At 51.2% G+C, this 121550-nt stretch overlaps 2 protein-coding genes and 1 non-coding gene across 6 annotated transcripts; 1 reads left to right on the top strand and 2 right to left on the bottom strand.

Annotated features, from left to right (window-relative positions):
* Nucleotides 1-4425: 4425 nt before the first annotated feature.
* BLM (BLM RecQ like helicase) lies at nt 4426-28455 on the top strand. Its single transcript, XM_066635707.1, has 21 exons — nt 4426-4551; nt 4814-5442; nt 6812-6977; nt 7227-7315; nt 7679-7814; nt 9140-9861; nt 10815-11006; nt 12098-12216; nt 15209-15322; nt 15863-15961; nt 16060-16208; nt 16862-16968; nt 18370-18530; nt 19455-19650; nt 20627-20817; nt 21262-21403; nt 22462-22661; nt 22930-23122; nt 24112-24234; nt 26444-26636; nt 28227-28455. The coding sequence occupies exons 1-21, from the start codon at nt 4427-4429 to the stop codon at nt 28411-28413; spliced, it is 4233 nt and encodes a 1410-aa protein (XP_066491804.1). The 5' UTR covers nt 4426; the 3' UTR covers nt 28414-28455.
* Nucleotides 28456-29474: 1019 nt separating this feature from the next.
* FRMD5 (FERM domain containing 5) lies at nt 29475-115206 on the bottom strand. Of its 4 annotated transcripts, XM_066635562.1 has the most exons (15): nt 115065-115206; nt 54916-55020; nt 53580-53622; nt 52890-52968; nt 50514-50611; nt 49305-49428; nt 49051-49138; nt 43015-43103; nt 38882-38945; nt 38099-38190; nt 36094-36168; nt 35752-35820; nt 35492-35598; nt 32324-32676; nt 29475-29687 (listed from the first exon to the last, which is right to left on the bottom strand). In XM_066635562.1, exons 1-15 carry the CDS (start codon nt 115164-115166, stop codon nt 29622-29624), a joined length of 1554 nt encoding a protein of 517 aa, XP_066491659.1. In that variant the 5' UTR covers nt 115167-115206; the 3' UTR covers nt 29475-29621. The 4 variants fall into 4 exon arrangements, with proteins under 4 accessions (XP_066491659.1, XP_066491657.1, XP_066491658.1 ...); XM_066635560.1 differs by lacking the exon at nt 29475-29687 and having other exon boundaries at nt 31612-32676; XM_066635561.1 differs by lacking the exons at nt 29475-29687; nt 54916-55020 and having other exon boundaries at nt 31612-32676.
* On the bottom strand, nt 87117-87235 carry LOC136659473 (5S ribosomal RNA). Its single transcript, XR_010794847.1, has one exon. It is a non-coding gene; the product is annotated as a 5S ribosomal RNA (ribosomal RNA).
* Nucleotides 115207-121550: the final 6344 nt, after the last annotated feature.

Genomic DNA, 121550 nt, shown 5'->3' with positions numbered 1-121550 from the left:
TGGAGGGACCATTAAAAGACTTTCTACTCAAGCAACTCAGTGGCTGCAAAAACTCTCTGCTGAGGGTGGGGCAGAGGAGCATGTGCACAATAGCCTGGGCTGCAGGGGGGAGGGAGTTGGAAGTGACTGTGTCTTCAGTTCTGGGGTGGGGGCTGGGCTGCACTTCCAAGGGGTCCTGCTTCTGCACTGCACATGTGCAAATGGTACCACACCAGATCTTCCTCTGCTTTAGCACAATGGCGGGTTTGGGCAGTTTTGTGCTTTTGTGATGAGACCACCGTCCTGAGTGCAAAACTTCTGGGGGGGCTTCTCTGGGAGAGGTCAGTGGTCCTGAGAGGGTGGCAGAGTGTGTAAGGAATACCAGGCTTGCTCTATCCTCCTAACCTGGGCCTTTCCCCTCTCCTATCCTGAGTTGGAGGGTGTGTCTCTCTACTAAGCCACCCTGGCTCCTTCCCTCCTATGCTGCCCTCCCCAAGGGACTTCCACCTCATTCCGCACCCTGTGGTGACAAGCACTCCTCTTCCCCAAAACTGTACATAGTTCCTACACCTCAGCCAGCCAGTCCCCAAATGGATGCTGCAACCTACTGAATCTTCCTCTTGGAATATAGGAAATGGGTCCAGGTGTCCAGTCTTATGATCTCTTGATTAGGACCCAGAATCCTTCACCCCCTCAATCCCCACCTTGTGATGAGGTCTGCAGCTTCAAGATACCTCAGACTCTTCTGGCATGTTTGCAGTCAGCCCTGGAGGAGGAAACCAGCCCTGTCACTGAGCAGGAAAGTGCCAGCTCAGCAGGCTTTTGATGCAAGATCACAATTCAGGGAGAAAACATCCCTCTTGGACTCCCTGGCATGGCTGTGCTATTTCATCCTCCCTACTGTTTCTTCTTCCAAGGCGGATGGCTCTAGAGCAGTGGTTCTCACACATTGAGCACAGGGACAGAATGAGAATCTGTTGGGGCCCACCAGAAGTGATGTCTTGACCGGAAGTGACATCATCAAGCAGGAAAATTTTTAACTATCCTAGGCTGCAATCCTACCCACACTTACCCAGAAGTAAGTTTCCTTTACTATCATTGTTAAAAGAGCATACAGAGTAGCTTGTTAAAAGTACAGGTCTGTATCATTTCTCCAAATGCAGTCATATCATGATAGCATCATCTAATACAGGGGTCTCCAAACTTTTTGGCCAGAGGGCTGCATCACACATTGGCATGGTGTGGAGGGCCGGAAAAAAATTTAAATATACAATTTAAATAAATAAATAAGAGATGAAACTTAGATAAGTGAATAAATGACTGAATGGGCTCATGCATTCCACCTCTCTGGCCCTCAGAACACCCTCCAGACACAATCAGAGCACAGTTCAGGTCATGTTCAGCTGAGTGGGCCAGAGGCTTTCAGGAGACAAGAGGTTGGCTGCAGGCCAGAAAGAGACTGGCTGCGGGCCGCAGCTGGCCCCCAGGCTGGGGTGTGGATACCCCTGTTCTAATATATAAAAAATAAAATATTGAAATGAATGGGGACCCACCTGAAATTGTCTTGTGACCCACCTAGTGGGTCCTGACCCACAGTTTGAGAAACACTGCTCTAGAGGAAGTCCGTGCCAGCGGAAGGGCTCTGTGAATCTGCCTCTTGAGATATGGGGGGGGGGGTTTGAACTTAGAATCCCACTTTGCTTGAGGGGGGGATCTCAGTCCCTGACTGCAGGGCAAATAGGGCTTCTGGGTGTGCCTGAGAGTCTCGGGACGGAATTCAGGCCTTTTGAGCCTGGTTTCCTCTGCAGACTGGTGCCCTCTGAGCAGGCTTCAGGGCAGGTCTTGCTGCTCAGCAACTGAGGAGGCGGAGCAGAGCAGAGCAGCGAGACCCAGAGGCCGACTGCCTGCAGCCCCTGTGAGGGCTTCCCAGAGGGACAGGCAGGCACTTCCAGCAGAAGGCCCTGCCCTGCAGCACCTCCTGGCACAGGGCCTTTTCTGAGGGCGCCCCATCGCCAGCCTGAGTGCTCTGCCCCCTCCAGCTACGCCATTAGGACAGGCAAAGAGAATATTCCTTGACCAAAATATGCAACTTGTCCCTCAAAACGGCCACGGTGCCAGAAGACTGGAGGATAGCAAATGTCACACCTATCTTTAAAAGGGAAAGAGGGGGGACCTGGGAAACTATAGGCCGGTCAGCCTAACATCTATACCAGGTAAGATGGTGGAATGTCTCATCAAAGATAGAATCTCAAAACACAGACCAGGGGTTTCCAAAGTTTTTGGCAGGTAGACCCCATCGTCTCTCTGACACTGTGTCGGGGGCCAGGGGAAAAAAGAATGAATTTACATCTAAAATTTGAATAAATTTACGTAAGTTTACATAAATGAATATATTAAAGATGAACTTATATGAATGAATAAAGGTCTTGCAATAGCTCAAGGCCTATAAAAGGCCTTGCACAAAGCAAGACTGGCCTTTCCTTTGCTGCCGCTACTGCATCACAGATGTAAAACAGCAAGCAGTGGAGGGAGCCCTCATCCCACAGCTCATGTGAGCGGTCGAACAGTCAACCTCAAGCTGAGAGCAGTTGTGTTGGGCCAGTGTGGGCTCCAACAAATCTCTGGAGGGCCAGAGGTTCATTGGAGACTGGGGGCTCCCTGAGGGCCACATTGAGAGGCCTCCGGGGGCGCAAGTGGCCCCAGGGCCAGGGTTTGGGCACCCCGACATAGACGAACAGGCCTTGCTGAGGGAGAATCAGCATGGCTTCTGTAAGGGTAAGTCTTGCCTCACGAACCTTATAGAATTTTTTGAAAAGATCAACAGGCTACTAAAAAAACTCCACAGTGAGGGAATTAGAGGACAGGTCCTCTCATGGATTGGGAACTGGTTGAAGACCAGGAAACAGAGAGTGGGTGTCAATGGGCAATTTTCACAATGGAGAGAAGTGAAAAGCCGTGTGCCCCAAGGATCTGTCCTGGGACCGGTGCTTTTCAACCTCTTCATAAATGACCCGGAGACAGGGGTGAGCAGTGAGGTGGCTAAGTTTGCAGACGACAACAAACTTTTCTGAGTGGTGAAGACCAGAAGTGATTGTGAGGAGCTCCAGAAGGATCTCTCCTGACTGGCAGAATAGGCAGCAAAATGGCAGATGCGCTTCAATGTCAGTAAGGTCATGCACATTGGGGCAAAAAATCAAAACTTTACATATAGGCTAATGGGTTCTGAGCTGTCTGTGACAGATCAGGAGAGAGATCTTGGGGTGGTGGTGGACAGGTCAATGAAAGTGTCGACCCAATGCGCGGCAGCAGTGAAGAAAGCCAATTCTATGCTTGGGATCATTAGAAAAGGTATTGAGAACAAAACTGCTAATATTATAATGCCGTTGTACAAATCGATGGTAAGGCCACACCTGGAGTATTGTGTCCAGTTCTGGTCGCTGCATTTCGAAATGGAAAAGGTGCAAAGAGAGCGACTAAGATTATTACTGGGCTGGGGCACCTTCCTTATGAGGAAAGGCTATGGTGTTTGGGCCTCTTCAGCCTAGAAAAGAGACATCTGAGGGGAGACATAATTGAGACATACAAAATTATACATGGGAAGGATGAAGTGGATAGAGATATGCTCTTTACACTCTCACATACCAGAACCAGGGGACATCCACTAAAATTGAATGTTGGGAGAGTTAGGACAGACAAAAGAAAATATTTCTTTACTCAACGTGTGGTTGGTCTGTGGAACTCCTTGCCACAGGATGTGGTGATGGCATCTGGCTTGGACGCCTTTAAAAGGGGATTGGACAAGTTTCTGGAGGAAGAATCCGTTACGGGTTACAAGCTATGATGTGTATGTGCAACCTTCTGATTTTAGAAATGGGCTATGTCAGATGCAAGGGGGGGCACCAGGATGCAGTTCTCTCGCCTTGTGTGCTCCCTGGGGCATTTGGTGGGGCCCGCTGTGAGATACAGGAAGCTGGACTAGATGGGCCTATGGCCAGATCCAGTGGGGCTGTTCTTATGACCAGCGTGCGGCTGGTCTGCGGAACTCCCTGCCACAGGAAGTGCTGACGCCGCCTGGCCGCCTTTCAGGGGCCGGACGGACCGTGGGAGGAAGAGTCCGTCGCACTGGCGAGCCGTGGCGCGTGTGCAGCTTCTGGCGGGGGAAGCTGGCGGGCGACCTCGGCCTGCCGGAGCAGGGCGTCTGACGGGTGCTGGCCTAGAGGGGCCTCGGCCCGGCGGGGCTCTTCTTCTGTGAACGACCCGCGACGCGTGTGCGAACATGCGCGCGTGCACACAAGCGACACGCGTCCTCAGCCCAGCTGGGAGGGGCGGGCAGAGGCGCGCGCGCAGCGGCCCCGGAAGCGGCGGTGTCGTCACTTCCGTGCCGTGCCCCCCGGCCAATGGGAGGCGGGCGGCTGCGCGGGCGGCAGCTGCGAAGGCGGGAGCGGCCATGGCGGCGGCTCGCTCGTCCCTTCCCGCAGCCGCGCCTCTGAACAACCTGCGGCAGCAGCTGGAGCTCCACTCGGCCCGCGGCGCCCTGGCGAGGCCGGCGCCGCCCAGGCCCAAGGCCGCCGCGTGAGTACCGTCCTCCGGGGCACTGGCGGGCCGGGCTGCCTCCAGTGGGGCTGAGTGGGCTGGAGACAGTCCTGGCCGGCTCCAGCACCGGCAGCCCCAGCCGAGGGAGCCGACGGCCCTCCGCAGGCCTCCCCCGCAGGAGGCGGCTGGGCAGGATCGCCCCGAAGCGCCTCCGCGCCTGAAGACGGCCAGAGGCGGTGCGGAGGGAGCGGGCCGGTTGAAGGGCGGGCGGCAGGGAGAGCCTGAGCCTCTTGTCTTGCAGGGGCTTCACGTTCAGGAAGAGGGCCTCTCCCGGCCGCCAGGGCGCAAGGCAGGACCTGGTCCTGCGGGAGCAGAGCGGCAACACCTCCAGGGAGAAGCAGCCCAAGCCCAGCGGACCGGAACTGGAGGGGGAGCCGAGCTGGCAGCGTCTGGGTGTCTCCGGCCGTCTGCTGCCCTCCGTGCAGGAGAGAGAGGTGGGCAGCAGGCCAGGCGCCCTCCGGCCACCCAGGGGCAGCCCCAGCAGCTCCTTTGCCGCTGTGGTCAACATCCACGACGACTGGGATGACATTGACGACTTCGAAGTAGCCAGGAGCCCGAAGACGTCCCCAGCGCTGCTCGTGCCGCTGCCAGGCGTCCGGTCTGTGAAAACCGGCACGGCTGCCAAAAAGCCAAATTCCTCCACTGACAAGCCACTCGGGGTACCTGCTGCTGGAAGAGCCGGTAGGTCGGAGAACGATGTCCGCGCTCTCCAGAACAACGTGTCCGTGGCTGACGAGGGACCAAATTCTGCTGATAACCACTCGGTCATCTGGCTCGATTCTCCAACCCCCCCTCCCAGTGAAAATCCAGCAGATGAAGATGTTCCTGTAGAGGGTTCCTGGAGCAAGAAAATAGAAGATTCTTTGAAGGGTGATCAGCTCTCTTTCTAGCTGTATCTACTAAGGCGACGCATGTTGGTATAGCTGGAGTAAACGCTGGGAGAACTGTAGCAAGACTTTGTGCTTGCTGCAACACAGAGTCTCCTTGCATATTAGGGATCCATGTGTTTACACAGCATGATTTTTCGTAAGCAAGAGCTTACTTCATCGGGTGTGTGAAGTGGATAGTGAAAAGGAGGGAGCTACTTGCTTACTCGCTCCCCAGCTGGTGACTGAGTGAGGTTCTCTTGTTCCCAGCACTTCTGCCTCACCTTCCTTCCCCCCAAGAGCTTGGGGCTGTGTGCATGGTTCCTCATCCCTTTCTGTCCTCATAACCACACAGTGAAGTAATTTAGATTGGGAGATGGTGATAACTGTTGGCTCATCTAGTGAGCTCCAAGGCTGAGTGAACCTGGGTATCTAGATCTCCCCTATCTCAGATCAACACCCTGCCCACTATACTGAATGGCAAAGTAAAAAATGAACAGATGTACTCTAAAAGCAGTTGCCGTATCTGAGTGAATCAATTCATGGACTCCAAGTTGAGTCATATGAAGTTTTCAAGCCAGTCTAGGTGTGCTGAGCCCTCATCGTTCGTAGTGGTTTTACCCATTTAGAGCCCAATCCTATCTTTCTCCCCACCCCCATCAATTTAGTGATGCCAAAACAGCTCTCATGGAATCCTGCTGCATGGGAGGGTGGGTGGCGCAATTGCAGAGGTCTCCTAGAATAAGCCTCCAAGGCCGGCCTGGCCTACTCGGAATTGTGCCAATGAAACTTGGCTCAAGTCTGCGTGGCCTGGGGGATTGGGTCCAGGAAGGGGCTTGGATTCAGTTGACGCTGCAACCGATGCACCTTGACCCAATCCGCCCCGTTACTTACCCTTTCCACCCTCCCCCTCCCTGTCTTGCCTCCTCTGCAATCACTGGTCTGCATGCATGCAGGTGAAGGCTCTGGCCTCCCTGCTGACACTCTGGCAGCGCACAATCCACGTGCTGCCAGGCCATAAGGTTCAACATAAGGTAAGGTAGTTAACACTAGTAGAACGCTAGTTTCACCTGCGAGGCAGCTCAATAGAATTGGGCTGTTCAGCTTGTAGAGTCAAGTCAAGATGTCAGAATTTAGCTCTAGTTCCTTTTACTGGAATTTACTTACTTGGGGTGGGCAGGAAGAGGAGGTAAGCAAGTCACACGTGTGTTTTAACTACTATGTGTAGTTCTCACGTATATGTAAAGAACTGATTTTTGTAACGAGTTTGCCCAAATAGAAATAGTTGAGAATTCGTTTGTTTGCTTCAGTTTTTTTGTTTTAAAATAATGTTGGTTAGTGAAATATTTTGTTCTGTGCTGCTCCTGTTAAAGCCGAGAATGATGCAGATCTCATTCCAAATGGATGTGAGGGACCAGATAAGTGGAATACTCCAGCTGCATGTACTGAGCCTGCTGAGGAGGAGGACTACGTGGACTTTGTAGCACCTTCCCCGGAGGAAGACATGCTGCTTTCTGCATCCTCTTTCAAAAACATGAGGTACGATGGCCTTCCTTAGCATTCTGAAGGATAATTCAGATGGGCTGGTGGACTCTTGGCCCTGGAGGCCATTAGCCTACCCCCTGAGCTGCTGTTCTGCATCTGGTGCCAGATGATGGATTTTGGGTTTCTAGTAAAAAAAAAAAAAAAATTAGTGGATCCCACAAGCCTGCAGTCAACCCAGCCATGCTCTATACTCTATCTGATGCCTCTAATGACTTTCCCTTTCCTGTCAATTCATAATTTTAGCGAGCCTGGTCCTGAGAAAACAGTGGCTACTGAAGCATTGCAAAACACTCTCCCCAATTCTGAAGTGACTCCTGATGGAACTAGGGAAGGTAAAAGAATTTCTTACTAAGTAATTTGAGTTGTCTTACTTTAAAAGGCACAGATTTCTTTTAATAAATTGCAGACTGTACAGTTGTTAGGTAATAATTACTGGTAGGTTATTTTTCAGAATCTGGCCTCAGTCACAACCAGTCAAAACTATAGTCAGACCCCCCCCCTTTTAACCCCCAACTTATCTGAGTGTCGTATAAAATTCAGTGATTTTTTTTTACTCAAAACCTGCCCTCGACTTATCTGTGAGATCGACTTATGGGTGGGTGTCTGCAGTAATTGGACAGGCAGGCCAGCCTTCAGAGGCTGCTAGAGTGTGACTGAAGTGGTGTTATAACCTGGCTTATGGTGTTACATTTCAGATGAGGAGTTCTTATATTTGGGACAGTCCCTTTGCAACGTGATGGAGGGCATTTGCAAACTGGTGGATTCTATGCCAGAATGGGAACTCAAGTCTTTGTCTTGTGGAAAGGAGCTCCTTCAGTACCGAGATCGCAGGTCTGCCTGAAGTTTGTATCTATCTCACACTGGGAACTTTTTAAGTAAGGCCTCTGCTTGTGGGAAGATTAGGTTCCAAGGGTCTGTTTCTGACCTGAAACCGACATTGCAGGCTGCTGTCCCAGTGCTATCATGCCCGCATGGAAGCACCAGCAAAAGAATGGACCACGTCTACACAAAAACGTACGCACACAGCAGTACATACATACCTCAGGTGTCCACAAGTGTGTGTAAATGAGGTATTTCTAGTCCTGAATAAAATTTGCATAAAGCTGAAGCAGGCTGTCACATCTACACAGAGCCATGTCTGGAAACTGGCAAGTTCTGCTTTTGGGCAGAACTTCTTCTCCAGTGTCTCCCCTTACCTTTTTTGCCCTCTTATCTTCCATAGCTGTGCCCAGGTTATCTGTCGATAGCATCATAAAGTGTCACCAAGTGGCATGGTGCTTGGTTTTGAACTGTGGGGTCCGAGGTGGGGGGAGGGGTGCTGGTTCTCTCCCCTTGGAAAACTCTACTCTTGATTTCATTCAGCATGCATCCAGGCCAGTGTTTTTGTCCTGCTCGCCCAAGACTAAAGCTTCATATGTGTGCCTGCTTTCATAGCCTGTGTGAGGGCTGAGGAAAAACATAAAGCTTGCTATTTCAGCACCCCTTAATTCATGAAGAGTGGCTCCATCTGTCTTAGGTGGGGGGGGGGGGTTTGAAAGTATCCTGGTTCTCCAACCTCAATTCCTGAGTGAGAAACAGAGAAAGAGAGCTGCCTCTTGTTGACCACTTTCCTCTCACTTATGATGCTGGTGAGGAAAGTTGGCACCCAGGTGGTCTTCCAGTTCCCACAACACTTTCAGGTCTTGCTGGAAGGCTGAGCTCATTCCCATTGTCCCAGTAATGGAGCTGTGGTTGACCTTGGCTGCTGCTGCAGCAGCACCAACTGAAGAGCTGTCCTGTGACTCCTTTCCTTTTGCTGTCTTCTGGGTAGCCCACTAAGCTGACCATGGATGTAGTAGGCCTCCTGACTGAGCCCAGGACACATGTATGTTGTTCTGCAATTGTGGACTCTGAGCTTCATTCTGTAACAAACATTTTTGCTAGGTAATTTGGGAGAATGGGTACACAGATGAGAGAGCACAGTCTTGCTATTTAGGAAATGAGAGAAGCGACAGCAACAGGCATTGAGAGCAGCTGAGCAATGGTCTGAGGAAGACAGCAAGAAGCTGTCCATACTAATGCCGTAAAAAGCTTAGAGCTCTTTTTAATGAGGTAAAGTCTTGAGTTAGGAGGGCAGCAATAATGCATTAATCATTTGTGTGTTTTTTTGTGTCCAGAAGAAAACTATTAAATTATTACACAAATGGAAGAGGAAAGGACCTGGGGGCTTCTTTGACCATAGATTGCAAACCTTGTCCTGGTTTGCATGATGGTTCTCTGAAAGGTGACGTTTCTTCTCTGCTAGAAAGTCAGTATACCAGGGGCTGTCATGGGGGAATGCTGAGTTTTGGAAAACCTTCCCCGAAATCAATTGCTACTATGGAACATCAGCGTAATCTTCACCCAGCCCCAAATGCTCAAGATAAACACTGTGTTGACCTGTCAGGTTTTTCAGAGAGTGCTGCTCTGGATTGTGACATCTTGGACAATGCAGGGGTGTCTGTTTCCAAAAGAGGCAGTGATGAAAGACTTTCACTCGAGAGTATGTCTCTCAGCTGCTCTTGGATTGAAGATCCGAAGGTGAAAGGGAGAGAGGAGGGCTCGAGGATGAATCTGACTGCTTTCTGCAGCCCAAATAAGGAGTCTCTTGTTAACACCAATGTGGGAGCAAAGAAGAGCTCAGTGCCAGGTGATGGGAACTTTGATATTGATGACATTGAGTTGGATGAGGTCCTCAGTGCTTCAGCAACTGAACAGTCATTGAAGGCTCAGTACCAGTGTGATGGGGAAGGCCGACCATTTATGGCAGGAAGCCTTGTTCTGGCCAAGGGAAATGGTCCTATTTCAAAACCCACTTTCCCTCAACCAAACCACTTTGTGCCCGCCAAGAGCTGCTCAGGTAAATTATGCTAATTCTTTAATTTCCAATAGAAAAGTGTGTCATGCCAAAGAACTCTTGCAAAAGATCTAATTAAGTAATTGGGCATATTGTTGAGTTCATTTTGTTACTATGGGAATTTCTTCTGGTACAGCATCACAATTGCTCTCTTTTTCTATCTTGGTCTCCTGCATTTAAGTTCTGAAGCACATTGAGAGATGTGGCCCAAACGGCTTCTCATATTGATTTCAAATGCACCTCTTGGAGTTGGCAGAAGTAACTTACTTGTGCATTAACTTAAGCAGTAAAGAAGTTCATATCTGCACTGTGTTCACACTGCTTCTTTGGGGGGAATTAATGCTCTCTCTGCAGTTCTGAAGCTTCTCCTTTGCTCACAATTGTTTGTTTGTATTCTGTCTGTGACAGGCATTTTAGAAATATTGGCTGGATTTTGTCCAAAGTTAAATGCTTTCATCTCATTGATTCACTGAGGGCCGAAGCCTATCCAACTTTCCAGTACTGATGCAGTTCCAAGGTAAGGGAACAAATGTTTCCTTACATTGAGGAGGCTATTGTGACTGCCCCTTATTGCAGAATGCAGCACACGCTCCCTAGACATGGCTGCATCAGCGCTGGCAAGGATTGGGCCTGAGAAAGTCAAGCCATTTCTGCCCAACGTTACATATCCACAACAGGAACCAAATGTGTACACCTGTGGGCCAGGCAAAAATGGGTTAAGTATGTGCCCACATAGTTGGATATAAGATTTTTCAAGAGGCTATGTTAGGAAATCCAGAATTACTTCTACCCCAAGTTAGTATTGTCAGTATAATTAAGAATTGAACTACCCATTCTGTCACTCCTGTGTATTTAAAGAGGCTTATGTGAAACAAAGCAATATATGAAGCACATTTGTATGCCTAAAGTGTCAGAAAAGCTCCAAATCATGTTTTCTGTTCATGCTTTACTTCTAGCCCCCTTGGTAAAAAGTGTGCCTTCCAGCAGTCCAGCCCTGGAACGCTTCCGAGGCTTAACATTTCGCCATTCTAATGAGATGATGAAAATATTTCACAAAAAATTTGGACTGCATCACTTTCGGATAAACCAACTTGAGGCCATCAATGCTGCTCTGCTGAACGAGGACTGCTTTATCTTGATGCCCACAGGTGTGTGTCCAGGAGAGTGCCAATGCGGAGGGAGTCTGTGCCGTGAGGGCTACTCTGCTCCCAGGTGGGGGTTTTAAAGGCTGGCAGGGAAAGTGAGGGGGAGGGCACATGGGGCTTGCGTCTCCTAGGAGACAGCGTCCTGCAATTTCTGCTGTACAGCATTTGTGTAGCACCAAGGTATGTGAGGTGCTGTGTAGGATGGCACTGTCTTGCCGCAAGAGCCTGCAGTGTGCATTTGGACTACAAAGACTGTGATGGGGCACCAAGTTCAGGCTTGATACTTGGGGAGAGTGAAGGCCCAAGTGGCTTCGTGCAGTAGCCCTGGAAACTGCTGGTTCTTCTCTTCTGTGAACCTTTTCCTGTGTAAATGACTCAGAGATGCATGGATGTTTGGAACTTTGGTTTCGAAAGGATTTCTGTTTTTTGAAATTGATGTGATCTAAAGTTGCGTTGAAGAACAGGAATGCAAAAACTCCCATATTCTTGAGTAACGTTTAAACCACAAAATCTTGCTTTATGACCTGCATTTACAAATTCCTGCTCTTGGGAGTCAAGTGAGTGGGGCAGGACAGTGTGTGTGTGTGTGTGTGTGTGTGTGTGCGCTTTAAAGAAAGCTAAATTTGAAATCAGACTGTATAGGATAGTGGTTCTCAAACATTTTAGAGACCCTAGACCAGGGGTGTCAAACATAAGGCCTGCAGGCCGAATGTGACCCCAGAAGCTATTTATCTGGCCCCCATTATAATTGAGCTCTCCCAGCTTGGTATTTGGGCTCTCTTGAAAATATGAACAAGATTTGCACATTTTCTTCTGTCATTTGCAGATAATGAATTTCTCTGTGAGAACAAATTGCTTATTTCTAGCCATCACCCCCTCCCCAAGTAGCAGCTGGTCTAATCCTTGATAGACACAACCTAATCTGCCCTTCAGTTTTGCAAACAACCAAAAATTGAACCCACACTTTGAAAACCATTGGTTTAAGAAAGTTTGGTCTTTGCTAAGCTTTGCTGGGTCACCCGCATTGTTTCTGCTCACACCTCAGGTAAATTTTCTAGATGAGCATTGATTTTTCTACCTAATGCTTCCTACAGGAGGAGGCAAGAGCTTATGCTACCAGCTGCCAGCCTGCGTCTCCGTGGGAGTCACCATTGTAATCTCTCCGTTGAGGTCGCTGATCGTTGATCAAGTTCAGAAGCTGACGTCCATGGATGTGGGTTCAGGTCCATAGTGTACTGTTCTTTTATTCTTTGCCTGTGTGTGTTGTGTATAATATCTAACTTTTTGCTTTGGTATTTGATTTTGATTTAGTTTCTACTACCTACAGAAACATTTATTTATTTATTTATTTAATGAATTTATACCATGTCTTTCTCCAGCAAAGAGCACTCAAGGCGACTTACAAGGTTAAAAACATAAAACAATAATAAAAGATTAAAAACAATAAAACAAGATAAAGCACCCTGGGTGGTGGATTGCATAAGATTAAACAAATTAAAATTACATTCAATTAGAATTAAAAACCCTGTCCATCATGTTATCCATCAGAAGCCCTCCTGAACAAAACGGTTTGATGGCCTCCAAGGAGGGAACAGTTCTTAACTCCAAGGGGAGTTGTATTTGGCTCTGTCTGCTGTTGAAACTCAAGTGAATCCAAGGTCCTTTGACATAAGAATCTAGTAAAAAACCAGGAGTTTAGCCTTGGGAACTTTTGTTGCTGTTGATTGAAAGATAGTGTGTAAATATTTGACACTTAATCCTGTTTCCATCAGTAGAGGGAGCAGTGCGCCAGTGACCATCTCTCAGCTATGGGTCCCGCTGACCAGAATTGCTCAGTCCTTCAGTGGAAGGATTAGGAACACAGTCCTATGGATGGGGGGGCAGGCACATTCAATCCCGTGAATTCATAAGCATTATGTAGTGTTTGCTTTCTCTCTTTGACCTTAAGCTCACTGCTGTTGTTCAGGGTGACAGACAAATGGCCAACAATAGTATTGTATTTAAACGTGACCAAGTTGTATTTAAGGAGTGAGTTGTGTGAGTTTAGCCCTTGCTAACTAGGCAAAGAGACACCTTTTGCAGTGATGTCCACTTACATTTAGCAAAGAGGGAGTGACTATCCATCCTCACCCCATCATCTTTTCCCATGGCTGTTGCTGTTGTGTCTTCTGCATATTTTTAAATTTTATGCCCTTTTGGCAGAGGGATCTTTTATTTAGCTGTGTAAACTACCTTGAAAAGCGGATGACACAAAACTTTCCTGGGTGGTGAAGTCTGGAATGCGAAAAACTCCAAAAGGGTCTCTCCAAATAGGGGGAATGGGTGGCAAAATGGCAGATGTGCTTCAATGTAAGCAGGTGTAATTGATGTGCATTGGGGCTAGAAATAAAAATTTCCACTGATGGCTTCAGGAGAGAGGTTTTGTGGTGCTGGTAGACAGCTTGATGAAAGTGTTAACCCAGTGCATGGTGGCAGTGAGGAAGACCAATTCCATGCTTGAGTTCATTTAAAAAAGGGATTGAGAATACAACAGCCAATATTATAATACCATTTACAAATCGATGGTGTGGCCACACCTGGAGTATTGTATCCAGTTCTGGTCGCCACATCTCAAAAAGTGCATAGTGGGACGAGAAAAGGTGCAAAGGAGAGCAACCAAAATGATTATGAGGGGAGATCAAAAAGTTCTTAACCTCACCATGAGCTGATTGTGCTGGGGATCTGAAATTTGGTCCACTGACCCTTCCTTCTCCACATATCCATCTCCTAGGGCCACACACTTCTCATACCTTTGGAACAGTCCTTTAATACCATCATCATAGAAGTCTGCAGATTTGAAGGCAACCAGCTCTCCACAGCAGTAATGGCCTCCTTATCATTGTGGAAACTTCTTCCTCATAAATGTTTCTTCATATTTGGAAACGGGAAGAAGTCTGAAGGTGCCAGAGCTGGAGAATATGAGGGATGGGGCAGGGGCACAATTATACACAAAAGTGACTGTTTCTTCAGCTTGGAGTGTAGGTGGATTGTTGGCTAGCAGCAGCACACTTTTGGACAGCAAAGCACATCTTTTTCCTTGATATCCCATAACTTTTGTAGCAAGTTCCTTTAACGTGCCGTTACTGTTGACCCTTTTTGTAAGTAATCTGTCAATATTGCACCTTTGTCCCAAAGCACAGACATCATGACCATGCTGGTTGACGGTTGAACCTTAGCTTTTTGGGGGTGGGTGAGGAGACATGTTTCCATGTTTTGCTCATTTCTTTGGATTCGGGGTCATGCAGGTTTACTCAGCATTCATCCATAGTCACTAATCAGTTTTAAAAGTCCCCCTCATTCTTGTGATACAGGTCCAAAGTGCACATTCCTTGGGTTGCTGTTTTTGGAAAGGTGTCAGTAACCTGGGAACCTGTCGTGCCGCCACCTTGCTCATATGAAAGATGTCATGCAATATATTCAGACTAACGTTCACCTCCCTAGCTAAGAAATTAACAGTCACACGTCTGTCTTGAAGCACTAGCTGCTCAACCTTTGCCACCACACTTGGTTCTGTAGCTATCGATGAACGGCCTTCTCTTGGGTCAAGACTGGTGACCACATTTGAATTCCCGTTTCCATCATTTAACAGTCTCATGTGGTGGACATTCCTCACCATACACAGCTGACATCTCTTCATGGATTCTTTGTGCAGATTTCCATTGAAGATAGAGGAACCCTATCGTAACTTGATACTCAGTTTTGTCCAGCATGACATTTTCTACTCTTGTGGTTCTGTGTCCAGTTTGACAAGACCTGTGATGCCGAAAACTGGCATGCATATTATGAAGTTTCCCACCTATAATTGTGTTAAAATTGCAGATTCCTAGCACATCTGCATCATGGTGAGGATAAGAACCTTTTGGTCTTCCCTCATATTGGACTGGGGCACCTCCCCTATGAGGAAAAGCTACAGAATTTGAGAATCTTCAGTCTAAAAGAAGGTGCCTGACGGGGGACATGATTGAGATATATAAAATTATACCAGGGCTGGATGCAGGCATCTTGTGGTCTTGTGCATCTGGAGGCCACTGAAATACAGGAAGCTGGACTAGATGGGCCTTTGGCCTGATCTAGCAGGGCACTTCTTATGTTGCAGGTGGCATATAAAGATGCTTAACAATTATAATTTGCTGTGAAATGCAAGTAGCTATTTCTCTGGGTCCTAGATTCCAGCAACCTCCCTAACCGGTGATAAGAGTGATGCTGAAGCATCCAGGATCTACATGCAGCTGTCAAAGAGAGATCCCATCATAAAACTCCTCTACGTTACTCCGGAAAAGGTTTGTGTGGGGCCTGAAAGCCCACCTGCATAAAGAGGCAGGTGTAATTTGGCCCTTTTGGAGAGTTCAAAGTGTTTCACCTGCATTATCTTGCTGTTGTCCCTCCAACAGCCCTGTAAAGGGAGCAGGTATTTTCCCTCTGTTGTGTCTGGGGGAGGAAATGTGCCTAAGGCCCAGCCTTGTGCGGTTCATGGCAGAGGTGAGAATTGAAGGGACTTCCTGGTATGCAGCTTAGTTTCTTACTGCTGTGCTGCACCAGCCCTGGATGTGGCCAGTGGATGGCAGGAGTATTGCTAAGAGTCTTGGGTTTGGATGGTGGAGAGCCAGGCTCCCCTCTCTTCTCAGGCTTTGGTTTTCTGGGTGGCTTGAGCAGGTGGTGGTTATCCTACCTAGCCTGCCTGGTGGCACGGTTGGAAAGAGAAAAGAAGTAGAAAATGCTTTACATGCCAAGAGATGTTTCTTCAGTCAAGATGCTGACGTGTTATTAGAAACCATGGTCCTCTGAAGTGCATGGCTCTCTTTGGCATGGGTCTTCCGCAGGTCTGTTCAAGTGGGCGCCTGATGTCAGCTCTGGAGAATCTGTACGAGCGACAGCTGCTGGCCCGCTTTGTGGTTGACGAGGCCCACTGTGTCAGTCAGGTGAGTATCTTTCTGAGAATCTCCACAGGTTGCTGATCCAGGTGGGACCTGCAAGTCCACACTTGAATGGACATCTTCCTATTTTCCGTCTTGCCTAGTGGGGACACGACTTTCGACAGGACTACAAGCGGCTGAGTCTGCTTCGCAAGAAATTTCACTCCGTTCCTTTGATGGCTCTCACTGCTACCGCCAACCCAAGGGTGCAGAAGGACATCCTAAATCAACTGGAGATGCTTAAACCGCAAGTGTAAGTTTGGTCTGGAGGATGCAGAGGAGGAAATCCATGGGGAATAAAATGTCCGCTGAACAGTACATATAAATACAAGTCAGTTGTTGTCGTCAGTGACCAGAATGTGTGCGTATCCTGGTGGGTTTAGACTAGTGATTTTCAACCAGTGTGCCACAGCACTTTGGTGTGCCATTAATGGTCTGCATGTGTGCCATGGGAGTTTGGGGTAGGGTCATCTGTTAGTAGGGCCATTCGGGGATGTGAGTTTCCCATCAGCAGCATGGTGTGCCTTGTCAGTTGTAAAAAAACTGATGGTGTGCCTTGACAATTTTAGCGCCTTGTCAGATGAAAGGTTGAAAATTGCTGATTTAGACATTCCAGTGTTCAGGTCCAAGTGCGGAGCGAGCCGAGTCTTCAGCCAAGGACCAGAGGTCTGCTTTTGTTGCTTGTGTGTTGATTGCTACCTGCATCAACTGTTTTCATCTATTTATAAACGACGACTTTGTTGCCCGCTGCTAATGTTTTGCTCAGTCTGAGAAGCGAGGTGGTTGCTATGAATGCCTAATCACTTTGTTCCTGAATCTCTTCATGGGGTCTGTGCGCATGCACACGTAGACCCTTCTCAGATGGCATGTTCAATCAAACGACTCCTGCTGATTGATCTGTTCTAGGTTTAGTATGAGCTTCAACCGGCACAACTTGAAGTATGATGTTTTGCCCAAGAAGCCGAAAAGTGTCGCTCTGGACTGTCTGCAGTGGATCAGGAAATACCACCCCCGTGAGCTAAATCTCCCCTTTCTTCTTCTAGTTGGGTGTGTTCCTTTTCTTGTGAATGAGAGTGGAGAGGAATTCAGAGGAAATGTGTAACTCCTTTAGAAAGTGTAACTCAGTGAGAGATGCAAAAATGCCTGATAGGAATGCAGGAAGGTACTGTGCACTGAGTGGGACCCCAGGTCTTTCTCATTTCCTGTAGACAGACCAGCAGCAGTGGGTCTCCAGGGTGTGTTTTTTTTTGGGGGGGGGGTTCCCCAGCTCTAACTGGAGAAGCCACCAGAGATTGAGCAAGGATGGCTCTGCCACCGTGTTGTGGCCCCTCCCTGCTGTGGCTATGGGCCCTGAGGGCTTGTCTGCTAAAACACATAACACGGATGTTGCATGGGAAGAGAGAACCAGTGTGGGGTGGGGGTTGGACTGTCCAGTTAGGGGTGGGGGAAACAGCTGCCCATGGAGCCCATGAGTTGCCCACGGGGCAGTTACTGCCTGTCAGCCCAGCTGCCTTGCCAGGGTCCTTGCACAGATAAGCAGTCTCATCCTGTGGGCCGGTAGTGTGCATCTGCTGATAATTCTGAGACATCTGCACTGGCTGTCAGCTTGTTTCTGGGCCCTGCTCAAGGCACTGGTTTTTTTCTTTCAGAAGCCCTAAATGGCTTTGGTCTTCAGTATCTCAGGGAATGTCTCCCTCCATTGGAGCCACTCCTCTTAGTGCTTGAATTCCTTGATGAAGCCCTGCTCCAGATCTCATTTTGGGGAGAGGCTTTGTTTTATGTGCTGATGCTGCATTGATTGTTTTACAAACATGTTTAGAGGCTTTTAAAATATTTTTAAACCTCCATCTAGCCCGTCCTCCAAAGAGCTCAGAAGGGCGCACAAGAATGAACCTGGTGTGCCCTTCTGAGCTCTTTGGAGGAAAGGCCAGATAGATATTTAATATGGTTGGAGGGGGCCTTCCAGGCCCTCCAGTTCCCTGCTTTTAAGGTAGGAAATTTGAAGCATGAACATTCCCAGCAGATGGCTGTTCCGCCTCTGGCTTAGGACCTCCAGCGTGGGAGAGCCCAGCACCCCTTGAGGGTATTTGGTCGCATTGTCACTGCTGTGTGCCGAAACCCATCCTCCCAAAGTATGTTCGTCTTCTCTGTTAGATTAAGGCTGCAATCCTGTATACACTTAGGAAGAAGTAAGTTCCATGGGACTTATTTCAGAGTAGGTAGGTAGAGGATCACACTGTACATTTTGTTTGTGTCTAATGCTGAATTGTTGAGAGCAGCACTGGGGACCTCTTCTGCACCCAAAAGGTGGGATAAGAATATGAAAAGACGTTAAGGAGAAGGGCTTGCGGTGCTGCTGTTGATCGCAGAGAAGGACCAGCATTCTGGCCCTCATGCTTTGCCTGTGTTTTCAGATGACTCTGGAATAATTTATTGCCTCTCGCGTTTTGAGTGTGATTCGGTTGCCAGCATTTTGCAGAAGGCGGGTCTTTCTGCCCTGGCGTATCACGCTGGTCTCCCTGATGGCACCAGAGACCTTGTACAGCAAAAGTGGATTAATCAGGATGGATGTCAGGTAACGAAATTTGTAGCTATGTCCGCTTTCCCTCTCTGGTTACTTGAGGATTTGTGTGTCTCTTTAAAAATTTTTTACATCTTGTTGAGTATTTGTATTTGCCTGAAAAAGAGTTTTTTAAAACTTTTGTGGAGCAAAGGCAAGGTGTGCACATGCATGCTATAGAGTGAGCATGCACACGTGGAAGTCAAGGAGCATAACCACCACTGATCAACACCAGAGCTTCTCAGATGTGTTAGCACCAGGGCCCACTTGTAAAAATGACTATTGAGACCCATTGAACAGAAACAGATCTAGGCTGCTAGAGACCTTAGTATGTGTGTGCAGACATTTGTTAGACTCTCCCTGGAAATGGAGTTCAAGGTCTGTTCCCCCATGGACAGCTCCCCCAACATTCCAGGGTACCCAGAAGGCTGATGTGGAGTGCAAGATGTGCAGTTAGGGAATTCTAAGCCAAACAGGCTGAAACTGGATTCACACACGATCTATGGCATGCCAATTATTAGAGAAACATCAGATAATGTGACAGTTTAATTTGGCAGGGGGGTATGAAGATGACCTCATATCACAGGTTAGCATTCTAGCTCACCATTTTCTTCTGCAAACTGGGCAAGGCTGCTTGCAAAGTTTGGTGTTGTGTTTTTTTTGCAACCCACCAAAAATCAAGTCCAGACCCACAATTTGGGAAACGCTGATCTAAACGTTTATGACTCATTGTGTGCAGTAATTGACCAGGGAAAACATGACTTCTGTGGAATTTAATGAAAAAGACTCAGACTAGAATATAATTTGTTCACTGAGCAACGAATGTAGTTTTTAGCCGAAAACCAGTCCTGAAGAATGGCTGACAAGGTAGAGTTGCCTGCAGAATCTGTGGGGGGCATTTTAACATCTTGATTGCGCACGACTCTTGTTCTGCTCCAGATTATATGTGCGACTGTTGCTTTTGGCATGGGAATTGATAAGCCGGACGTGCGCTTCGTCATCCACGCCTCCCTCCCAAAGTCGGTTGAAGGCTACTACCAAGAGTCTGGCCGTGCTGGGCGTGATGGAGAAATGTCCCACTGCCTGCTCTTCTACAGCTACAGCGATGTCACCAGACTGAGAAGGCTCATTCTGAGTAAGTGTACGCATGACCTTTTGGAGCCAGGGATCAAAGGCCCACATAAGCGTGGGCTTGGATATGTTAGCGTGAGAGATAGCACCTTGCTGATACTAATCTGTAATTGACTTTTGCACAAGTGCAGCTAATAGGTAGCTTTGACCACAAGTGACAGTGACTGACCTTCCTCTTATGTTAGAATCTGTGTTCTGGCATGCCCCCAAGGCAGAGGCTCAGCATTGTATGCCGGAAGAGTCTTAACTGTAAATTCCCCTTGGAATTTCTTCCATTTTAAGGAATTTGCCTTGATGATGATCTGCTTTTATGTGTTGGGGGGTCTCCCCTGCGTTTCCTATAGGAGAAAGATAACAATTGAACCTGCAACCTTAATTTCAACCTTTGACTTGCTTGTGTCTTCTCACATTTGCAAATGATTGACAAGAAGGTGACCCAGTTCAGTTTCTGCAGCCAATATAGCTTGTTTGTGCTGAGAATGAGCAGGCAGGAACCTCCAGCTTGTTGCATCAAATATGGAGAATTGTACTTTGGAGAAGGGCTGTGGCAAAGTACCTGCTATGCATGCAGAAGGCCTTGGGCTCAATTTCTGGTGGCCTTTCTGGGTAAGGTAGACAGAAACACTGACCTGAAATCCCGAAGAGCTGCTGTGTTGACAGCACTGAGCCAGGCAAGCCAGTGGTCCGATTCTGGGTGAAGGAGCCTCCTGTGTGCAAACAGCAATTGATTGACAAAGCCAGGATATCACACCCTGACCTGATTGGTACTTGGCTGTAATGGGAAACTGCAGTTGCTTACAAATCACAGAAGGGAACCTTTCAGTCTTCTCCTTGCATTCTAAGGAGAGGAGAGAAGTGGGGGAAGCCTATGAGCCCCAGGCTCATGGCAGCAAGTCATGGCTCATTGCCACACTGCAACATTGAAACTCCACCCTTCAGTCTGCTCAGTAACAAGTAAAGAGAAATTGTACTCCTTACAGTGGAGAAAGACGGGAACAGCTACACACGGCAGACGCACTTCAACAACCTCTACAGCATGGTCCACTACTGCGAGAATGTGGTGGAGTGCCGCAGGATACAGCTGCTGGCCTATTTTGGGGAAACGGGCTTTGATTCCAAGTTTTGTAAGGAGCACCCTGATGTGAGCTGCGACAACTGCGGCAAAAAGCAGGTAAGGAGGCTCTGCCTTTGTGTTCTCCTGAAACATTTCACTCTGGGCTTGCTCTCTGAGACTGGGCTTCCTGACACCTGTTGGGCAGGGCTGACTGTAGGCTGAACCTGTTGACAAGTACCCCTTGCCAAAGACGTTCTCCAAATCTCTCTGGCGTGTTGCTTGATGTTCCCAGGAGTTCCATCAGACTGCTTTATCTGTAAATGTGTAATTTAAAATAACAAGTAAAATGGGCAGTTTTTCTTCTACATGCGACTATATTTTCTGCCTGTTGTCCTTCAAAAAAAGAAAAAGATTTTATTTTTTTTTAAATTTGCAGCAATAAGTACTTCTGTAAATCAAAATGATCTTGGTTTTGGAACAGTATCCTAACTGGGAGACTATTGTCAATAAGCAAACACAGTGAAACAAGTGAACTTTTTCCATATCAAAACTTTTTGTTAGGATTTTAAACCAAGGGATGTGACGGAAGAAGTGAAAAGTATTGTGAGATTTGTTCAGGAGCACTGTGGTGAAAAAGGTGCCGGAGGTGCAAAGAGACTCATGGGGAGATACACCCTGAACATGATGGTCGACATTTTCTTGGGTAAGTTGTCCTGTGTTCTGTCAACACCAAGTACTAAATGCAAAGCACTTAGTGTCTTCCTTTGAAGAAGTCCAGCTGAGATGCTCACTTGTGCAGTACAATCCTGAGTATGTTGCTTAGAAGTACTGCTCGGCTCAGTGGGGCTTAGTCCCAGATAAGTGCAAACGAGATTACAGCCTTTGCCTCCTGCTCAGTCTTTGGAGAATGTGGAGAGCTGCCTGCCTGGTACATGGCTTCAATTCATGATGTCTGCACTCATGCATTGGAGGACCTGTGCTTTGGCTTTCTAGAGAATTATACTCAAGATGGCATACAGTTAACATCAAACAATAAAATCCAAGAAGATGCCATATAGTAGAAAAATCAAACATTCAGCCTGCAGCGGAACAAAACAACCAATTAGTAAAGGTGCCTGCTGAAACAAAGCCGTTCTCAGGACCTCCTGAAAGCAGGCTGTGAAAGGGCCAGGTGCATCTCTCTTGGGAGTCTGTTCCATAATAGGGGCTCTCTGGGTTGTGGCATCCAATCTTGTCTTTACCTGTCATGCATCCGTTTGCAGGCAGAGGCGTGGGGGCATGGCCAAGACAGGCAGAAGGTCCTTGGGTATACAGAAGATGTCTCCAGCAGGTTCCATATGGGAGGAGATGTCCCCAGGCTCTCTTAGTGCTTGGAAGGTCATAGTGCTAGTCCAGATCAGTCTGTCCTGTTGTGATTTAGAAGGGCCCCTGGTGTGTTGCAAGCCTGTGGTACTTCACAGAAGCACAGAAAAGGGTGCAGTGGTTCATGGGAGCCCTTGCTTGATTGTGACCATGCAGCCCTTATTGATTTCCAAGTAAGATGCATTAAGCTCACAGGCCATGTGCTTTGCTTGCAGGCTCAGCCTGGAGGGTTGGAGTTTGCTTTATTTGGCGGGGGACTAGGAGGGTAGAAGGAGCTTCTTTGGAGTTCTTGCTTGGTGGCATCATACCTCTTACTGTGCTGCTGCTGTGGGCTTATGCCCTGCATGTGTCTTTCTTGCTTTGTCAACCATTTGTTGATGCTGTTGTGTGTTCAAACAGGTACAAAAAGTGCCAAGATTCAGTCTGGCATATATGGCAAAGGAGCAGCCTACTCACGCCATAATGCTGAGCGCCTCTTCAGGAAGCTGGTTTTAGACAAGATTCTGGACGAAGAGCTGTACATCACAGCCAACGACCAGGCGGTCGCCTACGTCCAGACAGGGGAAAGAGCATGTGCTGTGCTAAGCAGCACTCTGCAGGTGTGTAGCAGTGACAGGTGTGCCCTTGAATCCTGCCTGCCTAAGGGGCCCACTCTCTTCTCTCATATGCAATTGGAGCCCCAGAATCTGAGCAAGCAGAGCAATAAGCCTGAAATTAGGACAGTGGGGTGTGTGCAGAGGGGGGAAGACAAGGGCAGGGACTCCTTCCTACCCTGTCATCGCCTCCAGTTCTAGTGGAAGCAGCTGCCTTCAGGCAACTTCTCACTTCTGGTTATGCTTTGTTCAAATGTCCTTTGGCTTCCTTCAGGTGGAGTTCCACATGACAGAAAGTGCTAGTAGCATCCGCAGGCAAAGGGCTTCAGTGACCAACGTGTCTCAGCGGGAAGAGATGGTCACGAAATGTCTCTCTGAACTCACAGATGTCTGCAAAGAGCTTGGGAAAGTGTTTGGTGTCCACTACTTCAATATTTTCAACACTGCCACTCTTAAAAGGATAGCAGGTAATGTTGATCGTCGGGAAGAAACTCACTAAATCACGTAGGAGAAGAGCTGCCTTGTGCTTTTGCAGCAGAAAGCGGGGGTGGAGGGCTCAGTGTCTTGTGGCATCGTAAAGGCTAATAAATCCTGGTGAAGAGGGGGAAATGATCAGTGGTGGCCCTAAGGCCATGATGTCTTTGGGACATCACAGGACATTGCACATTCCTGTGCAAAGTCCAGATGTATACAAGATCAACGCAGTGACAACTCACAACAGCAGGTCTTCTCAAGGGCAGCCTGTTGCGAAAAGGCCAGTCAGTTCTTTGGAGTGTATACAAATTGGACTTGGCGTAGATGTGTCACTGACCCGCTGTAACTCTTGCATTTCATAGTCTTCAGATCCCATAGTTATTTTCTCTTTTTGTGGGTATTAAAATATGCATGTGCTGCTTGAGAAGAACATGCACAAAACCTAGTGCACCAGTACTCCAGCCAACACAGCTCTCAGGCCACAGAAAGATGTGGTGTTTTTCTGTCAAGCGCAGGTACCACTGGCTTCTGCTAGTCCTTGGCCTGGGGGTTTCAGTCCCGTTGACTGGTCTAGGGTTCTGTGCTTTTGAGAAATTCCTCTGGAGCAGAGCCGGACTTGCTGGGAGCAGAGCTGATCTTCCAGCGGTGGCTAAGTCAGGCAGGCAGCAGGATACTAAACATGCAGCAGGATACTAAACATGCTTGTGGCTTTGCCTCTGAGAGACCTCTTTCTCTTGCAAGGAGTAAAGCTCCTTCCTGGGTGCTCTTCTCCCAGTGACTGCTGGGTGACACATTAGTCCCTGTCCTGGGAATTTCAGAAAGAACAAAGCTCTTGATTGGAGGTTCGAGAGGTTCTGCTGTGTGTCTTGTGCATGTGACTGTTCTATGTGTCTACAAGTCTGGCCACGGCAACAAGTGCAATTAGCTGCATTCTTGGCTCTGCTTCTTTTTGAGACTTCCAAACATCTCCTTTTGTCTTCAGAGACGCTGTCGTCCGATCCAGAGGTTTTGCTTCAGATCGACGGTGTCACAGAGGACAAACTAGAGAAGTATGGAGCAGAAATCAGTGCAGTCATGCAGAAGTACTCTGACTGGACACTGCCAGGTATTGTCTCTGTATTAATTTGTTTAAAGCACTGGTTCCCAACCTATGGTCTGTGGACCCCAGGTGGTTCGCAAGACTTTGAGAAGTGGTATGCTAGGTCTGGGGGGGAGGGAATAGCTTTTGATCACTTCCAGTGTCTCGCCGAGTGAATGCTCCCCCATAGACTAGCAGAGAGGGTGAAGAACGGACTGCCTGAAGCCAGCACTGAAGTATCGGCTGCAGCTATGAGTGATCCATTCTCTGCCCTCTCTGGTAGTTCATGGGGGAGTGATTGCTTGGGAGCCCCACAGACCACAAGAGAGGGTGGAGAACAACCTGCCTGCAGCTGCACCTGGCAATGAAAGCAGCAGTGACAAACTTTCTCTAAAAATAATACATCTAATAAATCTTCAATAAATCTTCTCTAACTATTACAAAATTTAAATGTACAGGTCCAGCCTTGTTATACACGGATTTTTTTATACAGGGATTTGACTCAACACGAATGGCCACTGCAAATGAGAAGGAATGTGCTGATCCCTGGAGAAGGGGAAAAATACATCCCTTTAAAATCAGTTTTAAAAACTGTCCTTTAACAACAGCCTTGTTGATGAGAGAGGGGGGGCAGCTGGCTGAGAATCTGTCAGTCCTTCTCTCTCCAGTGGACCCCTCCCTTCCCCCTGAGCACATGAAAGAAAGGTGATAGCTTTGCATTGGAGAAGGGAGGGACTGAGCAAAGCTCTTGGAGGACGACTGATTGATGGATTGTCTTCTTAATGACTCTTATCTTAGAGTTAAAAGGTCAGCAAGGCTGTTCCCAGGAGCAAAGAAACTTTGTTTTTAAATTGATTTGCTATAGTTCATTTTTTGCTATCCACTTGAGTGCTTGGAAGGGAACCCAAGCGAATAATAAGGCTCAACCTGTATTTTTTGTGTGCAGGGGGTTGGGGTTGCATGTGTTCCATCGACCACATTCCAATTTTTGCCTCAGTGGTCCGTGGGCTCCTAAAGGTTGGGAACCACTGGTTTAAAGCTTTTTTTTTTGGGGGGGGGGGGGGTATGCAAAAGGCTGGCTCAGAGGAGGGAGGTGTCTCTATTGAGCTTTCTCTTTCCTTCTGCTAATATTGACAGCCAGGGTTTTTGTTGTGACACTCAAGTGAGACCCACCTGCAATGTCACTTTCTCAACAACCTGTTACTGAACCTGCGGGCAGGTATTTTGTGTGAAATGGCTTCTCTGTACTTGTAGCTGTGGGAGCTTTTGAAGCCTTGGGTCCCCAGGAAGAGGACACGCGCTCTCCCAGCCTCCTCCACAGCTCCATTCCTGGTCACCTCCTTGCCAGCCAGCAAGGCCATTTGCTACCTGGCATTGTTGCCTCACCAACGGGCTAGACCAGGGGTGCCCAAACCCCGGCCCTGGGGCCATTTGAGGCCCACAAGGACTCTCAATGCAGCCCACTGGGAGCCTCCAGTGAGTTCTGGCCCTCTGGAGACTTGCTGGAGCCTGCGGTGGCCCAACACAACTGCTCTTAGCATGACGGCCAACTGTTCACAGTCTTGTGTGAGCTGTGGGACAAGGGCTCCCTCCACTACTTGCTGTTTCACGTCTGTGATGCAGCAGTGGCAGCAAAGGAAAGGCTGGCCTTGCTTTGTGCAAGGCCTTTTATAGGCCATGAGCTATTGCAAGACCTTCATTCATTCATATAAGTTCCATCTCTAATGTATTCATTTATGTAAATTTATTCAAACTTAAAATGTAAGTTAACTTTTTTCCTGGCCCCCAACACAGTGTCAGAGAGATGATGTGGCCCTCCTGCTAAAATGTTTGGTCACCCGTGGGCTAGACTAAGCACTGCGGTTGGCACACCTATGCACATCATCTGAGAGGCTGGTGGGCAGGTGCTCTGGTGCTGTATACCTCCCTGGTGACCTGTCACTTGTTGGGTGCAACTGCTGATCTTTAGACCCCCCCCCCCCCCCAGGATAGAATCTACTGCCAGAACAGCCTTTGGGGAAGCTAGCTAACACTCCTGCCCCCATCACTGGCATCCCCATCACTGGCATGGCAGAAGTGACGCAAAATCCCACAAGGGGGGGCCGTGCAGTTTGGGTGTTCAGGACAGTGCAGATGTGTAACCCCCTCCTGGGCCAGAAATGCTCGGAAAGAAGAGCTGCAGGGTTGAGCTGGGCATGGGGCTGCTGGACGGGCACTAAGGAGTCTCTCCCCACAGTGGACCCTGCCCTGGACTCTGCTGCTGGAAGAAATGCCTGCCCGGAGGAGGAGGAAGAGGAGGGCTCAGGAACAACCTCAGCCTATTTCCCTAAGAGAGCCGGCAAGGGAAGGAAGAGGAGGAAGCCCCCCCTCTTCAGGGACTCCAAGAAGAAGAGAGCAGGTTCTGCAGGACAGCTGGCTCAGGCGAAGAGGTGTGTGTTTGATCTCTGACAAAGCTCCTGCTGCTGGTTTGCTTGCTGCCGATAGGAATTCAGCCCTACCACAGTACTAATTAAGCACAATGCAATCACTTTATTGCGAAGAGCTGGGGGGAGTGAGTGCAAGCAGGTGCTGACACAAAGAGGGCATGGAATCACTTTCTGTTTAAAGCATCTCCTAAAACCATAACTGACAGAGCTCAGATATGGGACTAGGGGCCCCTACTCTGCAGCCTTTCAGAGCAAGTAGCACACTGCCTTATCTACTGATCATGTAGCACAAGCATGCAGTTTTGGCTGCCTTTGGCGTCTTTCCTTTGCTCCTCATGTTCTGTTGCCAATCAAGTCATTTCTCCCTTCACAATACAGTAGGAATCTGACCCTTCTCTGCCCCCTGACCACACACGCATACACTGGTAATCTGTCATTCCTCCTTCCTGGTCCTCTAGTGACTCAGCTTGGCACCCTTGTCTCCATTCAGCATTGGGCTTCTAGTCAGTTGCTGTGCTGATCACATTGCACCCCTCTACATTGGCTTTTTGTCTGCTTTGTGTGCCAAGTCCTCTGCGGCCTCACTCTCCCATCCCAAGACACTCCTGCCTATGGGATTTGCTCTTCAAACTCCACCACACCTTGTCTCTGAAGATCTCCTGCTTCCTTGCTGCCCCTGGTGCTTCAAACGGTCTCCTGCAATGCTGTGGGATGCTCCCCACCCACAGCCTGCAAAAGTCCCCCTTTCTGTGTTCTCCTTAGCAGCAGGACATAGTCTTTATGTACTGGCTGGAGATTCAGCGTGTGGAACAGATGCAGGCACAGCTGCTTCCTTGGCTGCCCCCCACTCCATCTGCTTGTTGAGTTCCCTGGGAGTGTTGTGTGCAGTGTAAGTGCTTTAGGAGCCTCCCTTTGCGCTCTGTGTCAAGTGCTGCCTGCCTTTATGGGGCACTGGTGAAGTAGTGGGCAGGGGCTGGAGTGCTGAGTAGACAAATAAAAATAAGGGGCTGCTGGAGAAAAGAAAGGAGGAAAATGCTAGTCACATGCCAGTCAACCAGGAGCTGAGTGCTGCCCTGGGGAGCTCTTGGAACACAAGTCTCTGTATTACCAATGTTCAAAAAGAACGTAAGAACAGCCCCACTGGATCACGCCATAGGCCCATCTAGTCCAGCTTCCTGTGTCTCACAGCAGCCCACCAAATGCCCCAGGGAGCACACCAGATAACAAGAGATCTCATCCTGGTGCCCTCCCTTGCATCTGACATAGCCCATTTCTAAAATCAGGAGGTTGCACATACACATCATGGCTTGTAACCCGTAATGGATTTTTCCTCCAGAAACTTGTCCAATCCACTTTTAAAGGCGTCCAGGCCAGACGCCATCACCACATCCTGTGGCAAGGAGTTCCACAGACCAACCACACGCTGAGTAAAGAAATATTTTCTTTTGTCTGTCCTCCCAACACTCAATTTTAGTGGATGTCCTCTGGTTTATGTGAGAGTGTGACTAAAATGCCAGCAGAGCAGGTGGTTTTTGTGGTTCAGAAATAGTAACTCTGTATGGGACCTTCACCTTGTCTGCTCTTCCTTCCTAGGGGTTACAAAATCTTCAAGAAGACAGGCGCCTCCTCTAGAAGCTCTGTATCTGGTGTGCCTTCTGGCAGGCCAGGAAGTGGTCCAAGACTGGGAATTATGGCACCCCCAAAACCCCAAAGCAGACAGCACCTGAGACCCTCTTACGCTCTCTCATCATGCCCCTTTACATCCTTGTCACTTGTGTGACCTTGTTGATCTTCCGCTCATGTTGTATATTTATCTACCATAAAACACTCATGCTTAAATAAATTTTTTTAAATAAGTAGGTGGTTGGAACCATATTGTGAGACACTTGGCTTCGTCTCCAGAAAAAAAACAACACACAAAATGGAGTCAGGTTACTGACTTTAAAATCTTGCTTTGACCATTGGTGAAAATGAACATTGGTTAGGGTGCATTTGTGGAGCAGGCCACAGCCATGCAGCTGTTGCATATCTGTTGCTTTTCTGAGCAGAAGTATTCAAGGCACCCTTATTGGCACGTACATCTGAGACAAGGAATACACCTTTCAAAGACGTGCAGCAAGTGTCAGTTCGGAATGATTGTGCTCACTTTGAATTTTTTGAAGAATGAAAGGAGTTGGCTGTTTCTGCTGCTGCAAAGTAATGGTTGCCTTTTCATTACCACTAGCATTAGTACCACTAGCTAGGGAAACACTGTGTTGCAAGGGTGGGGGATAGATGGTGTGGGCCTGTTCCCTCATTTGGACGCAATCAGGATATTAGTAAAGTTTTGTGAACAGCAAGATGGAAAGTGCAACAACGTTTGCTTTGTAGATTCTGGTGGTGCACTGTAGAGTCAGCTGGTCAGCAAAATGGGAGTGCTAATGTCCATCAACCCATTATGTAACTTCTTTTAAAGCAAGCACACTACATTGCTTTGTAAGCTGCCCAGCTCCAGCTACTGGCAGCCTCAGAGCCAGACCAGAATCCTGTGAATGAGCCAGTGGTGAAGTGTGTCTAGCAATTTAAGTGGCCAAGTTTAAATGGCCTGTTTCTGCAACCTTCCAGTAAGGCAGAAGATCTTGGAAGAAACCTCACACGCTAGCTTGTAAGAATGTGGAGCCAACCTAGTCCTGCCAGGGACTGAACCTGTTGGGACCATGTGCCTGCAATATGGCCTGCTCTCTCTTGTGCATTTTATATGCCTCAGTGGCCATTTTGTTAGCCTGTATAAAGCATTATTCAAAGCATTTTCTGTCATAATTAAATATTTATTTAAATTTAAAAATACTTTTATATGGCACCAATGATTTTATGCTAACTACAGGTTGAATATGTAGAAAAGGTACATTGTTTTCAAGGAAAAATGTAACATACAGCATTTGGCACATGAAAGGTTAACATCTATATTGTTATGAAATCCAAAATTCACATTTTCAGGTAATGTACCTTTTACTGCTTTAAAGATGCAGTGCATGAGCCCAGCTTAAGAGTCTTGTTTCCTCGGATAACAGCAACCTGTGAAAAATACCACACTTACACACGAGACCAAGAATGGGGCGGAACAGGAAAGCTACTTCCTAATGGCCTTCTGGAATCTCCTGAGGGTTCAAAGCGTAGCGTGAAAGGGGCACCCAGTCACCTCCAGGATGTTTTCCTGCTCAAACTGGAAGCATTGCCCTCTGGATTCCACCTAAGGTCTTAAAAACCAAACAGCTGTCTAAAGGCTTTGTAACCCTCAGGTTCTGTACATTGCCCTTTTTCTGAAAATGAAGGTGTTTATTCTACAAAATACTTAAATACGACTGGACAGGTGCATATGGCGTGATGAACACCACCAACAGTTAAAACCTGGAACACACGGCATCGTTGTCTGGGACAGAATATTAGAGTAAGACTTTTCACTCACTGCATAGAAGCATCATTGACTACAGACTTGAGGTAGGAACACTACACTAGAAGTTTAATTTTGTTGCTGTGTTGCATAAAACAGTATCTGTCGTTGTAAATCTCTCCCTGTTCTCTTCTGGTGGGCACTCCAGCACACCTCAAAGCGAAAGAGTATTGGAGTGAGAGCCAGTATTGCTCTCCGCCCTGGCGGTCGCCAGCTGGCAATTGCAGTGAATGGTCAGCCTGAAGGTGAGATGCTGTGAGTGCCTCTGCCATGTGGCCACCTGTCAGGGACTCTTTCTGATGAGCCAGACATGTGCCCGGTCTGAGTCCAGGGGTCTATTGCTAGTACTGTGGCTGTGCTCTGTTTGTCCCCCTTCCTCACCAAATGCTGAGTGAGTAGCTGTGGGCAGAACGGGCCTGGCCTGGGCGAGGAAGTCAGTGCTTGAGATCTCGCACTCTCCTGCACACAAGTTCTGGCAGTTCTTCGGTTCTGCACGACCTCTCCATGGGAACGAGTGTCTGCTGAAAGAGTCGCAGTGGGGTCAGACAAGATAATGAAACCAGCCTCTTGAAATATTTCTGATTAGATTCCCAGATGACTTGAAATCTCTCCCTGAGATGAAATAAAACACGTGCCAGTCTGATTTCATTCTCTTGTTCTGCTCCTACGGAAGAGTGCGCTTATTGCTCTCTTTACAAATGAGCTGCTGGTTGGCAGATCCTTGGATTACACTGTCCATGTCACAAGACAAAAAATCTTTCCAGATTCCACACAGGGAGCCCTGGGGCTGGGCAAATAATGTTCACTCATCTGTATTCCAGTGTCCCTTCCGCTTCCGCAACTTCTCTTCCCTGATCCTTCCAGGTGGCACAAGAGAACCCATTTTTTCCGTCCTCCAAAACCTACAAGTGCATTAGTTTGATCTTCAAGTAGCATTCTAAACACCATATTCATTCTCATTTGTTTACCCTTGTCACTCATATACCATAATCTAATCACCCAACTCAAAGTAAAAAAGGCTTGGTTCGCTCATTAACAAAATAGCATTTTGTTAAAATATAGGCTGAAACAAGTATTTTTTTTTTTTGTTCTGTAGTACAAAAACAAGTAAAACTTTCTGAGGCAAAATGTCTTCCAAAGGAGTTAGGTATGATCACGACTAGCTCTACAGCAAGACTGGGTCAGCTATAATCAAATACATCTATCTACTTAGTCCTTGTGTGCTATGCCGTGCTTGGTTTAAAAGACTTAATTGCTCTGTGAAAAGCTCTGCAACTCTGGGTGGAGGCTGAAATGGGTAAGTGGCAGGTTTCCTTAGTTGTACTTTTCAGGGCTATGAGGAAGGAACAAACTGTAGACCTCAGCTGAGGACACCTTTGTCTCATGCCTGCAGACCTGTGACTTGCAAACACTTGAAATGCGGACTGATCGTGCAGTCAGAAGAGGCTGGTTCCTCCCTCCCTCCCCCCAGTATTCCAAATTAAGCCAGAAGTTGATTGTTAAGAAGCTTTGAATCTTAGCCAGATCATCAGATGACTTTACGGTGGTAGTGCCGTGCACAGTGACTGTTTTTTAAAAATAAAATAAGACTATTTTTTAATATTAAAATTACAACTCAGTAGCACCATTACAAAAGCTCCTGCATAAGAGTGATAGCTGTCCTCTTGTATGAGTGTCTCAGCTGGAGATTGGCATTTAATGCAGCAATCAATAGTGACAAAATAAACTCTTGACGTTTCTGAAAGGAACACCTCTACGAAACCTAAAATGAGACTTGCAGAATAATCTGAAGGTTGGAAAGCAGACGGCCAGGAAGAGGACCTGCAAAGAAATGGGCTCTGTTTGGGCTGGCACCAGTCGATGCCTCTCTTCGGCGCAGAGGCCACGCTCCCAGGCTGCAGGGGACTCTGAGTCAGGAAAGAGGACTGATTTTATGTGCCGATGGTGCCCCGCTGGCTCCCACTTTCAGGGAAGGGGTGGCAGGATCTTCTGCACTCCACCTGGCTAGTTACTAGGAGTCCTGCCTTCAGGTGTCAATGAGCAGGCTGAGCGCGGCACGGATTTTGCAGGCAAACCATCGCCTGAGGGGACAAAAGTATTGATAATGGAATTGTTCAAACTCGGGGGTCTGGCGAATATCATGGAAAAAGGCAATGTCAAGGTCAGATTCGGTAAGGACGATCAGGAGGAGGAGCAAAACAAGGAGGAGCCCAACTGTCACAAGGAGCAAGCGGAGGACACTTAAAACAAACTTATTCACCTGTTCTGCCTGGGCTCCGCCAGCACCGCCCATGCCCGAGCACAAGGCGCGGAGTTCCCCGCCCAGCTCCTCGGCCTCTGCCACGGTGGGGGTGTTGGCTTCGGACTCCTTCTCTTCCTCGATGCTGCATGGTGCCCCATTGACCTGCCTGGAGAGCAGCATCAACTCCAGGCTGTGCTCAGCCACCGGGGTGGGCAGCACGCTGTCTGAAGGGCTGTAGATGTCATCTGAAATGATCGCCACTCGCTCGCAGCTCTCGGCTCGGCAGCTCCGGGAATGGGCCAGGAAGGCATCGCTGTGGGAGGCGGAGCGCACGGGAGTGGAATGGGCACTGTCCCTCAGGGACTCGAGGCCTGCAGGGGCAGGGAGAAGAGGGTGGGGAGGCCCCACTGAGACAAGACGCTGAACACGCGCCACATGCGTGCCCTGGCTTCTCAGCATTCCCGGCACTGGGTGGGCCGAAGAGTCTGCTTGCCAGAAAGGCAAAAACTTGAAATCATTGATGCTCAGACGGACAATGGGCATGGAGAAGATGTGTGCTGAGCACTACAATCCAGCCAGACTGCAGAAAGATGCTGTGACGAGCACCTGCCTTAAAATCGCCCCAAACGCTTCTTAGGTGGTGCAATTTTTTTAGTAATTTAGATTCTGCCAAACATTCAGGTGCAATGCAGGGGTCCCCCACCTACGGAAATGGTGAATGTTTGTTGCATCTCCCTAAGTCCCTAAAGGGCTGCCACGCTCTCCTTTTAGCTGATGGAAAGCAAACCAAGAATCGCCACCCACTGAGCCTTCCCTGGCGGTGGCTGCTTCCCAAAGGACATGTGGGCACCCAGTCACCAGGCCAGTGAGTGGATGGGGCAACGTGCTGTGTGCAAGCATGGTTTGTGTGAGCTGGGAGGGGGCAGAGTGGGGCCAGCAACATGCCGGACAAGCAGAGGGCAGCCCGCAGCCACTGATCACCTTGAGTATGCCGACCACCCTGCCTGCTGTCCCAGGATTGGCTCTGCTACTCCAGACAAGCCTTCTGGAGTCCGTGTTTGCTCTCCTGCTCTGTTTGAAAGTTGGTAGCAGAGGAGGCACAGATAAGGAAGGAAGGAGAAGCACCACCCTGCTTCCGAAAAAGGAAAGAATAAATGCTCCTTCCGCTTCAAAAAGGAGTGGCATAGCAAGGAAGGAGGAGAAGAATGGGTGGGGAGGCCCTGCCCCCAGTGCCACTGCCAAAGATCAAGAACCAGAAGAGGAGACGGGAGGTGCATTTGGTTGTTGTGCACTCTGGTGGGGCTGGACTTTGGTGAGGGGGGCTGGGGTGGTTCCAACCCCTGTACAGGTGGAACGGTGACCAGCATCTCTGCTTGTTGCACTACGGTTGGTTGCTATGGCTGCGCTAGGGCCGGCCGGCCTTCATAGAGCCTGACCTGGACTCCCACTGCTGGCCTCGGCCCAGAGAGCTGTGCTTCAACTCTGCTTAGCAGAGGCCTGTTGCAAGGTCTCCAAAGAGTCCTGGCACAGAAGGAGAGGGCAGCACTGGTGTCTGCTACAGCCTCCTTTCTAACTCCTTGCCAGGGGGCTGTTTTGCCAGGACTAAAGGGGAGGAAGCACCTCTGGCTTGAGTGTGAGAAACCTCACTTACGACGCTCAACTTCAGAAACTGTCATATCTCAGTTATCCAAGATCCTTGGGGGAGAGGGGCACAGGCCAGTATGATGGTTGTTCTGTGTAGAATGGGCTGGTGAGCCCTTAACATTAAACTACAACAGTGTTTCTCAAACTGTGAGTTGGGACCCACTAGGTGGGTCGTGAGACAATTTCAGGTGGGTCCATTTCAATATTTTATTTTTAATATATTAGACCAGGAGTGTCCAAACCTGGGGCCACTTGCAGCCCTTGAGGCCTCTCAATGCGGCCCTCAGGGAGCCCACAGTCTCCAATGAGACTGCCCCTCTGGAGATTTGTTGGAGCCCACACTGGCCCGACACAACTGCTCTCAGCGTGAGCGTGACTGTTTGATCTCTCATGTGAGCTGTGGGATGAGGGCTCCTTCCACTGCTTCTTGTTTCATGTCTGTGATGCAGTAGCAGCAGCAAAGGAAAGGCCAGCCTTGCTTTGTGCAAGGACCTTTATAGGCCTTGAGCTATTGCAAGACCTTAATTCATTCATATAAGTTCATCTTTAATATATTCATTTATGTATACTTATGTAAATTTATTCAAATTTTAAATGTAAATTAATTCTTTTTTTCCCCGGCCCCTGACACAGTGTCAGAGAGCTGATGTGGCCCTCCTGCCAAAAACTTTGGACACCCCTGTATTAGACGATGCTACCCTGGTAAGTGACTTCATTTGGGAAAATGTCACAGATCTGTACATTTAACCGGCTCCTATGAAGATGCTTTTAACAATGATAGTCAGTGGAACTTACTCCTGGGTAAGTGTGGGTAGGATTGCAGTCTAGGATTGTTAAAAATTTTCCTGCCTGATGATGTCACTTCCGGTCATGACATCACTTCTGCTGGGTCCTGTCAGATTCTCATTCTAAAAAGTGGGTCCCGGTGCTAAAGGAGTGAGAACCACTGAACTAGAACACCCCTCTCTGGACACACAATTTCAGCTGTGTCATCTCGCAGCTGCCTGCATCTCCCCCCTCCCCCAATCTTTCACTGGCTCGCTAAGCTCCCTCACCTCCATCCAGCCTCAGTGGCCTCGTGCCCCTCCCCCCTAAGTCCCTGCACCTGCTTCCTGTTCACTCTGGCTCTGGCACAAGCTCCTCGTCCTTGCCTGCAGAGCCCCCCACCACAGTCTCTCACAGCGCCCTCTGGCTCCACCATCTTGGACCACCTGAGCATCTCCTGTTCACACACATTGATAGAGCCATATACATTTTAATAATGGGGGGGGGGAGTTGTTTTTCTGGAAATTGCTGAAAAGTGGGATAATCAGTTCCTCAGAACCAACTCAAATTCCAGTAAAACGAAAGACTGACGGTGATGCATCTCCAGTCAAACGGCCTCCTCCCCTCTTTATTGTCCCAGTTTGCCAGGGGAGCATTATAAAAATTGCCTTGTGTTGGGTGCAGAAGACTGGTAGTCGGGGGGGGGGAGGGAGGGAGCGAGCATGCCTTGAAGGCAAATAGAGCCCTCTTCTCACCTTCCATCAGTCCCCTTCTCACCTTCCATGATGGAGATGTGCACAGCTCTCCTCCGGGTTCTGGGGACACTGCTGAGCCGCGGGCCATGAGTAATGGAAGGGCAGCTGCGGCTGGGAACCAGCCCCGCCCTAAGGAAAGAGCACAGGCAGTAGCTTTGGAAGTGCCCCTTGTTCAGGCCAAGCAAGTCCTTCTCCTTGGCAGGTGCAGCTGGCCCTGCTGAAGGACCCACAGCCAGCTCTCGTCCTCCCAGCCACGTCCCCAGCTAGTCCCCGAAGCCTCACCTGTGTATTTCGGGAGGCTCCCGCTTGATCTTGGCGCTGGACTCTATCACTTCCTTGGCAACCCGGCCACTGTCAGTGGTTGAAGAACAGAAGCTGTGACCAGGGTGGCACATCTCCCCCCACACCCCAGGCCCCTGTTGGGCACAGAGACACAGCCCACCACTGACCGACTGCCTGAAATCAGTTGTGCAGCTCTGAGGTGCGCAGGGGCCTCCTGATTCCATATTCAGGACACTGAGGTCACCCTGGACTGTGCGGGACTCTTGCCTCAGCCACACCCCTGCCGTTCAGAGGCAGCCAGTCAGAGGGGCCCAGCAGCTGCTCCCGACGCTCCTGCCTTACCTGTATCGGAACCGACTCCCTTTGAAGAACAGGTTGCTGCTGGATACTGTGCGGACCTGGCTGGACTTCTCCAACCTGAAAGCAGAACCAGGTGTTGGCAGAGCCTGTTGGCCGCAGCCTAGACTTGGTTGTCACTTCGCTTTGCCAGGGTGCAGCAACAGCACTCGCTGCCGCATATACTGCTGCTGCTGGAAAGAGACCCTTTGGGGTTCCCAACCTGCCCAGGGAGCTGATAAGCCCCCATGGCCCACCCCCGTCAATACGGTCGCCTTAAGTGCCCGATTCCCATTTCCAGGAACAGAACTACCACTTGCCCTTCAGTGCCTTCCCCACAGGCAGCATCGCTTTCCTTCCTTGCATTTCAAGTCTGAACACCAACGGTCTGCAAGAACCCCCAGGAAAGGAGGGGGACCTGTTAGGGCTACGGGTCCAACCAAGGCCTGCAAGGGGAAAGGCGAGGCCAGCCCAGCCCTGACCCTTTTGCTGGGGCTTTTCTACATGGCCAGCAGGTGACTCTTGGCAGCCTCCGAGAAGTTGGGAATAGCCAACATTTGGGCGGAGCTGAGGGTCGGAAGGAGAACCTGCTTCTAAACCAGGGCCTTCTAGAGGGTGAGGCACTCACTCAGTAGGACACGGCCTTCAACTGCTTGATATCCCCTCCTGAGCAGTTTGCCAGGACCAAAGAAGTACTCAATGCCTGAACCTTCTTCCAGACTCAGAGACAGGCTATTCTGATGGAGAGCCACCTACTGCCACAGAGCGCAGGGCCCCATTCCGGCCTCCCCATTTAGCATGTAAATGACTTCTCAAATGTCAGACACAAGCTGAAAAGGTGCTTCAGCAAACAGTTCCAGGGCGAGAGTCTTGGGCTGCTCATCATGTTGGGGATTGTCTGATATGTCCAAAAATGACTGGGCACACTGCATCCCACTGGGATGGTTCACAGAGAACTGAAAGGAACTGTGATCTCCCTGTTCTCCAGCTGAGCCAGCCAGGAAGTTTGGCTTGGCCTCAAGCAAGGCGATGAGCCCCATTGGCGGGAACAGGCTGGCTTCTTGGCTCAGGTCCCTTCTGGAGCAGACCAGGATGTCTGAAGCGCCACTTTGGCACAGCTCCAGGGCCAGGGCCAAACAGGGTCTGGATGGCACCTGTCATCGGTTTCCAGGGACGCATAAACGAAAGGCAATTCACTAGGCTCTTAATTACCAGGAAACAAAACAAAGCACTTTGTAAAGCAATACAGCAGCAGCTGCATTTTGTGCCCGTATAATAGGAAGTGAGGCTGCCTGACTGGCGTTCCTAGAGAGGCTGCAACAGCATGTCTGACAGCTCCCCAACTGATGTCAGTCCCAACTGATGTCAGTCCCAACTGAGTGTGCTCCTTCATCAAGGCTGGCCTCACATGTTCTAAGCAAAAGACCACACCTTCTGTATTTGCATTTGGGACAGCGGAAGCTGGTCCTCTGCAAAAAGATTGCCTGATAAGAGATTCACTCTCCAACTGCACTGGGCCTTAGCACTTTGGGAAAAGCTCAGCCACTGAAGGAGTCCAGAGCCAAATCTCCCCTCTGAGCATCACCAACTGCCATGGAGAATCCGGCACCATGACAAAAAATCAACCGGCAGCCCATCTGTTAGGAGAGGGTCCGGCAGCAGCCCACCTCCCCGACGCAGCCTTCTAGCTGCTGAGCAGGGACTTGATCAGAGCAAGAGACTTCCCCTGAAGCCCAGCCTGCATCCACCTTGTCTGGGATCCAGAATGCAACGGAACATGGGCCAAGCAGAGGTGACACAGCACCTACCGAGAAAGCAGCCTCCCCTCCTGCCAGTATCCTGCTGGCTTTTGCAGGAAAAGAGGAGGGCCCACTCACATCCAAGTGTACCTTCTCAAGTTCACCTTGGCTTCATTTTGCAGCCATATCCTCACTTGACATTGGTAACAATGAATGCTCAAACATAGCCACAGAGACCATTCATCCTGGGGGGACATTTGTCTAATGCTTACTTATAAAAGGCTTGATTTTCAATCCCGCATTTCCAAAGGTGCTTGCAGGCTTCAGGAGTTGGAGCAAAATATGTCAGAACAATTTTCTTTTCCTACCAAAAGCCCAGAAAAAGAAATCTGTAAGGTTCATGCTCAAGCTTGCTCACACACAGCAGACTTGCCATGCAGGCTTTAAATGCAAATGCTCCTCAGTGCTATTGGAATGATGTCAGGACTGCAATGAAGTCTGCACGCTAAAAGGGACATGGCTTCATCTGTTTTTAAATTCACAGTTGTGGCTTTACAAACAGCATCACCTGCTAGACAAAGCCTGGAAGCTATGAGGCACAGACAGCCATGATGTATGGGGGGAGTCTCCTTCTTTTCCATTTGTGCAGTTAAAGGAACAGGTGGGGCTGTGGCACTGTCTGGAAGGAAGACCCCACCTGTTTGGTGCCTATGACCACGTCAGATTTCAAATCTGTGCCTGGAAGCACCAGCAACGACAGACTCAAAGGTGTCCTGTCAATAACGCAGACCTTCACTTCTCTCCGGCAGCCACCAGAGAGTCCTCACCTGGCCTTGGGAGGATGGGACTCCTCGTGTATGGCTGAGGCCGTTTTGGGTATTAGTAGAAGCTCATAAGAATTTTACTCGGACACAGCCAAGCTCAGTGACACCTCCCAAGAGACCTGCTGCTTTTGCAACAACCTGAGGCAGGAGGCTGCTCCTCCGCATTGAAACACAAGGAAGAGGCCCGGGCAAGACGAATGCTGGTGGTGACGAGGGCAGCAGAGCACTCACCTCTTTCTGACTTACATATAAATAGAACGTCTTGCCTTCAAACTTCAGTTTTGTCACTTCGTTCCTACAAGCACAAAAGAAGCGCTTCTGAAAAAGCGTCCTGACCCGCCTTCCACTGCACAGTACAAATGCAGAGCCCACAAACAGAGTGGATTTGGTTCTGGCAAGATGCAGAAAATTTAAACCAAATTGTTTGCATGAAACGCAAAGTTAAGAAACAAAATGTCTTGAAGGACAGCGGTACACATCCCCATGTGCAGTTCATCCAAAGTGTCAACAGGGTGAGAGGAGAGGACTCCTGGCTCCAGAGGAGCGGCTGAGGCGGGGACAGGATTCTTAGCACAGAGTTTGCGTGGGGTTTGCATGGGGTGGGGTGGGGGTCCAGGAGCCACCTTGCATACTTTGTTTGTAAACACAAGTGCATTATCTGGATGAGGATATCAAGACGCCAGGTAACCACACTTAGCTGATGAGGCCAAAACCTGCGATACAGCAAATAATGGAGCAACAATGTGACCAGGTCTGGAGAGGGTTCTGGAAGGGGTCTTTTTGGTGACTGTGCCAAAAACATGGACAATGCAGTTAAATGCAGACAGATGTACAAAATAATACGTCTAGGGGCAACAAACCAAATATTGAGAGTACAGATTACAAGGAACAGTCATGCAGCGTACTGACCAGGAAAGGGGTTTAGGGGTTATTGTAGAAAAATCCTTGAAGCCATCAGCCCAGTGTGTGGCTGCAGTAAAAAAGGCAAACAGGATACTGGGGTACATCAACAGTGGGATACAATACAAAGCAAGAGAAGGTGACACTGTAACTGTACATTGCAAGGCCTAGATCACAGCTCTACTGAAGCCCAGGGTGGGGTGCGGGGAGGTGGCACCGAAGGCAGGAGGAGCCCCCCCAGTAGCCGCTGAGAAAGGAGCAGTATCACTTTTCCCCATGAAAATCCTCTGACACGGGGAGGTCTCCACTCAACTGCCAATGTGCAGATCAGCCCTCACGGACAATGCATCCTGCTCAGGTAAGACGAAATGCCTCCTGCTAGGAGGGGTTCAGGGCCAAGACCACTGTCACTGGCAGTGCTGAGGTGAACATACTCACTTTTTGGTTTGGGGCTCAGGTGGAGAGGGGGCTGCAGTGGCTTCAGAGCCAACAGGACCACAACCTACCTGGAGAATTGAACGCATGAGAGCAAAGCCCTCTGGGAAGCCCTTGGCACCTTAAGTGTGTAGGAGAAGGAATGATGGAGCAGAGGCAGTGCCCTGTCTCTGGAAAGAGGACCCTCTCTGGGAAGGGTGCTGCCTGGCCCTCTCTGGTCAACGGAACAAGGGAAGAGGCCTGCTCCAGGGAGCAAGTAGTGGCTGCTTCAGGAATGGCAACGCAAGATGTCCGAAACAAACAAGCACAAAGTACACAGATCTGACCAAGGGGCATGGGGGGACGGGGGACTGAGACCCCTGAGATCCCGTCAAAAAGCAGCAGAGGCTACCCTCAAAGAGCCTGATAGAGTTTTCTGAGGCAGAGAGAACGCTCCAGTGTCAGGCCTGCTTCCTGACCAAGCACAGTCCGAATGCAAGGCCACCACCTGCCCAGCAGAGACAGCCCAGGGTTGGGAAGGAAAACGGGGACAGGAACCAGGAAGTGACTGGGAGGGCAGGTTTGGGGCTCTGCTGCTCGTACCCCTCTCCAGTTGTGTTCTTACTGGCTGTGCTGTCAGCCTCTGAGCTGGCAAGGGAGGGGCTTCTCTTGCATCTCTCAGGAGAGGTTGACGGGACACTCGCCACGGCACATGGGAAAGCAGAGCCTTCATCATGAGAACCAGCTGCAAACAGCATCTCCCAGCCCTTGAAGCCACAGCTCCCTGGGAAGCATCCTTGTGGGGCCTGGTCAGTGCAGGTGCCACTTCAGAGAAGGGATGATATATCTGCACATGAGCCACACAGGCCTGCTTCAGCTCCTCTCCGCCCTGGCAAGGTGGTCCAGGTTGCTGTGGACCCTGTCACCACCAGGGGGCAGCTCAATGTAGAGGGACAGCAAGGCAGCCCAGCTCTCCGTGAGCCTGCAGTGGGGCTTCCAAAGCAGAGTCCTGCCTGTGACAAGCATCACCTGGTTGTGCAGGACGCAGTGGCAAAGGAGTTAGCAGGGCCACAACACGCTGTGCTCACGTTGCTCATCCTGGGCACACTTCAAGCTATGACCAGGCACCTTTAAAGCTGTCATGAGCTTGGGACCGGACGCCTCGGCAGGTGCCTCTTTCTATGCGAATCTACCTCTGCTCTGTGATCTACCGGGATGGGTGCAGGCCTTCTCTATGGGGCCTCCTCCCTACAGAAACCCCCCCCCCCAGCTTCTTAGGTTTCTCCCACCCACTGCTTCCAAGAAGGCAAAGACCAACTTTTTTTGACTTGGTTGCCTCCAGTCACCAGGGGGTGGGGGTGTTGACTCTGTCAGCAGTTTGTTTTCCTCACTTTTGATTTAGATTATTTTATTACTATGCCTTGATGCTGCTGTCTGTTCCTATATTTTACTAAGGAGCCACTTTGGATTACTGAAGACAGAAGGGAAACAAATCTTTTTAAGCTCAAGAGATACATTTGTGTGGCCCCTGCATCCCCCCAGCAGACCCCTCTGAAATGACGGGGCGACACGGTTCACAAGTGGCCTCCAACTCCATGATATTTGGCCCACATTTTCCACCAACAGCCAACTTGCCACTGCACACAGCAGCACGTGGAGGATATGAAGTGTGAGGGCTGCTGCTGCACAGCCAGGTGTTCCTGGGTATGACCTGAGCAGGGGCAGAACCCTGTGAAGATGACCTTTCAAGGAACAGGCAAACCGCAGCCACTGGGGCAGGGGAGGGAAATCAGAAATGGAACCAAGGAGGGGGTTGGCTGCCTTTTCTCCACATTCCATGGGCTCAGTCTGGAGCACTCCTGTGGCCCGCTGCTTAATGCCACCTGCACACGCAGGGCCAAAGTATGTGTTTAACGTCCTGGCCGTCTGGCCCTGAGCAAGTGGCCACTACCACACCTCATGGAACCAATGAATGCTGTATGCTACTTATGTGTTGTACAAAGTAGCACTGCATCTTTTAAAAAATTCACTAGATGGCATTTATAAATTGTGGAAGCAAAGAGAACATGGCTTTGTGTGTCGGCAGCCACAGCACAGGCCAAATGGCCACATAACCAGGCACCAAATTGCTTTGCCCATTTGCTATCGACTGCTGATGTTCTCCAAAAGAGATCCTTGCCAAAGGGGCCAAACGGGTTCTTGGGGAAAGGGCAGACCTGTGGCGAGATGCTCATTGCCAGCTCCAGGGTCATTGTTGCCTTTGAGAGGGTTGCGACTGACATTAGGAGCCTTGAGTATTGTGGGACCCCTCAAAAACACATCCGACGCTCTCCCTGGACAGCTGGGATGCCCCTTTCCCCACACTGACAGAGCCACCACTGCAGCCTCCTGCCCTCCCAGGTCAGAGTGTTGACGAGCACACAAGGAGAGACGCCTCTTGCATTGCTGCGTGTGCACCTGCCCCTGGCAGTGCCGACCCAAATCAGCTTTGTTTTTCCTCCAATTTGTAGGTCCAGGTCTGTCCCCGACCCACAGTTCTAAGTTCCCTATTGCATGTGTTGCCAGGCCTCCAGCATGACCTGGAGTTGGGAATTGGCATCCCTTGCCAAGTAACCACCAAAAGCAGCAAGTGCCCCTCTGGGAACTGACAATGTGAGATTCAGTTGGGGGGAAAAAAAATCCAGGAACAGCCTTTGGCCAGGTTGGCAGTGCCACCTGCTGTGTCCTCCACTACGTGAAGCAGGAAAGGTATATGTCTGGGAGAGCAAACAATGGAGGGGGAATGACACCAGCTCCAGCTCAGGAAGTTACTGAAGAGAGGGGAGGTAGGAAAGGCTGTGAGGTTTGGCTGTTGGCAGGGCCTGGTGGGGGGCCAGGCTGTGCCCTCCCTCCCCAGAATGGAAGTCGTGCCTGTTAAGAAGTAGGGGCAGAGTAGGGAAGGCAGCTCATGGCAAGTGTGGAACTCAGGCACATCCTTGGCCTCAGAGGGGCCATGAGGCTTCCCTCCAACAATGCCAGGCTCCACAGAGGGCTGTCTGCTTAGGGCTCACCATTTGATGAAGTGGACGCGCTTGTTTCCCTGCAGGACGACAAATCCAAAGGGGGTGAAGGCCAGGAAGGCCGCGTTTCCAGACACATCCTGAAAGAGAAGCAAGAGTATTGCCAGCAACAGTGAGAGTCGGTCGGTTAGTCAGTGTGTCTGTGTTGTCTGCACAAACGGGGACTGGGCCCACCACTGCTCCTCTCCCCACGGAGTTCCAATCCCTCCCCTGCTCTGTCAGCAGTTCTGGGTGACATAACATCCTGATGGTTGGCCTGCTGGGCTTTGCTGCAGATGTGAGTTTGGCCAGCTGCACTTTTCTGGCTACAGTACAGGTTGAGCCTCATTATTTGCATGTGTTCCCTTCCAAGCACTCAAGTGGATGGCAAAAAACGCACTATAGCAAATCAATTTAAAAAACAAAGTTTCTTTGCTTCAGTGATTTAAAAACAGCCTTGCTGACCTTTGTGATAAGAACATAAGAACATAAGAACAGCCCCACTGGATCAGGCCATAGGCCCATCTAGTCCAGCTTCCTGTATCTCACAGCGGCCCACCAAATGCCCCAGGGAGCACACCAGATAACAAGTGTGATGTAAGATAAGAGTCCTTAAGAAGACAATCCATCAAACAGTTGTCCTCCAAGCACTTAAAAAGGCACTTCACTCAGCCCCTCCCTTCACCAATGCAAAGTGATCACCTTTCTTTCATGTGCTCAGGGGGAAGGGAGAGGTTGCCTGGAGAGAGGATTGATAGGATTGTCAGCCAGTTGCCCTCTCTCTCTCTCTCTCTCATTAAGGAGGCTATTGTTAAAGGACTGTTCAGTTTATTAAACTGATTTTAAAGGGGTGCATTTTCCCCTTCTCCAGGGATCAGCACATTCCTTCTCATTTGCAATGAGAAGTTGAGTCATTCGTGTTGAGTCAAATCCCTGTATAAAAAATCCATGTATAACAAGGCTGGACCTGTACTTGCAAGAAGCAAGCTGCCTTTGGACACCAATTAAGCCACCTGACCCCTTAAAGGAGAGGACAAGCGACTTTCGCATTTGTGTCACACTTGCCAAGTACTGCCTCGCCTCACAGTGTTTACAAAGGCCTCCACCAGCAAGACCCCAGGAATCCCCAACAGCCCTGTAAAAGTGGTCTGGTTTAAGCAGTGGCCCCCCTTCCCCTTGGGGGGATCCGCCACCTCAAGATTTTGCTGGCAAGCTTTGCTGGCTGCACTGTCTCCAGGGCTTTGCAGACCGTCTCTCCTGGATGCCACCGAGAGCTGCCTTCCCCCAACTTACCAGAACACACTGGGCCTCCAAGTCACAGAACCACCTCCCACCACTCAGGTGTTGGCTCCTCCCCCACGAAATTGGGGGCTTTGCTTAGGCCCAATTCTTCAAACTGGCAATTTCAGAGCCATTATTCCAACAGCATGAAGGGGGGAGTGGGGCGGGTGACATAATTCAGGAGAAAAGGGGGGCGCCAAAGAACCTGGCTGATGGCCTCCATGTGATCATTATGCCGCCTCTTGGCAGGCTGGCAGTGAGCAGGTCTGTCAGTCGCTCTGGAGAGCTCCGCACTGCACCGCTGGGCACCACATTTCAATCTGAACCAGCAGCTTTTCTTCTGTACGGCACAGGAATCTTTGCAGAGACCCTCAGGAGCAGGCTGTGCAGGGCCCTGTGGACACATCCAGCTCCACAGAAGGAGTAGGGCAGAAGGGAAGGCTGCGAGGCGCCCCTGCAGTTCCACCAGCCCCAGCAAGAGACCCTGAAACTCCAGAGCACCCCCCCGCACTGCAGCCAGCTGCCTACACACTGTGGGTGTTGCAGCCGCCCTGCCCTCAGCTGAAGAAGCATCACCTTTGCTGAGCTATGAGAGCATCTCATTCAGCAACATGGAGAGATCCCCCCTCCTGGGCACTGACAGTTGCCACCAAGGACACGCTCACCAGCATTCTGCGGCCCACTCAGTAGCAGTTCACCTAATGGAGGAAACACTGGCCAGCAGCTGCACCAATACCTTACAATAAGCCATTGATGCTCAGCCCTGGCAGAGTGATTCAAGGAACACCAGCAGGACCAATGTTTGCAGGACAGGCACAGTGCGCCAAAGCCAACAGTGCCAGACTCCCCCCAGAGCAGGTGCTGCCACCCCATCCCTGCACACACAACCCACCGCAAAGGGCCGTGCTGGGCCTGTGCTTTGTTTCCAGCTTCAGGGGAATAGAGTGTCGCAGTAGCCAGGAGACAGAGCTGCAAGTTTGGACTGCCTCCATTCAAATGCCACTCTGACCATGAGCAGCAGGTGGCCTTGTTAACGTCACTCCCTCTCTCAGCCTTTGTACCTGCAAACTAGGGGTGGCTACACTGATCTGCCTGACAAGTGGGTGTATGGATTACAACAAGAGCAAATATATGAAGCATCAGTTCCAAGACGGCCACAAAATGTGCTCATTACCAGGTTGCAATTTCTTCCTTAGTTTCTACAGTGACGAGCAGAAGCAGGCCCAGTTCAGGCTTTCCATGAGACTGGGGCCCACCAGCACAGGCTCCTGCTGACCGTGGCACAGGAGTTTTAATGCCAGCCATTGGTGAAATAGGAGGAGAGCAGAGTTTGACCAAAGCCATGGCGGGAGGGAAGAGCTGCTAAGGCCACTCTGAGTATGCATGAGGTCAGAGGGTGCTGACCATGAGCAGAAGAGGCAAGGCCCACCCCAACACCATGCGTTAAGTGCTAGGAAGGAATTGGGGGGGGGGCAGATCCATACTTATCTAGGTCAATGTCTCAGTTCACAGGCAGGAAACTCAAGACAGGAGAGCGAACAGTCCCCCCTGGGAACTTCTGCACAAGACCAAATAGAAGGAGCAAGTCTTCTACCTTTATCTGTCTAACATTTTTATACTGCCCATCCTCTAAGGATCAGGGTGGTGTACATGATCCCTCCCCTTTTCAATCCTTTTTGTTGGAGTTGGTGCAACTCTGTCTGCTGTCCAGAAGGGGTCAAGCTACGGCCCAGTGACTCTGACCTTTCTACCTGTTCTCTCTGTGATCCTTGTGGGGTGTGGCCCTAACCGTTTGTCCTTCCCTTCTCCTCTGAGCACTTCCTCTTGTCCTCTGACCACCGACCTGTTAAGATGGCACACAGCAGGCCTCTGATGCCCAGGCCATCTTGAGCACAAGGCATGCAGGGTGAGGCAGCTCCAGGGCCTTGCTGTCTCTCAGTGTTAGCTGAACCTCTAATCCTAATCAGATGCTGTAAATATACACTCAATAGAACTGTAAGTAAATAATTTCTTTTTTGCAACTTTAACAAGCCATTGCCTCTTTGTCTTTTTTATTGATTAAGAACATAAGAACAGCCCCACTGGATCAGGCCATAGGCCCATCCAGCTTTCTGTATCTCACAGCGCCCCACCAAATGCCCCAGGGAGCACACCAGATAACAAGAGACCTGCATACTGGTGCCCTCCCTTGCATCTGGCATTCTGACATAGACCATTTCTAAAATCAGGAAATTGCACATACACATCATGGCTTGTAACCCGTAAAGGATTTGTCCAATCCCCTTTTAAAGGCGTCCAGGCCAGATGCCGTCACCACATCCTGCGGCAAGGAGTTCCACAGACCAACCACATGCTGAGTAAAGAAATATTTTCTTTTGTCTGTTCTAACTCTCCCAACACTCAATTTTAGTGGATGTCCCCTGGTTCTGGTGTTATGAGAGTGTAAAGAGCATCTCTCTATCCACTTTATCCTTCCCATGCATCATTTTGTATGTCTCAATCAGGTCCCCCCTCAGGCGCCTCTTTTCTAGGCTGAAGAGACCAAAACACCATAGCCTTTCCTCATAAGGAAGGTGCCCCAGCCCAGTAATCATCTTAGTCGCTCTCTTTTGCACCTTTTCCATTTCCACTATGTCTTTTTTGAGATGCGGCGAGCAGAACTGGACACAATACTCCAGGTGTGGCCTTACCATCGATTTGTACAACGGCATTATAATATTAGCCGTTTTGTTTTCAATACCTTTTCTAATATCCCAAGCATAGAATTGGCCTTCTTTACTGCCACTGCACATTGGGTCGACACTTTCATCGACCAGCAGTCAGCCGGGTGAGGGATGTTCCCTGGGGTGATACCCTAAAAGGGGGGGGGGTTCTGCTGCTTAAGCTACTCTGCTTCCCTGCCCAAAACTATTTTTAATTTCCTCCAACACTTTTATCCTCACAACAACCTGTGAGGTAGGTGAGGCTGTTGGAGGGCAACTGGCCCAAGGTCACCCAGGAAGGTTCATGGCTGAACAGGGATTTGAACCTGGATCTTCCAGGTCCAAATGCAACTCCTGAACCACAACACCATCCTGGCTCTCAAATGAGCCCAAATCTGCTGCATGCACCACTTTAGTGTTGCTGGGCTGAGAACTGAGGACTCATCCAGAGGGAAGCTGAAAAAAAATACTGCTGAGGTTACAAGGAGGAGCAGGGAACTTGAGCACCTGGGTGAAAGGACTGTCCAAGTCAGCAGAAACTGAAAGATCTTTCCTCAAAGCAAATGAAATACTCAGTGCACCCCAAGCACTCGTTCGGCCAAGTTCGTTCATGGGCAGTGATGCTGGTCCATATGAAAAGACCACATTCCTGGTTCCTGGCACAGCCTTTTGGTCACTGTGCCCCAGGCCCTCCTCCTACTCTGCAAACGTACAGCAGCATTTGTACCAGTTCCCTTCAGAGAACTAAGTTTTTCTACCCCCTAAGTCCTGGGACAGCACTCAAAGATTCACTTCCAAAACAAGAGGACTTGCATTTGGACATGCAAGGAAGGGAGCCAGCTCCTTCCGGAGGCCCTCCAGAGGGCTCTTCACCTCTCTCTTTTGGGCTGGTTTGTTTGTGCCCTGGACCACACTAAAAACAGCTGCCACACCGCTTTAGCCTGTCCGCTTTGTCCTCTTCCCAGCAGCACTATTCATGTTGCTGCTGGTCAGGAAACTGCACCTTCAGCAACATGGAATCGTCCCGCAAATGTCTTTCCTCCCTGCTGTGCAGAAGTGTGATCAGCCATGGGAATCCCAGAGCAGCCCCCACCCGCTGTTGGGCAAGATGGCGGGTTTTGTGGCCTCTGGGGGCACAGAGCTTCTTGCCCAGCAGCAGCCTCCCAGAACTGCAGCTCCAAGATCTTCTGAAACGGTTAACACTTTGACAGCCCAGTGCGTGACACAGTCTGGAGCTGCCCAGATCAGCTCCATTCAGAATGGGATGGCACAGCAAGTGCAAAGGTTCCTGACCCTTTGGTGAGTGGGAACCTTGCTAGTGGTAGTGCTGGGAGACAGAGGAGCCCAGAACCCTGGCAGACAGCCCTCACAGCAGCTCCAGCCCTGCACCTGCACCTACTGCTCATTCAGCCGATGGAGCTGGATAGAGCAAGAGCAGAAAAATCCAACCACTCACACTGTTGCTCAGAAGCCTGACTGTCCCTGGAGTGGCAATTCCAGGGCACCGCAATGTGTGGCCCCGAGTGCCCCTTGGCAGAGCCCCTGTGGCAATTTCCACAATCACGGGACTCACAGCCCAAAAGCTGCACCCCAGTCGCAGGTGACACAGAGATCCATCCATATGGCTGCAGGCTCTGCACTGCTGACAATAACTCAGCATGTGTCACAGAAAGGAGCCGGGGATCACGTGGCCCAGTTCTTGGAAAGCCTTTGGGAAAGAGACAAAGCAAATTCAGAGCCAACGTGCCAACCGCATAAGAGGGTTTTCTGCCAACGTGGAGGGGGGGGTGTCAATAAGCCTGACTGCAACAGTGCCTCAAGTAGAGGTGACTGTGACTAGTTCCATCAGGCTGCTGAAGTGGGGCCTCAGGCAGTCTGCCCCAGTTCAGCCCCTTCTCCTCCTGCCTGTCCCAGCTAGCCTGATTCACCTCAAGAAAACAACTCATGGGAAACTGGCCACAGCAGGATTCAGTGGCAACAGAAGCATTTTTAATGCTATAAAAGGCTGTCTACCAGGCAGAAGCCTCAAACCAACAGCGAGCTCCAGGGCAAGATCACTGCCTACCTTGCATGGGTGTGGATCCACTCCATACGTCTCCAAGGTCTGGGCTTTCCTTAAAAAGTTCAATTCAGAAGTAGCTGGAGTCTGCCCACTGGAAAACAAGGGGACAAGAACAGCCATCAGTTCCAACCGATACTTTTGCATTTTTTGTTAATTGTTGGAGGAGGGGAGTTTATTGGAGAATTCCTTTCTCTCCAATTTCCACTCTGCAGCTAACAAGGAAGAATAAAGACAAAGACTCAACACAAGAGAGTCACCTGAGCTCAACCTTGTGAATCTCGGCGATTTTTCTTTCCAGCTTTTCAGAGTGCTTAGGGAAAAACTGGAACTTGGAGCTGTAACCCTCTGGGTGCTTTCCAGGGTCATAGTCACCAATCTCCGCTAAAGGGAGGGGGAGAGAGGCAGAAAAGAGAAACTTATTATTTGGCAGCTGATAAGGTGTAGCCAAATCTTGGAGCATCTAGCCCAGGATAGAAAAGTACAACATTCAGTGGCTCTCCAAGGCCCATAGTAAGGGGGACATGTCCAGCACAGCATAGATGGCAACAGTGGTCCAATCCCTGCTCTGGATCTCTATTCAATTTAACTGTCATTAAGCTTTTCCATAAAATGGACAGCAATGAAAGCAGCTCATGAGATAGAAAACAGAAGCAGCAGCACCTACATCAACTTTAGTGTTGACCTTTACGCATCAGGAAAAGTGGTATAAACATCTTTTAAATAAAATAAAATAAATTTGCATTTTCAACAAAACAGCAACTCCATATCAAGTAACTGAAAAACACAATATCCTCCCCAAGTTAAAAGGGTCTGCCTAGATCGTAACGTGCAACCCAGCATCAGCCTGGTCCAAGCGTTTTCACAAACTAAGGAGCAGAGACCAGTTTTGCAGGACTCTCTACACCACCCAGACTGCTTTCTACCCCCATCCCATTTCTCTCACCTGGGCCAGTTCTCAGATGCTTAGGCCCAAATCCTAACCAACTTTCCAGCACTGACCTAGCTCTGCCGATGGGGCATGTGCTGCATCCTGCAGCTGGGGGGCAGTCACGGTGGCCTCCTCAAGGTAAAGGACTGTTTGTGCCCTTACCTCAGAGCTGTATTGTCCTTACCTCGCTGCTGGAAAGTTGGTTAGGATTGTGCCCTTAATCAATTATCTCCCCCCCTCCCACACACATCTCAACTGACTGGGACATCATCATCACCCTCTGTGTGATGGAAACCCAAGATCTCTTGCTCCCCCTCCTGCGCCCTCAGGGCACAGCTGCAAAGACCATTTGGAAGCAGGATTCCCCCGCCCCCCCCTCACACACACACACACACACACACACACACACACACACGCAAGCGCGCAGAGGCAGGGGGGGCGACACTCCTACACACGGCATCGTGATCAGTTGGAAGCAAAATTATATCATCAGCAAGTATCACAGAAAGCAAATGTGCTTGTCAAGAGACATTATTACCTTGAAGGATATAAGCAGCCAACAGAGCGGCATCCGACGTCTTGCAGAGAAGGCGGCCGTGATAGAGATCTCTTTTGATCTGCAAGAAGACAAGATACCTGAGGGGAGAGAGCCACAACAAGCCGGAAGTTAGTAGCGTTCGCGACAGCCAAGCCACAGGATTCAAGCAGGGGGCTTCTGCTTGGCAACACACCCTATCTGTTAACCGGAAACTTGGGGTGGTCTCATTTTGCCATGAGACCAGCGCTGGTCATCCTCTGGGGCGGAGGCTGACCCCATGGTGTTATGATGAACAGCGAGAGCTGTTCACACAGGTCACACTAGTGTCAGTGTCAGGAGAGGGGACCGGGCCTGCTGGACCCCTTCTCTCTCTCTCTCTCTGAGCGCCTGCCCGCCACCTGACATTGTTTGCACTGGAGCTGGAAGCTCTCATCAATGAACCACTATTCTCACAATGAATTAATTTAATGGCAGATGAAACTGTGGAGCATTAATTTGGCTCTAATCTTAGTTCTGCTCTAGTGAGTCAGCATACAATGGAATTTCCTCCTTATTTGAAGCATTTCCACCGGCTTCCCAGAAAATAAGCACTTTGTGTCTTTTGTAGCGAGAAACTATCCATTAAAGAACACGGCATCTGAACTGGGATCCCATCACATTTTCCTGAACTGCAGATTTCACCCAGTAATGGGAAGAGGCAAAGAAGACAAAAAAACCCTGAACTTAACTGCTGCAGTTCCTTCCCCTTTCTTATTTGTTCCCTCCTCCGACCCTCCAACCCAGAAGAAGAAAGTTAAGCATGAATTAACTTGATGATGAGAAAGCTAAAATTAGATGTGTCCCCATTTAAAAATCATCAGTCTTGGAGAAACAGAAATGGCTGGCTTGCAAGGATGAAGAAAATAATCCGTTCGCTCCCTCCTGCAGGAGAGAGATATGCCAAGTGGCAGCAAAGCCACCAGGACAGATGCTCGTGATCTGGGAACTTGGACCCCCCCTTCTGTGACACGGTGCCTTCCTGGATACATTTCTAGATGGGATTTCAACTCGCCTTTGTGTCTCTGATGACTGCCAAGGCCCTGGCCATGGTTTGCCTCTGGTCAGCAGCCCGCCTGTGGAGGCTGCTACTGGCCACGTCACATTCAAATGGAGACATTTGCTGGGACAAGAATTTTGAGCAAAATCTGCAAGTCAAATAAGGGGGCTGCAAAAAGGAGGCATCAGTCTGGGATCTGTGCCCAGGATTACTGTGGAGGTGGAGGAGGGCCTCCAAAAAAACCAGGAGGGGGGGCGGCCAAGGCTCAGGCCAAAAGCCCCTGCTTGGCATGCGGAAGACCCTGCCTCTCCAGGTAGGACAGACAGCTACTGACAGAGAGTATGTGGCCATTACTGGCCTCGTTGGACCAAGGCGTCAGGCAACTGCCTGGGAGCACAACTAAGCCAGGGGCTGCTTTTCAGTATACTGGGACAGGACGCACACTCATCACGAGTTTTTGACAGAGGCTTCTTTCTTCTGGGGATTATGGACCATGTGAAGGGCTTTTGCCTCTGGAGGCAGCTGCTGGAGGGTCCTGCTGAGAGAGGGAAGTCTGGAGGGCAGAGCAAAAGAGGAGGGCTACAGCTTGCTCCCCGCCTGCCCCTCCCATCCACCAGCAAGGACTGGCTCTTTATTTGCTTTACCCCTTTTCAAATATTCCCCACCTGATGCTTTTGAAACAGACCAGGACACACAACTGAATGAAGAAAGCCAAGAGACACGCAGGGAGTCAACTTCAACACAGCTCCATGGTAGACAGAAGCGTAACAGCTGCAGCTTTCCTCACTATTCATTGCAGCTTCTGCTTCATAATGGTGAGGGAAACTGCAGCTATGGAGTTCTGATCCCCCCCCCCCCGAGAGCCTGACAAACTTCAGCTCAGGAGGCTATTTCCTGCAAAGTCTTTGGGGCACATCAAGCAATTCTGCCAGTGGAGGCTGGCCAGGCCAGGTGAGGAAGTGGGTGCAGCAGGCTCTGGAGATAAGCTCTGCTCCTGCAGCTCAGGTCTGTGGATAACGCTGCTGAAAGCAGAAAGGTGCCAGAGCAAAGCCAGCCTCCCTCCAGAAGGGCTGCCAGAATACAAAGCCCCGCAAAGGGCTTTCGGGACTTTTTGGCCCATATTCAGCACTGATTCCGTTTTCATGCATGGAGACGTTCTTCTTCCATACGCTTTGCTTCTTATTCTCCCAGACCCAGCAAAGCAACTTCCCCCAGAATCAGCGAGGCAAGCAAAGCCAACCTTCTGAAAAGCTTTCAGGGACCCTCCCCCCTCTCCCCCCACTCCCTGGCCCTTATCAGGATGGCCAGCCTAGGGATGGAGGGACAAGAAGCAGCCTTACCGAGTGATTTCTTCCTTCAGAGCAGCAGGGTCGGTCGGGTAGAACTTCACACGGAAGCACATGGTGAATGGAGGCTGTGCTGCAGGAGGAAAGCGACAGCAATTTGTTGGCTGAGGGATCCAAAGGCACCCCCTGCCGGCACACCAACCAACGAGCATGCCCAGGACACGTCCTGCCCAGCGGCCTCCTCAGATGCACACCCAGAAACACCTGGTTGGCAAACAGAGATCTGGCCCGCGTGCAGGGCAGTGCTTTGGATCAAAACAAAGATTGACTCGAGCACTGGACATTTGGAGGAGTCCCAAGGAAGGCCTTGCCTAAAACCAGGGGGGAATCTGACCAGAGGGGCTTGCCCAGTTTATGTTTGTTCCTACATTTTTCTCTAGCCTTCTGTTCTCCCATGAGGACAGCCACAGAAACTGGCAGCACCACTGCAGGAAGAGCAAGGCAACTTGGAACTGCACATGGACAGCCAAAGCAGACAGGTCTGTGTTCTTCTCCACCAGTAGGCCGAGCAGTTCCCTGACCAGTTGCTAGTGTCAGGGCCTCTGGTGCTTGCTCTCTCCTTCTTTGATGAGGCTTCTCATTCATCTGGCCTCCTGTGCTGTTATCTTTTCCTGCCTAAGTGGCCCCCAGGACCAGCTGCTTCTCTTGCTCTTATGCTGCAGCCTATAAAAATGCTTAACTTACCTCGCATCTGCTTCACTACAGACTTGGTGAACTCCAGCCAGTGCTGCAATCAGAACAGAGAGAGAGGCTTTGAAGAGGGAGGGGGCAAACCACCAGCCACAATGCCTTGGGTCCCCATGAGGGCTCACTCCTGGCCCAGGTGGCTCCACCAGGGTCAAGACGGGAGAGGTGCTAGCAGGTTCCTCCAAGAGAGGGTGGCTGGGTCATCTTAATGCACAGTGGCCTTGGGGGCCTGGGAATCCCTCCAGAAGAATAGCAGGAGAGGAGGGAGTGCGTCAATCCACTCAAGAGGACAATTCTGAGTGGCTGAGCAGGGTAGGAGAAACACAGGTCCTTCCCCACCCTTCTCATGGCCAAGAGACTCCTAGAGGAGAGCACTGCTTAGCAGCTGCTGCTGCAGAATCGCAGACCCTACCCCCAGGAGAGGCGAGCCTCTGGCTGCACAAGTGGCTTCCAGGGCCCTCCAGCAGACAAGTCCTTGGGGCTGCTGCAGAAGGTCTCCCGTTTGGCCCAGCTGGTGCTTCCTGGTTGTGGAGTATCCAGGCGACCTTCCCAGCAGCTGCACCAAACTTCCCAGCACCCCAACCACCCCACGGGATCTTTAGAGAGGCTCGTGGAAAGCGCACACCACCCATGCAGCTTGCCAGGCTGGAAGGGAGAAGCCCTCCTTGGTCTGCTGCTTCTGGCTGCCCCCTCCACAAGACTCCACTGCCAGGGACAGGGGAGGGGGGCTTCCCAAGGGACAGAGGGGTCTGGCCAGTTTCAGCAAGGTGCCAAAACAGCTGCCTTCTTAGAGGTGCCATGAGAGGAAATGAGGCAAACTTTGCCAGTTTGGGCACCAGTCATGGGAGTTGCTTAGTTCAGGTTGCCGGGCAGTTCCTGTGCCACTCTGGATGAGATCCTTCACATTTTGGATTCTGCTGGAGTTGGGGCAAGGCTGGGGAGGTGTCAAACAGATGCCCAGTCTGAGGGAACCAGTGCAGACAAGGAGGACCACACAGGCTCTTTCAACGGGACCAGCTCTCTGCAGCCGCCACCATCTAGCCAACACAGCTACTGCGGTGGGCAGGAGAACTCATGTCAGGGCTGGGGGTGCATCATGCATTCCCTTTCCAATGAAGCACCAGCCCTCGCCAGTAGCTGAATAGGAGACCCCCTGGAAGCCCGGAGGGTGAGACTGGAACGCCCAAGCTCTAAGTCCTTTCTTGTGCTTCTGCTGCCCACGAGGCAGAACAAGGAGCCTGGCAGTCCACAGAAGCTGCCACGCTGCCTTGGCCTTGGAGAGGCCTCACTCCTGGGTTCCCTCAGAGAAAGAAGCTCATTCACTGGGACTCACCCTCTGCTTGTCCGGATCAACAAAGCGGATTCCAAAGTAATCTTTCTCCAGGAGGTTCAGGTGGTGGCAGAGAAGGTCGAAGAGATACTGCCCTTTGGCGTCTCTCTGCAAGACAACAGAACCATGTCTGTTAAGAGGTGGAGAAACCAGACAATGTCTCCCGCAGCTGGTTGCACGCTGACAGGGCACAGCCGCCCAAGGCAGAGCTCTCCCAGTGGCGAAGTGGCCCCTGGGCCCTGGCACAGCATGGCACCCCATCCCTATCCAGTGTGGACGCAGCGCAATGACAGCCCCAACAGCACAGAAATCCTCCCACCGATGGGCAAGCCATAGACACCAGCAACTGTTACCCTGCACGTGCCCAATCTTGTCTGATCTCGGAAGCTAAGCAGGGTCAGTTAGTACTGGTTAGTACTTGGATGGGAGACCACCTGGGCATACCGGGTGCTATAGGCTTATACCATAGTCTTTCGAGACTGAAGGTTGCCAGTCATCAATGACAGAAAAACACTGTGCCGACATGGCTCGGTCCCAATCCACAGTTTGAGAAACACTGCCATAGGGAATAATGGGGAAGGGGAAAACAGCAGAAAATGGCATCTCCTCCCTCACCCACCACAGAGCAAAGGATTCAGGTGATGCTTGGCCACAATTCACAGCACCCCAACCCCAATGCCTGAGCCACTGCCAGGGAGACCCCAGCTCAGGCAGTGACCCAAAGCTCAGGAAGCCTAGGCCTGTCCCTCTCTGGTCTCTCAAACGAGAGCTCTGGGGACAGGAACCAGGGCGAACGGGCACCTGGAACATCCTGTGCACACGAGCTCTGCTTCCTCGCAAGATGCACGGCAAAAGGTTGTGGGCCCCCAACAGCCAAGGCTGCTGCCACCTCCTCAGCGCCCACCCAAAGACAGAACTCTCAGCCACTCTGTTTGCAACTCTGCATGCACAGAGCAGTGTAAGTCTGGCACCAGCAACTTGCTCTCCAGAGAGAGACAGCAGCCTGGGATGAGATCAGTGCGAAGAGGTCCAACAACAGCTGCTAATCAAACTGGTTATAAAGAACCTCCAGCTTCAAAGATAGTCTACCGGTTGCTGGGGGAGAGCTCTTGCCTGCGCCCCCTCCTTGTGCATGTGATCCAGCAAGACTCTTTCCACAACATTCACTGCCCTTCTGCACCCAAACTGCTGCAAACTATCCCTGCAAGAAAGGGATAGTTGAAGACTTCCAGCCCCGTGCTGACTTGCCAGTCCTACCCGGAGAGGCTGCTGGGGATTGAAGCTGAATGGAGTGATGAAGTCCTCTCTTTTCAGCAATGTGGACTGGGAGGGTCCTTCCTGCAAAAGGGTTCAAAGTGACCCAATAATGGTTCCGCAAAGAGACGGGCCATGTGCCCGGGGAAGCCTTAAGGTTTTGGTGAGGACTCATTTTCCAAGATCGCTGCTGCAGTGGCTGTACTAAATGTCACTGCATTTGAAAAGCACATTGCAGCTCCATCTGTAGACAGCAAGGCCAGGCTGCTGTTTCCCAGACAGGCCTGCTCACTCCACATCAGCGATCGCTGGCTGAGAGATGTGACCTTCTGCAAACAGCAAGAGAGCCTCCAAGCGCACAACAGGCAGCTTCGGCTACCAGAAGACATTTGGCGTGGGGGGGGGGGATTTCCAAGCATGCCTTCATCACCCTTCTGGACACCATCACAAACCTCCTGAATGCGAGCTGGGAGTCACACCTGAGTCACACCTCGCAGCTTCTGCTTCAAACCTGCAAGTCAGGCCTGTGGCACTGAAAGATGCCCAACCAAAGAATGCCAAAAGCAGCTCCCCCTCAGTGGGGACACCGGAGGCTCCGCTCAGCCAAGACCCCAACACCACAGCAGCAGCAAGCCCAAAGGGAGGTAAAGGCTGCTGCACTGCCCAGGACAAGTTGTGCCTTGCACAAGCGTCTCTTAACCTCCACCTCAGTGCTACTCCTTTCCGGAGGCTTCAGGGTGCCCCCTAGCTGACCCCCTCCTTGCTCGCTCCCACCTGTGCCTTAGCACAGCACAGAAACCCAGGCGAGGGGGCCACTCAGGACTTGGCCATACTGCCAACAGGGAGGGGGGCAGAGGTTTCTGCACGCCAGTCTCCACCACTGCCTGTTTTTTGCTGCAGAGGCGAGAAACTCATCAGCTTCTTGGGGGGGGGGGTACGCTGAGAAAGAGACTTCTCCTCCTATTCCCTTGGCCCATTTTCATCCCACCGCCTTGAGCCACAAATAGCCAGCTAAAATAGTCTACTGCAGTGGTTCTCACACATTTAGCACCAGGACCCACTTTTTAGAATGATAATTTGTCAGGACTCACCGGAAGTGATGTCATAACCGGAAGCCAAATTATCAAGCAGGAAAATTTTTAACAATCTGAGGCTGCAATCCTACCCACGCTTACCCAGGAGTAAGTCCCATTTACTATCAAAAGAATATACATAGTTGCTTGTTAAAAGAACAGGTCTGTAACATTTCCCCCAAAGCAGTCACATAGCATGGTAGCATCAAGTCTAATATGTTAAAATAAAATAATGAAATGAACCCACCTAGTGGGTCCCGACCCACAGTTTGAGAAACACTGGTCTACTGGCATCATGTCAAAAGGACCAAGAAAGGGGGCTGTGGCCCTGGCCAAGTCCCCTTCCTTAGCACGTAAACACAGTAAGACACGGCTCTCCGGACTTCACCAGCCAGGGCTCCAAACTACACCACACTCAGCACATCCTCAACTGTGTCCGGATAGCAGGGGCCATGACCATCCAGGCCAGCACCTGGGCCTACTCCCCACTTTTGACATGCCCCACTCAGCCCCTAGCACCTTCCTTTTACCTCTGCTGACGGGGGCTCTGAGGCAGCACCCACTGGTTCTCTAAGCACTTCTGATGCAGCCCCTCACCTGGGCCCAAAGACTCCCATCCACTGGGAGCGGTTAAATATTCCCAACAACCACCTATGCCGCTTCCTTGGGGCTCCCTCCTTTGGCCCCCTTTCTCAGGAGGTCAGGTGCAGCCTCACCTGCAGGGGAAGACTGAGGGGGTGCTTAGCAAAGCTGCTCTTGTTTCCTGTCACCCATTCGCATGCCACCCCCTTTCCCCAGCACCTCCTTGTTCTCTGTCTGGGTGGCCAGAAAGCCCCCTTCCAGTTGGAGCTGGTGGTAGACCTGGGGTCTTCTACCTGCTTCACAGAGGGAGATCGGGGTCTGTGAGCACAGCAGGTCTGTGTGCAGCAGAGAGATGTGGCCCAGGGCCAGGCTCCAAGCCTAAATCCCGAGGCCGGAAACATCTTAGGTATTTTGTGCTTTCCTTGTGAAGACTCTGGTCAGCCACGTGGTTGGCTTGGAAAGAACCACTGCTTGCTAGTGTGCACAGCAGCCGTCAGGCTCCCAGTTGCCCGCGCGCCAGAACATCACTTCAGCCCTGCCCAAGCAGCTCCTCTCTGCCACCCAGGTGAGTGGATCTTGCAAACAGATACAGAGCACATGGCAGGAGGCGGGGTCTGCTGCAGCCTCCCCAGGCCCACCGTCTGTGACACAGGGAGAAATTTGGCTGCCTGCCTGCCTGCCCCTTCCAAGCTCCAAACAGGCTGGAGGCTCAAATGCATAGAGGGCCAGCTATGGGCTCCGACGATGCCATCCATGCCCGTCCAGAAGCCAGAAGGTTGGGCTGGGTCTTTCCCACAGCATTCAAAAAACTAGCATTGTGTGGCCTGCAGGTAAACTGGACCGCAGAAATGCTCTAGGGAGAGAGCAGATTAATTTGCCCAGAAACAGAAGGAAGGTTCTGACAGGGAAAAGGGTAGAAAGGAAAGCTATACCCATTGGGGGACACACACCACTGTTCCAAGCCCCAGCTCTGCCAGGAGAGAGGGGAGTCAGATACAGAAGACTGGAAGACGTCACATGCACCCCTGGGAGCTTGCCTCCCCGGCTGACAGCTCATGTTCCACAGGCTTCTCTGTGGCTGTCCTCTCTCATCCACTGCGCAGCAGAGATCTGGAAAGGTTTGGAAAACGAGCCCTGCACTGGACTTGCAGTGCTTGGAGGCCCAGAACACTGAACAGCTTTTGACTGGTGTCCACATGGTGACTAGACCCAGGGGCAAAAGGTTGCCACCCAGACTGACAGCAACTGTCTGGCAGTCCTTTGGTGCAGTTCCAAGTTGCATGTATGCTCTTCTCCTGGGTCTCCCTCCATGCACTTCCTGCACAATCATGCTTTTAGGGAGTGTGGCCAGCACATGGGCAACACTCTGCATAGGCAGGCAGGCAGGCACGCATCTGTCATTGTACTGAAAACAACAACAAACATTGTCAAAACAACTTCAGCTGGGTGAAGGAGGGAGATGATATTGCGTTGCAGGCACCAACCAAGAGGCGTCATCCACAGCGTACAGATGACACAGACACTGCAGCTGTTAGACCGGCTCTGCTGGGGGCTTATTTCCCACTCCGCCTCCAGACTGGATTGTACAATGCCTTCTGCGCAGGAGTGCCCTTGGAAAGCACCCAGGCCTGTCAGCTGGTGCAGAGTGCAGCAGCCGGCCTGCCTCGGGGGACTGGTCCACTGGTCATGGTGTGCCAATACTGCCTCTGGTTGCCCTGGCTGCCAAAGCATCATCTCCAAGCTCCATTTGGGGAGAGGGTGACTTTTCCTTTAAAATGCTGAACAACTTGGGCCCAATGCACCAAGGGGGTTCTTTGGAGAGGTTTTCAGCATTCTTGGATCCCTCCAGATTAGGCTGTGAATCGCCACTTTGCTTCCACATGCACCCCTTTCCTGGGTGAGTAGCCCCTGATGGGCCTTGTGCAGCTCAGCAGCACACAATTTACGAATGATGAAGCCTTCAGATTATCTGGGGTGCTTTCCAAAAGAGCAGCTGGTGGAGCCCCGGCCAAGAGAAGAGCAGCACAACCCACAGAGAGCAGAGACCCAAATGTGGGAGCCGTCACTATTTTCATCCAAGAAAAATAACGTGGCATGTGAGACATCTCCACCACAAAAAGAACCAGGCCAGGCTGGAGGAGGAGGAGCCAACAGTGGACAAATAGACATGTCCCAGGAGCTCCTGGGAGACAGTTTGTTTTCCCCAAATACTGCAGGTCTGAAGAGGACCTGAAGATCTTTGTTAGGAGAGACAAGATCTTCATCGGTGCAGGTATCTGGGAAACTGAAAGCCCGACGGGGCGGGGGGGCTTCCTTCTCAGAGGAATCTAACCGTTTGTGACAGCATTGGGGGAGGTGCAGTGATCTGCAATCAAGCTGCTGGCTCTGTGCTGAGATGCCTTATGGAGGGGGGGGGAAAGCGTGAAGTGTAAAGTTTAAGCTGGAAATTTAAGATAAGCAAGTATTAATATTGTCCCCGGCTCTGACTGACTGATTTGGCTAAAAGCCCTGGATATATTGGAGGCGTTAATGAGAGACTTTTTAAGGAGGTTGAAAGTGCTCTTTTTCTCTGTCGTGGAATAAATTGGTGGTGGATTATAATTACAACTATAACTTGGGTGTGAACTAAAATCCAGAATTATTCTTGGACACAACTGGATATAAATATAATTCTCATTAGATTTGAAAGAGCTTTGTTTTCTCTGCACCAGAGACGGTGAGACTGTTTTCTTTCGTTTTGTTTTTCTCTCCGTTAACCGCACTGGACTGTTATCTGCAAGAGGTATGTAAGGAACGCGGATGGCAGAGTAGTAATGATGTGGTGGAAGTGAGGAGAATAATACGTTGCGAACATCTAGTGGACTAGAGATAAATTGCAAAATGGACTCTGTTCCAGAAATGTGGATACAGAAAATCTTGATTAATACGGAGAGATTGCTTGTTATGGAGCGACAACAGCTGAATTGGTCCTTGCAGATTCAAGCCAGTCTGGAGACTCTTTCCCAACAGATAAATGTCTGTAAGGAACAATTGGAAGATGCGAAGAAACAAGCAGAAGATAAACAAGGGAGTGAAAAAGCAGACAAGGAGGAAAATCAACAGGATGATCAACAGGACAAAGAAGAGGCACTGATGGAGATTAAGAAAGGTAAGATGGGCGGAGTAACAGGAGTGCACAAATCACAAAATTTGTTGGAACAAGAAGAAGAAAATATATCCCAGTTAACTGGAAGAATGAACACACCCTATATAAGAAAGTGTGGATTTATCAGATTCTGTTATAGAGATAAATTATTAAAGATATTACAGGAGAAAAAATGGAAAGTAAGAAAGAAAAAGAACCCTGAGGGGTAATCTGAGGGTTAAAGAAAATTGGAGGATTTATTCCACTAATAACAATGGTCCAAATTTATTTGAAGAAAAAAAAATACATATGAAATTGCTAAATATGAATTAGAATGTATTAAAATAAAAATATAGCTGAAATGTAAATGTGTGGAAGAATGGTTTTATATGTGGTTATTTTGGTAATTAGATTATTTTGTCTTAATATTAATGAGCAATTGAAGTTAGTTTACACTTGGTAGAAAGTGAATATTTAGAAACAGTATAGGGCATTAGGGAAAATTTATTGTATATTATATAAATAAATTGATAAATCAATAAGAGGTAGAAATAGATGAGTAAATAGATTAGGAGATATAGTATGATTAATTAGTAATGGTATATGGTATTTAGCACTCCTAATTGTATGTTATGCGTATGTTTGTATGTTTGTGTGTGTTAATAAAAAAATTAAATAAAGAAAAAGAACCAGGCTAGGCTTTGTTTGTTTGTCTGGCAAATTGAGACAAACCGTGGTTCTGAGACAGCTTTTGCTGCCTCTACACATGTGCCTTGGAGACAGCATGCAGCTCAACAGCAGCGCACCTGTTGTAGACTTCAAGGGGGCCAAAGATGCATCACTGAGGTGGGCTGGAAAAGATCCCAGGCCCCGCAGAGGGGTTGGAGTGGACCTGGGTTGGTCAGACTGGACCGGAAGAGGCAACAGCTTAGCTCATGCAGAAGGCAGCTTCCCGGGGGCCACAGCCTGGCAGCAGAGCACTGTGTGGCACCCAAAAGGTCCCAGGACTGAGCCCAGGCCTTCCCAGTGTGATGGCACTCCAGGTAGCAGGTGAAAACCTCCGATTGCTGCCAGTCAGTGAAGGTGAGACTGAATGCGATGGATCAACTCTGACTCAGCCAAAGGCAGCCCCCTGCATTCACACACTGTCAGGGTCCAGGGCACAGACTCGCCTCCTCGCAGGCAGCCAGGAAGCAGGATCTGGAATCAATGGAAGAAGCGTAACCAACTTGGGTGGCCATGCAAGGCACACAAGACGGGCTCAGCTGATAACGCTGCTGCAAGTTGGAGAACTGAATTGCTTTACTGACAGTAAATGCAACTCAAACCCCAAGCAGCCCCTGGAGCTAGAGGCTTTTCACTGGAAAGAGACGGGGCGGCTGGTCCCCCCCCTCCCCAACCCAGCCTCAGTCTGCTTCTGAGAGGGATTTGCAGCAGTTTGCAAGCACCCAGTACTGCAGAACTGTCTTTCCTCTGCAATCTCAACAGACAAAGAAAGTCAGCAAAAACTCCTGTCAAACAGCCTCTTGCAACCCAGAGAACTGGTTAGAGTCAACAGGCAAATGCTATCTCGTATTATGCACAGAACTGTTTCCTCTTTGATCTCCCTAACTTGAATTAATCATGTTTTAAATTAATAATTAAGGATACATCCTTCAGGGAATCATCTGCGCTGTCTATACAAATCACATCTCTTGCAAAAGAGAGCCACCCCTTCTAGACCACCAGGCGAAGAGGCCTGGTTAGGGGGTGACATAAAATGAGAGTCACATCCGTCTGACTTGGCCCAATCCTATCCTCAAGATATGGCAGCACATCTCCACGTTCACCAGAGCAGTGACAGCCCCACCGGCGCAGAAGTCTGCCCAGCAACAGATGAGCATTGGCCACTAGTGCAAGGCCAGCATAACCCAGTGGTACACCTCCACCAATGGCAGAGGCCACAAGGACAGAAGGAGGAGACCAGGGTGAGATGAGGAGGAGTCTGGTTGGTTGGCAATCTTCAGTCTCGAAAGACTATGGTATAAGCCTACAGCACCTGGTATTCCCAGGCGGTCTCCCATCCAAGTACTAACCAGGCCTGACCCTGCTTAGCTTCCGAGATCAGACGAGATCGGGCTGCACCAAACACTGGCCTGGGGCAGGTAGGAGGAAGCCCATAGGGAACAATGGGGAAGGGCAAAACCCTGGAAAACTGGTCTCCCACCCCACCATGGAGCACAGGATCCACATGACATTTGGCCTCCAATCACAGCCCTCCAGCCCCTAGGGGAGACGCCCCCATCAGGGAGGCCACAGCTCAGGTGTGAAAACATGCAGCAAGGATGATCCCCCCTGTACCCTATCCTTGGCAACAGGAAACATGGGGACAGGGCATCAGGCACACAAAGGGAGCAGTGCACACAAGCAGCCTTTGCCCCAGCATGAATGGTTGGGCAGTCCATTCACCCTCCAAATTCTCACTGCAGGTATTCTGCCCAGGAAGACTCCACACACAAAGACCCAGCTTGAACCTCAGCCTCCCCATCCTGACAGGGAAGCGAGGGAGGGGGGCAGCCCTTGCCACAATGTGCTGATGCTGCAACCCTGCCTCATGCCTCTATTCTCCCTTCCCCCAAATATAGACTCTCCAGGATTGTCAAATGTGTCTCTGCTCCCAGCTGGACTGCCTGACCCTCCCTTCCTTTTACCCCAGCAGAGCAGTGCAACCATCCCTTATAACTCAGCTTGCCCTCCATATTCCCAAGACTGTTGCCAACTCTTCACTCTCGAGCAGACTGGTGGGAGACACCCATCTCTGTCCGCCTACTTGCCTCCGCTGCTCCTCCTTCCGCTCCTTGGATTAGAACAGGAAGAGGAGGACAGAGGAGAAGAAGAAATGCGGTCGGGAGGAGAGTGCTGAGCTGGAACCCTGGTAATGGCAGGAGCAGAAGCTGGCGCATCAGTGGGGAAAGGGGGAGGGTCAGCTTTGCCTTTGCCATGTGCAGAATCAAACTTTTCCACTTATGGACGGAGTTGGTTGCTGGGACTCAACAAAAGAAGCCCTTCTGCAGTACACAAAAGGACGGTGAGGACGACAGTGCGCAAGATCAAAGGGCCATGAACACTCTTGAGGAATGGAAACTGAAAGGGAAGGCCAAGGCAAACTCTCTGCTGGTGGGAAGGCCGGGTTCCACTGGCCAGCGACCAAGCAGCAGCCTGCAACCGGCTCATGGCTTGATGCGCCAGACACGGGATGCTCTGCCACGTGAGGAGGAGAAGCTGGCGGGGCTCTGCAACTGACCAGAAACTGAAGAAAGGGAGCAAGGAGGGGCCAGGAGCCCAGAAGTTTCTCAAGTCTTTAATCACCACTTCAAGTGTGATCCTGACATATTTAAAGCAGATACATTTTGCGGCTAATTCCCTTTTCCTGGGTAATCCTCCTTCCCGTTAACTGACATGTTAATCTCCCCCTTCAAAGCTCACCCTGGGAAGCCTTTTCTGCCCTGTTTACATAAACCCTGTGGAGGGGAACCCACTTTGGAGGAACGAGTCTCCAGAGTCCCTCCATTCCTTAAGCCCCAAATTAGAGTCTTTATCTCTTTAATATTGCATTCATGGCCTGGTTTGCCAGAGCCTTTCATCTGCCTTCGCCTGTCACACCCTCGCCGGAGGCTCAGGGGCTCAGCTGCAGCTGCTCACTTTTCTTCTCCTTGTTTGGGCAAATCTCAGCCTCTTTCCAATCCTCTGCTGAATTTTTGCATTCCTCATCCTTCTTTAAAGGTTACGGGGCCGCATCTGGTCAACACACTCCAGCGGAGGCCCTGCCAGGCCTGGCAAATGCCACCTTATTTGCTTCTGCAACACACGCAGAAGGGGGGCTCATTTTTAGACTGCAGTTCATCGTCATCCCCAGGTCAGTCACAAGTGACCCAGGGAAGGCAGCATCAGGCACATTTGGGGGTGGTGGGGAGAAGAAGATTCTCTCACCAATTCCTCAGAGTCCCAAACGGCAAGGCCTACCTCCCCCACCACCCAATCAGCAGTTGCCAAACGCTGTTCTGAAGTCCACAGACTGCCACCATGAAGCAATCCTATGCTTCGGCATCTCCCACAGGTCAAATCCAAGGAAGGGTCAAAGGAGTCAGAAACGGCACCTGCTGGCACCCAGTTCCTCCTTGCGATTCCTGTATTGGGGCCCCTGGTCTTCTGCGACTCACACCAAAACATTCCTCAGCATCGCCCACTGGCTGGTGCTTCCCTGGCTCTGTTGGGCTGTCCTGCCCACCCGCATGGCTGTAAAAGCCTCTGCTCAGTCACCTTCAGCCCATTCTGGACCTCGTTAAGAACATAAGAGCCCTGCTGGATCAGGCCAAAGGACCATCTAGTCCAGCTTTCTGTATCTCACAGTGGCCCACCAAATGCTTCAGGGAGCACAGAAGACAACCACTTCAAGCAGATTTTGACCAAAGGCTTCCAGCTGTCATGCTCCCTTCTAAGTCCCCTATGGCTCAATGCTCCAGCCAATACAGGCTTCATTGTGCCATTCAGCTTCAAGGCACCTGGAAATGCCACCTGCCTCTGAGACAGGTGCTGAGGAGCAGGAAGCCATCGCTAGTGCTGCTGATGCGCTCTCAGCCACAAAGTCCTGGCTACGTGGTGGATTCTGCTTGGATCACACCGTATGGGTGGAGCACATTCGCCGTCACTTTTGGAGACAGTGCTTGGTTTGCTTCACACTGAGCAGCTGGAAAGGTCATGCAGGCCTGATCAACCGCAGTCCTGGTTAGTCAAGCTGGGGCTGCCTCAATAGGCAGCAGGCTAGAAGCTACAGGAAGCTTGGAATGCAGAGAGGAGCCTCTGGGTGAAAAAGCCATCAGCCAAGTCATTCAAGTGGAAAAGCTCATTAGCACACAGTAGATCTGCTGTTTGCCCTCCAGCTCCAGAACACTTTCCAGAAGTCCGTTGTGGTTCTTGCTTTGAAGACGCATCAAGGTTTTGTGGTTCAACCACAACCTTCCCACTCTCCCACATCAGAGCTGAGCATGAGCGGCACATGCTGGGCCCAGACTGCACAGCCTCAGGAACCGAGAACGGTGGCTGTGGCGGCGCAAGGCTTCCACCGTGCTCTGCTGACTGAGGAGGACAAGGACTCCCTAACACAGTCCTGTTTTCTGGCATAACCTCCCAAAGTGGATTTGGTGATGTCTCTCACTCTCCTTTCCTGCACCCACCCACACAACTGAAGTCTTGGAACAGACCAAGCAGCAACAGCTGGCTCTGCCCCTTCCCCTCCACGGGAAGCAACGGAGTCCTCAGCAGCAGCACATTTGTTGTGCTCCATTTTGGTTCAAAGCCAGCATGTGACTACTGACCATGGACCATTCACAGCTTTCCCACAGGCAGCCGCCTGGGTTTGCTATGTCCTTCTATTTGGCTTGGTCATACTGGGACTCTTTTCCCACAAGACCAGAGGCAGAATGCAGGGCCTTCAGCTTGCAGAAAAATCCCATGGATTAATCTGCTTCCCCCACCCCCAATCTGAGAACCAGCCTGGCCATACGGCAACAGCAAGTGGACAGCAGCTCAGCATCCTCCACCAAATCCCCCACTACACGTGTAGCTTCTCTATATTCCTGGCACCATGGACAGTTCCTCACGAAGGAGGCCACAACGCAAGCAACTCCTCTGCATTCTCTGAGTGCTGCTGTCCCGTTTCTCATGTGATAATTTATTCACACTTGTTTCGGGGTGCTCAAATACACCTTCCCAAGGTACACACATGCCAACCCACACCAGAGGAGTGTGTGTGTGTGTGTGGTTAGTGGGCAAAGCAAACACCCCATCAGATGGTGCTGAACCGCTTCTCCCAGTCTTCACAAACAAACAAGACCCATCCAGAGACCAAAACCAGAAGCAAGAAAGCAGTGGGACATCTGGCAAAATGGGGAGCAGAAGGTCAAAAGAGCAGCACAAGAGACAGAAAGGAACTCTAGCAACCAGACAGGTCCTGAAAACTGCCAAATGGAAAGGGTTGATGGTCCCATGAGAACAATGCAGAATGAGTTCCAGTGCAGACATAAAGGAGCAGCTCAAAACATAAGAACATAAGAACAGCCCCACTGGATCAGGCCATAGGCCCATCTAGTTCAGCTTCCTGTATCTCACAGCGGCCCACCAAATGCCCCAAGGAGCACACCAGATAACAAGAGACCTGCATCCTGGTGCCCTCCCTTGCATCTGGCATTCTGACATAACCCATTTCTAAAATCAGGAGGTTGCGCATACACATCATGGTTTGTACCCCATAATGGATTTTTCCTCCAGAAACTTGTCCAATCCCCTTTTAAAGGCGTCCAGGCCAGTTGCCATCACCACATCCTGTGGCAAAGAGTTCCACAGACCAACCACACTAAAAGAAAGAAATATTTTCTTTTGTCTGTTCTAACTCTCCCAACACTCATTCCACCCACTCTTGGGAGAAGGTCAGCAGGAACTTTAACATGGCCACAAAACCCACTGCACTGAACACCCTTGACTCCTGTGTCCCTGGAGGTGCTCTGGGCCTCCCTCCAAGAAGAACTCGCTCAGGGTGCTAAGCATGGAATGAGGATTGTTCCTACAAAATAAAACAAAACATTAGACATGACCAGAAGAACAGAAACCAGCAGTAGGCATTGATGCACCACAAATAATCGCATCTGAGGCAACCATGAGAAAGCCGACACTCATGTGGTCATGTGGAAGACCCTGGTGGCAGAAGGATTCTGAAGGCCTTTCCGCAAGGCATCTCCTGCTGCTGGCTTAGACTACGGAGGAAGTAGAAGGTGACTGGATCAAGGCAAATCGAATGTCCTGGGAAAGGCCGCTCTGAAGGTTTGGGAGCTAGGGAAGCAGCCAGGAATTTGCAAGGAGCAGTTGAAATCAAAGGCTGGAGCGTTCAGAAGATGGTTTGAGGCAAATGGGACATCAAGGCAAATGTCATCTGACCACAGCACTGCTTTGCTTGTCCGCCAAATCAAAGGGCAGATCCTGAAACAGGGAAAGCAGATGGGCAAAAAGAGGCTGTTCGCAGACAGTGGCTTGCCTGCAAAGAAGACTGCCAGGAGGAGGAAGGCTGCTCACTCAGAACAGCTACATCTGGCAACCATGAAATGGACGGGCAGAGACCCCAGAAGACAAATGAGCCGATGCTGGTGACCATTGATTTGCCCATGAAGTTCTGACCAACTTCTGAGGATGCACCTCTGAAAAGAGGTGGCCCTGGTCACCTGGTGCAGGCCGAAGTCTGGTATAGGGGCATAATGTCATCGCAAAGTTCACCACTAAGTTTTTGCACCATTTCCAGAGCAAAATGCAAACCACACTACAGTAGAAAAGGCCATGTGGAAGAGGCAAAGCCTGAGGTGCACTGAGCAATTCCAGTTCAGCAGCAAGCAGGCACTGGACTCCTTTCATCTGTGCCTTTTCACCATGGCTCCACTCGGAAGACTAAAATACCCACTTGCCGGCTATTTTATTTGTTTTTCATTCACTCTCTGGTGTGAGGCATCTAACACTGCACTAATCGTGTTTAGCAATTCATTCTTAGAGAAGTAATAGCTACTGCTTAACCCACTCTCTATTCCAGAGCATCCAAGCTCATCTGCCAATAGTTGGTTGGACTTTTTCCTCACAGACATTCTCTGGGCTCTCACAGAGAGCTGTTCTGGGTCAGTGAAGTGGCCCTCTCCACCTCCGCAGGCAACCACCTTGCTCTGCACCTGTGCTAACCACCTGCCTCCCCTCTGGGCCCAGCCCCCCATTGCTCAGAAGCCCTTTGCCCACCAATCGAACCTTGTTCAGAGTCCCTCTTTTTACCGACAATCAGTGCACAAATACAGTAAAGAAGCAAGGGGTGTTGGCACCCTCTGCTGGAGAATGTGTGTTCAAGCCAACAAACAGGGTGGCCAAAGAGGGGCTCAGTGCGAACCTCCAGCAGGCTCTCTCTCGAATGGTGTGCAAGTAAGGAAATCTATATACAAGGATGCAGCCTGGACTGGTTAAAGCCATCCCTCCCACCCACTCATCAACTGGGACCTCACAAGGCGAGCGTGTGTGCTACGCCATCAGCTGCAAAGCTTTAAGTTTCAGGACATTTTGGTGCTACTTTTGTGCTGCTTCTCTCTCTCTCTCTCTCTCTCTCACACACACACACACACATTCCACCCTTGACCTTTTGTATGACAGCTGAGAGGGGAGAATTAGCATCCTTGGAAGAATCTGATATGGAGAACAGTTATGTGGACTGACACATTCACTTGAATCTGAAGCTGGGCAGTCACAGGGCTTGTGCGGAACCCATAACAGTGTCCCTGGGCAAATGGGGGGGGACAGTTTCTGCTCAAGGAGCTCAATCTAGTCTGTGATGCACAGGCCAGAGGAGAGACACAAAACTTCTCCCACACAAAGCATTGCTGTAACAGACAAGGGGCTGCAATCTTGTCTGATCTCGGAAGCTAAGCAGGGTCAGGCCTGGTTAGTACTTGGATGGGAGACCGCCTGGGAATACCGGGTGCTGTAGGCTTATACCATAGTCTTTCGAGACTAAAGGTTGCCAACCAACAATTGCTTAAAAAAAAAAATCTTGATCATAAGACCATAAGAAGAGCCCAGCTGGATCAGACCAAAGGCATCTAGTCCTGTATCTCACTGTGACCCACCAGGTGCCTCAGGGAGCACTCAAGACCTGCATCCAGATACCACTCCCTTGCGCCTGGCCTTCTGAGATGATTGCATGATGGTATTAAGACTCTCTTGGGGTATGTTCTTATGTTCTTATTGTTTAACCAAAGCATATATACACCTGTGGGCACTGATAAACCACCACAAAAAAGCAAACTTTATGTGATTTTACATATAGTCGTATCCAGATTCTAAACTTTGTAGAAGTTTGTTTGCATTTTTCAAGCAGAGCTCAGTGTTTTATTAATTCATTGGAGTGAATCAGTAAGAGAGAAGCTAGAAAGGCACAGCTGAACAGAAGGAACAAAAAGCTGCAGTACACTGAATAGCACCAGAATTGCGTTTCACAAATGCTCCTCCTTAAACCAGAAATTCAGGGGAAGGGGAACACCAGACTATGCAACAGGAGGAAAGAGGACCTTGTACATCTGTTGGATGAAAGAGGAAGCTTCTGAGGTCAAAAGGGGAAGCAGCAAAACTTGTGCTTTAATTAAAGAAACGCCAGCATTGATTAGCTAAAAGTGTCACTGACGTCCTGCATGAAATGTCCTGATACCAGGGAAAAACAAGGACTGTGGACGAGTGGAATGAAGAAGCCCCTTCCCTACAACACAGATCAGTGGGGGCTGCAGGACCACTCAAAACTGTTTCCAGAAACGGGAGCAGGAGGAGAGGAGCAAGTGCTTCCTCACTTCGGCAGATCCTAAGACTGGGACCCAAAACGGGCACCTGACTGGCACCACCTTGTCATCATTTATCATCAGCTCCTGCAGATAGTCCACAGCATCCTAGCCACCATCAAGAAATCAGAGTGAATACAAACATGTCAGTGTATTTGTGTTGAAGCCAACTTCCTTTCTCCCCCCCAAAACCCATGCCAACAACAGCATCAGCGGTGTTGCTCCAAGCAACAGCTCCAAGCATCAAGGCACTGCACATGGGAGAATGGCTAGCATTCAAGAAAAGAGAGTTGGGAAAAAGTCTTTCAGAGGTTAGGTCTGCAGGAATTCTTTCATCCGATTTCACACTGGACAGCATTGGAGGCCCTGAGAAGGGAGGGATCATCTCCTCCTATCACTGCCTCGGCTGTCCTGCATCCCGCCAGAGCAACGCTAGACTGGCCCACTCGGAGGCCTATTTTTGTCTCCCTCATTATGATCCCGGCATCATAATGAGCCCCCGCTCTGCTCTGTGAGCTGAAGGCAGGTGTCCAACCCCATTTGCTATGCCTGAAAGGAGCAACATAATTTACTGTAATAGGATCAAAAGGGTCACACCAAGCTTGGGTGAAGGGTGGCAACTCAGCCCTCTTCCGCAGCAGCAGCCACCGGAGCTCATTTCCCAGCCTCCAAGCTGGCTTCAGACCACAGCCCTTGATCTGCCCTGGCACCGTGGCCACAGAGCCCTGCGGGCCATCCTGGGCTCTGGTCAGCTGCAGTCTTCTCTCTTCGCCATTCAAGGTCTGCACAGCACTGCGGTATTTTAAGCCTCTCAGGCCAAACGAGTCTTCTCTTTCTCTTCCTTTTCCTGGAAATGGGAACCAAGTTGGAGTGTGGAGCCTGGCATTGTGCTCCTGGCTTTCCTACAGACCAGATCACCTCCTGCACCTCAGGTGCATGTCAGCATGCCCAGCACAGGCTTAGGTGGGGAGGGCTCCTCCCAAGCCAGCTGCGCTGCCTCCTTGTGGGCGCAGATGAAATTCTCATTTGGCACACGTTCACCTGCTGCCAAACATCCTGGTCCACATACTGAAAGCCACTCAAAGGGGGACCTGGGAAGCTGCTTCAGAAGCATTTCCCAGCAGGGAAATAGCACCCTTGTTTTTCTTCTCCTTGGGCTTCCTGCACTCGCCTTGTTTAGGGTAACTTCATCAATCTGGTTCTGTCCCTTTGTGGAGTCTCATCCATCACCAAATAAGGCCCTGCAGAGACCAGGCTAGCCAGAGGCGGACCACGAGGGACAGGGCAGCAGGGGTCAGGAGGGAGTGGGGATCTAGCCAAGCAAGAGCTCAGGGGTCGAGGACAATTGCTCCACCCTTTGAGACCCTGGGGTCCAGAGCCCCCCCCCCCCCAAGGAGACATATGGTTTGGAAGACTTGGGTAGCCAAACAAGCCCTGCGCTTATCACTGCTGCTCCCAGTGTTCTGATGAGAGATGGTCCAAAGCCAGCGTGGGTATTGTGCCCACAAGGTTGTAGGCAGCCCTAGCCCCAGACCAGCCTCAGCCCTGGGCAACAATCCTCCTGAAGACTTTTTTGGGCTCTGACTGGAATGAAACTGAGTTCCCTCCTAAGGAGTTCACAAAGTGCTGTAGGTTTCTGAGCCGTGTGCCAGGCCCAAGTGCCCCCCTTGAGTTACTTATTTCATTTATGCCTTTTGGGAAATGCAGAGAAGACCCTCATCACAGCCATAACAAGAACACAAACACGAACAGAGGTGTCACCACTACACAGAGTCACTCAGAATGATCTGGAAGCTTCCGAGCCCTGTCCCACTGTAGGGGGGGGAGCACCGCATTTGGAGCCACCCAACGGCAGCTGAACGGTTTGGTCTCTCACCTCTTAAGCACTCGCACCTCTTTTGCAAAAAGAAACTCTGGGAAAAGAAACATGAGCTGGCAATTCTGAGCCCAATTCTGGGAGGACACAGCAACAGACAACTCTCCATGCCCCCAGCAGGGGCTCCAGGCCAACATGCTCCAGGCCTCTGGTTATCACTTGCCTTTCTCCAGCCAGCCCAGCTCCATTCCTGGGTCTTTAGAAAAACAGCTACAGCACAGTGAGACTGAAGCCCTTCGTCCTATTCTGAGGCAGCCGAACAGCCCCAGGCACTGAATCGTGCAAGTACTTGAGGAAGATGATTTAAGGGACCAATTACCAAACAAACACCGCTCCACAGACTAATTAAGAGTAAACTGAACTGGTGGGAAGAGGTCGCCAGAGACTGGGAGAGGGGAATATAACCTGCTGGAAGCAGAGCAGCCTTTCCAGCAGCAGAGCCCACCACGCCAGGAAGCGACCTTGCTGTGCTTACTGGCCTCCCCTGTCCTGCTGCCCTCTGCAGCGTGTAGCTCGGTTTGCCTGCAGGGGCCATCTCCAGTCCTCTGCAGCCACCGCATCTCACTCTGGTACTTTCACCGGGCTCCCCACTTGCGACAAGCCATGCGGTGGGCTGCGGAGGTTGCCCTGGGGCAAGGCATGGCAGGTGATCATGTGGCCCTTTACAACTTACCAGGACAGTTTTGCCTTTGCCCTTCCTTTTCTTTGGAGCCCAACACCCGACAGTGCGAGAAGGCCCATTCCTCCCGCCACCAGTTCAGACCTTGCTGCCCCTAAGACCTGCTCTGAAGACCAAGTTTCACGTGGGTGGATCATCACAGAGAAGGGCCACCCCAGGCAGACCTGGCAAACCTGCAAGTTCTAGGAGAAAGAGACTGACAGTATTTGATGCCACTGGCTGGCAAGTTCAACCAAATGTCAAGGGAGCATGACCTAAACAAGAAGTTGCCATCTTGGTAACAGCAGAGACCGAAGCTTCTTCACACAAACAATTGTGCTCATGGCAAGTGCAACTCCAGCCACAGCCTCCCGTCTGCAAAGCAGAGGAGGTGGGTGGTCTTTCATCAGGCCCCCTGCAGTCTGGTCTAGACATCCTATGCACAGCACCACCAAGCAGCTCTCAGGCAGAGGATGTCCCTGGCTGTACTGTGTGGCAGGAGTGCCTTGATAACAGAGGAGTAACTTGATAATGACCAGACAGGACACACTGCAGTCCAGTCAGGCCTGGAGAGCCAATATTGCTACTCTGGCCTCCATCTGGACAAGGAGCCACTCTGGCTTATATGAACAACCCTGTTGGATCAGGCCAAGGCCCATCTAGTCCAGCTTCCTGCATCTCACAGGAGCACACAAGACAAGAGGAGACCTGCATCCCGGTACCCTCCCCTGCATCTGGCATCCTAAGGCTTGAGCACCCTGCCTCACCACCTCCGCCTTGGTCTCTTTCAGATGAGGACTCTGGCCACAAGCTGTTTATGACTTTAACCACACAATACTACACAGGCATGCTCAACGATGTCCAACAGGACTTACTCCCAGGTGTGTACATAACTGCAGCCTAAACATCAGAGGCAGCCCCTTGTATTGCACCCAAAGACAGACCAGCAACCAAGGCACAGGCATGGAGGCTTTTCAACTGCCAGAGATTCTTTTCTGCTCATCTTCTGAATGCTGTTCCTGTTCAGGGCCGAACAATCCCACCAACTGCTCGTTTCCTGTTACTTACTAGCATGCACTTGCACTCTAACATACAGAAATCTCCTTTCGTTTGCCTAATTTTCTTTTTTCTAATGTTCAGGCAAAGCTCTTACAAAATGCTGGGGGAAAGAGCACATGATGTTGCACACAATGGCAGAAGAGCCAGAAAGTGCAGGGTCTGCAACAGAGAGGGGAGGAGCACCAATGACCATGACTTCTGCCAGGTGGATGAGCACAGCCTCACCAGGCCATACTGGGCAGTCAGCATATTATGATTTCAGCCAGAAGTGCATTTGTGAGCACTGTAAGCTACAGGAGAAGCTGTTTCACGCATACAAATTGAATTTATCTGGGAGAGAGAATGCTTTCAGCTGTGCTGACTTTAATATTCCTGCCATGTCGCCAAAACTCAGTCTTTTTGGAATCGTGTCGCTTGGCCTCTGAAGTCCTCCACAGAGTTTGAGGCTTCCCTCTTGTCATACCAAATTTTATCTAAAGTCTTGCAGGAATACATCGGAGCATCAAGACACCATTCAAGGACGAAGCACAAGCCAATCTAACCAACAAGACAACATCGTGGAAGCACCCTCAGGTCAAACTCTGCACTCAGCAATGTCCCTGGGATCAGGGACCAACTCTTGCCAATTAGGGGGAATTAATGGCACATGAACGTCTAAGAATCAAGTGATGGCCAAACTAGGCTGTGACACAGGAGTGTCACCACTGGAATTCTCTCTCTCTCTCTCTCTCTCAAAAAGAGGCTGAAGGGGAGGGTGGGCAATTTGGAATGGGATCCTGGGATGGGGGGAGGTCCAACCTCTTTGCTGTCACACCGATTCCCCAACTTAATCTGTCCCAAGGTTGCTACTATCCACACAAGCTAAAAAGGTACAGGCTTGAGACATTGTGCCCACAAAATCCTCCCTCCACACTTGTAGCAGTTTTGGGGTGTGGGTGTCAAGGGCTGTGCCATGGAAGGCAAACAACCAAACCTAGGCTGCAACTCTGTGATCCAAATCACCAAGAGCTACTTGTGCAGAGAAAAGTAAAGTGGGGCATTCTAGTCATAGAACATTCACTTTGGCCTGAAAGTGCAAAGCCCCAAATTCACCCCCTGAAGGTTTTTTTTTTTTTTTTTAACCAAGGAGGGCCTGCCATCTGCAGCTCTTCAGGCCTTGGTTTTCCTGGCACTACACAAGAGTGGTTCTGTTGGGTATGGTCAGAGAAGGGCCTATTAAGTCCAGCAGGCCATTTTGCCCCAGCGGTCCACTGGCTATCTCTAAGTAGCCCTTGAGCAGAAAAGGGCTACTGGCCTTCCTCTCCTGCAACTGGGATTCAGAAGCACCTGGAGCTAAGCATGTGGCCAGTAAGACCCGGAGCCAGTGACAGGCTTGTTCTCTAGGAACATCCTTGCAACACACTTGCGCTGCCCAGAGGCACCCAATGACACCCTCCTGCCATTCATTTTTCCTTCTTTTCAATATGGTGCAGAAATTCACAGCTGGGTCTCCTGGGTTGGTTCCAGGGTGTCTCAAAACCAGGTAACCTGCTCTCCTCTGAACATCTTCCTCTTAAATCAGTGTTTCTCAATCTGCAGGTCGGGACCCACTAGGTGGGTCCCCATTCATTTCAATATTTTATTTTTAATATATTAGACTGGCATGTGACTGCATTTGGGCAAATGTTACAAATCTGTAGTTATAACAGGCTACTATGTATGTGCTTTTAACAATGACAGTCAATGGGACTTACTCCTGGGTAACTGTGGGTAGGATTCCAGCCTAGGACTGTTAAAAATTTTTCCTGCTTGATGATGTCACTCCCAGTCATGACATCACTTCTGGTTGGTCCTGACAGATTCTTATTCTAATAAGTGGGTACCGATGCTAAAAGTTTCAGAACCATTGGCTTAAGTCATTCCTCAAAGCCAAGTCTGATAATACTCCTGCCGAACTTCTGCATGGCAAGCACTGCCTTGCAGCAGCTGCCTGCTTGAGGCACTGCCTCAAGGGCCAAAACTGTCCCGGGTGAACCTTCGAGCCAGTGCCAGAGTCGCTGCTGCCCTCCCATTGCCCAAGAAGAAGCCAGCCAGCATGACATCTCAGGCAGTGAAGACACAAATGGAACGTTGAACGGGGATCGTTTTGTTGCTGTCTAACAGCAGAGGCAAAACGGTTCTGCCTGGCAAGGTGCTTGTCTCTGTGCCAGAATGATGGGCACATGAAAAAGCAAGGATCACAGAGTGGGAACGGCACACCTCGTGTTGCCGCACGGCTCTGCGAGGAGAACCAGCAGCCCTCATGGGTTTTTAATGAGCAGTTCCCCATGAAACAGTCAAGAGCAGTTCCAGGACATGCATCTGGCTTGGCATCACTGCTGCTGCCCACTATCCCAGGCCTGGCTCAGAGGACGAGGCAAGGTTGGCAGCAGTTTGGAGCCCCCCCTCTCATCAGGCTGCCTTTGATCACCTTTGTGAGACAGCCATGCTTGGAGAAAAGTGTGAACACAGGCGTGGGGAGGCAGACTGCCTCACAAAAAGCAGCAGCAGCAGCTCCAGGAGGGACATGACACACTCAGCCAACCAACCAATTCACGCACCAAACTGCATTTGACCAAATGTTCAGAGACACAAACAGCCAGAGTCCAGCACAGGCACTGAGAGAGGAATGGGGATGGGATGGACTTTAAAAACTTGTGAGAGGTACTTAAAAAACCACTAGCTAGAATCCCCACCCCACCCCCACCACAGGGACTGGCACTGTAAGATGGGTGGACAAGAGAGCAGAAGCAGAAGGGCCTGCATGTTAGTCTCACTGGCGGTCAGAACCCCTAGCATCTCCAGCGCTTTCACAGCCAGAGACCCACCAGGCTAGTGAATCCACTCTCTGTCTGCTCCATTGTACCAAGGGCTTCTCCTGGAGTGCTCCATCACTCCCCTCTTCCCAGGGCACCTTTGGTCTTGGCACGTCCGGATCCTCTGGGCAGGTGCTGGGCTTTGTCCAGAAACAGGCCCTTCGGCAGGCAAAGCAAGCAAGAAAGAGATATAGAGGGCCCTCCCTTGAAACAACACTTGCTCCCAGCCAGGCTGCTGCTCTCTGCACTGCTGGTGGCTGCTGGAAAGGCTCCCGAAGCCCTAGCACTAGCCTCCCAGCTCTCCACATTCTAGCTCTCACTGACCACCTCAATTTCCATCAGGGAGTGATGCACAGGATACAGGAGGAAAGGATGACATGCAAGTCCCAAACGCACCTGGGTAATCAGAGCTGGCTACAAAGGCTTGGAAAGCCAACATGTGTCCACCCCCCCCCCCACCCAGAGAGGGACAGCATTTGGCTTTGACAAGTTCTTAAGACAGGATTCCTGTCTTTTAGGCCCATTCGTTTTCCCAGAGCTGACTGACCATTGTAAGGTGCCTTTGGTGGTCATGTGGTTCTGAGGTGTCTGTCCATTTCCTTCTGCACTAAAATGTCCCAGTTGTTGCTGAATCCGCATCAGAGGGAAGGCCCTTTTCTCCCCTTCTAAAATTACTATGCTGGTTCTACTGTGCTGGGTACCAGTTACCTGTTGGTCACCCTGGGGGGAAGCAAGAGGCCTGCGGTCTGCTGACATTCAGATGTTTGTTCCTGCACATCCAGCCTGAATTGTCACCTTAGGAAGGTCTTTTCATTTCTTCTTCGCTAAAACTAAAGCACGGAAAACGCATCTCTTTGTTATGGAGTAGAAGAGACCTCCTTGACCAGCCTTCGGAGAGAAGGAAAGAATTATCCTGTACTGGCAAAAGGGCACTCAGAAGAACCACTTGCTCTCCTGCTCGGGACCACACAACCCAGGAAGGCATTTACACACAGACCTTCCCCCACCAGGAAGAAACAGGCTCAGCTTTAAACAGTGCATGGGAGAGGAACAGAAGAGCACAAACCCTCCCCCCCATCTGCAGCACACACACCCCAGCCTGCCCCCTCCCCAATACTTTTCTTTCCAACAGAACTCCTGTGCTAGCACTCAGTTTGGCTGCAAAGAGGAAGAGGGTTCTGTGTCCCCTCCACCTGCAAGCCCCGTGTGCTGATCAAACCACACACAGCTGGGTCAGAGTCATGTCAGGTGCACAGGACTCTGCTGCTGCAACACTTAAATTTCCCCTCATCAGACATAGGTAGGAAAAGGGAAAGCAACCTGAGGTCTAGTATGCTGTGAAGTTCAAATGATAACAGTGATGGGGCAGACATGTGTTGGCCATGGCTGCGAATGGTGGCCTCTGGGTGCAGGAGGGCAGGTCCCAATTAAAAATCCAACCAGAGCTGCTCTTCCGAAATTGCTGTCCTAGCCACGTGTGTTTTCCTAAATAACTGTGTCATTACGTCAGATTTTTTCCTTGCCTCCTGGTGATGTAACCCCAGTACAGCCAGACGAACAAGCCGGTGACACTCGATATTTCAGCTCCAGAAAGATCCCACAGAGGAAGAAATCCTGCCCCTGCTGCCGCTAGAAAGCACTCCCCAGCCAAGCCAGGCGGGGTACCACAGTTCCCCAACTGGAGTGCCCAGCTCCTTTCCTCAAGAGTACAGGCCACTGCCTTATCCACCCTGACAACGTCAACCCTTGCACAGGGCCATTCACCTCATTTGAGCCTCCAAAAGGCCCGGTGTAGTTGCTCTCCCGTGGCTCTCCAGGTCACCTCCCTCTTGCCTGCACTGTCAGGATTCTTCCAGCACGTGGAAGCCCTGCAGAGGGAGCCCCAGGAGATGCCTTGTCTGAGCATTCAGGTTCACTGCCTGCACCTCTTCCTCTAGTGCTAACATCCTCTGACATGTAAGGTGCCCTTGTGAGAGCTGTACACTAATGCTGTGGTGTACATGCACCAGCCCAGACCACGCAGCACAAGTTGGGACTTTAGAAGCTGGTTCACACCTCACACTGGCTTCAGGCTGCACCTCCACAAGTCTCCAGGGCACCCTTCCATCCTAACCCCCGAAAAGGGTCTGCACAGGCCACTCCCATTCCTGGGCTGCCCCTCTCTCAGAAGTCAAAGGCTGCAAGGCAAGAGCTCCCCATGCCAGCAGCATTTCCTGGAATTTCCTGGCTGGTGAGGGGGAACACCAGGAAGGGGGGTCTTTGGTCACCTGGTGCCTCTCTTAGGCCACATAGCCAGGAGCAAGGGGGGAAGAGTGCAGAGAAGGAGGAGACGGCCCAGCGAGTGACCACTGGCCAAGTCCAACCAGAACAGGTTCTCGTACCTGTTGGTGGCCCCTCTCCACCAACCCTGACTGGCAGCAGCTCCCCAGGGGCTCAGATGCGGGGTGGCCTTTCCCAGCAGGGAGAGGCAAGGACCCTGATGGGGCCTGACCAACTGGAAATTCTCTGCTGCTGGCCCCAGAGTGGCTCAGGATACACCCCCACTTTGCTGTTGCTGCTGCTGCAGCCCAAGGATCTTGGTGGACAGTGCAGGGTATTTTTGAGCTGCCGTGACAACAGCCTCCAACGTGTCACTTTGTTTCACATCACTGAATGTCCATGAAGACGTGCTGGTTCCCATCCAAGGTTATGCATCCATCTACGTCTCCAGAAAAACAAAGCAGTCCACAGCCCAATCCCAGAAGACACCCAACTCCCTGGACCCACCAGCCCCTTGCGGTGAGCACAAATTGGAGTCTACTGGAAGGCTCCCAACCCCAACAGGGCACTGGTTCCTGTGGCCACTGAAGCAGATTCCTCCGCTGAACGGTTACTCTAAGCCCTGACATTTGGGAAGAACAACGGCACATTCACCGATGTGTCTAGCTTGACATCAGAGCAACAGTGGCTTGTCATTGTTGGTCGCATTCCATACTCGATACAAAATATTTTTCAGTGTTGAATTTCTCATACTTTGCTATATTGTTTCTTAGAAAACAATAAAAATGGCTTTTAATGACAGAACAATAACAGTTCTGTCTCTTCATATTCTCCATCTAAAAACTATTTCTACTTGAGCAACTTAAAAATTAGGAAAAAAAAAAAGGCCAGGGGCTTCTCTAGAGCACTTCTCCAGTGAACAGATGAATACCTACAAGCTAGTCAGGATGGCAGAAAGGCCCCTTTGGCAACTGCAGAGCAGTCAATGCCCTGCTGAGCACTCCCCACAAGATGCTCACAACACCAGGCTGTTCCTGTCTCCTTCACCAGGTAGCACCTGCTTCAAATGCAACTCGATTGCTCGAGTTGGCCAGAGGGCCAAGTCTGCCACCATACCGAAGTCATCTACCCCCTCTCTTTAAATGCACCCTCAAGCCCCCTGTGTAGGTTGGGATGTGAACTTAACCACCAAAACTGGTTCCACCAGGTGAAAGTCTGCGCTCCAGGCCTGACAGGCATGCCCCTGCATCGACATTGCAATTCTCCTTCTGGAATGTTTGTGCTGTGTTACTACAAGGAAGCTATATGGCAGTCAACAAATACGAGGACCACAGCCTGGATTCTGCCTTGTGTTGACATTTCTCTTGCTCACTCACTATAATGTCCCCCTGGAAGAACATTCAAGGCAAGCTGGACCAAAGGCAACAAAACCCATCACTGTTAACGCTAGCTAACTGAATGATGCAACAGGAGGTGACAGAATTCAGGCTAGGTCATAGGCCACCTGGCCACCCTCTGCCCACAGGTCACCTGCCCACTCTCCACTCCACCACCATGAAGATTCCTGCCAGCATGGCTTCTGGTGTTGGCCACAAAGCCATCAACAGGGCAACAGGCCAGACTGACGATGGTCTTCCTTGGCCATGTTCATTCTAGGCACCTGCCTGGTGAGACTCTGGCAACACCCAAGGGCAGCACAAGAAAACTGTGCTTGGATGTGTCATTCTGGGAAGGTTTTTCATCAGCCAGTCAAGGCTGAATCCAAGCAAAGCCACAGCCACATTGGGCAGTTAGCTGAACAACTCCTCGTCATGTAGACATTCAAGCCACTCCAGTCACTAGACCCTGGAGGCTTGGCCACTGCTAGATCCAACCTGCCACTGGGACCCTCCAGTCTCAGGGACGGGTGGCTGCAATCCTCACCATCCAACTCAGATGTTGCGCTTGTCCTTTATGCTCCCTCAAACTCCATGGTGAGACTAAGAGGCAGCAAGCATGACACTGGGCTGTGTGGAAGCTTCCACTGGTGCAGACAGACCAAGGTGCTCTGCCTCCTCATGGAGGAAGGCCCCAGTAGCACATCAGTGGCACTCCAGCTCTTCATTGCCATTCAGCAGAGCTTAAGGTGTTGATTTTGACCTCTGGAGTCCCTCAACAGCCTGGGCCCAGGCAGAGAGCTTACCCCAATCTCCAAATTCAGCCAGGAACATTCTCGGGAGGACAGTCTCCACACCCCCAAGACCAAGCAAGATTCAAAGGAGAAATTTATTTGACTGTTCATTTGCCAAACTGAGCAAAGATCACGCGAAAGGGACACGCTGAGCCTGCGCACTACGCTAATGTTCAGAGCCGCGCTGAGACCAGCACACAGAAGAGGGCCTTTGATCCTCAAGAGAGGTGCCAGTGAGCAAAGGCTCCTGAAGTCAACACAGAAACTTCAAGACACAAGCCCTCCAGAACCTCTGAGAAGTGCCCTGCCACACTGAACGCAGAAGAGCCGTCACCTCTTCAGACAAATGTCAGACCAGCCCCACCCCACCTTCACACCCACAGGCAAGAATGGCCAGTCCGCAACTCAATTCTTGCACAAGCTCCAGCCATGGGAATCCTTCCAGCAGGACCTCAGATGGTGGTTTGAGGATGTAGGAATTGACTCAGGGCTTGGCTGTCTCCCAAAGCAGCAGTGGCCGCCACACCACTGCACACCCTGAGCTTGCCCAGCTGCACCTCCAGCACCACAGCTCCCGTCTTGTCTTGCCACTTCCATTATGCTGATACATTTGCCCATTGACGTGTTCTGAACGGCTTGCCTTGTGTTTTCCTCTCATTTAAAATTTCCACCTTGAGCAACTCCGTGAATAAAAAGGCTTTGCAACAAGGCACAATTTGTTGTGCGAAGCATTTATCAGACCCATCGCGGCTGGAGCTGCTGCACTGAGGACGCTGTGTCAAAAGGAACGCAGAAAGCACTTTAAATCAATCATTCCATTTAAAGCAAGATCCAGCAAAGGTAGCAACATGCTTGGAAAACAAAGGCAGGTTTCCCTACTGAGAATGGGCTTCACGCAATGCTCTACTAACTACAAGCCAAGCAGAGACGAGCCCGCAGCCCTAACAGCTCGATATACGTCCTTCCCATTTCAAACATTCTCTCTTTGTTTCAAACACAGGATCTCCTTGAAGAGCACAACATCTCCCCACAAGGTGCACCCTGCCTGCCTGCCTGCCTGGGCACTCAGATGACTCAAAGGAAAGAAGTGATATTTTGTAGTGTGGAAAAACAAGGAGTCAGTGCCTGGTGCATCTTTGTACGACTTGAAAAATGTGTCACGTGCTTGCAATGAAAGCAGGGAACCCAAAACAAAACAACTGTATTAAGTCATCAACTCTGAAAGCTTATGGTGGCCTTGGAGAGGAAAGAACTGCCAGTCTCTCCTTCAAAGTATCGGGGTGCACAAATAGCGCTTCTCAATTGTTACTGTCGTTTTGAGTGCAAACAGCCCTGTTCCCTTTAGCCAGAAGCATCTCACCACCTCTCTCTCTCTCTGTCTGCATCACGTCACCGAACCCAGGAGATGTGTAACAAGTCCAGTGGGTGGCCAGGAGACAGAAGTCACAGCCTCATAGCAGGGCTTGGGCCCAAAGCACTTCACATGCAAGATTATGGCTCTGAAGAAGAGAACACGGATCTCTGAAGAAGAGAACACGGACTTCACTGCACATGCACACACTGTGACAGGCCTGAGCTGGCCAGAACCACCAACAGAACCAGCACTCTGAAATTCTGCTCTTTGGCCATTCAGTCAGTCTGGAAGCTGCAGCTCACCACAGCTCACCTGCATATACATGCCAGTGAAGACCCCGCAAACTGCCAGGCCTCCCACTCCAACTGCGGGGGCTCCCTGCTGAAAGGTAGGCTGTGCCACGTGCCTGTCAGCCCAGGGAGGCCTCGCCTTCCTCCATCACTGAGGCCTCGCAGTGCCTCAACGGAGCTTGCAGCCGGTCCCCACTTTAGCACCTGGAGGGTCAAGCTCCTGCAAGAGACATGTGGGTTGAGACACTTGGTGCTAACAAGGCTACATTCGAGGCAGCTCATGAAGAAAGCTGAAGCCGCAATACAGCCCCTCTTACTCGCGAGGGAACCACCAGGTTCCTTAAGGAGCAGGTCCTTAAGGGGATCTGTGTTTAAGAGCTTTGGATCTGTGATTAAAAGCAGTTGGGTTTGGGACGTGAATGCCTTTACCTCAAAGCGGCAGCCCCCAACTGGAGCACAGCTCCAGGGAGCCCACTCGAGAACTGAGGCCTCCCTTACTGCAAACTGGTGCAGGGCTGCTCCGTTCAGAGGGGAACAATCCAGTCCTTCAGAAGAACAGCCACCTTGGCCACCCTCAGAGCCAATGTGCCCACAGCCCCCTCCTGCGTGAGGTGCCACTTCTGTTACAGTGGGAGAAATTATTTTGGCGAGGCAGAGAGAGAGAGAGACACACGCAGAGACGGATCTGTGGAAATCAAACATGGCCACAGGGAAAGACTCCCGTCTGCTACGACTACACTCAGCAGCTGGAGTTTACATACAGTCTTCTTCAATAAAGATGACAGCAGCCATTTTTACGCCTGTGCTTGGAAACAGAAACTGAGAACGCAGGAATGCTGGGCTCGCCTGAGAGAGCCAAGAATCTCTCCCCTTTCCCAGTCCCTTCATTCAAGGAGCCCCAAGTCCCAGAGAGAGCAACCCAGTCAGTTCCCCAAGTAATAAGACAAGGCTGCCCTCTCCTTCTCAGCTATGGGCAGCCGCCTCAGAACAGGTTCCTTCCTGCTGGTCAACCGGCTGCAACAGTATTTTCCTCCAACCTGGAGGAACTGGCCCCTCTCCCAGCAGTCCAGACAGGCTTCGCCTTAAGCTGCCATCACCAGATCAGGGCCGGAGCCACGGCGGTGGGAAAGGAGACCTGGTTCCCAGGAACAACGGGAGAGCACCTCAGGTCAGGCCCCTGTGGACATCTGAGGAGGGGGCTTACAGCCTCCCCCATCCCGTTTTCTTTTCCTTTCACACTCACTCCTCCTACAGTGGGGCTGGAAAGCCCCTTCCTGGGCCTCCTCCAGCTGGAGACAGCCACCCTTCCCTCCTGCTCTCCTTCTCCAGGGCCTCACTTACGCTGCCACTCCACATGGCAAGAGTGGACAAGTGAGGAAGCTCCTCTGTGGCTCCACTCCCTGCAATGCACTGCCTGGTCATCTGGGAGCATCAGAGGGCTGGCTGTGCACAGCCAGTGCTCAACTGCCTTCTGGCTGAGGAAGGATGAAGCAGCTTTCCCCCCCCCACCCCAGGACTCAAAGAAGCAGCAGTCACGGCAGGGCGGAATTCCCTCCAAGCAGAATAGGGAAGGCGTTGCCATCTCTGCAAGCTCCACACTCCCAACAAGCCAATTTGAACACATTCTACACATGGCACCATCTTCATTTGAGTATCACCTAATAGCAGCAGGCCACAATGTCTTGCTAAAGGGCCCTGTAGCCATGGAAACACTCGCGGCTGCAAGTTCACACACCAATCAAACAGGCCCAGATTTTGTTATCGGGTCCTGATTTTTGTTCAAGTCATCTCCAGGGGCTGGGTGTTAATAGCTGGTGCAGTCTATCATGAGTCTTCATTGTCTCTAATGAGCCCTCTAGGAAACCCTGAAGGACACACCCACAGAACCAGGAGCTAAGTGCTTTGGCTCGCCAGCAATGCCCTCGCACACCACACACTCTCGCAGACACACGCCAGCCCAATTAACTAATGATAAGTGAGGCATATACACACACCACACTTATGGCCTATTTTTGCGCTGTTTCCTTGGTCTCCCACCCAAATCACAAAGGGCAGCGCATCACATTGGCCTCCCTCTCGCACCAACATCTCTGGTCAGTGCTCTCATCAGACCTTGGGTACATTCATAGGGCAGTAAACAAACCGATCTGCACACAGCAGTCAAATTAATCTGCTCATCTCTGCAAGGTACAGTCAGGTCTGCCTTCAAGGGACTGGCCTATGCTGCAATACACATGGAATTGGCAACCAGCAATTAGCAACCAGTGGGGGGAGGGAGTATTTCCAAATTTACTGCAACTGATGGAGCCACACACGCATGTCACCATGTAAGTGGACACTTTCTGGACCAGAGCTTACAAAATAAAGTACAAACCAGCCCTCAAGGACTGACCCAAGCAGCATGCAAAACAAACCAACCCTGACCTTTTTTCCCATTTGCAAACAGGCGCTGAATTCTATTTATTTTCGTCCTTGTTTCATTAATCTTAGGTAGAGGCCAATCGGCGTAGGGAAGGAAGGAAGCCCTTGCCTGCAGATGTTCAGGAGAAGTCAAAGGAATTATTTCACACTTGTCAGCCCAGCACAACTCTCCAGCAACGGTGGCTGCCTCCAGAGCACAGCTCTTCCCTGCAGCTTGCACATCCAGCTGTCCACTTGGCCCTAGACCTCACTGCGCACAGATGTTGAGTCATGGCAGATGGAGAGCCATTTTGAAGCCAGCCTTGGCCACACTCAGGTGCAGGTCTGCCCCATCATCTAAAACACTAACTGAAACAGGCAGAAAGGAGGGAACATGCAGGCAGACCAGCTCAGGCAGAGCAGGAGCCAAGGAGCATGTATTTGCTGTGAGAGAGGAGCCCAAGGACTCCAGAAGGTCACTCCCCAGGCTGGAGCCAGGCTCCTCACCTGCTCTCTCACAGCCCTTTCTCTCTCTCTTTAGCACTCAGCCCTGTCCTACTGAGGGAGAAGCAGGTACCCCTCCCTCACCCCCAGGGCTCGCAGAAATTGACTCCAAAAGGGCTTCAAGCCAGGCTGGAGGAGGAGGCAGTGAACAGGCCGCAGCATTGCCTCCCAGGATTCTGGTCATTTGGCTGTAAGACATTCAGAGACAGAATCTGGACCACTGGTGTCCAGGCACTCAGTCTGTGGAATGACTTGAGAAAAGCAGGAGACTTTTAACATTACCAGGAAAAGAACCAGTGAGAGAGAGAGAGAGAGAGAGAGAGAGAGTTGCTTTTAGAAGGACACACTGAATGTCTTCCAAATCCCACCGACTGACGGGTTCTTGGGCTTTTGTAATCATGAAAGCCACTCCTCACCGCTGACTAATCATTCATCTTTCACCATGGCAACACACCAATTCTCCAAAAGAACTCGTCACAATGCCTGAAATTTTGAAAAGAAATCTCCCCAGAAGCAGAGGCTGTTTGCTGCAGTCACTTGGTTTGCACAGGCCAGGCCTGAACACACCAATTTTCTCCATGCTGCAACAGCCCTGACCCAGGAGATCCCTAAAGGCTGGGGCAGGTGGCAACCAGGAAGCATTTCAGCAATTCAGCACCAGTCAGGCAGCTCCATACGGGGAGATTTGCAGGGTTTGGTCCTAGCCTTGAGCACTTTGCTGCCCTCCAAGGAAAACTTAGCTCGGCTGGGAGCTGCCAGGCAATTCCTGGCACAGGGCAGGCACAGGGCAATTCCACCTGGGTCATGAAGTGGGAGGCAAGGGAAGGGGCAGGAGCTTAGTGGCCAAAACACTCCAGTAAATCAGCAACATGAAACAAAGAGCCAAACAAGAACCAGAAGCCAGAAGGGAGAGAAGGAAGAAAGCCAAAGCAAGAAGCATGGCAAAAGAAGGAGACACAGCAAGCCTGAGGAGGGGAGCTGACCAGGCCTCTGGTGGCAGAGCTGAGAAGAGCCCATCTTACAATCAGGCCCAGGACCCTCGAGCCACCTGTGTTCATTGCTCTAAGTCTGCTCATTTCTTTCTAACGCCTGCCTGTCTGCTTTCTTCTCTCTCGCCCCTTCCCCGTCCCATTCCCACCCTCACCCACTGATTTTTCTCACCTTGCCTTTGAAAAGCACTCTGCACAGAACCCTCCTCTTGACTTGCTCTAAGCTCTAGGATCTCCTTACCATGGATGGCATCACCAGACTGGTCCAGGCTGGCAGAAACAGGCCATAAGAACATAAGAACAGCCCCACTGGATCAGGTCATAGGCCCATCTAGTCCAGCTTCCTGTATCTCACAGCGGCCGACCAAATGCCCCAGGGAGCACACCAGATAACAAGCCTACAGCACCCGGTATTCCCAGGCGGTCTCCCATCCAAGTACTAACCAGGCCTGACCCTGCTTAGCTTCCGAGATCAGACGAGATCGGGCACGTTCAGGGTAGTATGGCCATAGACATGCTTTGGCTGGCTGCGTGTAGCGGGGCCACTAGGCTGAGCAACTGCCACAGGAAGAAGCACATCACAGCTATCCACAGGAAGACAGAGAATCCTCCACTTTTTGGCCCACGGCCTGGAATCAGTGTGCTCAGCCATGTGGGCCTTGAGCACTTTGCTGTCCTCCAAGGAAAACTTAGCTCGGCTGGGAGCTGCCCCTTGTCTTCCATGACATGCCAAGAAGAGTCACATCAGAACAGCTGCCAACGTCCACTTCTCCGGTCATGCAGGTGACACCAAAAATGGGTGGAGGGTAAGTCTTGGATCAGCACAGGCAGGAGGGAGGATGTCAACACAGGGCCTCCCACCTCCACATCACCCAACCTCTGAAGTCTCCAGAGTTCAGCACCACCTGAGCATTCGCTATTCACATTCTCAGTGACTTCTCGTCAACATTCAGGATGGGAATGTGACAAGCTCTAACTGAACCCCTGGGCCTGCAGATGAGCTCAGTGCTCCTGTGCACCAACATCTTATCTTCAGAATACCTGCTCTAGAAGGCCAAGGTCCCAGGAGACTCAGTAGCAGAGGCCAGGCCTCAGCCTGCCACTAATACGCCACCAACAAATCCCACCCAAACTGCTCTTGACCGGAAGTCAATCAGGGGCCCATTCTCTCCACCTCCATCACAGACAGTTCTTTTCAATCTTTCAACCTCATGCTGCATAATCAACTTGCCCAAACACACCCTCCGGTTATCCTGAGAGACCTTCCCCTAGGTCCACACCCCCCCCCCACACACACACACCTTCTGTAGTCAAACAGTCAATGCCTAGAAAGGCTGGGCTTTCCTAACTGTGGTGCCCCATACCTGGAATGCCTTGCTCAGGGAGGCTCACCTGGTGCCAAGTGCAAGGTCCTCTCAGTACCAGATATTCCAGAATCATTACCTAGATGGTTTTTATTGACCCTCCTGGCTTTCATTCTCCTGCTATTGTGGTTTTAATTTTTCAGAACAATTTAAAAAAAAAACAACTTGGGTCACAATTATTTTTGTGCCTCACCCTGGGAGTTTTCAACTCAAGGCTGGCAGATAACCTTTCAAAATAAAACAAAACCGGCTCCCAGAAGCTTCAGGGATGCTCCAATTTGTGGCACCAACAAACCATTTGGGCAGCCGGAACAATGAACTGCTCCAGCCTCCTCTGCCTTTCAGTGTGGAACAAGCTGTTGGACATGATCCAGACCCTGCAAAGTAAAGAGAGAGACTGCAGACGATAATGATGGAAGAGCAGAAGCCAAGGCACTGACTTCCCCCCAAAAGGGGAAAAAAAAAAAAACAGAGTACAAGGAGAAACAGGTTCATGTGGCCAAGGACCCATTCAGTTAGGCCTGTTTACAATTTTGCATGTTTTGAATACGGAACACTGAAAAACCGTCTGCCACAATGATATAATCATTCTCAGGACTACGTAACGGCCCTTCATTGCACATTGCCTTGAGTATTTTTGGGCAGGAAATGAGAAACCAACTTTGCACATCAAAGCAAGTCAGTTCTAATGAGCTTTACTCAGCCCATGGATGTTCTGTAAACTCATGTGCTCATGGAGCATGTGGCACACACGCGGCATTAGGCCTGGCCATGTTGCTGGGGAATAGTGTCCTCCTCCATTTTCACTGGCCGTTCCATTGTTTCCAGAGACATAGCAGCTGAGTCACCACAGCCACTGGCTCTTTCACACTGGAGAAGTGGGGAAGGAAGAACCTGAGAAACAGCTCATTGTTTTCTCCAAAGATCTCCACGTTGGCTAACTGGCAGAAACACTATCGAGGGGGTGACTTTGGGTGACTCCCAGATCAACAAACTTGGGAAAAAAGGAGGCAATTCTCCTGATGTGGCCAGTGGCAAGGAAGTCCAGCACAAGCCACGGTATGCACACCAGAGGGTGAATGGGCCCTTTGTGCCTCAGACACTGGGAGATTTTGTTCCTGGGCCAATGGCCTTTGCAGGAGGCTTGCTCCAGAAGACCAGCCAAGTCTGATGTCAACTCACAGAACAGTGGTTGGCGGCCAAGTGGCAGACATCTTCGGGCAAGGAGGACATTCACACTCTCAGCCGCTGCCTGCCATTTCATGCCAACGGCTTTCCCCAGCGACGTCCTGGCACATTTAAGGAGAAGCACTGAAGAGACACTCCTTCACTTGCAATGTCCTTGAACAAGTAATGTCTCCAAATATGGCATAAGCAAAGCTGGTGGAGCAGTGCAGGGGGGGGGCGGGTTTAACACGGAAGTGTTTATGTTTGGAAAGCACAACTGGACACAGAAAATTTTGAAGCCCACATTGTATCCAAGCAAAACAAAACTTTGCTGAACTCAAAAACTTTTTCAAGGATTTGTAAAGTGCATGTCAAAAACTGAGCCCTCTGCAAGGAGGCTGACAAAAGAGAAAACAGCTTGAGCCCAACACCAAAGATACCAACAACACAGCAGAAGTGGCAAAAGAGGAAGCAGACAACATTCTCTAGAATTAAAAACCAGGTACACTAAAGAGGGCTTTGCCTGGTGACAAGAAGGCACCAAGGTGGGTAATCAGACAAGCCCTTTCGGGGAGCACATTTCATAGGTGAGGCACCACCACTGAGAAGGCCCTGTTACCCCACTTACAATCCGCCTCACCTCAGTGGGCAGGGGCATCCCGAGGGATGATCTCCAAGTATGAGGGCTGGTTGATGCTGGAGGTAACAGTCCTTCAGGACTCTGGCTGGATCCCAAGTCCTGTAGGGTGGTCAAGCCCTGTAGGATGCGCTGTGCTCAGAGATGCTGCGGTGGTGGTCAGGCAACGTTTGAGCACTGGCAAGGGGCCTCCCCAGCATTCAGGAGCCATCAGTAGCCTGGCAACTGCAGCTTGGTTCCACTGTAGGTTCTGAGCAGTCTCAATGGCAGCCCCACACACAGCACATTGCAGTAGCCTGGCCTGGAAGGTTGCTTTGATCAGGTAGTCTCTGATTAGGCTACAGCCCCCTGAAGTGGCAGAACAAGGCACCTTTGTCACAAGGCCTCAGCTGCAATCCCTGTGGAACCACTTCCAATTTCTCACTGGCCCACGATTCTGCGGGGGGTGTTGTGGCTCTAGTGAACACAGGACTAGTCTGGGCTGCCTGCCCCATTTCAGCCCTGCTCACTTTCCTGGCTGCAGTCTGGAACTTAGCACTGCCTTTTCTTGTCCTATTTGTTGCTGCCTTATGAGGTTATTTTCACTTTAGCTGCCCCAGAGGGCCAAAAGGGAGGGCAGCGTGGGTAGAAAGTGGTTCTGCCATCATGCCAGTCGCTCGCCTGGGTGCTGTCCCTGAGCCATAAGGAGAATATCCCCCACTTCTCATTAGTGCCATCATTCTAACTGGGTGTCCATCACTCTTTGATGGAAATGAGGCAAGTGTGATCCTTTCTGATGAGCAGACCATGGGAGTCAGGGGAGGGGAGAGGGTAGCACAGTCCTGCTGCTTACCTAGAATTCCTGCAGGTCTGCCTGCTGCCTGGGACGAGCTCCAGCATCTTGCTCCTTGGGCTGGGTGTTTGCTGGTTTCTTGAAGATGCCCTTGGCCAAAGGGTTCCCAAGAGGATCGCTACAGTATTTTTGGTGTCATTCCCTCTATTTTTGCTTCAGGATACACTACAACTTTGACTCAGCATCCAAAATGTGTGGAAAGAAGGAAGAGCCTTCCTTCCCCCAACATACTCAGCTGCTTGGGACACCGCCATTCCCCCTAACCTTCTTTCAAGGTGAGTCCTTCAGAACCTAGGCCAAGGCATGGGTGGCTGGGGGCCTGTTCCAGGGAACGACGACGACCACTGTGCCTTGTTCTTAAAGGGGAAAGATGGAGGACCATAGACTTAGAACAACTCTTCCAAAGAGCAACTGCTATTTTAGCATAACATTTTAAACAAGGAGCCAAGGGGGAAAGCCAATCTCTTTCCAAACACCCGTTGAACTTTATGCTGGAGATTGAAGGAGTTCTCTTACCCCATTTGGTATTTTGGAGGAGGACAGTCAGCCCTCCCCCTCACACATCCAGAGCCTGAACTTCCACAAGTTCTCCTTTCTCCTGTTGGTCCACAACACCTCTAGGATTAGCTGCCAAAAGGATCACAACTAGGTGATGATCCCGAGAGACAATGAGATGCATGGATTTGCATGTCTTATGGGGGTCTGTAAACATAAGTGCCACTCCCCCTCTCACCAGGTCAGAAATAGACCAGGTTGGATCTTGATTCTTTGAAGATGAAAGAGGCAGACCAGAACCTCCCAACTTTGGGAGGCCGAGGTACACTCTTCCAGAATTTAAAATTAGCGGCAACTTCGGCTGTCACACCCCAAAATGTTGACTATTAAACTGTGAAAGAATAACAATGACCCACCCTCAAAGAAGCCCATACCTGGCATCTCTTGAATGAGCTGCTGGCTAATCAGCACACATCTTCCAGTTTGGAAGAAAGTCAGTCCAGAGCATCACCTCACCCGAGGACACAGTGGGAAGCCTTCTTTCAGAGTGGCCAATTTGATGGTGCCTTCTGAACCAGAAGTAACTTGTGGGCTCCAGCAGAGGCCAATTGGAAAAGAGGAAGGAAAGGCTTAGGAATCACACAGAAAAGTCAGAAAGCCACCTCAAGGGTGTGTAATTAGGACTCACATAAAACTTTAATTTACTATAAGGTAAGAAGAAAAGTAGAGAAGAGTAAGAGCAAAACAACGTGATTGCTCCACTTTCACTTTCGAAGCTGCAGGGAGCCCTGAAGAAGGTCACGCAGGGCTCTCCGCAGCCCCGGGAGGCTGCAGGAGGCTCGGGTAACTGCACCCAAGCCCCTGCAGCCCCCTGGGTGGCGCGATCCTGAGGATCGTGCTGCTGCCTTCCCCCCGCCCCTGCAAGAACTTAGAGCAGTTTTCAAACTCCCGGAGAGTTTGAAAACCGCTGTTTTGGGGGATTTGCTACTGCTTGTTTTTACTGATTTTTATTGACTTGTGTTGTATTTATCTATTTTATGTCTGGTTTTGTAAGCCACCATGAACATTGTCAGAAAGGTGGGGTATAAACCTTTCAAATAAATAAATATGTCTGGCCTGCCTCCAGCAGTCATGGGCTTTCCCTGCGCTGAGCAGGAGGTTTGAGTAGAAGACCTCCAAGACACCTTCCGACCCCACTATTCTAAGATCCATTTCTCACCGCACACAGCCTGGGAACTGCCACTGACAGACACTCTTGCCCCCAGATGCCTTTGCCAGCCAACGCACCCTCTTAGCTCCGGGATCCTTCACGGCATCCAGCCACTGCCGCCACCTCCCCCCTTCCCCACCAAGGCCCTTTGCAGCATCACCAAGGACAGGCCAGAGACAACTTCCTTCCATTGCAGTCAAAAGCAGGATGCAGTCCTTTGGCATTACACAGTCACCAGCCTGGAGGAGTAGCACATTCTGTGCATCCAAACTGGCATGCAGTATTCATGAGCCCCGTGGAACATTTGCATGCAAGGGTGGCCAGATGGCTCCAAGCGCTCCCAGCGTGCTCTGACTTTGCGTTCCATGTGCGCTGCTCTGCCAGCACCAAAATGCTCATGACAGTGGAGTAACAAGGGCCACGCTGCAGTTCTTTTCCCCACACAACACACCTTCAGGTCCAAAGACAGGCTGGGGGGCCCAGCAAGTGCAGCCAGCAGGATGACACAGAGCAAACCCCCACAGGGGCCATCGTCTGCCTGCACGCAGAAGATCCTCCAAAGGTTTTCTGCACACTGCAAGTTACAACACAGAACGCTCTGAAACAGATGCCAAAAAGCCTGTGCTCAAAACAAATGAGATCAATATATACCATGTTTTCAGGACTCAGTTGTCAAGCACTGGGGCAAGAGCCGGAGCAGGCGAGAGCACTCCAGAAAGAAGGAGGTCCAGAGGAGAGCAAGGAGCGTGGGGAACAGGGAAGGGAAGGGAAGAGGACAGGAGCTCAGGAAGGAGAATGACCAAGCCAAACCAGACATGGCTGGAACATCCTGTCACCTGGACCCCCTGCCGCCGCCCGTTCTCTTTCCTGAGCTGCAGCCAAGCACTGCCAAGACATCTCTTGGGTTCTTTCAATGCGGAGGGCTAGAATCTTGGAGAATTCTGGAGAGCTCCAATCCAGCCCATGCTGGCTTTCTCTGCTGCTGAAAGAAGTGCTGAAAGGGAACATTTTGCTTCCCTGATGCTTTATAAATAGCAACTGTGCTGCATCTGCAGCTCAAGGGGCGAAAAGCAGCCTTGGTGGGTCAGGACAGTATGGACCAGTTTCGTATTTTGTCGATGACACGAAACCGAAGACAGAGATTCTTGCTCCAGTCACAGCTCTCACTTCCCTCCACCGCTTATCAGCAGCCATGCAGGCACCTGGAGGAAAGGCAGCACTCCCAACCCCACGCTGGCTGTGCCAATCACAGCTGGCCAAAAAGCCAGTCACAAAAATGCTGCAGTGGGAAATCAGGCTGCAGCCACCCTGGACTCCCACACCCCGGCCACACCTGCACTCTGTCATGCACACAACATGAAGATGATGAGAGATCAGCCAAAGGATGGGCCTGACGAGGGTGGTGCACACAACAGAACAGGACCCCATCTCTGCTGAAAAGCATTTTCTGAAGTCAGAGGCCAGTTGGGGTGGGGAGATATCTTGGCCCCCCGTCTCACAGGATCCTTTCAGAGAGCTGTCCGGCAGGTCAAGCAGAGCAGCTTCCACACTGTTCAAGAGTCGCCCAACGCTTGACCCCGCTCCCCCAGAAGAACTTAAGAACATCAGAAGAGCCCTACTGAACAAGATCACCAGTGGCCCATCTAGTCCATTTGAGATCCATCTCCAAGGGGCAAGAGCTCATTCCCAGGACATTTCCAACTTGCAAAGAGTCAGTGGCAGACAATGCCTCCCTAAAAGGGTCAGGGCGTTCCACACACCCAGCCAGCCCACCAGGATCCTCTTGCTCTGTAGTTCTGGGGATCTCATGCATAACAGGAGGGACCACTTGCTCAGGGGTAGAATCAACCCTGTGTTGCCCATAGGAGGTCCCGGTAGGTTCCAGATTCCTGGCAGCAGCTCCGGGTGGGCTGGGAAAGACCCTTCTCCGCCTGGGCCCTTGGAGAGCTGCTGCTGCTAGTCGGTGAGAGAAACATTCAACTAAGTGGGCCATGGGGAATTTCTTGCAAGCCTGACCTGGAGACGTGGCAGACTGCCACACCCCCTGGCAAAGATGGCCGATTAGACAGTCCTCCCGGCAGCAGAACTGACCACCAGTCACAAAAGGCTCTGCATGCTCTGCACAAGATGAGAGCAACCGGAAGGAGAAAGCAGCTCATTGGACTATGGAAAGGCACCTCCCATCATCTCCTCTCTCATGCCAGGCACTGCACAGGATGTTGAAAGGGTTGCCAGCCAGCCATGGTCTGTGACACCCATCGCCACTTGCCTTCTGCACTGAGCTCTTCTCCACCAGAACTCAGAAAGTCAACTTCACTACAGAAACACTTTCCAGACAAGTCATTTAGAGACATGTTTTCATCAATTCCCCCCCCCCCCCAAAGTCTTATCACTGTACAAAGATGTAAAGCAATTCCAAGATCTCAAAAAAGATGGGATGGAGCAGACCTTCAACGCACCCAAACTCACGGAGCACTGATTAGACACTCCACATTCCTGACCTTTAGAAAAACCTCTGACGACAGTCGTGTCAAAGTCATTTCCCTGATTAGATAATGAATCGTCTTTCATAGCATCATTTTGTCTCAAGTTTCTTTACTACACCAGCAGAAAAGAGGAAGCAAAGGTAGCCTGGAAATTGAGATGGGGAATGATTCCAAACACTCACAGGAAAACATGAAACCAGCCGTTTGACTAAAGAGTTTGTTGTACCGGCTCCTAGATGGCAGTGCGGAGAAGGGAGGAGTTAGTTGAGTGGGTGTCCATTTATTATGCAATGGTTTAAGGGGTGCCTCCCTAGATGCAGCACCCCTTAAAACAGTGGTACTCAAACTTTTCCGGCCAGTGGCTCCCTTGACCCCCGTGGCTGTTGGCCATGACTCCCCATGATGTTCCTGAGGGCAGGAAGTGACATCATTAAACAGGAAGTGGCCAGAAATATTAACTATATTAAATATATTAAATATAATATTATATTTTTATAATATAATATTAAATATATATTAACTATATTAATATTAATTATATTAATCAAATCATTAATTAAATGCAGATCTTAAAAATATATTATTAATACACAGCAATATACATGCTTTATAAATGATCAGCTGCTGATCACTGTTGGAGACAGGATGCTGGAGTAGGTAGATTTTGTCTGGTCCAGGAGGACTCATTTTTTTAAACTTCGTAAGCATACCAATAGAATTGTTTTATGAAATGAACTTTGTGAACAACCAGTCTGACCAACACACACACACCTGTGGAACCCCAATCCAACTAGTCATTTCTCCCATTCTCATTGGATAGGATTGAACCCTTTATTAATTAAATTAAATTAAATTTTTCCAGCAACTGATGGGGAAAACAAAAATAGACCATGAAAATATATCAGAGCTGATAAGGGTTTTGTTAGGAAGCTAATTTGTCTCCTATACTAGCACAACTGCTGGGGCTTTTTAGGAAGTAAAAAAAGGCAGTTAGGGAAGGATCTGGTTGGACCTTATAACATTACACAAGAGACAGAGAGGGGGATCTTCTTCTTTCTCTGTACTAGAACCAGGCTGGGTCATCCCATGAAACTGATGGGTAGAAGACAAAGAACAGACAAACCAAGGCCTTCCTCATCCAGGACGCACCCAGCCTGCGGAATCCGTTGCCATAAGAAATGGTGATGGTGTTTAGGTGGCTTGAAAGGAGGTTGGAGGCGTTCAGGAAGGACCAGAGGCCTCTCCATGTCTACTGGTCATTGTGCCCACGTACTGGCTCTGGGCTCAACAGCTGAACACTTCCCAATCCCAGCTGCAGGGGAGGAGTGGCAACAGGGAGGTGGACTTCTGTGTTTCCTGTTGGGCCAACTAGTGAAACATCCGGAATCACAGAAGGCTGGACACGACGGGCCCCTCAGGTCTGTTCCAGCATCAGACTCTTCTTATGTCCTTACACAGCCACTGTTAAGGGTATAAATCCACGCCCAGGTATAAGGAGTGGGACCCTGGAATGGGAATACAAAACCAAGAGGATGACACCCTTGTCCCCTTCAGCATCCCCCAGACAAAAGCTCATCTGACCATCCTGAAAAGGTCTCATTGCAGGAAAGTGGATGGGCGTGTGGAGGAGAAGAACCTTTTTCCTACTTTGGTGCAGCAGCACTTCCAGGCTGAATATCAAAGAGCCCTTCTTGGCACTGCTGCCCCTGAGAAAACAGGAACGGCTCTCCATGGTGTTTGCATAACACACTATTCCACAGCACACTAAAACTTGGTCCATTCTGAATCCTGCCATCACTTTGGTAGGTGTGACTATGAGTGAGGAGCAGAGGCAGGCAGCATCAACTCTTCTGCAAGCACCACTGCCGATAAGGAAGGCACCATTTCCCCACACACACACCCGCACTATCTGCCTGATCCCTTCCACTCAAGCACTGCTCCCTGGAGCTGGAAAGCGGAAATCAGGCCTCCAGCCTGTTGCAGGCTCAATTTCAGAGCCCACAAGATGGGATTCTAATCTAAAGCAGCCCTGAGATTGCCAGATGATTTGATAACCACCACAGTCACTACAAAACACTGATGAATGCTTGTCTTGTGTTTCAGCCGGTGGCAAGAGATGCTTACATTCCTGCAGAGGCATACACTATATACATTTCTTCTGCTTCAAGAAATGTCAACACACTTCTTCCCAGAAGTCCCAAGTCTACTGTTCTTGCAGCCCGACACCTCCCCCCCCCCACTTTCAGGCTTCTCCATGCACTCTGAGGTACGTCTAGCTTCTCTCTCAGATGCCACCTCATGTCACCTTACCTCTGGATCAGATGAGCCACTCCAGGGCTCCCACTTCAGTCTCCGGTCTGAAGAGCATTTAAAAATTAATCCCCATAAATTACTTAGATTTCTGCAGAGTGGGTGACAAGATTAGCACGGTCAACGCTTTGGAAGGAAAACATAGGAAGAGTTCCGGAGTCGGATGTAGAAAGGGGAGAAGACGCCAAAGGAGAGCAGAAGGCGTATGAGAGATGGAATGAGGCCATTCAAGGCTCTGCATGTGGGTGAGGCCAGGAGGTCGCCCTGCAGGCTCCCAGCGAAAGCTGCGCAAGGCTGGCTTTAATATTTGCATTGTTTTATTGCATTTTATATGCCATTGGCCATCAAGGGCCTTCTTAAAAGAAAGAGAGAGAGAGGTGGGATATAAATATTTTAAAACAAACAAATGGGAAATGGGGGGTTCCCAACAGCACTGGAAATGGACAAGCAACTGAGAACCTTTTGCACACTCCTCAGCTTCCTTCTCTCTCATTCTACACTCCCGTGGGGTGTCCCAAGCATGCGGAAGCCCTGCCTGGTGTGCAGTTGGCCCCTTGTGGCAGAGAGACATAGATCCTCCATTGTTGGCATCCTTCAGTCTTGGAAGACTATGGTGTCACGCTCTGAATGGTGGTTCTGGAACAGAGTGTCCTCTCCAGTGCGCGAAGCCTGGGTAAAGTAGGTATGGAGGATAGGCTGTTACCCATGCAGCAAATCCCCCCTCTCCACGTCGCTGAAATGGTCCAATGGAAAGGCAAAGGCCAATACGGTTGGTTCCAGCGGCGTCGCAGGAGTTGCCAGAACGTGACTGTGTTCAGCCATGAACTGCCTCAGGGACTCCGGCTCTGGATTTTGCCTCGAGGTTGACTCCTGAAGCCTTTTCCATAACTGGATGTAGCCACAAGGCAGTGGAGGTTTGGGATCAGAGTTTTCCTTCTCTCAGATGAGCTGCCTTCCCAAGCTGACGAGCCCCATCTATCCGGTGGCTGTTTAGTCGCCTCTTACGACAAGTACAGCCAAACTGAGGGCCTATTCTTATCCCCAGCCCCCAGGGGAAGTACTGGAGTACTGTATACAGAATCACATAATCGTTATTCACAGAATGTGCACAAGATAACCGTGGCCTCCTTCCTGGTTTCGGCTTCTGGCCAACCACCCACCCCAGGGGAGGACAGGCAGGATGTACCTCAACATTATTCCAGGCATGCCACTACAGCAAGGTGTCCCAGAAGTTCAGGGAGGCAGGAGTTAGGAGGAGCTGGAATGCCCGCACCAAAAGAGCTTGCCCCAGAAAGAAGCAAGGCAGGGAACAGGTGTATGTTCCCCCCTCCCCCAAAGAGAGGGCTGCTCTTTCTGCTTCCATCTTGACAATTAATTGTGTGCCTGTTTGTGTCTGTGTGTTTTTGCTCACTTTCCCTGTTGCAGCTGCAAATGAGGCTGATTTCCTCGCTGGACCGCTTTTCTCTGCCGCACGACAAAGACTGCCACAGTCCATCATTTCAGTGTGATTCCAGCATGCCAGGAAGAGCGTAATTCACAGCTGTTGCTGGTAGGCACATGCTCCACAAGGCCTGTCCAAGGAACAGGACTCAGTGCCCACCTCTGGCTTTCAGAGCCTGTGATTTCCAGCTCAAGACGACCCACTCCTGAGCTTCTGGATCAGGCTGGCTGTTCTTGCTTAGTCCCCCACCTGGCATGCAATGGCCTTCCCAGCCAAGACCACCTGACTTTTTCCCCCAGAGACCAACTGCCTAGCTTTGGTTGCCCAGCCTACATTCCTCACTGCCAGCTATCTGTCCCTCTGGCAAGTGCTTCTCCTTGGTCCAGCTGCAGCAGCTTCCGGGACCCACATTGATGGATCTCTGCTGCAACAACTTGAGCTTCCTGCCCAGTCTGAGAGCAAGTCCTGAGCAGTCAGAGGCCTCCCTGTGTTTAATCCTTGAAATGGGGCAACTAGCTAGGGATCAACCAGACATTCATTCCAAGGCACTTTGTAGGAGCCAGGAGCAGAAGCAAGAACAAATCAGAGGTCCCACACCGAAGACCCACCAGGTGACAAAGCAGAACCCCCTAACTCCAGACTGACACTTCAGCCATCAATTCACTAAATGTGCTGAGGTTTCACAATGAGGGAGAAAAGTCTGGAGCATCTAGAGCAGCCATTTTCAACCACTGTGCCGTGGCACACTGGTGAGCTGCGGGTGGTCTGCAGGTATGTCATGGGAGTGTGGGGGAAAGTCATTTGTTAGTAGGGCTACTGGGGAATGTGAGCCCCTGCTGTCCGTGCAGTGTGCCTGGTCAATTGTCAAAAAACCGATGATGTACCTTGACAATTTTAGTGCCTTTTCAGTGTGCTGTGAGATGAAAAAAGTTGAAAATCACTGATCTAGAGGTTTGGGGTTCCTTAGGGGTTTAAGAAGCAGAGGGACAGAAGCCAGGGAGGGCTTTCACTAGCCAAGAGGAAGGACATCCTGGTCTCCTTTGCCAGTTGCTCTCCTGGGCCACACTTATGCTTCTGCCCTCTGCCAAATTCTAAAGAAACTATCCAAATATTTCAGCCCCAAACAAACAGTAAACATTGCACTGCACTTCTGCCCAGACCTTCTCCTGGGCACAGCTTGGACTTGGCAAATGGTGCCACCTCCAGCTATGCCCAAGATTGACAGAGATGCTTGAGGCTGTGTCCCTCCTGAAATCAGCCTTTGGTACCAACCAGGACTTCCAGAAATGAGAGTCTAAGCCTGCAAGGAAAGAAGCATCCAGCAGCTTCTGAGCATGAGCAAGTGAAGCCCAGGTTGGTCAGCAGCACAACTAGGAGCCCAGAAAGTGTCATTCTCCCCCCTTCCCGACTGCAACAAGCAGGAATGTTTGGAGCATCAGATATATGGCGCCAGCAGTGCTGAGTTCACTCGAGGCTGTGTTGAAACTGCCCGATATAGAAGTACCTCCGTTTCCCCACTCACACGGCTGGCCAGGCAGGCGGGAGTGCAGCCCAGTCTCTGGAAAGCATTGGGGGACTGAGCCAACCTCCAGCTCCCTGGCACAGATCTCCAAAACTCAAGTGACCTGCCAACTGGCCAGCTTGGAAAGGAACTCCATCGGCATCAGCAGAGGCAGCCTGGCAGGCCCCCTTCGCCTGCTTCTCAGAGGGCTGGGACAATGCACAGCTTGGTGCCCTCCTGATTGCAACTTTCAGCATCAGACACACTGCAGATCCACCTTGATGTCCATGGTCCAGCTGGCCAGTTGGGACCACTTCTTGTGCTCTCTGTTGCACAAGAAACAGTCCCAACAAAAGAACTGCACAAACTCCCCAGCAAGTCCTCAGCAGGGCTGTGAAGCCGGGCACAATGGAAGCTCCTTGTCAGCTCAGATGCAAGAGTGGCAGGCATGAGGTAGGCTTCCTCAGAGCTCCTTCCCACACAACTCCGTTGGGGTCTGAAGGAAGGAACCACCTTCCCACTCTAGCCTCCTCCTCCCTCAGAAACAGGGTTGCCACTCAGCAGGGCCACCAACTATAAAGGCCTCTCAGACCAGGAGTCAGACCAGGTTTTACTCTGGAGTAGCCTCTTCCATCTTCGCAGTCACAGTTTGTGGGACAGGCAGGAGAGGCTACTCACCAGTCAGTGATGAACACATGGGGGTGCCTCCCCTTGAAACATGACCATCTGGCAAGAGATGCAGTTTCTCTCCACCCCAAGACCTTTCATGCCCTCTCCACCTTTAATCTGCACATGCCAAGCACATGCTGAGTGCTGACCCCCACCAGAACCCCACCAGAGTGAAGGGCAAGAAGCACAACGTCAACAGCTAAGCCTGGTCACCTTTCCTCTCTTGGACCTCTCCCCAGCAGGGCAGCCACATGGCCACTCACTAGGCTGGCACTGCATGCTGCGACAGGAAGCGGAGAGCAAGCAAAGCCACAGTCTCCTGGCACCCATCAAGCACAGAGACAGTCTGTAGGGAGACCAGGTTCTGACCCATCTAGTGCCTTAAAGACTCTGGCCTCCAAGAGCTTCCCAGAACCTCATGTCTGGACCAACACGTCCAGTGGTAGTTGGTCCAAGGGCAGTCCTCCGGTTATTCCTCTAGCCCTGGAGGGGGCAGACAGGGACACGTGCAATAGACAGGCCCACCCAGGGAGCTCAGCAGTAACCACCAGCAACCACTGATCCCAGCATTACGGAATGTGCTCCAGACAACCTCCAAGGTGACAAGATTGCTATTCCCCTCACGCACGCCGTAGGCCCCCCCACACATCCAGACCCCCTCCTCTTTTCCTCCATGGCAGCTGCCACTGCTCCGAACACAAGGCCATTCCTTCTCACGCCCCGCACCAGCCCCCCACCCTACCCCTCCTTCATTTGCTCTGTTCAAGCTGCTGCCAGAATCTGCATTTCAAACCCTGGAAAGTTACCAGCAGAACCCGCCCCAGTGTCTGCAAAGACTGGCGCATGCAGGGGATCTCCCAGAGCACCAACAGATATTTACTGCTTCCAACAAAACCAAGCCATCGCCTCATCCTGCCTTCCTTATTCCCCACCCCTGGCTGGAAATGTCCAGGGGCTTCCAACTCAGCCTCTCCTGAAGGGAGCAGAGGGCAACACTCATTCCCTTGTTCCCACAGCAGTTGAGGGGCCAGTGAGGGCCACCAGAATGTCAACTCCTCACTTTGGAAAAGGTGCACAGAATAAAGATGGAGGGACACTCTTCAAGGCTGCCCAGAGAGGTCAACTCACCAACATTTAAGAATATAAGAAGAGCCCAAAGGCCCACCGAGTCCAGCTTCCTGCATCTCACAGTGGCCCACCAGATGCCTCAGGAAGCACACAAGACAAGAGACCTGCATCCTGGTGCCAGTCCCTCACCCCTGGCCTTCTGCAATTTCTTTGCAGGCAAATTTGCAGGCCAGCTTTTAACCCTGTCAGGGTGCCCTTCTCCCCGCCAGACCCAGACTTACCTTGCAAGGGGGCCAAGGAGACACAAGGGGAAGGCAGATTGGCCAGGTAAGAGGGAGAGCCGCCTGGCTCAGGCAAGTCCGTCCGACAGCCTCCCACATCCCCAGCTTGTGGGGAGAGACCAGCTGACAGGGCACCTCTCCCTGACTGGAGCACCTGGTGTTGGGGAGAAGGTAGGAGGCCAGAAGGACCTGACCCAGTAAGTGGTCAGGGAGGAGGGAGAGACAAGGAAGGTAACACCAGGAAGAGAGGCCCTGGGCAGGGTCCCACTGCTCCCATCCAAACACGAGTCAACTAACACCAGGCCAACACTTCATGACATCTTAGTGGGGCTCCGCAGGAAACCTTTGACACCCCCCCCAAATTAATATCCTGTTCCCCTTTGGAGAAACTTGGTGGGGCCAGAATGCAGGAGACAGCACCCTCTGTTGCGGCCCCCATCTCTTGGGCGAAGAGCGCCCCCCATCCCTGCTTTGCGTTCAGATGGTCCAGCAGGCTCCAGGACCAGCAGCCCCTCCAGGCAGGGCTAGGAAAGACCCTTCCCTGCCTGAGACCTGCAGAGCTCCACTGGCTTGCCAAGAAGCATAGGCCAGGCTGAGTAGGAGCAATGGAAGAGGAGGGTTCAATGCCTGCCGGCAGCTCCCCCTGTGAGATGGAAAAGGTGCAAAAGAGAGCAACCAAAATGATTCCTGGCACCTTCCCTATGAGGAAAGGCTATGGCATTTGGGCTCTTCAGTCTAGAAAAGAGGCGCCTGAGGGGGCACATGATCGAAACATACAAAATCATGCAGGGGATGGACAGAGTGGATAGAGAGATGCTCTTTTCCCTCTCACGTAACACCAGAACCAGGGGACATCCACGAAAGCTGACTGTTGGGAGAGTTAGGACAGACAGAAGAAAATATTTCTTTATCCAGCATGTAATTAGTTTGTGGAACTCCTTGCCACAGGAAGTAGTGATGGCATCTTGCCTGGATGCCTTTAAGAGGGGATTGGACAGATTTCGGGAGGAAAAGTTCATTACGGGCTACAAGTCATAGTAGGCATGAGCAAGCTCTTGGTTTTAGAGGCAGGCTGCCTCTGATTGCCAGATGCAGGGGAGGGCACCGGGACGCAGGTTGTGTCTGTTGTCTTGTGTGCTCCCTGGGGCATTTGGTGGGTTGCTGTGAGATACAGGAAGCTGGACTAGATGGGCCTTTGGCCTGATCCAGCAGGGCTCTTCTTATGTTCTTAGGAGATCCATTCGCTGCTGCCAGCCCCTCCCCCCCCGCCACAGTGCTCCCTCCACCTGACAGCTGGCTTCTGCCACCTAAGAAAGACCCTTTTTCTCCTGGGTCTTTGGTCTCACTGAAGGCTGATCTCGGGGGAGGGTGGTGCTTGCATTTTTTATCCTTGCAATTCGATCTGCTGCTTTGCTCTTCTCAGTGTATTAATTGAGCTGTCACGTCTAATCTTTTTGTGCTTGCTGCTTTTGAGTGGCTTGTGCTCAAACTCAGCAAGGTAGGGTGGAAGCTTTTCAAAGAAAGACTAAATACGGCATAACATTTTCTTGGTTGGTGGGGGTGGGAAGTGCGCTATTCATGTCAAGGTACATCCTGCCTCACACACAACACCCTGGCGACTTCCACAATTTATAAACATAAAAAATATAAACGTATAAAACACACCCCACAATCAGAAAGAGCCCCCCCCCAATGACCTCACCTTTCCTCCATTCCAGCGGGGACAACTCTTTCCAATCAGGCAGCCCAGACTCTTCTCCAATCGCCCTCTATGATTCCACTCAGCCACATGGCGTTGTGGAGCCATCACAAAGAAGACCTTCACGGCATTGTGTGCAACTGTAATTACACCATCACTGGACAGTCTCGGAAGGCCCGGAGAGGAACCCCAGCCCCGGCACAACAGGCCAGACACCCCTCCCTCGCACACTCCGCTCAAGCTGCTGTACTGTGGAAACTTTCTGGATTGTTTTGGACTTTACACCTGCCAAATAATCCCAGAGGCACTGAGTGAGCTACGGACATTTAAACACAGTGTGAAATACAGGCAGTTCTGGTCACTCTCGCCTGTTTACCACAATCAGGAACTGGGAGGTGATGTCAGGTGCACTGAGAAAGAACTCAATCTGCTTTCCCTGCGCATTCAGACTGCCAAGATCATAACTGAAAAAATCTGCAGATTGCTCCATTGTAAGATGTCGTTCCTGTTGGGGCTGCACAGTGGACTGTCCTCTTTTTAAAATCCAGGGCTCTAAGTCACCTTGATTTTCATTTCTGTATAAACAGCCGCACAGCTTTGTTCCCGGAGGAAGGCTGAGCCAAAGTTACAGCACAGAACCACCACCGGCCTCAACTGCAGGAGGAAAAAGAGCATCTCTGAACATGGCAGGTAGGGCAGGGAAGCGTGGAGGAAGCCCCTGCATTTGGGGATGCCAGCTGAAGGCACAGAGGCCCAGTGTGAAAAGAACCTTGTCTTAGCAGAGCACACACAAGTGCGGAAAGGATCTCTGGGAAGGGCCTCCCTCTCTGGGCAAGAGCTGCAAACCAACTGCTGCCTCCGCTCCAGCACGGGCAACCCAGAGAAACATGCTCTTAAACCACAAAATCTATCCATTTCTCAGTGTTATCGGGAGACTGTCTTGCATCAATGTGGAGCAGGGCAGGAATCAGAGCACAAAGTCACCATTCAGGACTGCATCCCACATTGGGCCAGCCTACTCCCCCTGCTCCGTCCTGCCAACTTCCTGGCCAATTTCAAGGCAAGAAACATCTGCTGTCCACAGCTCAGCATTGCCCCTCCCTTCCTGACTTCTTGACCACAGAAGCATCAGCCACAAAGGCCAGCAATGGCTCCTGAAATGGGGGTGGAAACTTTCAAAAAAAGTGCTCCCACCTCCACTGCATCACTGATTGGGGGAGGGGGAGAGACCGAGAAGAGATGCAGCCTCAATGCTGCACTGCTGCAGAACCAGCCCAACAAATTACACCTGGGGCAGGCCAGTAAGAGTCCGCTGCAGCTGCAAAGAAGGACATGCAACGCATATAGGCACTGAAATGGCACACAGTATGAAGCAGACGTGACGGCACCCTACCACCCACTGCACACATGCCCTGTGGTGACGAGACAGAAGCAGCCAGTCCATAAGGGACTGCCAGCTGCTGTTTCCAGGTGGCACTGGAGGATCTCAGGATCTTCTGGCAACCCAACAGGTAGGCATGTTTTTGCTTGCAGCCAGGAGCACATCAAAGCTTCAAGAGGGTTCTCTTGAAAATACCTCTGGAAAATTCTCAACAGTTTTTGTTGAGAACTGACTTTTGGGAAGGAAGGGCAATGAATGTATTATTTACACACACAAAAATTGATACTGATGCAAGAATTCTTGCAAGCAATTTTGGCAAATGGGGGGGCAAGAGTTCAGAAGCGAAATCAGGGTGATTTGGGGGAGGGGTGGGTATACTGCAAGCTTGTGAAGGCAGCTGGTCTTTCTTCAAAGCACTATTTCTTATTTTTCACGTTTTTATACCTCCCTTCCTCCAAGGAGCTCAGGGTGGTGTACATGGTTCCTTCCCTCCTTCTGTCCTCATAACAACCCTGTGAGGCTGAGCTGAGGCTGAGAGAGTGACTGGTCCAAGAAAGTCACCCAGGGAGCTTCGGAGCTGAGTGGGGATTTTTTTCACACCAGGCTTCTGAGACAGTGGAGGCAGAAGTGCTTGAAGGGAATATAAATTACCAAGAGGAGGCCCCATGAGGGCTCCTGTAGAAAGGAGAGTTCAGACCATTTCAGCCTCTGCCGCCACCACAGTTGCCTGCTCTGCGAATCTTCGGGGAGGGGTGCAGTGAGGGTTGAGGGGGCAGCACAATGGGATGGGGTGCAGTGCTGAGTCACACTTCTTGCCAAGCCCCAGCCAATCAGCTGGCTCTTCCCTTGCAGGAACTCCTCTTGTCAATCGTTCACATTACACCCTCTAGGAAAAATAAGGGGATGACGATGATGCAGCTGGGGGCCAAAGAAGGAGCTCCAAATCCCCTTCTTCCAGGGGGTCTTCCAGGGGGTCTTCTTCTGACATCACTTCTTCCAGGGGGTGACAGCAATAACCACAGTGAGGGCAGCAGGCATGTCGGCCAGGCTGAAGGCTTGGCAAGTTCAGGTAGCGGGGAGTGGGGGTGCAAAAGGAAGCAAAAACCAATGGAGGAGGCTTTTTTTTAAACCCAAGAACAGCATGTGGGGGCCATAGCTGGAATCAAAACACCCGACCCCTCTGCAGCCCACCATGTTCCACAGCCCCTTCTTGTTCTTTGCAAAGAAAGCCCCATCACTACCACATCACCCAGCAGGCACATGCTTGGGCCCTCAGCAGAAACCAGCACACCCCCTACCTGCAGGCCACAAGAGGGCAGGTTCCTTTGTTCAATCCAACTACATGTGCGGGAGAGATGCAAAAACAACACTGGCTGACTCCATGGGGAGGGTCATTGCTCAGCAGCCAAGGGGAGAACTGCTTGGTGAGCAGAAGACCCTGGTCTCTCCTCCAAGGGCTCCTGGGCAATAGGACCTGGAAAGACTCCTCAGCTTCCTATCACTGCCTCCAAACTGCTGAACCAGAGCTTGCAGGCCTCCCCTCCTCAGGAATGCCCCTAAAACACCCATCTCCACTCTGGCCAGTGGGGAAGAGCACCAGACTCCATCAAGCCTCACCTGTCCTTCCAGCCCCCTCTCCCTCCCTGCTCAGAGCCATTCCTACCTCAAATGAAAGATTTCTATGCATTAATCTTGAACTTGCAATTGGAAGTTAATGTGGAAAAGAGGCTCTCAGGGCAGGGGCAGGATTACTCTCTCCAGGAAGAAAAATGGCTTTTGATGCCAAGCAGCTCCTCAGAAGGAGGACCGGAACAAGTTCTCAGTGGCAAGAGGCTTGGGCCCAGCCAGGAAACACAGGTCTCGATCAGCACATGAAGCAGACTTCTGTTTCCACCCCACCTGCCTGACTGCCAGAGGTTAGTCTAGCAGCACCAGACAGATGCCCACCTGCAGGCAAGCAAAGTGTGTCTCTCCTCAGGACAAGGAAAACTGGCCTCAGCATACAGTAGTAGTAACTTTATTGTCATTGTGCTACAGCACAAAGAAATTTATGCACCTTTGAGATACAAGCATGAATATATATACAACAATTTCAACAATCACACTCTACACACTCACCCCACATTCTATACAACATGCATCATAATATAAAAACAGTATAACAGACCATAATGCCCAGGAGCATGGTAACAACTATATCACCTTATTCAATGTAATTAGAGCTTGCGTCCTGAGTACACTTCTGTACTGCAGCGAGTCATGGACTCTTTGCTCACAACAGGAGAGGAAACTGAACACTTTCCACATGCGCTGCCTCCGACACATTCTCGGCATCACCTGGCAGGACAAAGTTCCAAACAACACAGTCCTGGAACGTGCTGGAATCCCTAGCATGTATGCACTGCTGAAACAGAGACGCCTGCATTGGCTCAGTCATGTCGTGAGAATGGATGATGGCCGGATCCCAAAGGATCTCCTCTATGGAGAACTTGTGCAAGGAAAGCACCCTACAGGTAGACCACAGCTGCGATACAAGGACATCTGCAAGAGGGATCTGAAGGCCTTAGGAGTGGACCTCAACAGGTGGGAAACCCTGGCCTCTGAGCGGCCCGTTTGGAGGCAGGCTGTGCAGCATGGCCTCTTCCAGTTTGAAGAGACACTTGGCCAACAGACTGAGGCAAAGAGGCAAAGAAGGAAGGCCCATAGCCAGGGAGACAGACCAGGGACAGACTGCACTTGCTCCCAGTGTGGAAGGGATTGTCACTCCCGAATTGGCCTTTTCAGCCACACTAGACGCTGTGCCAGAACCACCTTTCAGAGCGCAACACCATAGTCTTTCGAGACTGAAGGTTGCCAACAAGATATGGCTGTGGGATAAAAACTGTTCAGGAGTCGTGTGGTGCTGCTCTCATAGTTCTGTATCGCCTACCCAAAGGCAACAGTTCAAAGAACTTATGAGCTGGATGGAAGGGCTCTCTCAGAGTACTATGTGACTTCTGCAGACAGCGAGAAGGAAACCAGTGGGCCACAACAGATGTACAGAGGAACGTACAGACATACGGAGGAAACCGGTGGGCCACAATAAGGAAGGAGAGGGAGGCAGAAACAGACTAGGGCAGCCTGCACACCTCAGGCACAAGCACGGCCCTTGCAGCAGCCTGCCCAGCCCTGCCCTTGTTCAGACTCCAGGGCCAAGCCCCACCTCCTGGGAGACTGCCACATTGCCAGCCCTGGCCAGAGGGAGGCTAAGTGGGGAACCTGATAGGGCCTCCACCCTCTTCTGCCTGCCTGCCTTCAAAGGATCAACTCACATAGCCAGGTTGGAGAACACAGGGCCCCGTGTCCCTGCATGTCCCCATTTCCGAACCCTGTCTTCGGTGACCAGCTGGTGGCGGCGGGGTGTGTGTGTCTTGAGGTACCTGTGCTGAGCTTTGAGAACAGCCTCACCAGTGTAAGTGGAAGCGGCACATCAACGCAGACCAGTAATCTGGGTGATTGCTTCACTCGGGACATTGGCTCGGCTGCAATAATGCTTGTACATCACTCTGCAAACTTCCTAATTTGTCTGACAGGTCATTGTCTCCTGGAAGGAAGCACAGCCCATCTTCCACGTTCAAGGCAATTGCCCCTTGCAACGCATGCACCAACAAGGGTCCCCCAAATTCGGGTCCTTCTCTGTGACAGCACCACTGTCCTGACATTCCACGGCATCTCCTTCAGTGCAACCCCCCTCCCCAACAGTGGAAAATCACATGCTCAGGCCAACAGGTGCCCCCGTTCCTTGTGCCATGAAAAGATCTTGAAGCAGCAGCAACAGGGCAGGAGAAGAAACACTTTTCGCAAAGGTGCCTAGAATCCCTTCTGACAAAAAAGACCACAAAGCCATGTCCATTTTCGAAGAGATGCTCCAGCTGCACACAAATACACGCCATGCAGATGTCCAGTTGGATATACATACACTGGGGACAAAGCCTGCCCCGGTGACCCTGTCCTTTCCTCTGTGCACAAAGCATGAGGCCAGGACTTCTGTGAAGGCCGCATCCACCAGGCACTAGGGAGGGCACCCAGAGCCTCCCTGCAGGCTCTGTCGGAATCCTTGCCTCTTCCTTGACGGGCTCCGCTCAACATCACAATCCTCTCCTTCTATCCCCTCATTCATCTCAAGTGACATTCAACCAGGCAACTTCTATGCCAGCCAAGTCATTTGCACAGACACACCAACTGCATCATTTATTTTGAGACCAGATGTTTCACCTTTTGGAGGTGCAGAGAATGGATCCTCTCCTCCTCCAGGTACACCCAAAGTATGTCACATTTGTGAAAACACCACCAAGCACCTCTGTCAACACTGGACTCAACTGATTGGGCACAGAACCCCTCTGCATACCTTGGCTATGGCAGCTAAACCCAACTGTGCGGCTCCAAGCCTCCCCTGGTACAGCAGCCGGCAGCACTAACAAGCCAGAGTTATGGGCCTGCATGTCTGGCCAGTCCAGAAGACTTCCTGCTCTCATTTAATTTCCAATTCCAAGGAGACAGCAACTAACTGAAGCAAAGGGGACAGATTTGCCTCTTAATGAGGTCACACCATATCCTTGCTACTTTTTGGATTTAGGTTTCCTCCCAGGCTGGCCTACTTAAGGCTAAAATAGAATCACAGGGCTGCAAAGGACCCAATGGTCATCTAGAAGAGCCTCCTGAACCCAAAGTGGGATCCACCAAATAATGGAGCACACATATGCACACCCACCCACCCTTCCATAGGCTGACATATGCCACTTCTATGATGTGCCCCCGCCACACAAAATGCTTTGTTCTACTTTTGATTGTTCACATGTATGTAGTTGCATGCAAAAATTTTCCTACATGGTAACAGCTTCAAGGTTGTTGAGAGAAACTCTCTCTACAATTTCTCCAGGCCAGGTTTAAAGTGAAGACCTGAGAACCTTCTTGAACTCTTGTCAGGCTCACTGGTCCAAAGCCTTGGAGATGAAGCTACAAGCCATCTTTGATGATGCACGACAGAGAGAGATGAAGAGAGGCTCACAGCCAGAAAGGGCTCAACTGGAGGGGTGGGGGACTAGATGCGACCTGTCTTGCTTCACTCACCCCAGGGAAACCTGAACTGGGAAGGTATGCTGGCTATGAATCCATTTTGGATTAAATGAAATGGAAGCCTTCACTCACCCCAGATCACTGTCTCATGTCTCTCTTACCAGTTACAGGAACAAAACTACATGCTGAAAAGCCAAATTTTAGCCACATCAAATTTTTTTTAAAAAGACATGAATCTGAATATCAAAGTCCAAGATGTATAGGAACCACAGTTCATTTAATTCTGAAAATACCAAGTCATTAATCTACCTGGCACTGCTCTAGGAGACCCTGCAAGGCACAGAAACAGAAAGCTCCATCTAGCACACAGGCGGCTCTCATGCAAAAAGCAGTATGCAAGCCTCCAAAGGTGCCAAGCCTCCCACAGCCCCAGAGGAACCCTGCAGTGTCTCCCCCTGAAGTCTGGGAGGCATCAGTCTCCTGCAGTCCCACAGCCCACACCCAAAATTTCAAAATAAGATGTTCAGGTATAAGTGAACCAAAGAGCAAGCAACAGCTTAATGTTCCTTCCACATACAGCAGGATTTCCAGCAGCCAGATGCAAGTCGATACTGCTGCTGATTCTCTCTGCACCGAAGGCAGCAGTTGAGACCAGTTAGCTCTGAAGTCTGCAAAACCAGCCAGCCCTTTCTAGAAGAGCCCCACTGACAACTGCATCCTGCACCCACACCAAACCACCACAATGCCCTTTAAGAGATCTCTCCCCTTTGCCATTTAGGGAAGTCCCAAAGGAAGCTTGCCAACATCATCAGGCTGGGTGCCCTGAACGGCAGGCTGAAGTTCCAAGTTCCAAGATCTCTGAGAGTTCAGGTGCCAATTACACAGGCTTACACACAGTTTGTTTTCTTGAAAGTTAGACCTATACTTGGATATATTTGGGAATCCATGGCTTCCTCAAGAGGAAGCTGCTCGAATCAGCATATAAGATGGCTATGCCGTAATACCAAAACTAGAGCCAATTGGGCAAAACAGATGCCATATTTGGATTCAGCACCCCAAAAATATCCTAAATTCATTCAACACTGTAGACATGAAAGACCATTTGGCAGCCCAGGAGGCTCTCAGAGTGAACCCTGGTGCCCGGCTTGTCAAGAGCACAGTCAATGCTCAGAGTAACCCCTCTGTGCACCTGAACTGCTGCTGGTCTTTTGTTTTTTTAATCTTTGCTTTTCATGGGATATTTTTAAGGCAGTTCTATGGTTTTTAGGATATTTTAATGTTTATATTTTTATGATATCTATAAGCCACTTTGAACACCTGTCAGAGAGATAGAGCAGGGTATAAATGTGTAAATAAATATACAAACTCGCTAGCCCTTGGAGGACTGAGCTTGCAAGTACATTTGCTCCGACAAAAAAAGGCCAACACAGGTCAGTAAGTAGAATGGCGACGTCAGATCACAAATCTGCAACAATGAAGCTGGGGGCAAGCCCATCATCAGCGACACTTACTCACAACTAAGGGAACATTTGGGGGTATTAATAACCAGGTCAAGGAAGACTATGGGACAAGCTCCCCCATCCCGCAACTGGATTCAGAACATCCAACTGATTCTCCAGACGAGCACAGAAAATAGTTCAGAGCTCCAAATGGAAGAATCCAGATGCTAGAAGATGTAATCCTGTAGAGAGGAGCGATCAGGGCTGGAGCACCTCCCTTATGAGGAAGGAAGGTTACAGCATTTGGGGCTCTTCAGTCTAGAAAGAAGCCATCTGGGGAGGGGGCAGGATTGAGACACATACAATTATACATGGGGTGGACCGGGAGGGAAGCTCTTTTCCTTCTTGCACAACACCAGAACCAGGGGACATCCACGAAAATTGACTGGTGGAAAAATCAGAATAGGCAAACGGAAATATTTCTTTACCCAGCATGCAATTAACCTTTGGAACTCCTTGCCACCGGAAGTGGTGATGGCATCTAGCCTAGATGCCTTTAAAAGGGGATTGGACAGATTTATGGGGGGGGGGGAGTTCATATTCAGGTTAAAAATCATGATGACTATATGTAACCTCCACTCTTAGAGGTGGCCCATCTCTGAATACCAGGTGCAAAGGAGTGGCAAACAGGGTGCTGGTATTCTGTGGTCTTGAGTGCTCCCTGAGGCATCTAGGCCACTGTGAGATGCAGGCAGCTGGACTAGATGGGCCCTGGGCCTGATCCAGCCAGGTGCTTCTGATGTTCTTGATTATGTAGTTGACAGCATGCTAGGGGTTTCTCAACACTTCCCCCTGCAAATGCCAAATCTTACCTAGCAAGGCAGCCCTATAGGAGGGATTGAGGCACTTGAGGGCACCATACGCCCCCCCCCGGCCCTTGCATTGGCACCAGGCTATTGTAGCACTTTAGGTACCAAAGGAAGGTGGAGAGACAGACCAACCCAGTCACTAGCAAGCAAGTTCAGAGGGAGGCCGCGAAGCTTCACCCAAAAATTCTCCTCCAGATCAGACTGCAGTCCAATCCAGAGAAGACCCCTTGCCTCCGACTCTGAGCTGGGAAATCAATGAGTTTGACAACATCATCAGAAGGACTCCCACACCAGTGGGGCTGCCACATGAACTTGGTTTGTCTCATCACTGCCGACTCAGGGAAGCTGTGGCTGCAGCTCACCATTCTGACCAATCTTGCCAGAGGCGCAGCTCAGGAGGGAAGCCACCTGCAGCTGAACGCAGCTGATGGCACCGTGTGCCATGGCCGTCCTCTGTTCAGAGGGACCCCCTCCCCCCACACGCCTGAGGCTGACGCAAGCCGCACATTTAATTCTCTGGCATGGGCAGAAGCCCCACATTCTAGTGGGGGGCAGGTTGGCAGGCAGATGCTGCAGGAGGGGGCAGGCCCAGCCTAGACAAAGGCCAGCACCTGCATGCTGCATGCAGCCAGGAGTGGAGGCAGGGAGAGGCAGGCTGGCAGGGGCTGCCCATCTGGCCCTCGCCCCTTCTTTGTTCTCAAGTCCTGCCTCTGAGCTGCTGGGGGAGGGGAACCAAGGGGGGCTTCTGTCTTCCTGCAGCAGGGAAGTGGAACAGGCAGCCCGAAGGGAAGCCGCGCGGGAGGCAGACCGGCCCATTGGGCTGCAGGGCCGGGGAGGGGGACCCCTGGGGGTCAGGCCCCACGTGCTCCCCGGCAGGCAGCCTGTCACGGCAGGATCCCCGCGGCTCGGAGCCGCTGCACACACAGTGGAAGGAGCGCCAGAGGGGACGGCGCTGGGCAGCGGCACTCCTGCCCCCCGGGGGGCGCACAGTTCGGGACGGAGAAGCAAGAGGCCTGTGCGGCCCGCGGCAGCCGCAGCGAGGAGAAGTCCCGGGCGGGCGCGCCGGTCCGGAGCGCGGGGGTCCGAGCCGCTGCCACGCTGCAGCCAAGGGCCGAGGCGCTCCACCCGCCTCGCCGCTGCGACCCAGGAAAGCCGGTCCCTCCTTCGGCTTCCTAGCTCAGTGCCAGGGCAGGGCAGGGCGACGCTAGGGCGGGCGCCCCCAGCCCAGCCCCCGACCTGCCCGGCCTCTGCGCCCGTCCGCCCACCGAGCAGCAGCGCCCGCCGCCGGACCGCGCGAGGCCCCCTCCTGGGCGAAGGCGGCCCGGACGGAGAGGCGCGGGCGGACCGGAGGGTCGCCGCCTCCCCGCCTGTGCCGCCGCTCCCGGCCTGGCCCCTCCAGGAAGCTTCGCGAGTCCCTGCGGGCGGGACGCACCGCAAAGACCCCGACCCCGCAGCAGCGCCCGGGGAGCCTCCCTCGCGCCGAAGGGTGACCTTCAGAGGGCCGCCTGCGCGCCTCCCGGAGGGCTCAGAAAGCCTTACTCGGGCTGAGCACCAGCCGGGCCGGAGGCACCCAAGCCCCGGCCTCCCCCCGCCCCAGGCGCCCAGCAGGGCAGCCTCGTCGCGCTCGGGGGCGTCACGCCCACCGCCGCTCTGCCCACCATCCGCAGCGCAGCCGCGGTGGTCCTGGGGGCGGGAGGGGGGCGGGAGGGGCCCCGTGCTCCTCGGAGGGCCGGCGGAGGAGAGGCAGCGGGACACGCCCCCGGCGCTTCTCCGGCTGCGGGCGCCCTGTTCCGAGGACCACTTGGACGCCACGCGGGAGCCTCCCCGAGCCGTGGCGGGAAGGGAGCGCGCCCGGAGTGAGTCCCACACTCGCCCCGCGCAGCCTTGGTCCCTGCTCGGCAGAGGCAGCTGCCCCCGTCGGTACCGCTACCCAGACCCCGCGAAGACGAGGACGGGCTGGGTCCGCTCGGGGGCTGCCTGCAGGTCTGCCGAGAGCACCCGCGCGAGGAGCCGGCAGGCCGGGGGCGAGGCTGGGCGCCCGGGTCGGTCTCAGCCCCCCGCGGGCCGCGCGAAGCGAGGAAGAAGCGAGTGCCCAGGACAGCCACAGCCCCGCAGCCGCGGGCGGGAGAGCCTCGCCCGTGCCCTGCCCGCCGCAGCCAAGGTCGGGGCTCCGCGGGTGCCAGTCCCCGAGCAGAGACTCCGCGCGGACCCGGCTGCGGCTCGCCCTGGCGGGAGACGCTTCTCGTCCTCGGGTGCGGAGAGCGGCTGATCCCGGAGCCGCCGCGAGCCCGGCGCCCCCGCCGCGTCGCAGCCAGCAGGCGCTCCCCGCCGCCGTCCCCCCGCCTGCCGAGCCGAGTCGGGCCCGGCCGCGCAGCGCTCCGCTCCGGCACACGATGGGCGCCGCAGAGCCTCCGCCCGCCCGCCCGCGGGCGCGCCCACCTGGAGCGTGCAGGAGTACTCGCTGTCGTCGAGCAGGCGGACGGTGCAGCTGAACTCGCGCTCCAGGCTCCTGCTGCTGCCGCTCATCAGCCGGCTCAGCATCTTGCCGCAGCCGCAGCGCGGGCCCCGCAGGCGTCCGGCGCTCCCGGCGGCCCTTCACATGGCGCGGCGGGCGGTGGAGGTGCAGAAGGACGCGCTGCCGCCGCCGGGCTCCGTCCGCGGAGAGCGACGCGCCGCCCCTCCGCCGCCGAGCCAGGCCCGCCGCCGCTCCCGCGGAGGCCAATCCGGCCCGGCGCCGCCCCTGACGGGCTTCGGCGCCAGCCAGCCAGCCAGCCGGCCCAAGCGCCGCCCCTCGCGCGGGGGGCCTCTCGCAGCCGCGCAGGTGCCGGCAAGCGGCGCCCGCAGCCGGGACCCCCGCGGCGCTCGCCCGCCGCCCTGCGCAGCTGGGGGCTGCCCCTGCCGGGCCGGCGGCGGCGAGACAAAGGGCGGCGGGCCCGGCCTGGCCGCGCAGCGCTTTCCGGGGAGCGAGCGAGACTCAGGAGCCCTGGAAGGCTGCAACGGCCCCAGCCCAGGTGCTGTCTCCTGGGCAGGGACACTTCCCTGGGGCTGCAATCTTCCCCACCCTTTCCTGGGAGTGAGGCCCCTTGCTCGAGTGGGACTTACTTCTGAGTAGACACGCATAGGCTGGGGCTCCTTGCAGCAGGCCTGCCACCAGGTAGGAGTGCAGCTGAGAGCACCCCAGGCTGGAGTGATCCTCCCCTCCCGCTCCTGTTGCTCAGGCGTCCGCCTCACCAGAAGGGGCTCCCCTGCTCAGCCCTTGCAGTCACTGCACCCCCCCCCCGGCCTTCCCAAGCAAAGGTCTGGCCATCTGTGAGAAGCCCTGACCATCCAAGGCCTGGCCCAGGGGGGTGGAGGACACTCAGTGAAGAGGAAGTGGACGTGGAACACAGTCCCACCTGAACCCACCACCAGTGCCCTGAGTGGCACATCAGAATGCCTTGCAAGGGGGTGACACAGATCTTCAGAGCAAGAGCCACTGCCCAAGGCACACACATCTTCCTGGACACCTCTCCTTCCACACCAAAGGGTCACTGGCTACTAACCAACAGCGCAATTCCTCATCATCGTCAAGAAGCGCCAACTTTCCCCAAGAACTTTCTGGGTGTCGTCCTTGGCACAGACAGCACCCAATGCACATCAAGAAGATACAAGATTTGCTGTATCCATCCAGCACCCCTTTTCTGCTACCAAACAACGGATGGAGCAGCATCTCTTGGCCAGATCTTGCACATTGCATTGGTTGAGTCTGATGCCGTGAGCCAAGAGCTCTCACTAAAATGGGATGTAGCACTCTGGGTAAGGAACCTCACGCTGCCTTTGTGGGTTCAAGGGCAACAAGTCAGTGTCGTTAAGGAATGGAAATTACTTTTCCAAGAAGTGATCGTGAAAAGGTTGGACCTTGTGAACAGAGAAAATGGCCTCCCAAGACTGAAGCTGAGGCCATCCTGACAAGAAAGGCTTTTGTTCTAGAACAGGCAATAACAAAATATTTCTTCTTCTTCTTCTTGTGTGACGGAGATCACTGCAATGGCCCTCTGGAGAGGAGGAGCTAAATTAATAGGACAGACCTGCCTGTGGCTACTAGTGGTGATAGGCTGAAATGGAACAACATTCCTTTGGGCCTCTGCATGCAAAGAAATCACCGGAAAGGGGGAGACAGATCATCACTGGCTATTGCTGAGCCCCCTGCCGGGCCTGTATGGTGAAGCTGATGAGATTCAACTGGATCGTGCTGCTTCTTATGTTCAGATTCATTCAACCTGCTCTGTTTTCCCTCACTTCTGACCACATTAATCTCTGGCGCAGGGGCTTGTGCTCCTCTTGAGTATCCTGGCTGAAAGGGAGATGCCTAGAACCGGGGGGGGGGGCATTTTTCAGCCAACTGCAAGACTGTGGGTTGCTCCATGTTTCCCTGCAGAATCCGCTGGTTACAAATCAAACAGATGGTTCTGGGGTATGTTGCCACTTGATCCAGTTTTATTTCTGCTTGGCTTTTGGATGGAGCAGGAGGAACAGCTGATCGGGGACTGATAGTCCATGTAGAAGTCACAGCAAGGGAAGCAAAGGCAGAAGTTAGGAAATCTACAAACTCCCCCCTCCCCAGTCCTTGAACATTATGAAAACTTGAAAGATTACTAAAAAGACATAATTTAGGGTGCAATCCTAACTTGCGCTGAAACAGGCAGGCTGACTGGCCTGCATGGTATCCAGCACAAGGTGGGGGCCAGCTGGAGCACAACTCAGAGTAAGGGGATATTTATCCCCTTACCCCATGTCACATGCCAGCCATCCCATGGGGCGACTCAGATCTGTGCCAGTGAAATCACTGGTGCAAATCAAAGCAGCCCAGTGTAATGCTGGGCTGGGAAGGGGTTAAGATCTGGCCTAAGTTACTGAGGCCAGTCCCAACTCTCTCCAAGGCCCAGCCTGACCTCCTCCTCTCCCTTGCCCAAAAATGCCCCGGTTTTGCCCTCCTGCCACCCTCTCCCCCGTGCTGGCCTGCCAAGGCTGACACAAACTTATCAATGCAGGGTAGGGATTCAGCCCTGTGGAGTTGGCATGGAGCTCTGCACTGGTCTGCCGGACGCACGAGGTGGCAATAGTCACGGGCTGGCACCGGGGACTTGTGCCAGATCAAGCATGGTTCTGGATTGATCTGCCAGTCTGGGTATAAGAAGACTAACAGAGAAATGACATCTTGCAGTAAAACACTCTACACATATTAAACATTGGAACAATTGTGTTTGGGGTAGAGTCAATTCCAAGTGTTTCTTTCTGCTTAAATTACAAACAGTGGATAATTTTGAGGCATCAGTCAAATCACTGAGGCATCAAGAAATGGAGCAGTCATTGTGGTTCTGTGGTCTCAGAGCAACCTGAACTCCCTTCTGCCCCTTCCATGTTTCAAGCTCATTAGCAGCCCTAGCCTAATGGCACACTGGCAGCCTCTCCACCAGTCCGTGCAGCACTCCCGCCAGTGCAAAGGCCAGAAAGTTGTGTGCCTTCAGCAGCACAGGTTGGCTGCTAGCAGAGGGGTGGGGATCAAGGGTGGATCTCAGTGGCACTGGCACCCGCTGTACCTGGAACCCTCATCCCTGGCCTGATACCTTCCAGAAGAGCTGCAATAGATCTGAGGAGTCCAGTCGAGAACCATGCCACAGCTGGGAAGGTCGGTCACATTTTTCTTACCTCTCCCAGCCAGCCTAGTAGCTGGTCAGTAGACAGGATGCACTGAAGACTGCATTGGCTGCCCTGCATTGTGCATGCCTACAGGATAGGATTGGGCCGTAGAACTACCTAACCCTCCTGCTTGCCATCTTAAAAACCTGCTACAAACTGCAGATTCTGGAGTTTCCACATCATGCCCAGGTCCTTCTCTGATCCCTAAGCATCCTGCCTGAAGCAGAGTCCTGTGGAACTTGAAAGCCTGCTCACTACTTGGTCTCATTTTAGAGGTTCCTGGTGCAGGTTTCATCCTGCTGTGGCTTTGGGATTTTTCACAACAGACTGACATGGTTGCCTACGGTTAGTATGATGCACATAACGGTATTAAATTAGCATCAATTTGTTATGTTATTAATTTACAGAACAGGTGTGTGTTCAGTTTTGTGGGAAATCTATGTTTAAAATGTAGGTGAAGTTCTTGATTTAAAAAATGAGATACATGTATTTTAAAAATGCTTCTGTTCAGATAATGTCCGTCCTTCCTGTTCAAAGACAGCACAGTCCTCCCATCAGTCATGTCCACCAGAACAGCAGCATCTTCTTCTTCCACTCCTGCTATATGTTGCTGCAAAAGAAATCACAACAATGGCTTATTGACTCCAGAAGAGTTTTCCCAACCATAGTCCTTGAGTTCAGTGGTTGCTCTCTACTTTTGCCATCAGGCTTTTCCATCAGGGCAAGTAGCTGTAATGGGTTGCCTTTCCTGCAGAGTGCTGGAAGATATCACTCCCACCTGCTCAGAGACAGAAAGGCCCAGAACCAGAATCTCAAACCCTTCATAATACAAACACATGGATAGGAACAGCAAGTGTTGTGGAAAAGAGAACCTGGTGTGTTTAGCACAGCCTCATCAGGAGGACTGATGATTCCCAAGAGAGGGAGGACAATCCCAGGAGAATAGATGTGTGGTGGTCAGGCAACAGAGCCTGGGATGGCCATTCCTTTTGGGGCAGGGGAGGGGAGGGGAGCCATCTTGGGCTTGGGAGGCCAAGAAATGTCTGGTTCTGCCATGGTGGAAGGGGTCAGAGCCAGGCAAGCAGGCCAGGCCTGGTCTCACAAGGTCCCCTGGAAAGCCTAGTCTCCAAGTAGGTCCCCCAACAGTGGCACTATAAGGAAAAAAAGGGGGATACAAAAGGGGAAATGTAGGTTTGGGGGAGAGAGAGAACCTGTTGGCTACATTCCAGCTCCCAAGTCCATTGCTCTCCCCATTCTGTCAAGAGATGGTAATGAAGGTAGAGATGGGGAAGGGCTACTGAAAGGTCACCTGAAGGGAGAAGCACAGGTTGGGGAACTTCCTCACCAGTTCCGCAGAAACTCTTCTGCTGCTCAGACCACACAGCCTTTTCACCTTCTGTAACATGTTCATTTCAATATTGTCTGCTTCCGACGGTGGGAGAGATCATTGCATCTCATTGGGCAGCTACCGCCCGCCTTAAGCTGGGCAGTCCCCAGCCAGTAAGGTGTTGCCTCGCCACGGTCCGTTAACCTCATGGGGTGCGTGGGGTTTAGGGTGAAAACCGACAAGCGGATCGACAACTCTGCACCATGCAACAGAAAACAGAAAACTACTGCCCTAAAGCTGGGCACCTGGAACGTTAGGACAATGACACCTGGCTTCTCTGATGACCTGCAAGAAATAGACGACGCACGCAAAACAGCTGTCATCGACATGGAGCTGAGCAGACTGCAGATGGACATCGTCGCCCTTCAAGAGACTAGGCTGCCAGATTCCGGATCTGTCAAGGAGAGAAATTTCTCATTTTTCTGGCAGGGAAAACCACCAAACGAAACCAGGGAACATGGCGTTGGCTTTGCGGTCAGAAATACCCTGCTGAAATCCATCATCCCACCTACTGTGGGAAGTGAAAAAATTTTGTCCCTGCAGCTCCAGTCATCAGCAGGACCTATCACTCTCATCAGTGCTTATGCACCGACTCTGTCGTCTCCAGCAGAAGCCAAAGACAAATTCTATGATGACCTGGCCACCACTGTCAAGAAAATCCCTGTAAAAGAGCCATTGTTCATTCTCGGCGATTTCAATGCTAGAGTTGGTGCTGATAACAGTTCATGGCCCACTTGCTTAGGTCAGTTTGGCACTGGGAGGATGAACGAAAATGGCCAACGCCTGCTAGAGTTTTGCTGTCATCACGGTCTCTGTGTCAGCAACACATTCTTCAACACAAAGCCCCAACATAGAGTCTCTTGGAGACATCCAAGATCAAAGCACTGGCACCAGCTCGACCTGATCCTCACCAGACGCTCCAGCCTTCCCAGCATCAAGATCACACGCAGTTATCATGGTGCTGCCTGCGACACTGACCACTCCCTGGTGTGCAGCAGAGTGAAACTGCAAACAAAGCGACTATATCACACGAAAAAGGAAGGAAGACCTCGCATTGATACCAGCAAGACCCGGGATCAGAGAAAAGTGGAGGAATTTGCACAAGCGCTTGAGGAATCTCTTCCAGGCCCGGCCGACGCAAATGCATCCAACAGATGGGAACATTTCAAGAATACCGTTTACAACACCGCCTTGTCCATATTCGGCAAGAAGACCAACAAGGCGGCAGACTGGTTTGAAGCCCACTCTGAGGAGTTGACACCAGTCATTGAGGAAAAGAGGAGAGCTCAAGCAGCATACAAGGTCTGTCCCAGTGAGCGCAACCTGCAGGTCCTCCGAACTGCTCGCAGCAAAGTCCAACAGACTGCCAGGAGATGTGCTAACGACTACTGGCTCCAGCTCTGTTCCGAGATACAGATAGCAGCTGACACGGGCAACATCAAGGGGATGTATGATGGTATCAAGCAGGCCCTAGGTCCAACACAGAAGAAAATTGCCCCTCTGAAGTCTGCCACAGGCGAGGTCATCCAGGATCGGGCGCAGCAGATGGAACGCTGGGTGCAGCACTACTCTGAGCTATATTCCAGAGAAAATGTAGTCACCGAAGAAGCACTGAACAACATTGAGTGCCTGCCTGTGCTGGAAGAGCTTGACAGTGAACCAACCCTAGAAGAACTTCACGTGGCCCTGGACTCCCTTGCCTTTGGCAAGGCACCTGGAAAAGACAGCATCCCTGCTGAAGTCCTAAAATGCTGCAAAGAGATCATCGTCACTGAGCTGCATGAAATCCTCTGTCTCTGCTGGAGAGAAGGTGGAGTACCTCAAGACATGAGGGATGCAAACATCATCACGCTGTACAA

Source organism: Tiliqua scincoides, chromosome 8 (assembly GCF_035046505.1).
Source record: "Tiliqua scincoides isolate rTilSci1 chromosome 8, rTilSci1.hap2, whole genome shotgun sequence".
Lineage (NCBI taxonomy): Eukaryota > Metazoa > Chordata > Lepidosauria > Squamata > Scincidae > Tiliqua > Tiliqua scincoides.
Note: the sequence above shows the minus strand (reverse complement) of the source record. Positions and strands in the feature narration are given on the sequence as shown.

What these genes read in the sequence shown, in the direction of transcription:
- BLM (XM_066635707.1), top strand. Translation starts at nt 4,427, where the DNA reads ATGGCGGCGGCTCGCTCGTCCCTTCCCGCAGCCGCGCCTCTGAACAAC. An exon ending in CTTCAGTACCGAGATCGCAG is followed by an intron (nt 7,815 to 9,139) that starts GTCTGCCTGAAG and finishes TTTTGTGTCCAG; the next exon opens with AAGAAAACTATTAAATTATT. An exon ending in TCTACGTTACTCCGGAAAAG is followed by an intron (nt 15,323 to 15,862) that starts GTTTGTGTGGGG and finishes GGTCTTCCGCAG; the next exon opens with GTCTGTTCAAGTGGGCGCCT.
- FRMD5 (XM_066635560.1), bottom strand. Translation starts at nt 115,166, where the DNA reads ATGCTGAGCCGGCTGATGAGCGGCAGCAGCAGGAGCCTGGAGCGCGAG. An exon ending in AGTACTCCTGCACGCTCCAG is followed by an intron (nt 55,021 to 115,064) that starts GTGGGCGCGCCC and finishes GTTGTCTTGCAG; the next exon opens with AGAGACGCCAAAGGGCAGTA. An exon ending in GGGAGTCGGTTCCGATACAG is followed by an intron (nt 35,821 to 36,093) that starts GTAAGGCAGGAG and finishes AACCACTGACAG; the next exon opens with TGGCCGGGTTGCCAAGGAAG.